This window comes from Hesperophylax consimilis, chromosome 25 (assembly GCF_061612785.1).
Source record: "Hesperophylax consimilis isolate HC1 chromosome 25, BYU_Hcon_1.0, whole genome shotgun sequence".
Taxonomy (NCBI): Eukaryota; Metazoa; Arthropoda; class Insecta; order Trichoptera; family Limnephilidae; genus Hesperophylax; species Hesperophylax consimilis.
Genome location: NC_142860.1, coordinates 21,505,455 through 21,627,228, shown reverse-complemented (window position 1 = coordinate 21,627,228; position 121,774 = coordinate 21,505,455). Strand labels below are relative to the sequence as shown.

At 35.5% G+C, this 121,774-nt stretch overlaps 4 protein-coding genes across 6 annotated transcripts; 2 read left to right on the top strand and 2 right to left on the bottom strand.

Annotated features, from left to right (window-relative positions):
* Positions 1 to 21,593: 21,593 nt before the first annotated feature.
* Positions 21,594 to 28,710, bottom strand: LOC149411669 (nucleoplasmin-like protein). 2 transcript variants are annotated; one of them, XM_089646976.1, is made up of 6 exons: positions 28,565 to 28,710; positions 27,399 to 27,538; positions 26,160 to 26,285; positions 23,658 to 23,777; positions 23,011 to 23,058; positions 21,594 to 22,374 (listed from the first exon to the last, which is right to left on the bottom strand). In XM_089646976.1, the coding sequence occupies exons 1-6, from the start codon at positions 28,584 to 28,586 to the stop codon at positions 22,270 to 22,272; spliced, it is 561 nt and encodes a 186-aa protein (XP_089503102.1). In that variant the 5' UTR covers positions 28,587 to 28,710; the 3' UTR covers positions 21,594 to 22,269. The 2 variants fall into 2 exon arrangements, with proteins under 2 accessions (XP_089503102.1, XP_089503103.1); XM_089646977.1 differs by lacking the exon at positions 23,011 to 23,058 and having other exon boundaries at positions 28,565 to 28,709.
* A 2,017-nt stretch (positions 28,711 to 30,727) lies between these two features.
* LOC149411668 (uncharacterized) lies at positions 30,728 to 54,830 on the top strand. The gene is made up of 12 exons (XM_089646827.1): positions 30,728 to 30,834; positions 32,553 to 32,743; positions 34,699 to 34,855; positions 36,479 to 36,616; positions 39,740 to 39,862; positions 41,186 to 41,308; positions 41,632 to 46,936; positions 47,018 to 47,393; positions 48,882 to 48,990; positions 51,518 to 51,664; positions 52,762 to 53,389; positions 54,014 to 54,830. Exons 2-12 carry the CDS (start codon positions 32,567 to 32,569, stop codon positions 54,051 to 54,053), a joined length of 7,323 nt encoding a protein of 2,440 aa, XP_089502953.1. The 5' UTR covers positions 30,728 to 30,834; positions 32,553 to 32,566; the 3' UTR covers positions 54,054 to 54,830.
* Positions 54,831 to 66,868: 12,038 nt separating this feature from the next.
* On the bottom strand, positions 66,869 to 103,007 carry Dip-B (Dipeptidase B). 2 transcript variants are annotated; one of them, XM_089646828.1, is made up of 12 exons: positions 102,804 to 103,007; positions 90,986 to 91,127; positions 88,386 to 88,569; positions 86,887 to 86,975; positions 81,780 to 81,924; positions 81,332 to 81,453; positions 80,086 to 80,279; positions 77,433 to 77,611; positions 74,288 to 74,470; positions 72,585 to 72,706; positions 70,545 to 70,716; positions 66,869 to 68,616 (listed from the first exon to the last, which is right to left on the bottom strand). In XM_089646828.1, the coding sequence occupies exons 2-12, from the start codon at positions 91,099 to 91,101 to the stop codon at positions 68,455 to 68,457; spliced, it is 1,668 nt and encodes a 555-aa protein (XP_089502954.1). In that variant the 5' UTR covers positions 91,102 to 91,127; positions 102,804 to 103,007; the 3' UTR covers positions 66,869 to 68,454. The 2 variants fall into 2 exon arrangements, with proteins under 2 accessions (XP_089502954.1, XP_089502955.1); XM_089646829.1 differs by lacking the exon at positions 90,986 to 91,127 and having other exon boundaries at positions 102,804 to 103,006.
* On the top strand, positions 83,886 to 85,014 carry LOC149411667 (uncharacterized). Its single transcript, XM_089646651.1, has 4 exons — positions 83,886 to 83,954; positions 84,045 to 84,218; positions 84,419 to 84,529; positions 84,770 to 85,014. The coding sequence occupies exons 1-4, from the start codon at positions 83,945 to 83,947 to the stop codon at positions 85,012 to 85,014; spliced, it is 540 nt and encodes a 179-aa protein (XP_089502777.1). The 5' UTR covers positions 83,886 to 83,944.
* Positions 103,008 to 121,774: the final 18,767 nt, after the last annotated feature.

Sequence of the window (121,774 nt, the reverse complement as noted above, 5' to 3'; positions counted from 1 at the left end):
TGATACCATTACAAAAAATACTGATTCAAATACTGAACATGGGGCCATGACGCTGTAATTCTAAATGTTAGATAGCAGTTTCTATTTTTTTACGTTGGCAACATTAGTCCCGCGCAAAATTGTGGTTTCATAATCTGTAGTCGTGGTGTTTTTGGATTTACCATCATGCAATATGTTTGTTCTACATTGATGTCCATTATTAAATGACAAAATGGTTTAAAAATTCTATAATTATTTTAATTGTTTGACCTGAGAAACCATTTTGCATTTTGAAAATAGGTATTTTGCATTTGAAATGCTTTTCTAAAAACCATTTTGCATTTTCAAACTGAAAAGTTTTGACCCATTTCCATTTTGCATTTCAAATGGTTTTGGGTACCTACCCATGTTGCACATCTCTGCGTAGCACAGCGCCCTTGAGGTGTTTTTGCACAAAAACGGCGCTATAAAAGTCATCCAGGTATTATTATTATTATTATTATTACATTATTTTGATCTATCTCATGAAGTTTAGCCTGCGTTTGCAATGTAGTGCTCGAAAATATATTTTTATGACTTGATCATAAAACATTGACTTTTCTCTACTTTCTATAAATTCAATATGCATGTATCGTATATGTAAACCTTCCGGAATAAATTTTTTTAACAATAGTGAAAACCTTATCAAAATCCGTTGCGTAGTTTAGAAGACCGAAGCGCACAAACAGACAGACGTGGATAGCGACATTATTTTATACTATTTAGAGATTCGAGGATTGTTTTATTTTATACTATTTAGAGTGACGAGTTGAGGATTATGTTTTAACGGTGAAAATGCATGACTGCATTTAAATGTTATATCTTGGAACATAATTCGTTGGTTTATTGCAGCTGCTTCGTGGGACATCAGTAAGTATTTAATACTCTCTGCGTATTCTAAATTAACCCTTGAAATGCCGATATGCTACGAACTCACAGCACTTGCCTCGATTTTATGGTATTTTGAACCTTACCCTCTCAAGTACCGTCGTATCCAATTGACGCAGTGAAAAAATTCATTTCTCTCAGTTATTCTGGGGAAACTACTTATGCTGTAGAAGTGAGATCTCTGAGGCTTACGTGTGGGGGGAACCATGTATAATCGTGTGAGAAATGTAGAGATCCGAAAAGAATGTAGGACTGATGTAAGCGTAATGAGTAAGATTAAGAAAGGTACACTCGAATGGTTTGGGCATGTAGAGCGAATGAACGAAGAAATTAGTGTAAGGAGAATATGATGCAAATGTGAATGGTAGAAGTAGTCGGGGACGCCCAAGGAAGACGTGGCACGATCAAGTGATCATTTCAAGAGTAAGAATAACAGAAGAGTATGTATGAATGTGAATGAGGCAAGGAGTGTGTACCAAGACAGAATTGTTTAGCGGTCCATCCTCTTGGCCTACCCCTGCGGCGAAACGGCTTGATGGTTAGTTAGTTTGTAAACACATCTGGTAAGACAGGCGGACGGTGAAAATTTAGCATCAGCACACCAAGAGTTAAAATAAAAGGCTCCTAGCATACTTAGACATATTTTATTCGCACGGCAAAGAAATAATATATCTTAATTTGATTAGCTTATTAGATTCGTCACTTGCAAACATTGATTTTTTATCTGAAAAATCATGTCGCAAATTCCAATGGTACTGTATTTATTTACAGGAAAGTCTCATAAGACTTATTTTAGCTAGAAAATAATAAAACTCACTAATATTTTCATATTTCTTCTTTATATTATATATTTTTTATAACATTGGAGAGAGAAAATTTTTTTTCTGAATATATGTAGCTCTCCTGGGGAAACTAATAATAATAATAATTGGATGACTTGTATAGCGCCATTTTTGTACAAAATCACCTCAAGGGTGCTGTACAAACTTATAATAAATACATTTCTATGTTATTACTTAACTATTTATGGAGAAAATATACATTACAATACTTACCTGGTAGGTCACTTGAGATTAACACTTAATTAACATTATCTAATTAATAACTGGACTTTCTCTTAGGAATGGTATATTTAATGTAAGGGTTCGACAACTTAAAAAGGTAAGTTTTTAGTTTAGACCTGAATTCTGTTGGACTTGTTATGGATCTTAGTTCCGGAGGGAGTTTATTCCAAGCCTTCGGCCCAGATACTCCGAAAGCGCGATCACCAAACTTAGTATTTGGCTTGCGCTTAGGTTCTATCAGTCTGCCTACAGCTGATGATGTTGCTGATCTAAGAGTTGACTGCCTCAGAACTGTGTTTTCCGGGACGCATAGTTCAGAGATGTAGAGTGGGGCCATTTCATTGATTGATTTAAACACCATCCAGCACAGTTTGTACTGGATTCTTTCAGGGCACTTGAGCCAGTGAAGGTTACGAAGGTGTTCTGATATGTGCGAATATTTTGAAACCCCGGTTATGAGCCGTGCTGCTGCATTAAACACTAATTGAAGTTTGTCAATTTGATATTTTGGAAGGCCGGCATAAATGCCGCTGCAGTAATCGAGACGTGAGACTACGTAAGAGTTGATGAAACTACATAGAATACATGTATACGATTTTTATAAATATATAAACACATTATCAGGTAAGGCAGTACTGTTTTCAAACACATAATTTTGCAAATTTTAGTTATTACAAAAATAGTCTGGGCTAGGTATTTTGGCTTGGTATTCCAAGGGTTTATTGAGAAATCGCTATATATCTAATTTGCACACATTTTGTCATAATTAATCAATAATAACTATTTTATATTTTCACCGCCAAAAAAAAAGTATATTTGTAATTGATTCTTGGGTTATTATGCCGTGTTGCTTCTTGCAACATTTCAGGCAGCATTGGAGGCGCAACAAGGCATAATAACCCAAAAATTAATTAAGAGTTTGCGTAAATTTATATAATAATTGTGTAGTGTTATGCATTTGTGTTTGTATTTGTATTTTTCCAGGCACCAATTCAAATTGAATTCATCTCATTTCATAAATAATTTTGTGAAAAAATGGTTTCATGACATGAATGCAATGTATTTTTTTTTTCTTTCTAGATATGCTCGGAGGCGGCATGACCTTGCAGCCCATCTCTATTAACCTGAGTAGAGAGAACCCTGCAAACCTGAACTCCTCACTGAACCAGGCCACCAGCAAGCAGCCGCTCGGGGCCACCTGGGCCACCGAGAGCAACAAGGTTAACATAGACCTTGACGACCTCTTCGGCACCAAGAGTCCCAAATCCGGACCACCGCCTTCTATGAACCAACTCAAGAGCATTCCATCGAGTCCCGTTCACAACTCAAACGGACAAATTCAAAGCCCAACCGCGAATATAAACCCGAATGTTCGACAGTTCCCCACGCAACCTTCGTTCGGGCAAAATCTTCAATTCAACCAAGCTCCCGTTAAGAACAACTTTCCCCAACAACAGACCGGTTTCAGTGCAAACAACCAGTCGGTATTTAGCAATAACAACAACGGAAGTATGACAAATACGTTGGGAAATGCAAACGCCAACATCTTGGGAGGTTTTAACCAATTCGGAGGGCAACAAGTTCAATCTAACCAACAACAATTCTTCCAAGGCTTCAAATGATACAAGCCTATATTGTGGATTGACTGAAATTAGTCCGTCTCACAATCAACATAATGAATAATAAACAAAAAGACTTTCAGGAATCACCTAATGATATGTAAATGCGAGCAGGCAATAAAACTATTACCATTCATTATTATAAGTGAATTATTTCAATCGTAAATTATTAACGTAATAACCTTATTAATAATAATAATAATGATGCAATGGTTGTTCGGAATTTGAAAGCAGTAGCAACCCTTACAGTAAATTTATAGAATTAAAAACATGGTTTTAAAGTGTCAATAACTATAATAATAATAAAATAGTTTGTGGAGAGAGAGTTTGTATATTTATATCATATTAAATGGTCTTAATTATTCCTAAGACAGTTAAGATTTTAGACTGATGACACTTTAACATGGAAACGTTTAACATGGAGGTGTTTTTCAAATGATGTATGATGGATTATGAAAAGGGGGGGAAACGTTGAATGTAAAAACTACCCTTTGGTGTGTCTTTTCATGTTGACTTTATATTTTAATGCAGTTATGCAGAAATCAGCCAGTTCACAATTTTGGCAAAAATAAGATATTGTTTTCGTCCAACGGAGTATCAATTCTTTGATCTACTAAAACCAGCCAGACTGTTGTCATACAAAATTTTATAGTAATCGCCTTCTGAAATATTTGTTGATTGTGAAAAAAACATTAAAAAATGTGCAGAAAGCACCAAAACAACAAATAGCACTCAAAACACTTTTAATGTGGCTATTTCTCAAAACATGTTGAGTAGAAAACAGCCAGAGGCAACTGGTAACAACAGAAAACATTCAACGGCACTTGTAATTACATACTTTTTTGGTAGTTTTGGTTGTTTTCTGCAGAATGCATATTTCACATAGTATGATCAGACAGTTGATTGCAGAGCTTACACATGTAGGTATTCTACAGAAAACAGCCACACCTGAAAAAACACCAATATCTCTAAAAAATCTACATTTAAATCCACTTTAAAGTTATACGAAATAGGTATCTATGTATTATTTATAATTTTTTGAAGTAAAAAACCTTCTAGCTGTTGTGTAGATTTGATTATTCAACCTTTAGATAAAAGTGCTTTTATCTCAGTTTGCGTTTTTTGTGGCCGACTCATTTCTGCATAACTACGTTCATTTCGTTTTCTATGTGTTTTTAAAAGTAAAGATTACATTCTGTATTTAGGAGGGATGGTGCATCATTCCCATTTTGATTTCTTTCCAGGAAAGAAGAAAAACAATTTTTTTGTAATGAATTTTTCCTCAAAATATATTGTTACACGGAAAAGGTACATAGGTACTCTAGTTTTTGAAAATGAAACATGATGTTTTGTGCCTCTGAGGTACAGAATTGTTTTTAAAATATTAAATTCAATTTAAAATATTTGTTGTATAATGACTGAGAAGAGTCAAAGGTTTCACCTTTATGAAGAAACTCTTGTAGTGGAAATTTCACTAATGGAGAAAGACTCGTTTTGAAAATTTCACCTTTATGAAGAGAAAGTTTCGTTGTGGAAATATCACATGTATGAAGAAAGTCTCGTTATGGAAATATCACATGTATGAAGAAAGTCTCGTTATGGAAATATCACAAGTATGAAGAAAGTCTCGCTGTGGAAATTTCATTATATAAAGAAATACTCGTGGAAATATCACTTGTATGAAGAAGGTCTCGTTGTGGAAATTTCATTTTATAAAGAAAGACTCATTGTGGAAATATTACTTATATGAAGAAAGTCTCATTGTGGAAATTTTATTTTATAAAGAAAGACTCGTTGTGGAAATATTCTTTGTATGAAGAAAGTCTCATTGTGGAAATTTCGGTGGGAGAAATGTTTTGTAAATACAATTCAGGGTGATTATTTTAACCTAAAGTGTCTTCAGTTGATGTGTTTGTAAAATATTAAATGGTAAATTAAATGTCGCTAAAGGGTACAGGGACGTTGAATTTTATATTATTTATTTTGCCCTCTAACTAAAATCTTTTAACCCTTTGGTTGCGCCATAAAAATTTAGCCAACTGTATAAAAAGATTTTATATTTATTATTATTTAAAAATAAAACTACATACAATATAATTGAAATTAAAATGCACTCACGAGGGGAGCATTGAAGTATTTATTTTTGTATTTTAAAATTTTATTTGCCTTTAATAATTTTTTTTTTTCATATTTTCATTTCATGTCTTGAATTAATTTCATGTAAGTAATCATTTGGGAATAATTAATGTGTTTTTTTAACCCTTTGAAAATATGTGGCAAAATAATGTTATGTGTTGTGGCCTTCAATAATAATTGTCCAACATTTACATTAAAAAATACATAACTAGATCAATCTGTTTGATTTTAATGACTAAGTAATAGAATCATTGCAATGTGCATAAACCAAAAAATCTATTTTTGATGTAATTCAACAATTTGATTCAAATTATTATTGGTCTAAAAATTTATATCGAATTTGGAAGAAGAATGGAGTTTTCATATGTGAAGCAAGAATTATTGTATTTCATAACCTTACTGTCTAACATTCCATCCGTTCTTTGACTAATAATATTTATCACTGAATAAACTGATATGTAAATCCCTAAAACATTGAAACCAATTTGAAATAAAACTAATATTGTTGGTTTGCATAAAACCTTTCTACACCTGGCCTCCAGACGCGCCAATTATTGATTATTTCTTCGAAAAATTTTATCGATTTCAGCAAAAGTAAGGAAAAATTGACCTTAGTTTCGTTCTTATTAATATCTTCAGTGGTATTTATCTATTATCAAATGAATAATGAGTCATATTAGTTTGAATTAAAATGTACAATTAATGTGAATAATAATATTATTGTTTTTAACAAATTGACTTTGCTAATAAAAACTTTTAGTTTTTTTTTACTTATATTATTTTTACAGCTTCTGAAGTTAATGTGTTAAAAACATTAGTTTAGAAATTCAAAATTGATATGCAGTGTAATACATTTTACTTTTATTGCACAAAATGGTTAACATTTTAAATTAATTATTATTAATTTTGTAATTCAGTGTTAAAAAATATCCTTGTTTTTAAAATCGTTTGATGCAAATTCTCTTCGTAGAAAATTTTATTACAAGTGATATAAGTTTTTTTTTGTTGTTAATATTTGAATTAATCAGAAAATAAATAATATTATTCGTGAAATTATATAATGTGAAAAGCAGATCAGAAATCTGATAAAATGCAATAAATAAAGTAGGGTGCGCGTCAATCTTGCCAGTACGGCAAGATTCTACGCATGTCTATACCGCTCACCGAACCATAGCGAATCAGACACTTCCGAGCTCTTCAAACATTTGAGCGATACTATTGATGATCTCTTGCCCCGCTACCCTTCGGCCGAGTTTGTTGTTCTGGGGGACTTCAACGTTCATAACGAACCATGGTTGAAGTTCTCAGGCCCAACGGACTCGGCTGGCCGACAGGCGGAATCCTTTGCCATTTGCTACGGATTAGAGCAATTGGTTCAGGAGCCTACAAGGGTTCCTGATGTCCAGACTCACCGCTCCAATCTGTTAGACCTATTCTTAACTACTGTGCCACACGGTTATAAGATTGACGTCACAGCGCCTCTGGGATCATCTGACCACTGCCTAGTGACGACATCAATCCCCGTTAGCCTCAGACCAACCAATGAGAGGCTGAGGAGAAAAGTGTGGCACTATAGGTCAGCAGATTGGTTCGGTATGCGGGCCCATTTCAATGCTTTTCCGTGGTCAGCTGTTTGTTTTCGGACTTCGGACCCTTCAAGATGTGCCCAGGAGATTGGTGAAGTCATCAAATCGGCGATGGATGGCTTCATACAATCGACTACTAAAGAAACTGGCGTGGGCTCAAAGCCGTGGTTCAGTCGACAATGCTCCGAAGCAGTTCGACGAAAAAACGCGGCTTACCGAGCCTACAACACATCTCGAACGCCCGAAAGCAGATCAGCATACAACAAATCGGCAAAGGAATGCAAGAGAATCATCAATAGATCAAAATTCGAACACGACCTGCAGATCAGCAAAAAGCTGGCTGCCTGCCCGCATGGCAGCAGAGCATTCTGGTCGCTTGCGGGCTCAATAGGTCGAAATTTTTGCAAACCCAGTTTGCCACCTCTTACCAGACCTGACGGCTCACTAGCAAACACCGCCACCGAAAAGGCAAACCTTTTAGGGAAAATGTTTGCGGAAAACTCGACCCTCGACGACGGGGGTGCTGTTCCGCCGTCGGTTCCTCACTGCGGCTTCTTTATGAAAAAGCTGAGGATCCGGCATCGGGATGTACTCCACGTCATACGGGGGCTCGATGTTAACAAAGCTAGTGGACCTGATGGAATACCTGCCCTGGTATTGCAGAGGTGTGCTGCGGAAATAGTTCCAGTTTTGACAAAGCTCTTCAAAATGTCCCTGAAGTGTGGCACTGTGCCCTCTGGTTGGAAAAAAGCGGTAATTCACCCTATTCCCAAGAAAGGTGACCGCTCCAACCCGGCCAACTACCGCCCCATAGCGATCACATCAGTTCTGTCCAAAGTGATGGAACGTGTGATCAACGACAAACTGCTCACATACCTCGAGAAGAACAAAATTATCAACGACCGTCAATACGGATTCCGGCGGAACCGCTCGTGCGGTGATCTTCTCGCGTATGTGACGCATGTTTGGGGGCGGTGCCTGGAACGTCACGGTGAGACCCAAACGGTCGCACTAGACATATCCAAGGCCTTTGACCGGGTCTGGCACCGAGGACTTGTCAACAAATTGCATTCTTACGGACTTCCCGCATCCCTGTGTACGTGGATTGCTGACTTTTTAAGGGATAGGTCGATTCAGGCGGTTGCTGACGGTTTCACCTCATCCTCACACTCTATAAATGCTGGCGTCCCACAGGGATCGGTTCTGTCTCCGACTTTGTTTTTGTTGCACATCAATGACCTTTTGACATGTGCACCGATTCATTGTTACGCGGATGACAGTACAGTTCATGATAGCTTTTTGTTTGACAAGCCCCCAAAGGGCACACAAACTCCAACGGCTCGGAGGGCTTTGAAGCAGAGAATGGACGGTTATCTCGAGAGTATTTCCTCCTGGGGTAAAAATAATCTCGTCGAATTTAATGTTTCAAAGACCCAATCCTGTCTGATTACGTCTAAAAGGGATCCAAATGATAATCTAGTCTCCTTCAACGGAAGCAATCTTCCGAACAGGCCTTCCATTGATATGCTTGGTGTAACTATAAGTGACCAGCTCAGGTACGGGGGCTCCATCGAAGCCAGAGTAAAGTTGGCCTCTCAGAAGCTGGGCGTACTGTACAGGGCCCGCAGATATTTTAATAGTACACAACTGCTCACCCTGTACAAATCGCAAGTGCGCCCTACTGTCGAATTTGGCAGCCATCTCTGGTCTGGAGCCCCAAAATACCTGAAAAAAACCCTTGACTCTGTGCAGAAACGGGCGGTCCGTTTGATAGATTCCCCAATCTTAACAAACGGACTGCAATCTTTAGAGCACAGGCGTCAGGTAGGTATGCTGTCCTTGTTCTATCGGTATTACAATGGAAGATGCTCTGAGGAACTAGCGTCATTGATCCCTTCGGCACCGGTGCGTAGTCGGGATACACGCCAAACGCGCGCCCAACATTTGTACACAGTTGACACTTGTCACATGAGAACAAGTCGCTTCTACGATTCGTTCTTAAGTTCAACAGCTCGGCTGTGGAACGAACTGCCGGCCTCTGTGTTTCCTCCCTCCTACAACATGGGACTCTTCAAGACCCATGTTCACTCCTTCCTCTCCACAAAAAGACCCTCCACACAGCATCCCCAAAGATGACATAGGCCCTGAGGGAAATTATTTTCTTCAGGGCCTCCTGTGTGGAGTAAATATAAAAAAAAAAAAAAAAAAAAAAAAAATATTTCTTTTTAGCTATTTCATTTTAGACTGGTCATAATATTATTATATTTAAAATAATATCTAACGTTTAAGATGTAACTTTTTTTACTTGAAATTATTTTTACCCTTATGGAAACATTATCTGATCAACTATAATTTATTTGATTCACAATAATTGGGCGCGGTTTTTCCAAGACCCTCATGAATAAAGCCCAGACAATCAAGATGGCCGCCGTACTAGGCTAAATTTGAAAATACTGAAAAAAATATTAAATGAAATTCAAATATATGAATTTGAATAATATACCTATTATCAGTCACTAAAAATCTTTGGTTAAACATTTAAGACCAGTTTTGTCACAGAATTTGAACAGTTCTGCGAAACAACTGACTCATAATGATATAATTACAAGGAAATTAACATTTGATGAATTGTTAAAATTCAGTGAAACAACTGGCCCTTAATTATTTCAGTTCCTCCGAATCAAATTGTAAAGACATTCGATTTAATGTTTCATTGCAAAGATATTAGAAGAACGAGATATGCTATGTTGGCCGCCGGACCGTAGCCGGAGTACTACCTAATTAGGGTACTTTGAACGGTATCGGGACGTGTACGCACAGAAATCTGTTCTATGTATTAGTACGGATACCTTAGCGCAAGCGAAGGTGTGCAGTAGTATTGGTGAACAAAACCGGCGACACTCGGCAAAACAATTCCACTCAGTACGAACTGCGCATAGCACATCTCGTTCTTCTAATATCTTTGGTTTCATTGTGTAGTTATTTAATTAACTTAATTTATTGGCTTTTTTTTATACACAAGAGCTACAGAATAATAATAAATAGTACGCCACTAACGAAATTTTGTTTACGCATAAGGCAACTTTACAGATTTGTAAAGAATCAAAAATTGAAAGATCGACTTTAAAAAAAGTTTGATGAAAGGCCGTAAGCAACAGGCCAAGCATTTGTTACTTAATAATTTATATTTAGGATCAATTAATGAATAATTATTATTACACTCCTTTTACTATACAAATCATCGATTAATTAACATATCTACATACATTTCCAAGTGAAGTTTCACTCTAATCTTACTGTTCATTATTATTCTGTTGGTATGATCACGATTGCATATTAATAGATGTACATACGTTGGTTATTTATATTTACCTAGTTATAACATGAGCATTACTTTAATTAACGTACTGAAAATAAGATTTTGGAAACTGTTTATCCAATATCACATTTGCATAATACACACATATATATAAATATAAACATATATATTTATAACAAATAAACAAACATGTTAAATGTTAAGTAATAGTAGCTAATTTAATAATAAATTAATGCTCATACGGTGCTGGGAACCATATAATAATATTGGGTAGTTTTAATTGTCATTAAATACTTGTTACACAGATTATTTTCAATATATTTTATTTTCCTTTTGATTAGGTATATATATTTTTATTTTGATGTCATTATTGTAAATATTATGACGATAATGTATCGCAGAGGATCGGCAGACTCTTAATAATATTCACCGATAATAGTAACAAAAGAGATACGGCATGTAAGGGGGTCGAACCTTATGGACTATTAAAGCGGCGAAGCTAATAAAAATTACCTATTTGATGTAGTGTGGGTGATGCAAATTGTGCGCGCCGTTTCATGTTTCATACTAATAATGGTTTGTGGCCCATCTCCCTTGTTTGTATTATTATTCATGGTAGTACCATCAGATTGGCCTGATGTTAGCCAACCTTCAATGAGAAAAGGCCAGAAGAAGTTGATAATAATAGTAATATTATTAATTCACCAGTAACGTTCGTCATTGTACAGGTGATATTTGTAGAATTTCAAAATGTATATAAATAATAAAATACAAAATAGTATTATATCATACTTTAAAGAATTCATTATCTTCTCTTTCATAGATGGCACTAATTGAATTATTTTAGGAAAAAAACACTTTTCTCTAGTTATTCTTCAAATATTAAGATGAATTATTTGTTTGCGCCCATTTATACACAACAAGAATAAATAGTTTGCCTGTATACAATTTCAATTCTTTGAAAAAGAGCATACAAATACATTTATGTTCTAAATTGTAAATGATTTACTTAGAACGGGTTGTTTCGGAGAATTTGAACAATTCATCAAATTTCAACGTTAATTTCCGGTTTCTGTGAAAGTCCTATTCAAGTTCTGTTATTATATCATTATAGGCTAGTTGCTTGACAGAACTGAAATAAAAAACAGAACTTGAAAAAATCTTTCGCATAACTGGAAAATGAGCGTTGAAATTTGATGAATTGTTCAAATTCTCCGAAACAACCCGTCCTAAATCTCATTTATTTCATATATATCCAAGTTCCAAAATCCTTTTTAAATATAACAAAATCAGGACTGCTCTTTTCAAACACTCGCTTGTACCTAGATTACATGAGGTTAGTAATACATACGCAGAAGTAGCGAATCTATTTATCTGAACGGAAGATAGGTACACGAAGGCTATACTATCCATATATTTGAATAAATACAATTTTTTTTGTTGATATTAAATAAATAAATAATTATATTATTTAATTAATATGGAAACATATGACCTGCTTACTGCAGTTTAAAGCCAATGAATCCACCTAGATTTCACCGGATATCTAATATTTTTAAGTTCTATAAATTTGGCACATTATGGCAAGCGATGCCAAAAATCGCTCGAGTGGATATTGTATTTGTATACCTTTCTTGAATTAAGTTTTTTATATTGACAAAACTATTCATTTAGCGTGTGTACATGCGCAAACAAATAATTTATCTTAATACTTTAAAATATAATTTGCGTTTTTTCCTAAAATAATTAAATTAGCGCCATCTATGAAATAACAGATTATTAATATACCCTTAAATTCTTGTCCATTGACGAAAGTGCTAAATTGAGTTGCTTTCTCTGTTTTATTCTCATTCAACACTTCTTCAAACATTCCCCCAGTATTTCTTTAGGCAAAATGCATTTACATACATTTAACAAAGGTATAACATCATAGAAAAAAATTAACAAAAGGTTTAGCTAATCTATTTTAATACGAACCAAGCTTCAATACCCATAGCAGCATTCCTTGTACTGAAAGCATTATTTGAAGTATTTTTTATCAAGACCTCGAAGTATTAAATACATCAATTGAGAGGCGTTTATTGATTGAATGTTTGCCGTGCAGGGGTGTCAATTGATACTATAGAATGCCGAGATTTGATGTGATCTTTGATTAATTATATATACATGTTACATTGTTAAATGGAAGATGAAAATTGTTTAAGGTCATTGAAACAAGACGGATATTAATATAAAAGTTTGTTTCAATCATATTCCTCAACCCAAAATTCTATCCTGCTTTCCTGTGCAAATCTACTTACCAAATGTAAAGTATGCAGTTTTTTTAAATACCACAGACATAGGAATTAATAGACGAGAAGATAATGGCGAGGGGTAAAATCAACTGTTGAAGAACGAAGGGGGTAAAGCTGACTGTGATTCGTCAATAAATCAATCTGACAGTAAATAGGCATCTCGCATTATAATATCACCATTTAGTTCTTAGAGTAAAATCTGCTTTTGAATGAATAGACATTTTTACATGGGAGCGCAAATTACTCGCCACGTTATGAACAAATTTGCGAAGTCCAAATTCGGCAAAAAATTTCTTCTATTTTCAGAGTCGAATATTTCGTTTAAGTATTTAGTTAAGACACTTTTATAAATGTTCATAATTTACTTCCCAGCAACCAACCAGCTTTGTGTTTCGCGTCCAGACGTTTCTCGATGTGATAGTATATGTTTCTACAACTGATCCATATTATACGATGTGAATATGCTTAAAATAAAGTAAAATAATGCTTATATATGGAATGTAATACGACAATTGGGTTTATTCTCTTTTTCACATCTATTTTTACAAGTTTTCATAGTACAAGTCAACATTTTGCCGTGTTATTTCGTAAAATGAACCGATGATGCCTCGACCATAGTTCGCACAAGAATGATGACGTCACGTTTTCAAATTTCACTTGAGGCCATACGCGAGCACAGCCGGCTCCAATGGAACCGGTATGGGGAGTGGGGATAATACGCTTTTAATCACTTAGGGCAGGTCTACTAATATTCATATGTCTATGTTAAATACTATATTTTTATATTACTTACACACGAAGCTATGATGTTTCTTTCAGATCTTTCAGTGGGAAACCTTAGTACATAAAGAACTTCTTTTTTTTAAACCTCATCCACCCCATTCTCACCCCTAATAGCTACCGCTAGAATTAAACAACAGATGGACAAATCCGGCTAAGAAAAAGCAGTGTCTGTTGGGAAAAAGGTGGGTGGGGTTTTAAGTTGGGAACCTTAGTACGTAAGCGATGCCTTTTTTTTAACTAAATAGGTACATCCACCCCCTTATCTCACACCTAATTGCCATCGCTAGCCTCAAACAGCAGAAAAAGATGTGGGCTAAGAAAAAGGAGGCGAATCAGCTAAGGGAAGGGAGGGGGATAATCCGGCTAATAAAAAGGGGGCAGATCTGGCTACGAAACGGGGGGGGTGTATTACAAATTGTGTTTTTTCATTTATTATGCTATGTAATATATTTATAATTATTTCAGAAAAAACACTACATAATGCATTTATAAATCTGGGAATGTACTGCTTTAGAACTGCAGATGTAACGATCAGATTGATATTTCTCCACTTCATTTGGTCATAGTATGCTGAACGTAGCTTGGTCAGTACCTTTATTTATATATTGGATTGATTTTACTGAACTGCACAACTCAACGTTGATCTGAGCCTCGAACATTTTTTTAAGTAGTGAGTTATGGGGAACGACCGACCGACGGGTGCCAATTTCAAGGTTTCGCACAATGGCAGATTGTCCACCTTCGTAGAGGTGCCTATGTTTGTGCTTGCGGCTGACCCTTTTGTCGCGAGTGATTTTTTCAAAATACGATATCTTCTAAGATATTATTAACCTTTTGAACGCGTTAATTTGCTCCGTTTTATCTATACCCGTACGCGGTACATATTTTCAAATACCTGCAATTAAATGTCAAATTATAGCATTCTGGCATGATTTATTGGACTATATAGACAGAACAGATTATTCTCCACAATATGAAAACAAATCCTGGTGTGTCACACTCTTAGAGGTTTATAAAAACAAAAACATTAAATTTTATACAAAGACGTACCGTATCTTTTGAATGTGGTCCCGCCATTCACTCGGCGTGTGTGTACTTAGGTGATAGACACAAGTGGGACACCATGATCACTTATCATTTTTAGTTATGAAAAGTTGTGAGTGACATACTAGTACTAACGCCATCAGTTGACAAAAATGTAAACTAAAGGCGCGAAGAGGCGCACTTGATTATCGATCTTTTTTATGAAATACAATTTTATTTTTGAGAAATTCTTGTAGATGTCAGCATCGTGATAGTTCTACGAATGTCCAAGTGAGCAAGAAATACATTTATGACGAAAGAGCGCTGGAATATCGGCAGTCAAAGTTTCCGTATCAACTGTTGATACAGCCGAGTGTGAGTATGGACTTTTTGCCGTAACAACAGTTGATACGGCCGCGTGCAAAGAGTTAATTGTCTGAAAGAGATAAAAAGGGAAGTGACAGTTATCTTTCAAACTCCTTAAATAAAAACGACTTTTAAAAAAAAATTTAATTCTCAAAAATTTTTTATGTTTGAAATTAAAATATTGCAATTTTTAAACATTAAAGTTTATGTCGAATGGAAAAAGTATTAAAGGTAATTTTATCTAGTTTTTTAGAAGATTTTTAAATTGAAGAAATATGTAGAACATTTAAAATACCTTGAAAAATTATTATTATTTTGAGTTTATACAACATAACCCTCTTTGAAACCTCCCTAAAAACAAAAACAGTATACGTGTAAAATTAATTCCAAAAGATCAGACTATTGGAAAGAAAAGATTAACTCTGAGCGTACCAACCCGCGACGTCTTTGGAACTCAATAAAGACTGTAATTTCCGAAGTCACTGTTCCAACGAAAATAGATATTACCCCGGAAGCCTTCTCAATTTTTTTTCAGGAAAAAATTGAATCCATTCGTGCTTCCGCATCTCACGCCCCTCCGCCAATATTCACTTTAAATTCTAAAGGAATTTTGTCTTCCTTCAAACCCACAACGCTGGAAGAAGTAATAAAAATTATTTCAAGCTCGCCTAATAAACAGTGCAGTCTTGATCCCATACCGACATGGTTATTAAAACAATGTTCTACTGTTTTAGCTCCATTCCTAGTTCACGTTTTTACTAAATCACTTAGCACGGGTGACTTTCCTGAACCACTCAACAAGTACTCTACAAGTCAGCTGTAGTTACACCAATCCTGAAAAATTCACAACTAGACGCCGATAACTTAGGTAATTATCGGCCCGTTTCAAACTTACCATTTATTTCAAAAATCCTGGAGAAAATTGCTGCCGCACAAATAACCAGTCACTTGAATTCAAATAAATTATTCGCAAAACGTCAATCTGCGTACAGAAAGTTCCACTCAACTGAAACTGGACTACTTCGTATGCTATCAGACATAACTCTGGCCGTAGAGTCAGGTAAGTTATCACTTATCTCACTCCTAGACATGAGTGCAGCGTTTGACACGATTGATCATGAATTCCTCATTAGGAGATTAGAGGAAACATTTGGTTTGAATTCCGACATAAAAAATTGGCTGGTATCCTATTTATCCAATCGCTTACAAGCCGTGAGGGTTGTAAATAAATTGTCCAACTTCGCAACACTTTCTTCAGGGGTACCCCAGGGATGCGTTTTGGGTCCACTTCTCTTCATCCTTTTTACAAATGATGTCGCCAAAATAATCGAGTCATTTGATCTCTTGTCTCACTGCTACGCTGACGATCAGCAAGTTTATTTTTACTGCGCTCCAAATCAAATCAATAGTCTCAAAATCCGTATAACTGAATGTCTAGAAGCAATAACTCGTTTGATGTCTTCAAACAAGCTGAAGCTCAATCCATCTAAGACTGAGTTTCTCTGGGCAGCCACAAACAAATGTCAACATTTCATAGACAATTCACCTATTACTATTTCCGGCAACGATATCATCCCAAAAACAACAGTCAAACTTCTCGGTGTCAATTTAGATTCAGACTTTTGTTTAAAAGTCAAATAAATAGGACTGTAAGCACCGGTTTTTTTCACCTAAGACAACTCAAGTCTGTCCGAAGAAACCTTCCTACAGAAGCAACAAAACTACTTATCAACTCCTACGTAGTCTCACATCTCGATTACTGCAACGGCATTTATGCCAGCCTTCCAAAATATCAAATTGACAAACTTCAATCAGTGTTTAATGCAGCAGCACGGCTCATAACCGGGGTTTCAAAATATTCGCACATTTTAGAACACCTTCGTAACCTTCACTGGCTCAAGTGCCCTGAAAGAATCCAGTACAAACTGTGCTGGATGGTGTTTAAATCCATCAATGAAATGGCCCCACCCTACATCTCTGAACTATGCGTCCCGGAAAACACTGGTCTGAGGTAGTCAACTCTTAGATCAGCAACATCATCAGCTGTAGGCAGACCGATAGAACCTAAGCGCAAGCCAAATACTAAGTTTGGTGATCGCGCTTTCGGTGTATCTGGGCCGAAGGCTTGGAATAAACTCCCTCCGGAACTAAGATCCATAACAAGTCCAACAGAATTCAGGTCTAAACTAAAAACTTACCTTTTTAACACATTGTTTGCGGGAGACGCTTAAAAGCGTTTTTTTGCGTACTGTTGGTAGAGAGCGGGAGACGCTTAAAAGCGTTTTTCGTATTTGGGGCCGTTCAAGTATTATGTAAGCACTATAGGGGGGCAGGGGGGTCGTTGCTTTGCTTATTTTTGATGACATGGGGGGGTGGGGGGTCGAGATAGTGATTACGTCAGCACTGCTCAGCAGTAGTTATTTTTTTTACACATTGGCAACCCACACATTGTCTATGTTTGAAAACCGAATACATATTCAGGGATTCCCACTGTGTCAATAAAGTTTGTTTAAATGAATATTATGTGCATTAAAGTCCTCTATCCTAAGTCTATTTTATAAGTGCTGCTTATGAATCAATATAAAAACAGAATACATTAACAGAAAAATGCATATAGGTACCAATTTTTACGTAAGCATGGGAGGGGGGGGTAAGAGCTTTGCTTACTTTTGATGACAAGGGGGAAGAGGGGGTAAATAATTGTAATAAATCTGCTTACGTAATACTTGAACGGCCCCTTTGTACACTGTTGGTAAAGCGCGGGAGACGCCAAAATGCGTTGTAGGTACACTTAGAGTAACAATATATTACGAGTAACGTATGATGTTGGTTACTCTGTGAAGTAAAAATTATGCGTCAGCTCTCGTGACACGTGTACTAGGTACCTGGCAATTCGTGGAATTGGGTCGGGTGGCCGGCCGACTGTGGTCATAAAACATGCACTTGAAATAAAATAACTGTAAGATAAATGTTTCGTTTTTTTTAAATCTTTATATTTCTTCAGTGTTAAAGCGATATTGTTTCGTTCAAGACGTTCTATATTTTCTTTTCTGTCTACATTCCGCTTTAAAAATTTCGTACAAAGTATTTGTGTGCTGTGCTCGAAAATTTATTTGTTACATAATAAAGGGATATTTTTTCATAAAAAATACCCTATAAAATGGACTACGGTAATGATAATCGATTACAATAAATATATGAAAGGCATTGACCTAGCAGACCAATATCTTTCGTATTATTATATTTTACGAAAAACCACTAAATGGACAAAAGGCTAGCGATGTATATAATAAATTGTGCATTATTCAACTCATTTGTTGTGTACAACTCCGTAAAAGAAAGGAAAATAAAATATAAACAATTTTTTAAGGAAATCGCAGAGCACTGGGTGGCTGATCAGATTTCGTCAGATAATAGTCAAGACCCGAAACCAACACCATCAACATCTGGTATCCGAAAAAAATCTTCAAAATCTGATCCTCCAGGAAGACTATCGATGGATATGCGAAAACATATATTGGAAAAGATTGAAGGCCCTGGTAAAAATAAGAATCTGCGAAAGCGATGTCGTGTGTGCGCGGTACACAAAATACTTAGCGAAATCCGGTACATGTGTAAATTCTATGATGTACCTTTACATGAAGGGAATTGTTTCCAACGATTTCATACTTTCAAACAATATTAGTGTTTAGTGGTGTGTATTTAAAAATATATTTGTATATACTTTGTTGAATGTGCATAAAATGACTAAATAGACAATACGACAAAAGTGCAGTTTTTTCAATTTTTTAAAATTTAAACTTATATATCGTAATTGTTTCTTCAAAAATATAAAAATTTGTGACCAGATCATAATAAAAAATTTCGAATAAGGTAAAATACTGAAAATTTTATTTAAATTTGATCAATAGTTCAGAAGTTATAGCTATTTTACATGAAAAGGAATTTTGCGCGCGAACATGATAAAAATTGCCCGCTTTACGGCGTAGATTGATTAAAAACCCCCCGCAAACATTGTGTTAAGCTGTCGTACCCTTAGATTAAATATACCATTCCTAAGAGAAAGTCCAGTTATATTCAATTTTTCAATTAAGTCCTAAATCCTGTATTTAGATATGAATTTATTAAATTAAATTAAATTTAGATTTCGCCAATAAACAATTAGATAATGTTAATTAAGTGTTAATCTCAAGTGACCTACCAGGTAAGTATTGTACGTATATTTTCTCCATAAATAGTTAAGTAATAACATAGATCACTGTAGAAATGTATTATAAGTTTGTACAGCGCCTTGAGGTGATTTTGCACAAAAACAGCGCTATACAAGTCATCCAATTATTATTATTATTATTTGGCTGGATAAGCAGTAAATAGATAATGAGAAATCGTCTGCAAATGTTGACATCGTATCTCGGAACAATGTAAAATGATTGAATTATCGAAGAAAGCAAACACTTTGTGGCTTGACATACAAAATGAAAAGATTTTTTTGTTTTAAACCACTTTATTATATAATATATGTCTACCAGTTTCGGTTGTTCCCAACCTTCTTCAGGACAATAAATATATAAACTGTAAGGACGGGTTGTTTCGGAGAATTTGAACAATTCATCAAATTTCAACGTTCATTTTCGGGGTCTGTGAAAGTCCTATGCAAGTTCTGTTAATATATCATTATAGGTTATTGGCTTGACAGAACTGAAATAAAAACAGAACTTGAAAAAATATTTCGTGGAACTGGAAAATGAACATTGAAATTTGATGAATTGTTCAAATTCTCCGAAACAACCCATCCTAAGTTTCGACCGGTCGACATATATAATAAAATAAAGTGGTTTAAAACAAAAAATCTTTTTCATTTTGTAAGGTAAAATGAAGTTAGAACTCTGTCCAACCAGTGACAAATTGTCAAAGTAACAAAGATTGTCTACTTTCAGTAGATAGAGCGCATTTGAGGTGATTTTTCACAAAAACAGTGCTATAGAAATCATCCAAATATGATAATTATTACCACTATTTCGATAACAATTTTTTAGAAAATGCTTTTTACGTGTTCTAACTTGTACCATCTAACGTGATTTGAGACTATTTGAGTTTATTTTAGAGAATAAGATCAGAAATTGTATAAAAACTATTATATCCAAATTATTCAATTATCCACGGTTCACACCTTGGTGTACATTTTCCAAGAATTTGGTTTCTTAAAATATTTTATTTTTCCTGACCTAAAAAAAGCTTGCACACATAGACATATGAATATTAGTAGACCTGCCCTAAGTGATTAAAAGCGTATTATCCCCACTCCCCATACCGGTTCCATTGGAGCCGGCTGTGCTCGCATATGGCCTCAAGTGAAATTTGAAAACGTGACGTCATCATTCTTGTGCGAACTATGGTCGAGGCATCATCGGTTCATTTTACGAAATAACACGGCAAAATGTTGACTTGTACTATGAAAACTTGTAAAAATAGATGTGAAAAAGAGAATAAACCCAATTGTCGTATTACATTCCATAAGTAAGCATTATTTTACTTTATTTTTAAGCTTATTCACACCGTATTATATGGATCAGTTTTAGAAACATATACTATCACATCACAATGTAGCGATTCTCAAGTGTGCTCATCGTTGTTTACTGGGGTAAGTAAATTATGAGACATTTGTAAAAGTGTCTTAACTAAATACTCTGAAAGTAACTACGACTCTGAAAATAGAAGCTGCCTTACTTTGCCGAATTTGGACTTCGCAAATTAGTTCATAACGTGGCGAGTAATTTGCGCTCCCATGTAGAAATGTCTATTCATTCAAAAGCAGATTTTACTTTTAAGAACTTTTTTTTTTTTTTTTTTTTTTTATTTAGTAGCTATATTATACATTTTTTTAACATTTTTATAAGAATATATATATAATGCGAGATGGTGATATTATAATGGTGATATTATAATGCGAGATGCCTATTTACTGTCAGATTGATTTATTGACGAATCACAGTCAGCCTTACTCCCTTCGTTCTTCAACAGTTGATTTTACCCCTCGCCATTATCTTCTCGTCTATTAATTCCTATGTCTGTGCTTGCACACCAGTTTGCAGTATACAAATAATTTTTGACAGTTTCTACTTTACCTGAACATTTTTCTGCATCTTGTCAGAATTTTTTAAGTTAATATCTCCCAATAGTCCCAACTGCCCAGAGCCAGTGGCATACCTAATTGGGGTATGTTGTGAGGCTGAAGGAGACGGGAAGTACACAGGTATTCAGATGTGGTCACCAATCACGGCTAAAGCCATTTCTAGCAATGTTTTGGAGAATTCTGAATGGTATAATTTCTCTCTGTGAAAGACGCTATAGATATTTCAGTAGCCATGTCAACTGCTTTCTCTGACAATTTCTTACCTCAGCAATTGGCGGGTGTGGCACCGCAGCGCAAGGATTAAGGATTTAGGAATTAGGAAGGAAATAGAGGTGGGGAATAACTTGATTGACAATGCGGAGGATTAGAAAAGATTTAGTTTATTGTTACTGTTATCTTATGTTATATATTATGTACAAAACAAACATAGTGGATTCACTAAAAGTTTCGCTCTACAGTCAGAAGGTGTTTATAATTAAGTAGTTTGTTTGTCCCATAGAGATGAAAACAAAACCAATCACAATAATTAAAACCTAGTAGATAAACCTACAAACGAAACCACAGTAGTGACCGTTGTGAAACACAATCAGGAATGAATGAGACATAATAATGGATGCATCTAATTAATTATAATCAACACAATCAATGTAAGGAACAGACCCCTAATAGTCAGATATTACAAAAATAATATAACACTAATACAGTATTCAGTTTTCATTTAAAACATAATTGAGATGAAATGTTCGCAGGCATACTGGACTTCCTCAGAACCGACAGTATGCTACTCCTCTCTTCTAGTGCCAATCACGAGACAAGGACACAACACACATACTTACTTATCTTACACCTAGAATTAAATAGCTTTCTCACTGTTCAACCAGTAAACATTTCCACCATCTCGAGAATGTAGCAGACTGTTCTGTTGTAGCATTGTCTCCAACATTGTCTCCAACTGACTGACTGACTTGACTGAACAGGAGATGGGCATAAAGCTTAAAGTAAATACAACCGAGAAGGTCAGGGGGGGGTGGAGGGGCACTTCACTTCTTGGCGTTTTTCTTAGGCGCGGGTGCTTTTCCCTTGGCGTTGTGGGACAGTTTGGACTTCTTGTTCTTGGGTCCGTCTTCATCTTCGTCTTCCTCATCCTGCAACCAACCAAAAACACACCGTCAGTCCTGACATTGCACGACCGCACACAACCAGCTAGTCATGCAAGTTACATCACTACTTTGCCTGTCAAGGGAAAGGGGGGTGGTGTCTGCACTTTAAATCTCAATCCAATCAATCTGTTACTATCCAGGAGAGAACAACTTAGCCAAACTACTTAAGTCGGGGTATAACTAATTCTTGTGAAACTAAATATTTGTGGGATAGCCCAATTCTCAAAACTTTCCCGGAAGATGAGTCATAATTTAAAATTAAAAGGGTTTCCCTATTCATGATAATTTGTCAACATAATTAACAATAGTGTAAAACTAACTGAAGTATGTAGGTGGTACAAAAATCGGTAGCTTCACATGGAGGATTGTGGAATAGTGTTAATTAACAAGCAACATTATAACTAAAGGCATAATGACGGCACCCAATAGTGAAAGGTAGTCTTTGTCTAAAATACAGAATGCTAAAGCGCATTTCAATAAATATTGTGGATTATATATTATCTGCGGATAAGACTTCCAAGCATTAGCAAAATTAGCACAAAACCATGGAGGGTTACTTTGCTGTCTAATGTAAATTGGACAAATGGCCAATGTATGTATTGATTGTTCAGTTATTTATACCTCCTCTTTCTTGCGCTTGTCGGTCGTCTTCCCCTTTTTAGCGTCAACCTGCAAATTTCACCAAGCTTAACATGCGTGAAACATAGCTCGGGCGGTCAGTAGCTAATCTTTACTGTCAGATCCGTCAGTCAGACAAATGCCTCAAGAGATCTTTGTAGACCGTACGCCAAAACGGCAACCAGTCTAGCTCAAAAGATAAATAGTATAGTTGTCATCACTCTGACGGATTTAAAAAAAAAAAACACTCAACAAATATTAATTTTAAAGTGATTTTTTTTTAACCCAAGTAGCCTAGGTTATGTGAAGAGTGGACTTTTTAAATAGAAATATATATCAACTCTTCAAAAAAAAACAACATTAAAGCGAGAAAAAGATTATGATAAAAACCTTGAAATGTGCCAATGTGTGAAAAGAAAGCATTTAACTGGTGAAATTATTTAATGAAAAGGCTGAATTTTTCCCTGTTAACTCATTTCAGCTTTTGATAAATTGTAAAAATAAAAATCATTACAACATGATCCGCTGATAAAATTTCATCCAACACTGGCAAGGACCTTTCAAATTACAAAAATACAAGATGGTGATAGTGGTCAATGAAATGTAAGCAAACAAGCCAACCATGTAGTGTAGTTTGTGAGAGTACTTACATGTGGTTCATCTCCTTCCTCCTCATCCATCATCTCCTCCTCCATGTCGTCCATATCCTCAAACTCTTCTACAAGAGCGCCCAACAGGTGCTGGCCGATCAGGTGCACGGGCCCTGAACCCTGAAAACACAAACCAAGCATCCTTATTAGTTCATATTGCAGTCACTTTAGGGAGGTCTCTATGTATCTAGTTTAGGACAGAAGATTTCAGCCAAGATAATGTTATATAGCTCCGTCAGACAAATGCCTCATGTGGTTCATATAGAGCAGGGAAACCAAGACGGTCTGTGCTCCAATCCATTCACTTGGTAGATAAGGTGTCATCACTCGAAACATTACTTGCGTATTTCTACTACAAATTTTACCCAAAGCCATATTTTGTTAAGTCATGATAATTGGAGAATAGATATTATTTAGTGAGCGGGCAGCATTCTGCTGATGCGCTCATATCTGATTTCACAATAAGTTTTAGCAGTAATTGAAATTGTTTTAATTGTAAGTCAATCCTTTCTTCTCTCCAAATGAGGAAATACAGGTAATATATCGGAAATGTAGCTAAAAATGCATTTATTCATCAATTGCTGTCATTTCAGGAGACATGCCAATCCAATTTAAATTATGATCGTTTACAATCGGCCTTAAATTTATCATCAATAACTTTATCAAAAAAACATATAGCTAATTATTTATTTATTTATTTATTATTTTATTTACGCCCTAATGGGCTTTTACATGAAAATATACATTTACATTGATTACAATAATTGAACATAAGAAGATAAATGGAGTTAATTGTAAGAAAGCAACACATATAATAAAATTTTGTGCAAATTAGCAAAACACTAATAAGATGGATTCAATATAAAATATACCCAAGCATGAAATAGTAAGTAAAAGAAAGTTCAACATAAAAAGTAAGTAAGTGGGTGTGTTTAAACCCAGTATTAATTGTGTGTTTAACAAATCGATAAACCAATATAAATTAGAGTGTAACTTACTCGTGAGGTAAAGAACATTATAACAGAGATTTAAAAAAAATAACAAAATAAGAGTTGCACCTGTAAAAAGCAAAAACTAATAGAATTTAGCAATATTGACATGAATAAGAAATAATAAGATCTGAGATGGAACATAGTGTTATGTATAAAAAGTAGTTAGTAGGTATATGCATACAATTATAAGTGTATAGTAGAGCAAATAAAAAACAAACAAAGATGGATATAATTTACTTGAAAGGTTTCGAATGGGAGAAGATGTAATAAAATTATTAAAGCTATAAAAGTTAATTATTAGCCGATAGAATCGAAATAAGTTGCCTTTTAAAGCTCACAAAATTGTCAGAACCAATTATACAGGGTGTATCGGCACATACCCGACAAACTTTAACCAGCTATTCCTTAGCACATTTGGAGTAAAAAAATTTATGGGCACTTTGCTGTCAGGTAACATTTTTTTTTTAATAAAATATTTATTATTCATATTTTCACCACATGTCACCAATGTTTTATCCTTTGTCAAAGTTTGAAAACCCGTCTAGCAATATTTTGTTCGAGTTTCGTTGAATAATGTACATACGTACCTACGTTGGCGCGCTTTTACAATCACAACGGAAATGGCACAGCACTATTCGTCTCATTTTTAACTATTATTATTTAGTGTGTACGAAAGGGCGAGGACACTTTTTGACGCACTTGCTAATAACAGCTGTTGAACGCGAGAAACAAGGCAAATGGCAGTGACGGAGGGTGGATTTTTTTATTTATTTTTTGTTTTTAATGGAAATAAAATGTTACCGGACAGCAAAGCGCCCATAACATTTTTTACTCCAAATGTGCTGAGGAATAGCTGGTTAAAGTTTGTCGGGTACTTGCCGATACACCCTGTATTATAACATTGTCACAAATTGGCAATCACTTAGGATAAACCGACGTGTGCCACTTCTAACATGGCCGAGAATCGATGACTATGGCCCTCACGCGAGTATCCGATACTCCACAATTCGAGTATCTTGGCTACTACGACCGTACATCTGCGCGGAGGTCGCACACAAGCACATATATTGCTGTTGACGTTTTGTAAAGCTCGTTGGCGATGCCAGTCTCCCCACAACCATCCGGTGAGGTAGTTCAGACTCGTATCATCGTAACTTTAAACTTGAGTAAAACATTTTGTAATGTGTGCTTCGGATCAATGCTAGGAACAACACAGTCAACAAAGATTGACGATAACTGTTTGGTTGCGAGTGTGGTTATGAAATCATTCTAATTTTGATATTTGGACAATTCAACAATGATTGGTGGCGATGCGGGTCTCATGATTTCAGTAGCAACGTGTGCGGACTGTGCGTGACAAGTTGTTTGCGACGTCAGTACACAACATTAGTTTCGGATACCTGAGTATCCATGTGGAAGTAGAACCGAACAGGATCCGTTATTTGAAGTAAATTTGAATAATAAGGAATGTAACATATAAAAACAACTGGTTTGGGGGTGTTATAATAACCTGGATGAGGGTAAAGGTGACGGGTGCGTCGGGGAACTCGAGGTCAAGCCGGACTTGTCTGTTTTCCCCTGACTTCAGGACTGCCACGGGGATCTTCACTGTGTCGCGCATGGACATGGTCTCAACCTGAAATAGTTTACGCAAGATTCAATATTAGTCTACAATGTGAAAATGGTTGATAGATAGCTCAGTCTAACAGTTAATATGAGAGTAATATGCAAGAGGCCAACTATTTTAACATTTAGTTATTATTAGTGTAACTTTGTGTACATCTTTATCTTTATTTTTAAAAACATGCCCAAACGGTTTCGGCACAACCATACTTCTGGCAGAGAAACATATAACATTGTAAACTGTAAAGAAACACATTGGCGTGTTATCAGAAAATGTATTGCAGTTTAGAATGTGATGTCATAATACCCAGGCTTCACATTACACCATAATGGTAATATTGTTGCTAGCAGTCATAACACTGACAACTGGAGTGTTTAGATAGATAAAACTAAAATAACATTATGTTCTAATTTTCTATTGAAACACCCCATTATAATATGTCATTGCATTGGGGTCTATAGCATTTCCCATCAAGTAATAATTCGTCAGACAAATGCCTCATGTGGTTCATATAGAGCAGGGAAACCAAGACGGTCTGTGCTCCAATCCATTCACTTGGTAGTTAAGGTGTCATCACTCGAAATTTTACTCGGTATGCTTACACGTTTCTTTAGTTTACGGTTTCCATATCTAAAGCAAATCACTGATACATCAGTTGTGACCTCTCTTACTCTTAAACGGCGCATTAACTAACAGCCCCACAGAAACAAAGGGAGATATGGTAAGGAAGTGTAGACTGTCGCTGTACTACGACCAAACTGCATGAAAAGTTATGTTTAGTAAAGAAACAAAGGCATGGCACTACTGTGCTAGATGCGAGCACCAATAGGACGGGTGGATAATGGTTCATGACCAATCTCTCTTGTTTCTATTGCCTGTCTTTCTGTTATGTATATTTTTTATGGAAAAGAGAGAGTTGTTACAAAGCAGCTATAAGCGGTTTATCATTGCGATTCTTCTTATCTGGTCAAAGGAATTAAGTGGTGTATTTGTTGTCCGGTAGGCCAAAAGCCATCCCAGTCAAAGTCGGGAGAAGCAACTCTAGAAGCTAGGCTGCTAAAGCAGTCTTGTCAAGGTAATGGGTGACCCAAATAGGACTAGGGGAAGATAAGGTTTGTTAGTTACCTGGACAACATTGAATTCTGCGCCGGCATCCTGCCCCAAGAGAGCCTGACGGATCACCAGCTTGTTGGTTCGGGGATACTCCTCGGTCTTGATCTCCGGATCCCAGGTCTCCGTCTTGTTCGCCTCAGTCAGGGTGACTCCTGAAATTACAGATCATCAACTTTAATATAATTTTAAAGATAAAAGATGGACACCATCTTCATAATCGAGAGAACCAGCGATCATGTTGACTGTAAGGAATGATATGACGTTGACGACCACAATCTTGAAGGTATGTGTACAAAGTCGAAAAAGCACTGTGAAGTGGGATCAGTTACAACAAAGAACATCTAATGACTGTTTCAAAGAAAGTAATTACATTAAACTATTCTAACGTCAGACATTTGGGTTAGGTTGGTTTGCAAGGTTTAGATAAACAATTACCAAAATTATTGAAAAACATGTAAAACTTTATAAATGTAATAAAAAATGTCAGAGTTGCATTGTATTCAGGTGTCATTTTCAGTGAGCACATGGCTTGAGATCATTATCAGCATAAACAAAAGGTCTTTCTCACGGCAGCCGTACATTATTTGAACGTTTATACATATATAGTGAGGCTGAATATTAATTTTAGACCCACGCCGGCAAGAAACATCCCTGCGCAGGGTACGTGACAAGTTCCCACATTTCAAAATAGCGCGCCACATGCCTCTCTGCCTGTATCGGCTGTCTTTACGACTACGCGTAGTAGACATATATTTTGTTACTCGTAGATTCAAACGGTGTATCCAATTAACATAATTTAATTAATACATACTTCACAATACAATCACCGAAGCACTCTACATACACTACTCGAGACTTCAAAAACATTCTTCCTAAAAACGAAAGAGCGAAAAATGGCGGGTATTTCAGACACATAATTCAGTAAGGTATTGTTATGTCTGCGAATTCTCCGGAAAACCGCCGTATTACAACAGAAAACTCACAAATTGAACACATTTTTCAAGCGTTATTGCGTACATGCTGTAGTTTTTCAAAAACCCAAGCCACGGCAAAAATGGCGAGTTTGCCGGTTGTTAGGAGACGCCCAAGAATTACGAAGGATGGCACAAAAAGTATGAACATTATAAGTAAAATACATTTTATAAATTATAGGAAAATTACAATAAAGAATGACTAACCGTAAAAATATTCATCAGCCATGGCGATTGTTTTACTATTACTGGATTTACCGAGACTTCAGCAAACGAACGCCGGCAAAAGAAATTGAAGAATCACTGAAGGCAGTGTGGCGCACATGAATAATTTATTTTCCTCCAGTTGAATATAACAAATGTGCGGGGCTAGTAGTAAAAAATCTTTTCCCTCCCTCGCCCTCCTACGAAATGTTTATAATGACGACAATATTATGAATAAATAAATAACTTAGTTTTGAACCGTCCCATATCAGTTGACTTAAACAATATATTTAAGAAACAAAAACAAGATGTCCATGGTAAGTTTATATAAATATTACGAAAAACCGTAGCTAAAAGGAAACTTTTCACGTTCAAAAGAATGCAGTATTCGGTCAACTCAAATCGTTATATTCTCTTTCATGCACATTATAATATGGTTTCTTTATATTTTATTGAATAAAATTAACATTAACATGTTTATGGTTATAATTCGAAATTGGGTAGTTTAGCAAACTATGAATACCGTTGAAATTGTGCCGAATATTTAAAAAATATTTTTCTGATTCTGATCATCAAACTAAAATTGTGAAATTTTATTATTTTCATTCACAAAATTTTAATCAGCACATTCCGAAACGATTCCAACTGGCGACACCGTCATTAAGACGGAGAAAACGGTATTGGCTGTTAAGACGGCTGTCACTGACGTTGGCCGGTGTGACGTCACAATGCCATACTCGTGAACAAAACGTTGTTTTGGCGCCAAATCAAAAATGGCACATTTAAAATTATTTTGGAAAATTTATTCGTTAACATTAAAATGCCGGAAAACTTTTAGAATTGCTGGCCACGCTCAATGCGGATACATCCAACAAGAAGAGAAAAAACATGGCTGAACTGTCTTCAAATCTAGTGGAATTTTGTAACTTTTTATGCAATATTTTCCATTCCCTTGGATGTAAATAATTGGCTTTTAAAGTAATTAAGGTTGAATAAAAGTGTTATTTCAAGCAGCTCTCCTAAAATATGACCGGATATATGTGAAGCTTGTGAAGTGCCGAGAACGAAGAAAAACGCCAACACAAAAATTTGAACGTGCAGATTCATCATTTTACAATAACTGTCCTTCCACAAATAAACCACTCACTGTCCTTATCTCATCATTAAAAATTAATTCAATTAAGTAGTAAAAAAAAATAATTTGTAAATTTACAAAAAATAGGGACACGCGCACGCATTTTTTTATTAAAAAGAAACACTTTGTTGTGGTTAGATAATAGTGAGAAATATTACAGTTTCCGCAAAAGGAAAATAATGCATTTCAATAGTTATTTCGTTAATATTAAAATCAATTTTTCACTTGGCGGCTTTTCCAATCGATGTCAAAGTTTTAGGGTTACTTTTTCTCTACTCTTATTTAAACCAAAATATAAAAAAAACTAGACCTGATTTATTTATGACTGCAACATAAAATTATGTTTATGTCAAAACATGGCGTGAAGAAGGGACTTCAAATAGTTATTTTTTTAACGAAATAGCTACTTATGCATTATTTTCCGGAAACTGAAATACTAAATCTCTTTGTTATCTTTTTTTTACAAATTGTTTTTTTTTAATTGAAAGTGCAATATGACCGTGTCCTTATTTTCTGTATATTTACCGTAATTTGATATTCTTTACAATATTGTATCGCATATACACTACGCAGTACAATGCATTTTTATTAGCGAAAAAAACGTTTTGTAGATATTTTCACAGTTTTAAAACTAATGATATATTAAAAAAAACTTTTATAATGATAAACTTAACCTTTTTATGTCCGTTTCGTTTTATTTTTTTTGTTGTTGTAATATTTACATCAATCTAAATACATACTTACCTTTTATCTAAATAAAAAACTTACTATACTTTTATAAAAAAAATAACTCACAGATGTGTGTTTTAAATTTGTAGATCAGTTATAATAAATAGTTTTAATATATTATTTTCTCCACGCTGGAATGTTTTTCTTTAAAAACTTTATTTTTCAAAAATAAGATCTTTGACTTCCGAGGTGCCTGCAAGTACTTGTTTCCACGCGAGTTGAAAATATAATTTTTAGGTTAGTTGGGTAAGAACCTGTATTCTCTTGGAATTTAATTATTTGTATGTTGGATAACCTCCATAAACGTACGCGCCTAACCGTTTTGGTTACGCGACGCCATTTTTAATTTGAATACTATGCGTTGGCTTTGATTATTTTAGCTAAATAAGCTTCGCATTTGCATCAATCAGTGAGTGATTTCGTTATTTAATTGAGTTATAAAATATATTGTTTTTATTAAATCGCATAAAAAAGAATCGTAATTTAGACAAACGAGTTTTTATGATCGTCCTTATTTTATAGTTTTCTTGTGTGCAATTTGTTTCGTAATGATACGTCAACATTGAACATCGAGTGTTTTTTGTTTATGTGTTTGATATTTTACTGTGAATTTTGGCCCACAGAAGCGTCTTCCTGTAAAACGTGTCTATAATTTCTTATTATTTTAAAATTGTTAGGAGGCCGGTTTCAATATTTTCTTCATTGTTTTGACATAAGCATTAGAAAGCGGCGGGTAAATATTTTTCATCAGCTACATAAACATACCAGCCCGTGGATGCTTAACTAATGCTCGTTTCCTCGTTAAATTATCATACATTTACATTTATTCATTTATAATAGCTGTTTATATGAAGTTATTGATGATTTGTAAATCTTGGCCTTTCTAACCCCAAAATCATTTCGGTGATTGATTTAGCTTGATGTATTTTTTATGATTGCACTGCAGAATTTTTAAGTGTTTGAAAATTACGTGTATAATTGTACATTTCATAAGAGTTTTCAAGAATTAATTTAATTTTAACGAAACATAGTAATTTCCTTTATTGTTACTAAAATAAAAAACCTGTTGAAATATAACAAACATAATGTTTGGTCTTTTCTCAAAACTGAATTTTCTCTTGTAAATATTGTAATATTGGGGGCTCATGAATTTCGTGTAACTATGCAAAAAACGATGTTATTGATATTGTTGTATCCGAAAATGTAAAAAAAATAAATTATTTCTAAAATAAAAAAATCGTAAAAAAAAAGAATTATTTAAAATAATTAAAAAGGATTTTCAGCTACAGCATCAAAAATGTTGTATTTTTCGATCTTAGCAAATCATGAACCGCCACTGGTAATACTGACTATCGACATCTGACTAAGACTTGATTCAATTGATCATGCTATCATCTTCCCCTGCACCCCTGACTTGTACGTCATATATTCTCCTTTAGACACTCCTTTGCTCTTAGTAACAACACGCATTTGTTTCCAGTAAATTCTTAATTTAAATGTTCATTCGTGTATGACGAACAGGGCCGCCCCTGATGACACAGGTGTGCATTCAAAGTTTGTGTGTATGAACGAAATAGATAGGACCGGCAAGCTTTTACATACTTAAAAGTTACGGTGAATACTACATTCCACATCACAGGTGTGATTGAGATGGCAAGATATGCTTACTCAATAGATAAGTGAATACAAAATGCTGTATGATACCATTGCCAGTAGGTTGTCCTTATACTTATCTGTTCCTATGTTCGCTGTCTCACTTTCCCTAATGGCGCTGTAAATCTTCAGGATACAATCGAAATATTTGTATCGAATGAATTCCTTTGTTTCTACTAGTGTTTGCCGTGTAATGGAAACACTTTTCTCATTACGTACGAGGGTATTTTATCACTCATTTACGCAATTCGGTTAGAGATATCACGCAACGCACGTCAGTGTAGTATTAAATTAAAGTATGGCAATTACCGTATCTTTTGCTTGCCACTTTGAGATCTTTACAACAAGTCTATATATTTTGTAATGTCATTGATCAACAGTAGTTGTACTAATCTAAAATTTAGTTTAAATTTAGAACAAATTCAGTCTTTTTTTTTAAATTTTTTTTATTTATAGCAATTTTTTTTATTCCAGATTGAAACATCAAAATGGCATTGGCCGGCAGTGGCCAGATCGTGGTGATAAAGCGCGATGGAAATGATGGATCCATATATCCGCTGCACAATGGAAGCATCCACATTGGCAATGGCAAGGACTGCGATATAAGAATACCGGTCAAAGGATTGGCCCACAAACAGTGCCTGATTACAGTCACAAATACACAGGTATGAATGTATTTTTTTTACGGCTTGACATGGATAAATAAGTCGAAATGTCAAATTTCCAAAGTTTTTTTTTTCCAGTGATTAATTATTAAGCATAATAATGTATTTCACTTTTATATCGTAAGACTTTTCTGCAGTGTCAAGCTGTATAAATAAGTACCTAGTTACTAACTGAGTTTCTATTATAATTATTCTCTATGAAATGTATAAACATTCTTTTTTTAAACTTTTTTTTTTACTGAACAATTTTGAAAAATATACATGAACAATATGGCATCTTGCCTTATTTTTTGACAGTTGAAGGTGAAAGTAAAAAAGTTCTGTAAAGAAGGTATCAGTTGTAGTCATGTTCACCTAATAAATAATTTTTATAATGAACCACATCAATGGCGCTTTACAATGAATAATTGAGTATGTAGTATGGAATTACTGCCAAATTTTTCATTTTTGTAGTATGGATAATTGATATATTTTATAGTGTGGATTATGTAATTTGAGAAGTCAGGACTGACGCACACGTGTGTGTATGTGCGGCACTCAAGATTGAAATTAAAATTTTGCAGAAAAATTGTACTCAACCTGGGTTAATTTTTAATTTTTGGATAGGGCCTGACACGCTTATTACGAATATTTTTTAGAAAAAAACTTTATATTCGCCTTAATAACTATAAAAGAAAACTTTTTGCATTTCGGGCGGCGGAAAATTATGAATTTAAATTTTCAATTGCGTTAACCAAAATTCACTTCGCGAATCGATGCGGCGGCAATCAGCTGCCATTAGGTACGTCACTGTTATGTTGGTATCCCTGATACATTGCGTAGATACGACTATGGCTAACTTCGTGGAAGACAAATGGATTTGTATCACAAACCATGTTACACAAACCTAGCGTAGCCGGTAAACTAGTTGAAAACTGGGATGTTTTTCTTGCCTTGACGCGAGCAGGCGTTATTAAGGGGCACTTTCCTTTGTATCACAAACCATGTTACACAAACCTAGGTATCCCACGAAGATAGCAACGGTCGTATTTAGCTCTTGTTAATGCATCAGTGATACCAACATAACAGTGCGTTCCTAATGTCGCCACATCGATTCGCGGAGTGAATTTTGGTTTTACGCAATTGAAAATCAAAATGCATAATTTTCCGCCGCCCGAAATGCAAAAAGTTTTCTTTTATTGTAATTAAGGCGAATATAAAGTTTTTTTCTAAAAATTATTCGTAATAAGCGTGTCAGGCCCTATCCAAAATTTACCAAAAAATTGGCTTATTATTTATTCTGTTAAGATCTGTTGAAATATTCAAGAATAAATATCTTTCCTTCATTCAGAAACGTGTAAAAACAAATACCCCAATTCTCGGCAGCGCAGATATCCCGCCATTTAGTCGATAAGAACCTATATCTTTGTCTTCGGTCTTGTTTCTTGAATTTTTTGATTTCTATCTTATCGTAAATTATGACCTTCATTTTATTATGGGAGCAATAAGCCGATGAAGCAAATGAGTAATTAAGAAAGGGACGCTTAGATGGTTTGGGCATGTAGAGTGAATGAGCTAAGGAAAGGAGTGTAACGAGGATATATGATGCAAATGGTTGCAGAAGTCGGGGACCCCGTGGAAGACATGGCGCGATCAAGTGAATCAGATACTCGGGTCGAACCATGTCAAGAGTCAGAATAATAAGTGTATGTATGAGACGATGTATGAATGTGAATAAGGCAAGAAGTGTGTGCCAAGACCGAGTTGTTTGGCGGTCCGTCCTCTCTGCCGACCCCTGCGGAGAAACGGCATGATGGTTAGTTAGTTTAGCATAAGCCTACATTTTGCTGTTATTTTAATAAAAAATTGAAAGTTTCAGAACAAGATAATTGATTGAAATAACGCACTGTGGATTTGTTGAGTGGTGTTAAATTATTATTTTTTCTTATTGTTTATTTTTTTTAAAACAATTTAAGGCTACAATCAAGAACCTCTCCAACACAGCCCCCACACTGGTGAATAACAAGCCAGTGGAAAGCAAAGTACTCGCCCACGGAGATATACTCTCCTTCAATACTGGACAGTTTCGCTGGGACTATATCACACAGATCTCCAGCAAGCGAAAATCTAAAGGTGAATCATTTTAACCCTGTATAATCTGTATAAATAAAATTGTTAATGTTCCTTAGTTTAAAATCTTAAATCTTTGAAAGTTCTTCACTAATTGCTTTGAAATTTTGACACAACTTTGCATTCAAATATGCTTGTGTTTTATATACCGATATTGTATTAGTATAGATGTCACCTGTGATGGGTTATCTTTGCGCTCTGTGTTATTTTGTCATCTTTCGAAGCGAGGCAATGGAATTCGATAGGATAGTTGTGTTATGAAATTACTTATGGGAGTGCCACATTCGCCTTGCCAATAAGGAAGTTGAGTCCATTTTTTAAATTTTTTTTTATCAATGTTCGCATTCAAACTTAAATACGAGTTTTTTTTTATTTTTTTTTTAAGTTTGTTTTCACAGTTAAATTAATTCTCAAAGTTTGAATTTTACTAAGCCCGCCAAAACGGGGTGTGGGTGTGACGTCATTCAAACTGTAAGAACCATGTCGCTTAAAAATTTTGTATGGAAAAAAAATTAATTCTTCCATAAGGAATTCCAGTAATTTTTTTACCAATGTTAACCGTCTATTAGAATTGATGTTATTAAAAAAAAAAGAAAATTGATTAAGATTTCATATTTAAATTAATATTTTAAGTTAGAATATTTGCTTTTCCCGCCCGGTACGGTACTTGTACGGTATTGCCGTCGCTACTTGTTGACGTTCCCCGCGCGAATTCAGGACCACCGCGCAGAAAAGTAAAGACCAAAAGTAAAATAACGGTTTACAGCCCAGTTCACTGTGAGACTTTTCTGGGCGGCCGGCGGCCTGAAGTGTATCACATGCTATGTGACATGTATAATAATAAAAACTTCCAAATTATGCAATAAACAACATATTATTATAAAGCACTATACGAATATGTATCTTTAGAAATCCATTTCATATAATAATAACAACAAATACGTACATATATTTGACAAACCCAAATAAACGTTTGGCCTATACACCTCTCTCATCTAAACCGACCATCTCTCATGTAATAGAAAGAGATGCACCATAGGTGATCCGTTGTACGTACAAGTCACGACACATGTGACGTCAGAATTCTTTCGACCAATCGTGGAGCGTATACAGTCTATTGCTATTGAATGCTTTTTCAAGAACGTTTAACTAATTCTAAGAATAATAATATAGAAATATATTTATATATTTAGAATCGATATTTTTTGATCTACATGAACATATTTTTTATAAGTCAAAATATTTTTCACTCAACTTCCTTATTTAAATGACACTCCAAATCATCATGCAAGGATTTCCAAAGTATCAATAGGTAAGACCTTGGGGTGCATCGATGGTACTAGCACACTCCTCTCGTCAGCGTTCCCTTCCTATTGAGTTTTTTTTACGGTTGTGCAATGATGGTCTCCCCCTGAGGCTGCCTTTTCAGTCCCAAAATGAAAGAGGTTCTGAAGTGGCCGAAGGAGCTGGCAAGAGAGTTCTGCGATGACGGCATAAAGAAGCTTGTGCCACGGCTCACCACATGCATTGAACGGGAGGCTGATAATGTGGAAACAATAATAACATCATAATAATCAACAATATTGTGTAATTTTTTTGAAACATTGTTTTTCTGTTGCGTTGTAGGAAGCACCCGTCCCACATTCCTGGTGAAGAGGGGTCGGAAGTCAATTAGTCGGAGAAAGAGTGACACGACACCCCGAAAGGTGGATCCGCAGATTAAAAAGCTGCTTTACAATAGAAGCAGTTTGGACAGTGTCTTAGGTATGTTCACTCATTGAATTTCACTCTCAGTATGGTCTTGGTGAAAGGTCATCATTCAGAATTAAAATGTTGCTTGAGATGGCTTTAGCTGTGCTTGGTGACCAGATCTGAATAACCAGATACTTCCAACCTTCCTTTTCCCCCAATTGGGTATGCCAATCTCACTTAGTTCGGGCAGTTGGGACTCTTGTGCGATTTTTATACAAAAATAAAGTATAGTCTGTAAACAACATTATCTTATCAAATTGTAACATAAATTATAATAATTTTTTTTAACAGAATCGCTTGCACTTGAAGCACTTTAAGTTCCTTTTTTGATTTTCCTTAAAAAGGGTCTGGGGCCTTAGCATGAGAAGTCGATATAGCCCTATAGCAATACGATATCGTTAAAATACGCCATCAATGAGCACTTAACGACATATGCTAGCACGATCAAAATATAACAACCGATGATTGTTAAAATTCCTTGTCTATGGTCAAAGTAGCGACGGTATCGTTAAAATTGCGAGCATGAGAATGTATCGATAGGATAACTTCCGACCGACGGTTGCTAAAAGCCCGCCGAATATAACGTGGGGTCTTGAGTGTCAGTTAAAACTTTGGTTGGCTGTCGTATTTTTTTAATAATGTCGTTCATTATGCAAAATTTCTGGTTCAATGAAAGGAGGCAGGTTAGGGAAGATCGTAGGATTGAAAGGCGTCGTTTACGCGATCAATTGAATCCGTTCGAACTTGCAAAGACGGAATTCAGACAATTGTTTCGAATATCTCGTATTATGGCTAGAGATCTCATTAATCAATTAACTCCTTTTCTAGTGTCAAAAAATACATTAGGACTTCCAGTATACATTAAAGTGAGAGTATTAAATATTATTGATATCTTAGTAAAACAAAAACACAATATAAATCTATCCACCACTGGAACGACCACGTGAAATAAATAAATTTGCTTCGATTGCTAGAGATTTCCAGATGATAATTTTTCGCCGACATTTAAAAAATCATAACTTCGAATTTTAACATGGAAACATAAAAACTTATTAAAGTGCTATATAGTCATTATTCATTGACTATATAGCACTTTACCTGTATTTATCATAATATCATAATATCAGCATTTTAAATCTCTTAAAATACTGCGTATGATTGAAATATTAGTAAAAATAACTTCAAAATTTTGACACAATAGAATGTAAGTATATCTCTTTGATAATAATGGAAATTCTTTCACATAAAAAGATAAATAAATAACTTACCCAGCTACCATTGCTTGCGACATCGTAAAATATTTTAAAAAACACGGCGGTTACAATGGTCACGCTTGAAATCTGACGTTTGACGTCTATCCAATTCATAGACAATTCCGTCCCAGTATTGCCAGCGTATATCGATTTGTATTTATTGCCTTATCGATGTCGTTAGAGATATCAATAGAGTTCTCATGCTAGGGAAGTCGCTATAAAATCGTCGGTAGATACGCTTAGCAATCCGATATCGTTAAGTTCGATCGATTCTCATGCTAAGGCCCCAGGTGTTCCAAAGGTTAATACAAAAAATATTATTTGGAGGTCCACATTCATTTTCGTGCTTCAAAATAGTAGCTAATAGTTTTTTTTTTCTTTTTTGTAAAATATAAATTGTTTCACTTTGGACGTATTACGCTTTAATCTCACTGTCATAGCCTAAGACTACAGCGACGAATATATTTAGAATCTAGGGATGTTTTGGGGTAGTAATAAAAAGCTTCCCATTGCATTTTTAGTCATCAACTCAACTTTTAACAAAACTCTAGTTGGTCTATCATTACATATTATTTAAAATCAATTTCATTAATAAATTTCAAAGCAATATTTTATGTTATTTAGACAGTATTCTTTTTGTTCACATTTTTATTGCTTTATGTAAATATAACTCTTGCTGGATTGATTATTAGAAATTTGAAAAATCAACCTGTAAAAAAATTTTTTTTTTTTTTTTGACTATAATATCCAGGAACTGGAGTCGATAACCTCGTCAAATGTCGATCGGGTGGGACCGACATTTATTTGGTATATTAACTGCTGTAATGTCATCCAATTTCAGAGAAATGCGTATATGTCCGCTTGTGTGTATGTGATTGCGACCAAAAGTTGATAGAATGCATTGTCATCGACAACGAGTCCATCTGCCGAGTTTCAGCTCAATCAGATGTCAGGAAGTGGGTTTATTTCCACTTCCAAGATTTGCATTCATTTGTTACCAAATACGAAAGTGAAATTCAAATAGATGTATTTGCAAATTGTGATGGTGGATGATGAAAAAATTTTCATCATCCTAGAAATGTTTCCTGTGCTCAGTAAAAAAATTTCTTATGTATGTTTAGTGTAGGGTTTTCCAATAAGAGGTGTTATTTTGATATTCAATTGTAAAAGATCAATGGTTTCGTTGCTTGTGTGGCACGTAGCGCCGTCTTGTTGAAAGTAAACGTTGTCCTGATCAATACCATCCAATTCCGTCCATAAAAAATCATTAATCATCTCTCGATAGCGACCCATTCACCGTAACTGTTGCTCCAGCCTCATTTTCGAAAAAGTAAGGTCCAATGACTCCGCCGGACCATAAACCGCACCAAACAGTCACACGTTGAGGATACAGAGGTTTTTCAACAATAATTCTTGGGTTTTCCGAGCCCCAGATGCGACAATTTTGCTTGTTGACGAAGCCACCGAGGTGGAAATGGGCCTCATCACTCAAGATGATTTGCATTTGATTCACTCAAGTGAATTTTAATAATTTCAATGCGTTGTTGAAGCGTGTATCGTTCCATTTTTACTAATGGCGTAGTTTCTACTTGTCAAATGTCAAAAATGACAGCTTCAAAAGTAACATCTACCGAAATAGCGGGCTATTCAAAATAACACCTCTTATTGGAAAATCCTGTATAAGGATGTCTGGAAATTTGTTTTCCGTGACCACCTTGTTAAATTTTACTAGCGTTACTATGGCATCCCCATTTAGGGGAATGTTGTGAGACTGACTGAGTTGAGAATAAGGAAGGTTTGTAAGTACCCGACTAATTGTGGTCTTTAGACATTAACAGAGCATCTTCCACTCTGAATTGGTAATGAATGTTTCCTTAATTAGGATCGGCGACCAAGACGCGCCAGGTGGCGGTGGTGAAGCCGCAGCGCCGTGTGATGGAGAGTCCGCAAGCCGCCACCCCCACCTCCGCAACAGGGGCCAAAGCGACTGCCACTCCTAGCTCTGGTGAGTCTTACCGTTCATAACTGTTTACATTAGGACAACACCATTGTGAAATTTGGCCTCAGGGGTACCCACAGGCCAGAGAATATATAAGGCAATAAGGACGAGGGGACATGGTGTGATTTCTTTGGTTTGTCAATAAATTAATCCAACAGTCTACAGGCAACCCGCATTGTAGCATCACAACTTTTAGAGAAAGAGACCTACCTTCAGCCACGGATATTGTGTGGCTGAAGGTAGCGAGGAGAGGAAAGAGATGGGGAAGAGAGAGGTGGCTATTCAGATCTGGTCACCAAACATGGCCAAAGCCATTTCAAGCAGTGTTTCGATTCTGAACGGTTGTCTTACTCCAGGGCGATCCTGAAAGTATCTTCTACTCTGGAACGTGCCGCAAATATACCATATATTATTTCAAAAGGGTAAATTGTGAAATAACACTAATTTACTTGCGCACGCTGGGATTTGAACCCTCGACCTCTGGCTTGCTAATCTAGAGCCTTCTCTACCATGGAGGCCGTCAGATGTAAATACATACAATAAACAAATTAAAAAAAAAAAACCGAGAGAACACCTTGCGCAGTGCAGTACCACAATGGACTGCGCATCAAACTGTTACCTTACTTCAGAGAGCTTTATTTTTCTGCGCAGGGTCTCGTTTTTTCGATGTGCATTCGTCAGAGGTCAATATATGAATGATGTGACGAAAATTATTTTTAAGACATGCTTGAACTTTCTCGGTGGTTTGCTCGGCGAATTGATATCCAGATTTTGCGTTGAGGCATATCTATGTCTTTTTTTGGTCTGTGGAATTACCTCAGTAAGAACAGATATTTCTTTTCTTTGCTTCTTGTAATCTATAAACAAATAATTGAATTCATTTTCTTGGCTGGGATGGTAACAGTTTAGTAGTGCATAGTCTCAAACAGCTTTCCCTTATACTGACTCTTCATGTCATGTCATCCTCATCTACCTCAGGTTTATTCCATTCATTATCCAAATTAGGGTATGTTCTTAGGTTAAAGAATGTTGAATGGGAAAGGACAAGGAAAAAATGATTGGGATGTACCTGGTCACAAAACATGGCTAAAGCTATTTTTAGCAATGTTATGCATTCTGAATGGTGGTCTTTCACTCGGGTGATACAGAGCGTATCTACCACTTTGGAACGTGCCACAAATATACTGTATATTTTTATGTATAATTAAATAAACCAATTAATTTCCTCTCCCCAACATCTGGTCCGGAGTCTGGAGCTAAGGAGTTTGCCGCTCTGCCACTTAGGTCGTGGGGATTGTGCATGTGATGAGGTTTTTGTTTATGTTTTAGCGCGGAGACAAGTGAAGAGAACCAGCAGTGTGGCCTCTCCGGATTCCGATGTTTTAAAGGTGGCCCTCGCCAACAAACGCAGGAAGATCAACGACGTTGAGAAGATTGATGCTCCTGTTATGGGTATGTATTTTACCTCACTCTCAGTCATTATATTTATGTCATCTAATTTCATAATTCAATTCCGAAATGATGCATCTTAAATTTCATCACTCTTTATAACTTATTATCTTGTCTGAAGCATCTTAAAATTTCATCACTCTTTATAACTTATTATCTTGTCTGATGCATCTTAAAATTTCATCACTCTTTATAACTTATTATCTTGTCTGATGCATCTTAAAATTTCATCACTCTTTATAACTTATTATCTTGTCTGATGCATCTTAAAATTTCATTCCTCTTTATAGCTTATTATCTTGTCTGATGTATCTTAAAATTTTTAGATAAAAATAAACGAGCTGCTTTGATGCTGCTTACGGGAAAAAGCCCTCTTGGCAGATCAAACAAGAACTCACCGAAGGGGTCGCCCTCGAGAAAAAGCCTTTCCAATGTAATTCAAAACTCTGGCGATTCTATCAGGTCCACCCCGGTTAAGGAGACCCCCATCAAATCCCCAAGGTCAGTCATCAAGTCTACTCCGGCTAGAAGCGCGTCAGTAGAGGCTAGAGGGACCACCGCTTCTGGTACACCCCGGCCTAAGCATGTCCCATCCCCCAAACCTACGCCTTCCAAATCCACCCCCGCAATCTCCGCCTCCATTTTACCACTCAAAAGCACCAAAAAAACATCAAAAGTTCCGCAACTGAAGTCCATCAGTCTGAGAGCTCTGATCGGGAAGGCTTCTGTGGAGAAGATATCCACGAGGAGATCCATCGGAAGAATTCTCACGTCTAAACTCACCCCTGTTACAAAGTCTGCGCATAAGAAGACACCCAGCAATCTGTACTCTGTCAAGTCTGCGTCGATTATCAAATCTACTCGGCAGAAAACTATCGTCGAAGACGTAATGCTCGTTGACGATGAGCCTCTCACAAAATCTTCCAGGAGAAAATTGGATGTTGGCACATCTACAGTTAAAACTATCAAGGAGGAGTCCACTCCCGCCAGATCTAAAAGGATGGCTACTGCTGCTGCGTCGTTGATGAGTTTACCTACTCCGAAAGGTAAAACTCCTTCAGTCAGGGTTAGTACGCAGAAGAAAGTCGCAGAAAAAACTTCTCCTAAAAAGGCTGTGGCCAGGAAACTATATTCGCCTAAGAAAGCTGTAGTTAAGACGATTGCAAAAACGATTAAGCCACTCAGTGCAAAGTCATTTTATAATCGAACTTCACCGGTTAAGAGCAAACCTAAAAGTATTATGACCCCTAAAGTATCAATCAATTCTAAATCGGCTTCAAAGGTTGTCTCCAGAAAGATTGCTTTATCAATCAAATCAACTAAAAGAGCATCCCCAATATCAAACAAGCCACTGAGGATAGTTGCGACTCGACAAACGGAAATACCTAAATTGTTGGCTTCTAAAATGACACCTAAAAATGCTTCACCAAAGGCTTCACCTACAAAAGCTACACCCAAGGTTTCTCCTACAAAAGCCACACCCAAGGTTTCACCTACAAAAGCTACATCCACGGTTTCACCTTCAAAAGCTACACCAAAGGTTTTGCCTTCAAAGGCTACACCCAAGGTTTCACCTACAAAAGCTACACCCAAGGTTTCACCTTCGAAAGCTACCCCCAAGATTTCACCTACAAAAGCTACATCAAAGGTTTCACCTAAAAATGCTTCACCAAAGGCTTCACCTACAAAAGCTACACCCAAGGTTTCTCCTACAAAAGCCACACCCAAGGTTTCACCTACAAAAGCTACATCCACGGTTTCACCTTCAAAAGCTACACCAAAGGTTTTGCCTTCAAAGGCTACACCCAAGGTTTCACCTACAAAAGCTACACCCAAGGTTTCACCTTCGAAAGCTACCCCCAAGATTTCACCTACAAAAGCTACATCAAAGGTTTCACCTACAAAAGCTACACCCAAGGTTTCACCTACAAAAGCTACACCCAAGGTTTCACCTACAAAAGCTACACCCAAGGTTTCACCTACAAAAGCTACACCCAAGGTTTCACCTTCGAAAGCTACCCCCAAGATTTCACCTACAAAAGCTACATCAAAGGTTTCACCTACAAAAGCTACACCCAAGGTTTCACCTTCAAAAGCTACCCCCAAGATTTCACCTACAAAAACTACATCCAAGGTTTCACCTACAAAAGCCACACCAAAGGTTTCACCTTCAAAAGCTACACCCAAGGTTTCACTTAGGGGAGCTGCACCTAAGAATGTTACACCCAAGATTTCACCTAAAAAAGCAACATTTAAAGTTTCTCCCAGAAAGGCCACACCCAAGGTTTCACTTAAGAAAAGTACACCTAAAGTTTCCACTAAGAATTTAACTATACCTAGGGTATCACTAATTAATCTATTGTCACCTAAAAGTATTACCCCTAAGAAACAATCTTCACCAAGTAAGTCTCCCGTGAAAGAAGTCCATCAGACACTGAAAAAATCACCCTTGAATATAACACCCGTTGTGGTATTGCAAAGAGAAATATCTCTAAAAGGAACCCCTAAAAAAGAAACATTGGTAAAAGAAATACTAGCAAAGGGAACACCCCAAAAGAAAACACCAAATACAATATCTCGACAAAAAGATTCAAATCTATCTGCCATGGAATCACCTAAAAATGTAACTAGGTCTACCAGAAACACTCCTCAAGCACTATATGAAGATATTACACCTGTTGTCACACCCAATGATCGATCACTACCGCTGAAGGGTCGACCAACATTCACACCAAAGAGACCTTCTCCAGTCAGTCGCAGGACTCCGGGATTCAAGTCGTCCCTAAAGAGACAGTCGGTGAGACTCTCTCCCGGCCAAGCCATGAGCACACCCATCAGAGGAACACCAGTTGTGGGCACTCCCAACGAGGCTTCCCCCAGTTCTGCCAAGTCTTCAAGATCTAACGTGGTCCTCTCTCCGGAAACTAGCCTCTTGAAGTCAGTGTCCAGAAAACTATCCAAGTCCATTGATGGAACTTCTTCCAAATCTGTGACATTCTTCGAAAGCACGTTAGATACGTCAGACTTTGAAGATATTTCTGGAATTAATTCAAATAATTCTTCATTGCTCAGATATTCCTTGGCTGATAGTCTTGCAACTCCATCTCCCAAGTCTCCCAAATCAAAGACTCCCAGGAAGAAGGCCTCTTTCGTCATCAGAGCACTTAAGAATGTCACGCCCAGTAGCATGAGGAAGTCAGCAAAGAAGTCACTTTCAAAGAGAAAGTCATCCCTCAAAACTGCCAATCAATCTGCTAAGAAAAAGAATATATCCATCAAGGGTACTCCGCAGATAATCGGCAATATATCTCCCATTGTTTCACCCAAACCTGCTTCGCCCAGAACTCCGGTGTCCATGATGATGACGGAAGATACTAACATTGTGACAACACCGAATTTGAGCATTCTCTTCGACTTGGAAGCCTCTACGCCTAAGCCGAAGGAAACTAGAAAATCCCTGGTTCGAGATAAAATCAAGCACTTTGAAGCGCAGACTACCGAACCTTCCTCTCCCAAGCATAGCCGCCTGTCTAAAGTCACGAGACAGTCCTTGGGTTCTATGGGAAAGCAAGTTCAGCTCAGGAAATCAGAACTGGAGGCTTTTAGCAAGAAGTCTCTGACAGAACCGAGAAAGAAACTGGCTGGAGTACAGAAAGCAGTCCTGCGCAGAACTAGAAGTTCACCCAATAATTCACAAAGAACAATTAACAAGTCTTTTGACCAGGAATCTAACAGCTCCGATATGACTGATGTGAATGCCCCTCGACCTGATAACCAGATTATCATAACACCAAAGAGTACCGTGAAGTTGCAACCGGAGATGTTGAAGGAAAAGCATTCAACCGCAAAGAAATCTATATCCAGGAAGGCTATGATCGACCACCTCACGGACTCTCCGGACATTGTTAAGGAATTATTCAAAAGCCCGGTGAAGAGAAAACTGTCACAAAGCATACGACTGTATAATTCTATCGCTTTGGACGATGAGCAAGATGTAAGCATCACCAGTGCTGCTAAGGACGCTTCCTACGAACTGTTGAACAGCTCCAGATCTCCTTACAGGAAGTCTAAGGGATCTCCGGACAAAGCTATCTCCTTGGAAGTGATGAACAGCTCTAGGTCACCCAATAGGAAATCCAAGGGATCTCCCTCTAAAGATACATCCTACCAACTGCTGAACATTTCAAGGTCATCCAAGAGAAACTCCAAAGTCACCCCAGATGTTTCCTTTGATTTTGTGTCCGTCGACAGCCAGCGTGTTTCTTCCGTGTCACAAGTCAGCCCCCTGCAAGATCCCTTATCTGCTACCAAAAATCTAAGACAATCCATGAGAAATAACTTTGAAGTAGGTCTTCTGAACAAGTCATTCCGCTCTCCTCACAACTCCAGCGATCATGTATCAGCCGTATTTAAAATCTGCCCTAAAAGCAAGGTTATCAGAAAACACAAGTCTCCCAAGAATGACTTGACTAATGTGGCTGGTATAAAGCGATTACTCCAAACTCCCAAAAATATCAAATCCCCCAAAAACGATTTGACAAATGTGGCAGGAGTCAAGAACTTACTCAAAACCCCTAGAGTTCGGAAGTCCCCTAAAAATGACTTGACCAATATCACAGGCGTTAGGGCCTTACTTAAGACTCCCAAGGTTGGGAAGTCTCCCAAAAATGATTTGACAAATGTGGAAGGAGTTAAGAAACTTCTCAAAACTCCGGTGGTACCTAAGTCCCCCAAAAATGACCTCAGAAGTGTAGGTGGGGTTAGGAGACTGATGAAGACTCCGGGGAAAGTTAATGCTAAACCCAAAGATGACCTGACCGATGTTCAAGGAGTAAAGAATCTTTTCAATAATGGAAAATCTCCCAAGAATGATTTGAGGAGCGTGGGGGGTATTAAGAGACTGATGAAGACTCCCGGTAAAGCCAATGCTACGCCTAAGAATGACCTGACCAATGTTCGAGGAGTAAAGAATCTTTTCAATAGTAGAGTAGTCAAGTCACCCAGAAATGACTTGACTAATGTTACCGGAGTTAAGAAGATGTTTACATCTCCCAGAATACAGAAATCCCCTAATAATTCATTGAACAATATTAGTGGAGTTAGCGGTTTGTTTAAATCATCTCCAGCTAAGAACAAGTCTGCCAATAACAGCGTATCTGAAAAACTATTTGACTCCGCATTTGGTAAATCACCAGTCAAGACTTACGCTAAACATTCAGTCACCCCCGTTAAAAGAACTCCTGCAGGAAGAAATTCAGAAACGTCCGCAGCAAGCGATAAGTCTTCTGTGATTTTGAGCAAAAACCAAAAGAAGTTTATTGAAGCGTCAACTTTAATCTTGAAAGATGAAAGCTCTGTGTCCACGAAAAGATCTAGAAGACAGGGAACAATCGATAGATCAAACTTTTCTCTAGAAGTATCAAAAGCTGAGGTGCATACTAAACAGCCACGATCCAATCAACTCGCAAGCAACGCATCCATCCTGGGCCAGTCCACTCCGGCAAAGCTGAGAAAGGTAATGGCCAACTTGAGTGAAATAAACATCAAGCAACTATCTCCTATTCTATCAAAAGTGCGCAAAGATGAGTCCAGCGTAAGCAAGTCACCAGTGTCCTCCACCACTAATTTAAGGTTTGTGTAGTATTCTAGTGTGGCTTTCTGTACATATGTTGGGAGATTGTTTGTTTACTACAACAAGAATTTTCTTTTCAGAGGCAAGAAGGTCATCGCCAAGAAAATTGTCACCAAAACGAGTCCTACGACTAGCCCCGGTCAGAAGTCCCCCGCCGTGGCTAAGACAATAGTTAAAAAAACCGTGAAGATTGTCGTCACCAAGCCGTCTCCCGTCAAAAAAGTCAAGCAGGCGAGAGCCACTCGGGGTCGTCACACCTCTGAAAGCAGTTCTGGTAGCAGATCTGAGAGCAGTTCTGGTAGCAGATCTGAGAGCAGTTCTGGTAGCAGAACTGAAAGCAGTTCTGGGACAGAGGTGAGCCCGCCCAAAGGAAGAGGAAGGAAGGCTAAGGTTGCTACAGTTGCCGCCCCTAAAGCAAAACCCAAAATAACACAAGCGCAAAGAGCTAAGTTGGAGGTATGTTGGAATATTCAAAATCTACCATCAATTTTTAAAAGTGGAAAATTCATATAATAAATAAAACTAGAAATGCTTTCCATAAAGATTTGAATGGAAACTAGTGCCGCCACTGACTTGGTACCTTTTGGTTCTAGCCCATTTAGCACACGCTCTGTCTCGATGATGGTGTAACACAGTTCTGCATCTAAAATTTAACCAAAGAATGGTCAGTCAGACTTTTGGATCGCGAAACACGCTCAAGGTAGATTTAAACCAAATGAGCAAATGCTCATTCTAGTCTGCTCTTGCCAAATTCTTTTGGTGTAAACAGTTACAGAACATTCTTTCAGTGCTCCGAGTGTATTCGCCAAACTTTGTAGAATGCTTGTTCGTTTGATGTAGACGCCGCAAGTGCGCCCGAACAGTTGCCTAGAGCATTCCTTCGTGTTCGGACGCATTGACTCCTTGAGGCAGTTTCCTAAAAGTGTTCTTGTGTTCTTAGAACCTACTCTAGAGCATCTGCAAGAATTCAAGTTCTTGTTTGTTGATATTCTTTTGGTGTAAATAGTGAAAACGAATCGCCGAGTACACTAAGAGATCAGGAAAGCACGCTCTTGTTCCAGCTCTAGCTCTTTGTTCGTTTGGTTTAAATCTGCCGTGGCGTTTCTTGTGTTCTTTATTCTTTGGGAAAAATGCTAATTTTCAATGATTAGTTTAACAAATAAAATAATAAGAAATGACATTTATGAATAAGTGGATGTGAAGAACATATTGTAAGAACTATCTTTTATGTTAAAAAAAATATGGCATTTAGTGAAGAACCTTGTTGCTCTGAAAATGAGTTAAACTCATATAGTGAGCAATAGTGTTCTATCTGATTATTTTAATAAGTTTTATTCGGCTAAATGCCATTTTTTTGCGCACAGTTTTTTTTCAATGCTACGATAATTTAATAAATTTTAATATGTTCTGCATATTCACTTTGCATTATTGTCATTTTTTTCTTCTTTTTTTTTTTTTTTTTTCTCAGTTTCACGCAATTTGCAAATGGAACCTTATTGTCCCAAGGGAATGAGCTCATAGAGATAGAACTAATTTGTTGGTAAATTTGCAAGTGAAACCTTGTTGTTCTAAAGAATAAATATAAGTGTTTTAAAAAGAATTTTTTTACATAAATATCTGCAAACTTACGTAGAAGTTGGACATATATTATATAGGGAGAGAGATGAAAAATGTAAGAATGTTGAAGCAAAAAAGGCAGATGGAACCTTGTTGTTCCAACAATATGACATCATAAATTAAAATGTGGTTTATACAAAGATTCACGATATTAAAAAAAAATGTTATCATTATTTTTGAACTCCACTTATCCAATAATTAACAAAAGTCCCCTTATCAGTTATATTGTTATTAATGACTTTATCGATCACATTATCTCAGATAAAACTGTTAAAAGATAACCCATTTGCATTTAATAATAGTTATTGTCATTTTTGAATTCTGCAGGAGAGCATTGAGAAGAAGAAAAAAGTGACTTTCTCCTCGGAAGTGATGAAGGCCTTCGATGATAAACCCGTCTTCAAGACCCGCGGCACCAGAAGCGGGAAACCTACAGGTAACTGATGCATACCGAGTCAATCAATCAATCATTCATTTAACCCGTTCCATGATAAAACAGAACACTATTGAAAAGTGAAATAAAAACTAACCTAACCTCTTATTTTCTTATGTTCTGTTTTAACCATTTAACCTCTCAGACAAAGACATTTATATACTATGTGTTCCTTTGAGAACTGTCAAAACGTGATAATTTTTGTGTTGTTTACGAGTTTTGCTAAAAGCATCATAACTCACGTCTTGGGAAACGTAGCCTCATTCTAAAAAATGTTTTGGAAAGATTATGAAGTGCACTATCGCATTGTGTTGTTATAAGTAAATATTTGCATTTCTAAATATATATTTTATGAAAACGTCAAAAATATGTAAGAATCGCTTACCATTATTTCAAAGCCGTGAAAAATGTACTTTTTTCTGAGTATCATAAAGAAATAACACTTTATTTATTGAAGAAATATAATTAAAAACTATTAGTCACTTAACCGTCGTAGTAATTAACCGTCCAAACTAAAATATTTTTAATAAATTATTTAGAAACGCAATAAATTATGAACGAACAAGATGACAGATTCAATCAGCTTAGATAATGCATTTCTACGTTCCATAGATATTGTTGAATACAGACGCGTAGCGTTATTCATTATCGATACTCTGTTTTTTAAATCATGGCAATCCGTATACTAGTGATGGAAATAAATCGATTTTTGTAAAATCTCGCGCGTTTACGTGAAAAGACGTTCTAATGTCTTGACCGCTATTATCATATTTACGTCTTTTGACGTTCTAATGTTCTGAGTGGTTAATGCAATCGTCTATAATATGCATGTCTAATTTTTCACTTAGTAAACTTTCTCTTTAAAACATCACTTTAAACATTAAATTACGCTTTGAAAATTATCAGTTTATAGCTAAATACAATAATATATACTAGTAGTTGTAATATATAAAGTCTCATCTCCTAAACGCAAGCATCTGCCTTTTCAGGAGAGTGTACGTAATATAATAAAAATATATATTCAAATTTATCGAGAACTAAAAAAAAAAAAAACTCATCCCATCGACCAAATAAAGAAGAGACGAGTGTGTGCATGAAAATTGACCCCTAAACCAATATCAATTTGGTTCACATGTACAATCTATGAAAAAGCACACGTATTGTATTAGATTAGTATTTAGATTGCATTGTGCATTGCGTTTTACCTTTTGTTGGTCTACGGTGGATCTAATTAGTCTCCAGCTAAGCTAAGCGAGTTCATTTCTTTCAATTACAAATTATTATTACTTGTTCAAAGATAAAGTAATCGTAAATTGGGAACCATTTTCTTCTTTTTGAACGCTGTTTTGAAATATGTAAATGCGAATGTTAGAGTGAGCGCGCTAATATTAAAAGACGATAATAATTAAGCGAAAATGGTGAAAATATTTAGTAAAACAAAACTCGTTTGAAATAGAGCGAAAATCTCCCGACAAATGCTTTAGATGCATTTATCAATACACTGAATTTTTTCATACCTATGACATATTAAAAAACAGAACAAAACGTGTTTTAAATAATTTCGGAGCTTACTTTGCGATTTTTTTCCTATCGAAAGAATTTCATGCAAAAACATTTCGGCATAACAAATGGATAAAAAATAAAAAATAAATTAAAAATTTTAGGGTCTGTAGGAATAGATTTATGAATGCCGCATAAGTGTTGAAGAGGCGCAGATGATGGCAATTATCTATTTTCTTGTCCATAAATTAAAATTTCCTTCTGCACTTGCAAGTAATGTTGTGTTTTTTATGTATAAAATTATTCTAATCAATAAGTATTATTGGTGTCAATAAGTCGACAACGTAAATTGCCATATCTGCAATTTTTAGCTGTTATTTTGTCACAAATTATCCTGATATATTAATATTTATGATTTACGAGTATATAAAACTTGTTACTATTATAATTTATTACAGCATTTTGAATATGAATAAACAACCTGAAAGTGTTCACCTGATAAGCATTAAAACATGGTCATTGTGCTCGATAGCTGATCGCAATTCGAACCAAAGCTTAAATGGGCCGAGAATCGGCATTTATCGGGAACCGTTCAATTGTCTTAAATGCAAAATGACGAAATGATCAAGTAACTGGGTAAAATAGAACAGTTCACAGCACAGAACATGATAAAACAATAGGTTACTAGTTATATTAGGTTATGCAGTTTAGTTTTAGTTACTTTATTTTAGTTTAGTTTACTTTACTATAGTTAACTTTACTTTACTTTACTTTAGTTTAGTTTACTATACTTTAGTTTACTTTACTATACTTTAGTTTACTTTACTATACTTTAGTTTACTTTACTTTACTGTACGTTAGGTTAGGTTGGGTTAGGTTAAGTTAAGTTAAGTTGGGTTGGGTTGGGTTTTGTTGGATTAGGTTAGGTTAGTTTTGTTGGTTTGATCTTTGATTCTTCACTTTTATTAAATAGTTGTAATTTGTCATGAAACACCATCATCCATTTCTTATAATAATATTATATTTTCAGCGGAGGTTCAAGCAGAAGCAGCAGCCGTTGAAGCGAAGTCCAAAGGCAAAGCCGTCCCGCCTGCACCCAAATCTCCAAAGGCAACCAAGAGAGTTGCGGCTGCCAAGAAAACAGTTGCAGAGGTGGCCAAAGCCGATAGCACCAGAGGTAATAACTCTTTTTATTTATTAAATGGACGATGAATACATGGAGCAGGTGGATTGGTTTGTGTATTTGGGAATTATGTTTACAGGAGATGGAAAGGCTGAGAAGGATATTGAAAAAAGGGTAAATGTAGATTCTACTGTTTATTTCATGAATGGTACCTCTATGACAGCTTAGGAATTCATTTGTCTATGAATGTCAAAATGTCACTGTAGATTCTACTGTTTATTTCATGAATGTTACGTCTATCACAGCTTAGGAATTAATTTGTCTATGAATGTCAAAAATCATTTGTGTAAAACGGTGTTGCAAAAATGAAAATATTTGAGTTTAAAGTAGTGGAGAGATCATTATTTCTTTGATAATACCTATTTATTGTTGTTTTTCATGTAGGTTATGCATTCAGCTTTATCTAGAAATAATAAAACCACGCAATACATTCAAATGAGAGTATTTATATGTATATTTTTAGATAAATTTAACTATTCTGGGATGATATTTAAGCAAAACTGATGAAGGTAATTTTTGCACAGTTCTACGATTTCTCGCCCGAGATTTGGGGTTATTTTGACAATTTTCCTACTCTGACGTTTCAGAGATTAATGGAGGACTGATTGCAGTTGGCACTATGAAAAAATTGTCCAAATAAGCGAAGTTAGCAGTTCAAAATGGAGTTCTGATGTATGGCAGTGTGACATGGAACTGACAGAGACAGGATTAAAGAACACTTAATGCTGTACAAATGAGATCGTTGGGGTATTTGTGTGGTAAAACCATGTATGACTCTGTGAAAAGTGTGGAGATTTGCAAAGAATGCAATGCAGAGCGTAATGAGTAATATTAAGAAAGGGCCTCTTGGATGGTTTTTGCAAGTAGATAAAATGAAAGGAGTGTAAGGAGAATATATGATGCTAATGTGAATGGTAGAAAAAGTCTGGGACGCTCGAGGAAGACATGGCACGATCAAGTGAATGTGATGTAAGCAAGCATTGCATCGGTATGAGTACTGTGTTGGCATCTGAATTTTCTGTGATACCAATTACAGAGTTGTCTATCAGCTTTCAATGCACAATTAAACTCATCATCCATTTACATTTCAGGCAAAAAACGTTCATCGTTGGAAGTGATTTCTCCGGTTGCCATCAAGAGAACGAGAAGGGGTGCAGTTGCAGCATCTCCCAAAAAGGCTTTAGTTGTGGCTTCTCCCAAAAAAGTCTCTGTTTCTCCGTCTCCCGTCAAAAAGGCCGCGCCTAAGACAACCAAGAGAGGCGCTAAGAAGTTGAAGGTAGCGGTAGCATCACCCAAGAAAGTTGCTTCCCCCACTAAGCCAGTAACTCCTGTAAAGAAGGTTGCCTCATCTAATAAGTCAGTAGCTGCTATAACGAAGGTTACCTCACCCAAAAAGCCAGTAACTCCTATAAAGAAGGTTGCCTCGCCCAAAAAGCCAGTAACTGCTTTAAAGAAGGTTGCCTCACCCAATAAGCCAGTAACCCCTACAAAGAAGGTTGCTCCAAAGTCCAAAGCGTCTCCAAAAGTCAAGGCGTCCCCGAAAGCCAAGGCTGCACCCAAGTCCAAAGCTGCACCAAAGCCCAAGACTGCAGCCAAGTCTAAGGCTGCCCCTAAATCCAAGGAAGCTTCAACAACTAAGGCCGCCCCTAAATCCAAGGCAGCTACAACAAAGGCTGCTGCAGCTCCTAAAAAAGCTGTGAAGGCTACGACTGAAAAGAAGTAAGTAAGAATTTGTAGGGAAATCGTAACTTATTATTTACAATCTGTACGAATACAATACGAATTATTCACAATCTGTCCTTATTCAGTGTGTGGCCACCTAAGTTGGGTAATATTTTTTTGGCCCGATTTGGGTTGTGCACCCTTGGTTTAGATCTATTTCTCACCACAACAGTCAGGGAGATGAGATTTCTATGAGATCTAACATGAGCCGTTCCCAAAAACGACATGTTTGTTTTTATTTGTGAAGCCCTTACGTCGGGCAATGTTAGTGCCAGCCGTCTTAACAGCCAGTGGCTTTTTCTATGTCAAAATGACGTAGCCAGCTGGAACCGTTTTAGATCATTTTTAAAATCAATAATTACTAATGAAAATATTTAAATTACACTTTTTTAGTACAATGTTCAGAATCAAAAAAATAAACATTTTTTAACGGTATTCGTAGCTTGTGAAAGTACCCCACCATAGTCGGAAAATGTTGCTTGTGCAATGGTGGAGGTCTTAGCTAGCAAAGAAATTGAGAGGAAATGACGACTCACATTAATTTAAAAAAATAATAATTTGGCACGTAAATCTTGAAAAATGCGTTTCATATTTGTTGTCAATTTGTATTTTTAATTTCAGATCCCCGAAAGTCACTCGCTCCACAAGGCAGAAAAAGTGATTGTGTAAAATTGCTCCAAAGAATATTCGACAAAACTATAAACTGCTCGAGGACTGATTATCTGCCGGTAGGAGGAACAATAATTAATTATTCTTTCTGTTGAAATAAGGTACTAAAACACCATGTTTGACAGTATTGCCAATTCAAAACCATGCACACATATTAAGACTAAAATAATAATAATTTCTATATATATATATATCATGCAGATTCATTTTAATTTTACGAAATGTGTGCTTAGTTGTTAATGATGGCTAATTTTATTTGTAAAGCTATGGGTACACTGTACTTAGTTAATATATTATATTTTTCAATTTTTATCATTATCTATTGTTGAAAGAATTAATACTGTGGCACTGATATCATATTATTGTGAGAAGTGAAGCATACATATAAGAGTATGTGGCTCTGTTCAAGGGTTCAATTTCTGACCCTACACTACTTTGTAAAATTCTCAACTTTTATTTTTTAGAAATGTATAATTGTATTAGTATTATGTATGTTGATATAGAATTCACTAGGACACCCCCCAAGAAGTTAAGACAGCTTTTCGAATTCAATTAAAGTGTGCACTTGTTGTCGCTAAAAACAATAAATAAGTGTAAGCAAAACAAAACGCTACTTCTCAGTGATGCTTCTGAGTGATGCTTCTGAGTGATGCTTCTGAGTGATGCTTCTCAGCGATGCTTCTCAGTGATGCTTCTCAGTGATGTTTCTCAGTGATGCTTCTGAGTGATGCTTCTCAGTGATGCTTCTCAGTGATGCTTCTGAGTGATGCTTCTCAGTGATGCTTCTCAGTGATGCTTCTGAGTGATGCTTCTCAGTGATGCTTCTCAGTGATGCTTCTCAGTGATGCTTCTCAGTGATGCTTCTCAGCGATGCTGCTCAGTGATGTTTCTCAGCGATGCTTCTCAGTGATGGCGATGCTTCTCTGTGATGCTTCTCAGTGATGTTTCTCTGTACGAAGTGTACACAAAATTGCATCAACTCTAATTGCGCAACATATAAATCGGTCGCCTAGCTTAGGTGTAACGATTGGCCTAAGTAACGCTAGGAAACAACGAGGTTGAGCATTATTTTGATACGATTAGGCAAAATTATAGCTAAACGGATGATAACTTTGTTTGGAAGCAATTGCCGTTACAATTCTAAAAAAATGTCATTACATACTCGGCTTGTTGTGGAGTCCATTGACTTAGCACAAATAATTTTTTTTATATATATTACAAATAACAGCTTGACTTGTGAATCATTTAGTTGGTGGCATGTGACGAATATTCTATATCAATCTGCTGAACACTAAATACTGTTAGTCTTAGATTAGAACTGTACAGATTTATTCTATAATATAATTTTTTTATTTAAGTTGCATTATTATGCTTTTTAGTGTGAATTTTGTGTGTGCGTTTTTCTGTTGCTTCTTTATTATTATATATTTTTAGATAAAATAATCACATTATCAACATCGCGCTGTTAAAACATGTAATGTGACAACTTTGCAGCAATATTATTTTATTAGTTTTTATTGAACCGCAAAGCTTTGGCAAATCTATAATGTACAACTTGTCCCAAATTTAAATAATCTCTTAGTAATGGGACATCAGTTTTTTCAACTGTAAAATGAGGAATTTTTCACACCGGGTGTTGTAACTTGCCTACTGTTTTATATATATCTAATACATACTAACTTACAAATGATCACAAATGTTTTCTATGTAGGTACATTTTTTGAAAAATTTTAATATTACATTATGGTTTTTTTTTTTTTGACCACACTTTCAATATTCCAAGTTTTTGCGGACATTACAAATAAATCAAATTTTCATGAAAAAGTACAAATAATAATTATAAATTAGTGGTAAAATAAATTATAAAAATGACATAGCAAAACAAGTGACCAAGAGGGAAGTTAATGAGGCCTTTTTACCAAACGCAATTAGCAACGCAAGTAATATTTAATTAAACCATCGTTGATATGAACTTTAAAATTGGGACCAAATAATATAATTCAATCAAAATTATATTATGTACTAAAAATATTATTGAAATAATAAGAATTATTCTTTTATCTTGGAGTACTAGAACTTACACATCATGTTTTTATGTTCTAACAACATTATCGTGCATTTTTTTTAAGTCAGTTTACCAAAACTTCATATGTTTTTTTATGTTCTCTGAATAATTAAATATAACTTGTTCAATAATTGCGAATTCACTTTGTGGCGTCATTATAATTTAAATAAAATAAATAACTACGTATACACCACTATTTAATCAACATAATTCAAAACCAAAACCAGGTTTCTTCGTCAGTATAAATGTATGTTAAAAACTAGCCGATGTGTACACATTTTGAGGTTGTGAATTCTGTTACTTTTCTATACTTTGTAAAAATATATTGTGCATTTATTATAAAATATTAATATTTCGGGAAAAAAATCTCTAAATGATAATGAAAACCCCACCAAAATCCGTTGCTAAAAAAAATAAATATATTATTATATAAATGTTGCTATGAAAACCCTATCTTAGCAACGGATTTTTATAGGGTTTTCATTATCATCAAAATCCATTGTGCGCTTAGTTCTTTTAAACTTAGCAACGGATTTTACAGACAAACATATTACAATGAGCGGTGATTAACCACTCAGAACATTAGAATGTCAAAAGACGTAAATATGATAATAGCGGTCAAGACATTAGAACGCCTTTTCATGTCAACGCGCAAGATTTTACAAAAATCGATTTATTTCCATCACTAGTATACGGATTGCCACGATTTAAAAAACAGAGTATCGATAATGAATAACGCTACGCGTCTGTATTCAAGAATATCTATGGAACGTAGAGTTGCATTATCTAAGCCGATTGAATCTGTCATCTTGTTCGTTCATAATTTATTGCGTTTCTAAATAATTTATTAAAAATATTTTAGTTTGGACGGTTAATATTTTGAGGTGACTAATAGTTTTTAATTATATTTCTTCAATATATAAAGTGTTATTTCTTTATGATACCCAGAAAAAAGTACATTTTTCAAGGCTTTGAAATAATTGTAAGCGATTTTTACATATTTTTGACGTTTTCATAAAATGTATATTTAGAAACGCAAATATTTACGTATTACAACACAATGCGATAGTGGATTTCATAATCTTTCCAAAACATTTTTTAGAATGAGGCTACGTTTCCGAAGAACGTTTTATGAAGCTTTTAGCAAAACTCGTAAATAACACAAAAATTATCACGTTTTGACAGTTCTCAAAGGAACACATAGTAGATAAAAGTCCTTGTCTGAGAGGTTAACTAGTTATTATTACAAAAAACAATTATATCAAATAGGTAATTATTGCATTTACGTATGAATCAAAAACTTTTATAAATTAACACATCAGAATCAAGCAGTAACAAAGATGTCTAAATAACAAAAAAAAAAATTATTACCAATATAGATCAACCAGTGGAACGCTGATGGGTCTCTGAAGAACTTGCGAGCATTCTAATACGACCGTTGTTAGAATAATTTGCGATACGATTTTGATGCTTTTGAAAAATGTATGAAAAACAAAACCAGCATCATCGTTTGGGCTGATAAAATGTTAGGTTCCACTAATATTTTTTATGCTCTGACCTTCGACAGTTTAATGAGAAAACATTAATCTGTTGAAGTATTGAAATATTTTTGTCTACAAGAAATTTTTTGTCTATTCTTAAATTTGTTAATTTTCACTATACATAATTCTCACAAAGAAACCATTGTTTTTTTTTTAAATTATTTTTATTTAATAGTGGTGTATGCAAAATTATTTATTTAATTTAAATAATATATTATGTTATCTAGTGCAATTCTTTTAGCAATGTTTCACTTGTAATTTAGCTGGCAATGTTATATTCACAATTGTGCAACAGATTTTCCATGAAAATAATATTATATTTATCATCTACCCTCAGAAGTGAACACATATTTGAGAAATTTTTAAGTGTTTAAAATAATTATTTCAATTTTATTCAATCAGAATGATCTTTTCTAATCACGCCGAGGTCATTCAATATAAAAGTGCTATGTATAAAACTTTTTTAAATGCTTAATTTTATTTATAAAAGCTTATAATAAAATTGTATTTTTATTATTTTCACTTGTTATTAAAATGCAGGAAAACAGTAGAAAAATCCATCCCATCCTTAAAATAATAATTAATAATTATGCTGTTTCAATAAATATGATAATATATTTTCTAGGAATTTGAAAACTTGAATCAATGCTATAAACAATGTCCTATTTTTTATAATCTTTTTAGGTGCCATTTAAGGTGCTTTTTAAGTTATTTTCGTAAAATGGAAAAGAGTTCCATTTGGTTTTGTTTTATTGAGATTTCCATTTCCTTTGCTTATTATGTATTTAAAACCTTTTTTAAAGTTCTTTTTAGAGACAATTTTACTGACATTAAATGACTCATATTTGGCTCAATTTTATATAAATTTATCTTTTCCTTTTGGCTTGCTGAAATTATATTCATAATAAGTACGATTTAACCTAATATTAGAGTGCTTTTTGGGAATGATTATTTAATTATTGATAAGTTGTAAGAATACTTTTGACTTAAATTTGAAATAATCATAATAACACCTACTGATGGGATATTTGCACAAAATATTAATTCTTTTCCCCGCAAAAGTATTCAGTTAATCATAAGGTTGTGCGTGAACTAAATAATGTAAGATATTATGTGAATGTAATTTAACTATGCTTTGATAATGGCCAACCTCCGATAGGAGAGAGCAACACAAGAAGAAGAATAATTTAATAATAATTATTGTAGAAGTAATGTTAAATGATTGTGTCGGAAATTGTGAGGAGTTCTTAAAATAAGTGATAACTTACCATCGAGCTGATTGTCTTAACATATAATTATTGTGCCTTTGAGAATGTATGACTTACGGATATCAGAGTTTAAGAGACCCCCAATCCATTATCTTGTTATAATTATATCATCTTGCAGCCCTGCAGAAAGTATCTAACCCCGTAACAGCTGATAAGTTATCTTGTAAGGTTCGTTGAACTTAATAATTGACTTCGCAACACCCAGATGCAATGGAAATCTATCCTATGACCTCTAGAATCACGGTCAATCATTGGAGGACTAGTTGTCTTCATACAGCATGTTTGAAACTTGTTATTATGCACCCGAGTAAATACACACAAGTGTCTGGGTCAACTCTAATTGCCGGCTACCTAATGATTAATACACACAAGTGTCTGGGTCAACTCTAATTGCCGGCTGCCTAATGATTAATACACACAAGTGTCTGGGTCAACTCTAATTGCCGGCTGCCTAATGATTAATACACACAAGTGTCTGTCTGGGTCAACTCTAATTGCCGGCTGCCTAATGATTAATACACACAAGTGTCTGGGTCAACTCTAATTGCCGGCTGCCTAATGATTAATACACACAAGTGTCTGTCTGGGTCAACTCTAATTGCCGGCTGCCTAATGATTAATACACACAAGTGTCTGTCTGGGTCAACTCTAATTGCCGGCTGCCTAATGATTAATACACACAAGTGTCTGGGTCAACTCTAATTGCCGGCTGCCTAATGATTAATACACACAAGTGTCTGTCTGGGTCAACTCTAATTGCCGGCTGCCTAATGATTAATACACACAAGTGTCTGTCTGGGTCAACTCTAATTGCCGGCTGCCTAATGATTAATACACACAAGTGTCTGGGTCCACTCTAATTGCCGGCTGCCTAATGGTTAATACACACAAGTGTCTGGGTCCACTCTAATTGCCGGCTGCCTAATGATTAATACACACAAGTGTCTGGGTCAACTCTAATTGCCGGCTGCCTAATGATTAATACACACAAGTGTTTGTCTGGGTCAACTCTAATTGCCGGCTGCCTAATGATTAATACACACAAGTGTCTGCGTCAACTCTAATTGCCGGCTGCCTAATGATTAATACACACAAGTGTCTGTCTGGGTCAACTCTAATTGCCGGCTGCCTAATGATTAATACACACAAGTGTCTGTCTGGGTCAACTCTAATTGCCGGCTGCCTAATGATTAATACACACAAGTGTCTGCGTCAACTCTAATTGCCGGCTGCCCAATGATTAATACACACAAGTGTCTGGGTCAACTCTAATTGCCGGCTGCCTAATGATTAATACACACAAGTGTCTGGGTCAACTCTAATTGCCGGCTGCCTAATGATTAATACACACAAGTGTCTGTCTGCGTCAACTCTAATTGCCGGCTGCCCAATGATTAATACACACAAGTGTCTGGGTCAACTCTAATTGCCGGCTGCCCAATGATTAATACACACAAGTGTCTGGGTCAACTCTAATTGCCGGCTGCCTAATGATTAATACACACAAGTGTCTGGGTCAACTCTAATTGCCGGCTGCCTAATGATTAATACACACAAGTGTCTGGGTCAACTCTAATTGCCGGCTGCCTAATGATTAATACACACAAGTGTCTGGGTCAACTCTAATTGCCGGCTGCCTAATGATTAATACACACAAGTGTCTGGGTCAACTCTAATTGCCGGCTGCCTAATGATTAATACACACAAGTGTCTGTCTGCGTCAACTCTAATTGCCGGCTGCCCAATGATTAATACACACAAGTGTCTGGGTCAACTCTAATTGCCGGCTGCCCAATGATTAATACACACAAGTGTCTGGGTCAACTCTAATTGCCGGCTGCCTAATGATTAATACACATAAGTGTCTGGGTCAACTCTAATTGCCGGCTGCCTAATGATTAATACACACAAGTGTCTGGGTCAACTCTAATTGCCGGCTGCCTAATGATTAATACACACAAGTGTCTGGGTCAACTCTAATTGCCGGCTGCCTAATGATTAATACACACAAGTGTCTGGGTCAACTCTAATTGCCGGCTGCCTAATGATTAATACACACAAGTGTCTGGGTCAGCTCTAATTGCCGGCTGCCTAATGATTAATACACACAAGTGTCTGGGTCAACTCTAATTGCCGGCTGCCTAATGATTAAGTACTTTCTGACAACTACGCACAAATAATATATTATAAAGTTCTCTTCTAAGTAATAATTGTCTTCCAAGTATATACACAAATACCTTACCGACTTACACACGTGCCTTTAATATTCACATTTGCTCAAATAATGTATAAATTTGAAAGAAACTTTTCTAATTCTAAATTTTGCTGATATTTTTTTTTGTATTTCTTTCTCAAATGGACGATTTAATGTCTCGCTGTGTTTTTAATTTAACGAGACAATAATTTTCGCTCAATTACATACATATGTATTGTATTTTTATAAAAATGATTATGTTCCCTAATTTAATACCTATGCAATATTTGTTGCCGATATACAGAGTTCGATCATTATTATAATATTATTTTTTAAGCCCATTTGTATTTTCTGAGGTTTGAATATGTTTAAATAAAATATTTTTCTGAATAACTAATACTTGTTTTTACCTTATCTCTATTTTATATATTACCAGTAAATTTTTTTTTATGTGAATTACCGCACCAGTCCCAACCGTGGAGGAAAGAAGGGAGAGGAGATGGCACTAGGGCAACTGGGCAACAACACATCAAACTCAACTGGGCACGATTGGGTGTGGCTTACTAGGCCAGTCGATGGCACTCACGACTTTCCTGAACCGTTTTAAGGACCAGATAGGTCCCTCTATCGGTTCTCACTTCAAGACTCTACTTTTGTTTATATGAGGCCTGCTATTAAATGATTCTAAAAACCCCCGATTGTCCCTACACGGCACAAAAAACCAAATACGTTTAAGGCAGTTTGTTCTTGTTATCGAAGCTAGTGGAGAGAAAATTTATAAAGAAGAACATACACAGGAAAAGCAAATTTAAACACATTCCCATGGCAGGGAACAGCCTTAGCTTCTGGCGCACCACAGGCAGTCCCGACGAGAGACAGTGAGGAGTGGGGCGGGAAAGTGGTCCTACGAACCCCTCACACCGTCCCCGGCCGCACATGTAGATAGTGAGATAGTGAAGAGTGGACTAAGTGACTCACTCCAGCCGACAGGACCACAAGAGAACTGGAGATCAGGGTCGAAGGGAATCTTCCCTTTCACTGCTATCGCTACGTCAGGGGTGGCGCAGTGAACAGTACCTGAAAATAAGCGCTAGCATAAGACTGAAAATAAAGGCACCACCTTTGCCAGGCTGGTTATTGGGAGGGTGTAACAGTGCAGAAAAAGAAGCAGTACAATTCTCGCCTGTAAGATAAATCTAAAAGATAAAGTAAATTCCAGTATCATTCATAGAAAAAAAAGATGAAAGCAAAGAACTTCATAATGTTATAGTTTATTTTATATTACCAGGGCTATGTACATAAATAAAAAGCATTAATACAATATGCAGCTATTAACCTTTCCCTTACTGTGCTAAAAAAATACACGCGTTCCGGTGCTGTGTAGTCAATACACATCTCAAAATAAGCGATTTAATATCGGAAAAATATGAATATTCATAGCTAATGGATTATGTTTATTATATTTTATATCAAAAGTGATAATAATTGTAATTTAATTGCTGAAAACATGAAAAAACCATCGGCAGATGCTAAAGAAACGTGCGAGGGGTCCACATCTAACGACGGTTCACGGCCAACTGGCTAGCGGCTGGCGGCTGGCACAAACACAGCTGTGCGGTCGTAGGTATCGATGGTCGAAATCAAAAACTACAACTGCAGAAGTGTGGATGTCTCATGTTCCCGCATAGCGAATTAAAGCGGGACATCAATAGCGTGTCATTTCCTCGCACACTCTTCGCGTATTAGTCTCACACGGTTGATTGTATTGGTGTATTTGTTCCCGATTTTTAACAAAAAACTCTGATTTTTAATTGAATTTGAAAACTATGTAATATATTATTTTTTAATTCAGTGCATAAATGTATAACGGAGGAATACTTAAAATCTGAACACAGAATTTATTATATTTATAGAGTTATTAAAGTTATTAGAAGCAATGTGTAGTAAATACACACCACAGATAAGCCAATAGAAGCAGAGCATAAATACATTAAAAAATATGTAAAGCAAAAAAAAAATATATATATTTAGTTACTTTTCCAATTCCCACACCTGGCACCTGAAACGAAATAATGATTTTATTCTAGCAATCAAAATTCACCTTGTTCGATACCAGGTCAGAATTCCAAACCGACGCAGTAATATCTTGCAAACCCTAAAGCATTTCCTCTCTAGCATCCATCATGATCTGATAGTGCCACAAAATATGTATGGCTGTTTGGTTTTCCTTACCACAGGCACATGACTGAGGCTGAACATCTTCCCTTAAATTTTCCATGTCTGGTTAACATCTGGGTCACATTGTGCCCCTTCCATCCTGGCTTTAACTGAGGGGAAGGAGTGAGCCCATCTCCCCCTTATTAACCTGTCTGCCATTCCTCAAGACTTTTCGCTCAAATCTTTCTCAATAACGCTGGAAGGCGGGAGGCTCCGCCTGGGGTGAGTGTCACCCCTAGGTGGACAACTGCCTTACAGTTCCTTTCTTGCTAGAATTTCCCTGATTTAGAGATCAATCAGCATCTGTCCAGCCAGTACTGGGAGTGCGTCTGATGCTACAGTGCTGTAGGCACCCGTAAGAGCAAGCAAGGGAGTGCGTTGGCCCCTCGCAACGGTATAACAGCTGCATCACTGAACTACGAAGTCCCCACTCAGATGTGGAGAGTCTTCTAAGCTTTAGAAACAGGGTTTGGGTTTTGTTTGAAATATACAACGATGACGATCTGTCAAGAACAACACCAAGTACCCACAGTTTTCAACAAATTTGATGTGGGTACTCCCAATTCGGATTGCGGGGTTTCTCGTACGACTAAGAGAACCCTTCATCAGGAGACTGACAGTCTTGTGGGGGGCGAAGGCCAGCTTGTTCATTTCTCCTCATTTCAGAATATATCTTAGACATTCTTCAGCTTTTCTTTCGACTTCAGTCCCTGAGACTAAAAAATATAAATCATCCGCGTAAGCTACCAAGGTGCAACCTTCAGGTAAGGGCAACCTGAGAAGGTCATCAAAGAGCATGTTCCAAAATGTGGGTCCAAGGACTGAACCTTGAGGGCATCCCATATTGACAGCTCTGCTTACCTACATGGGAGATCGCTACTGTGCGATCTGAAAAATAATCCACCAGAATTCTAAATTAGCCACTAGGACATCCACGAATTTTAAGTTTGCACAATATCATCGGCCGCCACACATTGTCAAAGGCCCCGGAGATAAAAAATTAAAAGTCTAAAATTATTTCCACAATGTACTTCGAAGGGCCCTTCACCAAGTCAAATCGATAAAAGAGTAATCGGCTTGTAGGTTCCTGGATCCGACCTTGGCTTGGTTTAGCTTTTGTTAAGATTTTGAGCAAACAAGTTCCCATAAGGATGAACAATTCCTGATGTGCATATTTCCATATCTGTTTTATGATAGTACCGTTAAGTTTATCGAAGCTCGGACCCTTTGTGGGGCCAAGACCCTAGATTATTAAGTTCAGCTCTACCTCATTTAAGGGTGGTATACGACAAGCCTACTGGGATAGGTTGCTAGGTAAGAGACGTGACAGACCTCTGATCTGTCTATGATCATCTATTTCTATTATTATCGATTCTAAATGTACAGCAGGACATTGAGAGTACTAGCTATGCATTTGCTTTCACCATCTCGCTTCCTGGTCCAAGTGTAATTATAGACAGGTAATGTTCAGATCCTTTTCCCGTTTTCCCGATGGCACTATGAATTTCCCTAGGGTTGGGGTTACCCATATTTTACACCCACGACCTCCACGCAGCTCGTTTTGCCTCGCAAATTCCCGAACGGTACGCCCTACATGAAGCACGGAAATCATCCAGAAAATGGACTCCTTTTCGGGGGAACATCCACCCTTTCTGGCCTTCCTGTAAGGCTTGTTAAGTATATGTATAACCTGGTGTAGGTCACGTGGCTTGTTAAGTATATGTATAACCTGGTGTAGGTCACATGGCTTATTAAGTATATGTATAACCTGGTGTAGGTCACATGGCTTGTTAAGTATATCTATAACCTGGTGTAGGTCACGTGGCTTGTTAAGTATGTATATGTATAATCTGGTGTAGGTCACGTGGCTTGTTAAGTATGTATAACCTGGTGTAGGTCACATGGCTTGTTAAGTATATCTATAACCTGGTGTAGGTCACGTGGCTTGTTAAGTATGTATATGTATAATCTGGTGTAGGTCACATGGCTTATTAAGTAAATAAATAACCTGGTGTAGGTCACATGGCATGTTAAGTATATCTATAACCTGGTGTAGGTCACGTGGCTTGTTAAGTATGTATATGTATAATCTGGTGTAGGTCACGTGGCTTGTTAAGTATGTATAACCTGGTGTAGGTCACATGGCTTGTTAAGTATATCTATAACCTGGTGTAGGTCACGTGGCTTGTTAAGTATGTATATGTATAATCTGGTGTAGGTCACATGGCTTATTAAGTAAATAAATAACCTGGTGTAGGTCACATGGCTTGTTAAGTATATCTATAACCTGGTGTAGGTCACGTGGCTTGTTAAGTATATGTATAACCTGGTGTAGGTCACGTGGCTTGTTAAGTATATGTATAACCTGGTGTAGGTCACGTGGCTTGTTAAGTATATGTATAACCTGGTGTAGGTCACGTGGCTTGTTAAGTATATGTATAACCTGGTGTAGGTCACATGGCTTATTAAGTATATGTATAACCTGGTGTAGGTCACATGGCTTGTTAAGTATATCTATAACCTGGTGTAGGTCACGTGGCTTGTTAAGTATATGTATAACCTGGTGTAGGTCACGTGGCTTGTTAAGTATGTATATGTATAATCTGGTGTAGGTCACATGGCTTATTAAGTAAATAAATAACCTGGTGTAGGTCACATGGCTTGTTAAGTATATCTATAACCTGGTGTAGGTCACGTGGCTTGTTAAGTATATGTATAACCTGGTGTAGGTCACGTGGCTTGTTAAGTATATGTATAACCTGGTGTAGGTCACATGGCTTATTAAGTATATGTATAACCTGGTGTAGGTCACATGGCTTGTTAGGTATATTTATAGCCTGGTGTAGGTCACATGGCTAGTTAAGTATGTATATGTATAACCTGGTGTAGGTCACATGGCTTGTTAAGTATATCTATAACCTGGTGTAGGTCAATGGGCTTGTAAAGTACATATATGTATAATCTGGTGTAGGTCACGTGGCTTGTTAAGTATATGTATAATCTGGTGTAGGTCATGTGGCTTGTTAAGTATATGTATAACCTGGTGTAGGTCACGTGGCTTGTTAAGTATATGTATAACCTGGTGTAGGTCACGTGGCTTGTTAAGTATATGTATAATCTGGTGTAGGTCACGTGGATTGTTAACTATTATTATATAAATAAGATATTTGTTTAATTCCTTTGTTACACTTCACAACCAGTTTTATTTAAATTATTTTTTAATTAGCATCATCTATTGCTAATTTGACTAACACTTGATGAGTGTACCGCGATGAATGGGCATGTCAATTTGAAATTCCTCCCCTGCGCCCCAGACTTTCGTTCTCGAAGTTGGCAACAAAAGCCTCGTAGGAAATGTTTGCATGATCACCTCCGCTCCCTTCTTTCCTCCGTGGTCCCAACTCTCCGGAACAGATGAGACTATGGTATACCTGATTGAGAACATTGTGATGCTGGATTGGGGATAGGAAGGAGATGGGAAAAGGAAGGTTAGAAAGTATAGTAACTAACTCAAAACAAAGCAACTTTTTAAATATAATCTTTATTAAAATGTGGAAAAATGCTTACGGTAAAACATGAAATCAATACTTTGAGTTTAATTTTTACTTCAAATATAAAAATTAATTGGCACAAAATAAAAAGCACATTTAAAATTGAGTTTAGTAAAATATCATCGATGTAAGTCCAGTAATGCGGAACAACTGTTTGTAAAAACGATCGGGAGGGACAAAAACTATCTAGGGATATATGCGCACGTGCTTGCTTGCGTACTGGCAGTTGGCGCACTGGTTTGTTCGCAGTGTTGACTTTAATCGAGTACAAGCAGTCTATTTGTCTATGAATGCACTAATAAATGTTGTGCTGTTCAATTGAATGCGTCAAAACAACATATTTTAAAATTATTGGCTATCGAACTTACAATAGATGATATCTCAAAAAAAACAGTAAAAAAAATCCTATCACAATAAAAATAAAGATTATAAAGCCATGAATAGCAGATTATGCTTATAATTAATAATCTGATTGAAAGATATTTAAAAATAAAATATTATAAAAAAAACACAATTTTTATGAAAGAAAATAAAAACAATAAAATATTGCAAAAGTTTAAGCACCTTTTTTCCAGTAAGTACAAAGTAATATCTAGTATAAAAATATTATGCAAACTCATGTGAAAGTAAAAATATATTATGTTAGAAATGAAAATGACCGGTCGTTGGCTGAACTGATATCGCGTTTGGGTCCCAGGCGTAGTGTGTTCAATTCCTCGGCTGGCTAACTTCTCCATCACAACACAAGCAACATTTTCCGCTTACTGTGATGGTAGTAGGAGATTTTAAAATATTGTCAGGTTATTCAAAACCCGGGAATGTTTGTTTTAATAATTTTGTAAAAAATCTTATCCACTCGAGTGATCGTGTCAATAACTGGAATATGATTTGAGTTATTGTGGCGTTTGAGTTGGAAATTTCTCACCCTCATTTAAAAAAATACATGCCTCTGAATTTTAATACTGAGATGTATAAACTGATTATAGTGATATATAGCCAATGAATTCTCCTATATTTTACCGTTTATCCTATTTTTTAGGATTTATAAAAAAATTATTAAAAAATCGTAAATGCATGAATTCTGCAACACAATATGTCAAAAATGGCATATTATGGCGTGCGATCACTCAGGATGTTTTGCAAACTCGGCATAATATGCCGAAAATCACTCAAGTGGATAATAATAATAAAAAAATTGACATTATACAATCATTATCATTCCTATAAAATAACACAATAAATGATAAATGTTCTATTAACTGGATGAGTTTTCACATCATCGGAACCCACAATAGTTAAAATAATGACTGAATTTTATGACTCCGGTGCCATTTTGAGTTTTCGACATTTGAATGGTGACCGTTAAACGCTGATTATCAGCCCAAATCAGCTTTTGATCAAACTCTCAAGCATAATGGTGAATTTGTTATTCTTGTCAGATGATCACAATTTGAATGCCAATGCATAAATACATATACAAGTTTGATTAATAAGATACTCCTCATAAAGACAACATGTTTTTAAATGCCTTGGACTTGCTGTAATGATATTATGTTGTTATGCCGACTTCCAGATGTTGTAGAAGTGCGCTAGGGCCATCATGGGGGAGCCAGTCGGTTCCTCGGGAGCTATTCCGGCACTGGGGGCGATCTCCAGGTGAGAATACTTGATGTCCTTGCCTTCCATACCGGATGCAATCACAAGGAAGCCGGCTGGTTTCTGGAACGGGAGAACAAACATCCTTGTAACAAGATATGATTTGAGATTTTCACCGTCAAAAGTATAATACATAGTGATTTATTTTTGGGATATTGCGCCGTGTTGTGCTCCTCCTTATTTAGCCAACGTTGAGGATAGCTTTACAGTGTGTCGATTCTTGCAACTACACAATGTGGATAGAAAGTTACTGAGGGAGCTAATGGGACTGTCGGGATTGACGGAATGTTGCCACATTATGAGATACTTACATAAATTTTGGGAGTGGAAAGCACTAATAGATGTAGGAAATGTCGATGTAGGAATTCGTCTATGGTGCCGTGTCCCCCTCGATGGGAAGAACGCTCAAATATCTACAGGGAGCTACATACCGAGGGGTACATAATTACTACACTAGGTAACTCCAAAATTAGCGTCAACGTTAGCGTAAATCAATTTTATTTCTAACCTCCACTACACATATATGTGTTTGTGGCATACACGGGCAAGGAAATAGTAAAAGTGTGGTTAATGTGTGCAAAGTGCACGACTTATCTGCAAACTGTAATCTTGACAGTTCATCAAAAATCGTATGCGGATTTTCACTGCGATTCAAAGGGCACTCTATGCCGGCTACCCGTTGGGGTTACAGTAGCATGGACATGGCGTACACATTAGAGCCTGGTTACTGTATCTGCAAAGGTTAAAACGCTGATTGGGAGTTGCCTAGCTGTAGTAATTACCCCGTGATATGTTGTGGAACCACGAGACAAACTAAACTGGGTTACTGTCAAAGGAATAAAGTGAAACATGGGAGGTAGCACAATGGTCCTCAGTGCTTATGGGAGCGACGCAGACTGTCTCTGTATCAATAAGTAAACACACTCGGATGGTGCGCTCGAATCCCACAAGCGGTGCTTCCGCCCTTTTCCTCACTAGTCCGTCAGCGCGCTCGTTAAATTCAATACCTTTATATTCTGGTACCCACATCAGGGTTATTTTTATTGATGGTAGCAAGTTCTAGAGGTGGATAAATAAGGAGATAATCTTGTCTACCCGGTGAGCGGACTCTAGCTACCAACAAGCCGTTTCTCCACAGGGGTAGTAAGAGAGGACGGACCGCCAAACAACTCGGTCTTGGCACTCACTCCTTGCCTCAGTCACATTCATACATCGTCTCATACATACTCTTCTATTATTCTGACTCTTGACATGGCCCGACTCAAGTATCTGATTCACTTGGTCATGCCATGTCTTCCTTGGGCATCCCCGACTTCTGCTATCATTCATATTTGCATCATATATTCTCCTTTCTTCGCTCATTCGCTCTACATGCCTAAACAATCTTAGCGTCCCTTTCTTGATCTTACTCATTACGCTTATGTCAGCCTTGCATTCTTTGCTGATTTCCACATTTCTCTCACGATCATACATGGTTTTACCACAAATACGCCTCAAGGATCTCATTTCTACAGCATTCAGTCTAATTTCATCCTTTCTCTGGCAGTTCCATGCCTCACTTCCATATATCAGGGTAGGTACCAGCACTCCATTGTGGACTGCTAGCTTCGCTTCTTTGGACAATTTAGTGCCAACCGCGTTCAGTCCTCCATTAATGGAGTTAACTGCATTTACCCTTCTTTCAATATCTGTCAGCCTTCCCATCTCTCGTAAACATACTTCCTAAATACACAAACTCATCCAACTGCTCCAAGTATTCCTCATTCACAACTATATTGCAAACTGTTTTCGTACTCTCTCTTTCAAACACCATGACTTTAGACTTACTTACATTCATCATTAACCCATTCTTCATACATACTTCGTTCATCCTAGACACGAGAGACTGTAGATCTTCCATTTTGTTAGCAATCAGCACCGCATCATCAGCATACAACAGGCAACATACTTTCAGATTACTCAATTACCAAAAATGGTCATAATTTTAATACCTGGTGCCCTCTATCGGTGGCCATTGAAGACCCATTGCCAGATTGCAAGGCGTCATCCCCTTCAAAGGTTCCCCGATGAGCAACAAAGTCATCTCTCCGGAGAGTGGAGATCTCGAATATGTCTGCGATGCGATCGCCTGCTGCCTGCAGTCGTTTGGCATGATTCTCTTTTCTAAAACACAAAAAAAAGAAAATACCATATGAGCTTAATAACAATAGACTAACTAACTAACCATGCCACCTTTTCCAGTAGGGGTAGACAGAGAGGATAGACTGCCACACAAATCAGTTTTGGTACACACATTTAGTAAATCGTCTCTACTCTTCTGTTATTCTGACTCTTGACAATTTGATGATAAAAAATATACATTAAGGCGATGCACTACGTCGTGTAATATTTTAAATCGAGCCCCTATCCAATAACAGCCTTTACGAAGATGGCGATAAGGTTTAAAATCCCGCTAAACACATTGATTTATGCAAGAAAAAAACATGGCCAAAAAGTGCCTTTTATTTTATTTTGTGGATGTTCAGGGATAAATGTTTAATTTTTTTAAGGCGATGCACTACGTCGTGTAATATTTTAAATGGAGCCGCTATCAATAACATGGCAACAATGGCGATAAGGTTTAAATTCCCGCTTAACACCATCCGCCTGTTTTGATTTATGCAAGAAAAAAACGTGGCTAAAAAGTGCCTTTTATTTTAGTTTGTGGATGTTCAGGCACAAATATTTAATTGTTTTTCGATCATTTTATAAATAACTTAATTTGCCACATTATACATTAAAATCATAGCCGAAAATGGGTTCGTAAGTAGGAGATTTTGAACTTTAAAGCAGTTTTCATAGGCCTTATACATTATTTTTTTCTGGACTTATAAAAAGACTTATCTAAAAAATACTCGATTATTTCAAAGGCCAAGATGTATTCTACTCGCAGTATTTAATTAAAGCATCTGAAACATTTCTAGGTGACCAAATTTTCAAACCAAAAACACATGATTTTGCATTACTACGTAGTGCATCGCCTTAAAATGATGAAATATTGCATTTTTTGTACATCTGATGCAACAAATATTTAGTATTGCATTAATCATCAAATTACGAATTCCAAATTTTAATATTTATTTAAAATATAATCAGTTTTATTTTGCTAATATTTTATGATGAAATAAAATCACTATGTTACAGAAGGAAAGATGGGGGTTATTAACCTCAAAATAGATAAATAAATTCCATCTTCTTTGGTGATAATAACAAATTTACATATACTTTACATTTTTATTGGATTGTATTAAATTTACAATGACTGGTTAGGACTTTTATGAGATAATGTTTATTAAAAGTACATAAACGGATTTTTCGTGCACCAGGGTCAATAGTACACAGCTGCTGATCCTGTACAAATTGCAAGTTCACCCCACTGTTGAATTTGGCAGCCACCTCTGGGATAGAGCCCCGAAATACATGAAAAGAACCCTTGACTCTGTGCAGAAACGAGTAGTCAATTTGATAGGTTCCCCTATTTTATGAAACAGATTGCAATCTTCAGAGAATATGTGGGAATGCTGTCCTTGTTCTCTTCGGCACCAGTGCGCAGTCGGGAATACGCCAAACGCGTGCCTAGCATTTGTAACGGTTGACATTTGTCATATGAGAATGGGTGGTTTTTACGACTTGTTCTTGAGTTCTAGTCTCTTCAAACCCATGTTCAACCATTCCTCTCCTCAAAAGACCCTCCACACAGCATCCCCAAAGATGGCACAGGCCCTGAGGGAAATTATTTTCCTGAGGGCCTCATGTGTGGAGTAAATATATAAAAAAAAAAAAATACAACAATAGCAAAGAGGTTAACAATTCGGTCGGATAATCGATCGGCTTAAAGCGTTGGGTACCCACCCAGACGTTGCGGGTTAAATCATCTGGTTAAAATCCTCTATCACTGCACAAGCAACATTTACCCCACTATAATGATGGTAGCAGGATGAATTAAAACATTGTAAGGTTATTTGTAAATAAAAAATAAGTATGATAATTACCTGGCGGCGTGGTTGTCGATGACAATCCCGTATCCAATACCCACGGCTCTCAAGGAGTGACCGGTCAGAGTAGCCACGGTGTAAAGGTGAGGGTTCACTTCATTTGAGGATTGCTCTTTCAACTGCAACCATATAAAAATAATTTTATTTTTAAGTTCAGATTTTTTAGACCAGTGGAAATATGAGATGAAATTTTTGGTAAATATTGTGAGGTTAACCTTTGAAGCGTCGAGCTCCCACTACCTTATAAGCCGCTTGGTGCGCCAGCTGATTCCATTTTCGTAATAACCTACTTGATTTTTGCAAATCCTGTGATGCTGTGTGGAGGGTCTTTTTGAGGAGAATAAGGATTGAACATGTTGTTGTGTAGTGTGTTGTAGAATCGAGGAAATCAAATGGTTCCAGTTGAATAGAACGAGGTGTAAAAAGGACCCGTTTTCATGTGACGAATGTCGACCGTGTATAAATGTTGGGCATGCATTTGGTGTGTCCCGACTATACACCGGTGCTAAAGATGCCAGTTCTTCTGACCATCTTCCATTGAAATACAGGTAGAACAAATCAGCATTCCAACCTATTTTCTAAAGATTACAATCCGTTTTGAGTTCATCCAATCCAATTCCGATTGAGTCCTCCATCATTGCTCAAGAAACATTTTATACTTATAATGATGGAAGTTGAAGGAATACAAATATTTTCATGTTATCTATATAAATAAAAATGTTTGTCTGTTCCAAATCTTAAATCTCTGAAAATTTTTCATCGGTTGCTAATTTTGACACAACGTTGCATTCAAATATGCGTGAGTTTTTATATACCTATATTGTATAGATGTCGCCTATGACAGGTGAAATCATGCTTTTTAAAAACAGTTCCATCTGTTGTAGCAGTTCACTTTTGCCCTGCCACTAATTATCAAACTTCTTACAAGACCTCTATGTAGTCTATGGGACGTGTGCTCTTTGGGCCGTTCTAAAAGGAAGCTCGAGTCATGATTTGAGAACGCCAGTACCAAACGGGCAGCCAGCCGGTGTGGTCGCGTCTACAGGGAAGATATGAGCGAGCGCTCCAGTCGACAGATTTCCGGGTGACGCGATGACGCAATCAGCTAGATAAATTAATTCGCTGGTCATCGGGTTAATTCTCTTCAAAATTTGCAATACTTTCCTAAGAGTTGCATGGCGCCCTGTACTCGTGAAACAGATCAGATATTTAATGTCTATACACAATGTCACACTCAAACTTTTGCTACCATTATAAATTCCATCCGTGCGAACAATACTTCGTATTGCCGCACACCCCTGAGTTTTAATCTAATTTTGTTGTAAGAAGAGATCTCTAGCTCTATGCGATATTAAATTAAATGTAATATTGGAATTCTTTTCTCTTTTATTTCATTATCGTAGCAATCCCGATGTTGGTTATCCATACATGTTACAACTGCTGGTTGAGATTGTACATGTGGATTTGAATGACGCAGGCGATATTATTATTAAACCTGTTACACTGTTGGATGTAAAAGTAACAACTCGCTATTGTTTCTCTATTTGCATAGACAGACTGAGCCACAGCAACGCGTGGCGGGATACAGCTAGTTTATAATAAATTCAGGAATCTCTTCAAAATATGAAATGAACACTGGCCTAGCGTGGTAGTGTCCTACTTATAACAATTTATAATGAAATGACGGAAAGTAAACTCACCAGACAAAGAAGGTCAGCCATGATCATCCTGCCCTCAGCGTCAGTGTTGCCAACACGGATACGTGCTCCACTCCGGGCAATGATGAGCTCATCCGCCACGTAGGCATTCTCCCCGATGGAGTTACGCACCACTCCCAGCACGGCTACCGCCTTCACGTGCGGGGGCTCCAGGAGTTGGCAGGCCTGGAACAAAGCAATTATGTCAATACACTTTGTAACGTATGGGTTATTATTCAATCGACACACGAAGGTACATCCCTACTGAAGCAATCTCAACCACTAGCCGGAGTTTGCCGAAGGCATCCGAACGTTAAGTTACATATATCCTGGTCATGAGCGCTCTGGATCATTCAGAAAAATTCTTTACAAAGGCGAGCCGAGCAAGGAGCGCAGCCCCCACTGCCAGCGCCTCGCGCGTTGCTCCCTCGGGATCAAGCTCAAGAAGATGGATCATTCTTAATATCAGAAGGAAAAAGAAAAGGAGGACTTGAAACAAAATACTATACGCTAATGAATCTTAACACCAATCTTTTTTTATGATCGCTTCTGTTTGAGGAACGAAGACTTGGCTATACCGCACTACCATCATTAAAATGATGCAGCAAGTTTATCACTAATGTTACAGCAACTTTTCGGAGAATTTGGAATGGACTTTCGAGACACACACAGGAGGAAGCCGAGGATTGGGACATCGAGCTTCAAGTCTACAATCGCTGCACTTTGGTCATAATTTGCATATGTTAACAAAAAAAATTCTCTCAAAATGATTTGCACTCTCTCTCTCTTACTTGACGTAGTTTTAAGTTTTATCAGCTATAATAATGTATGAATAAATTCACAAGTATTATTGTTTGAGAACAAGTGAGTGATTTTTCTTATTCTTACACTATAACACGTGACATTTTAACGCACAACGTAGTATGAAACACCGTTATACGTTACAACTTTAAGGTAATATTTGATTCTTAAATAGTGGACAAGGGGCCGTTCAAGTATTATGTAAGCACTATAGGGGGGCAGGGGGGTCTTTGCTTTGTTTATTTTTGATGACATGGGGGGGTGGGGGGTCGAGATAGTGATTACGTCAGCACTGCTCAGCAGAAGTTATTTTTTTTACACATTGGCAACCCACACATTGTCTATGTTTGAAAACCGAATACATATTCGGGGATTCCCACAAATAATTAATACGTTTAGATACTCGCTTAAAAAACAGAATACATTAACAGAAAAATGCATACAGGTACCAATTTTTACGTAAGCATGGGAGGGGGGGGTAAGAGCTTTGCTTACTTTTGGTGACAGGGGGGACGGGGGGGTAAATAATTGTAATAAATCTGCTTACGTAATACTTGAACGGCCCCAAAGGTACAAAATAATTTTTATTTTAGAGACACTTGATAATGTTTTTTAACCTGTTGAATGCTCACATCAATAGGTAATCCAAGTATCACTGAAAAAATTACCTTTCGTGTTCTTGATAATTTTACTGGAGTCACAAATCATTCATCGCTTCGTGATGCAGAACTAATCTAACTTTGGCAATGCCTGTCGGACAAATTATCATACTTAAGTCAAACATAGTACTCACACAGATGCATTACTTGCATACAGCATGTTTCGAAATTATTATTCCACTTCAGAAAAGAAAATTCCAGTAATATTTAAAAAATATTTGTGTTGTTTCAATTAACACACTGTAAAAGCCTTTCAAAAGTTTTTAGAAAATTTTCTAATCATCGATCGAAAAATTGATCATCGTATAGACTTGTTGTCCCTTTTTTGTCAAAAACAATAAGCAGGAGTAAGGAAGACGAAAGCTGATATTGTTTGAGATTTTGCGGTAGATACTTGATGGTTACACCAAAACTAAAAGCCGAAAACCACATTAATTGGACTGTTACTAATATACTGAAATACCGGCCCTAAGAGGATTAACGCTTGGAACATGGCATCACTTCTACATGAATGCACACCTTACCACAATCTACACATCGGTTCTGATGATGGACAAAGCTGTCCGAAACGTTGGCTAAAGAAGGAGGAATCGCAACATGGCATAAAAACTCAATAATTAATCACAATAATAACACACATATCAATGAAATAGAATCAATCCGTGACCTTGGGGTAGTACTGGATGTAAAACTAAATTTTATCAAACACATTAACGATGTAATCAACAAAGCCAATAAAATGTTGGAATTTATAATTCGCATATCTAAACCTTTTCGCGATATTAAAACTATGTATTCCCTTTACACCATGTATATCCGCCCCCACTTAGAATACTGCACACTAATTTGGGCACCGTTCTACCAATGCCATATTGACAGAATCGAAAGTGTGCAAAACAAATTTTTTAAACACATAAATTATAAATTCAAATTACTCTTTACAAATAACACCGAATCCTTAAAATTTCACAACTTTACTCCACTTCAAACACGTAAATTAATATCTGATCAAATATTTTTATACAAAATTCTGAATAACGGCCTGGACTCTCTTGAACTCGTAAATTATTTAAGAATTCACATACCTACAAGGCCAACCAGACAAAACCATATTTTCATTTGCCCGCGTGCAGAACCAACCTTAGAAAAAATTCTCTAATCCCCCGTATATGCGCGCAATATAACACGCAATTTAACAATATCGATATACTCTTGTGAAATACCGAAACGAAGTCAAGCGTACGACCACAAATGTTAGTTAAATTAATGCACAGTTATAGAAAAGGTACAACATGAGCATCTCCTGTCCCCATCCCATCTTCCTCTGCCTCTTGCCCTTTCCTATTCCTTCTTCCTTCTAATATATTTATATGATTACATTTTCAGTTAATGGTTATAACCAATTACAATTTTGTATTATATCATATTAACCAACATTAGCGTAAAAACTATTTTGGCTTACCTCATATTTAACCTCTTGCATAACTCATCCTGTATAAAATTGCAGTTTGTTTCTTACAATAAATAAATAAGACAAAGGCTGTCACTTGGCGACATTTGGCAAGGACATTACTGTAGGAAGTGTAAACCAATAATACATACGATCCAAAATATGTGTTTGTCACCTCAACTCTAATTGCATTACCTATAATATGTATGTATTTTTTAGTTAGTTGTTCGGTTGGTACCTTCATGAAGCCAGCCACGGCCCCCGCACCGCTCTTGTCCCGCGACATGCCTGCCATGTTGCCCCCGTACTTGACGTCCACGCCGCCCGTGTCGTAGGTCACACCCTTGCCCACCAACATCACCGTGTCGGTGATCTGTGACGGGTCGCTCGGCGTGTACGTGATTGTGATGATGCGACCTACCGACAACACATTACTTTACATAATTGAGACAATAATCACTACCCTTAATGCAACAATAAACAAAATAATATCATCTTGGGTCGACCGTGATCGACCCAATCACGAACTACCAATGGTCGATCAGGTCACTTGTTACATATAAGATTTGTAACAAGGTGTGTGTGCATCACTTTACTTACATCGCAACTATGGTCTTGGTGTGTGGGACCTATTGTCATTTTGCTATTGGTCAAATTGACAGCCCTGGAATTCTGACTTGGAGAGTTGCCAAACCTGAGGGAGCAAGGATCTGTGATTTGCATTAGAAGCAGTGGCCATTCTTTGATCACCAGCCCAGAGCAACGGGTATTCCTCTTGGCTGAGGTTCGACGAACACATTCGCCAATTTTTGTGAGCATCAGCTTTGCATGTGGAGCATTGACCATTGGATTGATGGAATCGGATGGCATCTGCCGATCCTCATTGGTTAAGAGGGACCCTTTTGGAGACCAGCAGCGTGAGACTGTTTTGCATTGGACTACAAGATTATTTTTTGGATAAATTATAAACTGGGAGTTGCTGTGAAGAACCGGAATCTAGTACTTCGCATCAAGAACGAACTGGTATCACACCTTCATTTTACCTATGCAAGCCCTGCGCCAGACAGTTTATATAGTAGGATGCTAATTAATTTCTTTTTTATTATGTCTCTTTTGTGGTAATACATTTTTAGTATTCTTAAATATTTTTTATTTCTAGATAATAAACCCATCCTTACTTTTATTTGTTGCCACTTAATCCCACAGTAACACACTGTTTCAAAAGAGATTCGATTAATGAGCTGTCAGCTGAGTAGTGACTAATAAATTTTGTAGACCGGACGTCTTGGATCTCATTCATGTGACAGAGAAATTGCAATTCAAGCCTAAAACCCCCGTAACAGCCAATTTCATATTAACAATCTCTATTTATGTTTCTCGATAATGAGACTCGAGACGTCCGGTCTACACAATTTTTATATCTATGGTCTAAGTCAACACGGCGGCGGAACATCGTTCTATCTATGGTAGTTTTATGTTTAAAAATACCCAATCAAAGACCACATACTTTTGACCCAGTGGGTCGTGATTGGACCGAGTCGTGTAAAATGATTGACCGACACAGGACTAATGTTGGAGATTTCGACATGGAGAAATATTCCCGTTGGACATTAATTTTCAAATGGGTTCGGGTATAAATGTATTAAAAATGAAATGCTGTTTTTGAAAGCAGATGAAAGACTCTTACAGATTATAATATCACAAAAGGACATTTGCAATTAAAAATATAACAGAATTTGAATAAAAAAATAGAAGAATTTTTTTACAATTATTGTTTTGCGGCTTACTGATTGTTTTTTCCCTGTAAAATGTAAAAATATCACTTTACACAAAACTAAAAAAATATATTTAATTACATAAAACTATTATTAAGGTTACCGTCACTTCACTTTATTTTCGTTCCTTATAAAAGCAATTAACAAAAAATTCACAAACTTTGACAAATCTTTCGCAACATGAAAGCAATGGCGGTCAACGACTTTTCGGAAGTGTCCATGGTTAACTTTTAAATGCAAACACAAATAGTGGTGTAAATACTGCTTAACCTTTTGAACGCGTTAATTTGCTCCGTTTTATCTATACCCGTATGCGGTACATATTTTCAAATACCTATGCACGCAATTAAATGTCAAATTATAGCATTCTGGCATGATTTATTGAACTATATAGACGGAACAGATTATTCTCCACAATATGAAAACAAATCCTAGTGTGTCAACACTCTTAGATGTTTATAAAAACAAAAACATAAAATTTCATAAAAAAACGTACCGTATCTTTTGAATGTGGTCCCGCCATTCACTCAGCGTGTGTACTTAGGCCACTGCGTTGATAGACACAAGTGGGACACCATGAGCACTTATCATTTTTTGTTATGAAAACTTTTTCTAAAACTGGACACTTAAATTTTATGTCACTTAATATAATAACAAAATTGAACTAACGCCATCCGTTGACGAAATTGTAAACTATAGCACTCGAAGGCGCAAAGAGGCTCACTTGATTATCGATGTTTTTTAATGAAATACAATTTTATTTTCGAGAAATTCTTGTAGATGTCTGCATCGTGATAGTTCTGCGAATGTTCAAGCGAGCGGGAAATAAATTTATGTCAAAAGACCGCTGGAATATCGGCATTCAAAGTTTTCGTATCAACTGTTGATACAGCCGCGTGTGAGTGTGGACTTTTTGCCGTAACAACAGTTGATACGGCCGCGTGCAAAGAGTTAAATCATATACATGACAGTAATACAAAAGGAGATAGAATGACCTTTATGAATCTGTATCAGCTTGTACTGTAAAGTGCTTTACTGCTGTCGGTGTTCTGTGTGTAAAAGGACACATGGGCCTATGGTATGTAGACAAAAACAAAAAAAAAACATATATCTCACCTCTGTGATGCTCAATCTCATTGGCAGCTCTATTGACTGCTGCCAGAAGTGGAAAATTTGTTTCAAACACTTTGAGATCATCTATCACGTCGATGGTCACATTTTTACCAGCGAAGGCCTTCTTAATGTAAGTCTCGACATTGGGTGGGCACATTCGCTCAGGGTCCCCTCCGGCGATGTCCCGAGCCACGATCCTGAATGAAGTCAATGAATGAGTTAAAGTCAAGCATAAAGAAATTTATAACAAACTGAAGTCAAGCACAAATAAAAATAATGACAGTGTGAAATCAAATCCAAAGAACTTACACCAAACTAAACTGAAGAACAAATAAAATAATGAGATATAGTCAAACTGAAGGAAACTGAAAGTCAGCACAAATGAAATTATGACAGTCTGAAGTCAAACAGAAAGAACTTACACCAAACTGAACTGAAGAACAAATAAAATAATGATGAGCTATAGTCAAACTGAAGGAAACTGAAAGTCAAGCACAAATAAAAATAAAGACAGTGTGAAGTCAAACAGAAAGAACTAACAACCAAACTGAACTGAAGAACAAATAAAATAATGATGAGCTATAGTCAAACTGAAGGAAACTGAAAGTCAAGCACAAATAAAAATAAAGACAGTGTGAAGTCAAACAGAAAGAACTAACAACCAAACTGAACTGAAGAACAAATAAAATAATGATGAGCTATAGTCAAACTGAAGGAAACTGAAAGTCAAGCACAAATAAAAATAAAGACAGTGTGAAGTCAAACAGAAAGAACTAACAACCAAACTGAACTGAAGAACAAATAAAATAATGATGAGCTATAGTCAAACTGAAGGAAACTGAAAGTCAGCACAAACAAAATTTTGACAGTCTGAAGTCAAACAGAAAGAACTTACACCAAAGTGAACTCAAGCACAAATAAAATAATGATCAGTTAAAGTAAAGTTACAACAAACTCGAGTCAAGTCAAATAACATTATGATAGTTTGAAGTTAGGGTATTTTCTTTAGCCATTGGTTTGAAGTCAGACAAAGAATCTTACAACAAACTGAAGTCAAGCACATATATAAATGAATGACAAGTTGAAGTCAAGTGCAAACAAATAATACAAAAAGAAAAATAGAAACCAAAATGAAAACAAACTATAAAATAATAAGTTTATGACAATCATATCATCCAGATGGGACATTTTATAATTCTTTATAGCAGTAAACAAATAAATATTTGTTTAAAAATTGTAAAGCACAAACCTGGCTTGGTCCAATGAAAGGGCAATGTTGATGACCTTGTTCACATCCCTCCTGAGGTTATCACCAAACACTCCGAGTCTGTCCACCTTAGTAGATGTACCACTGTCCCTAACTTGCAGAGGCTAGAACAAAACAAATTACAATGACTGTATGGAATATGAATATGAACTGAAGAACAAATAAAACAATGCTATAGTCAAACTGAAGAACTAACTGAACACCGATTTCTTTCAAATTTTGATACAACATTGCATTCGAATACGCATGTGTTTTTATATGCCTATATTAATATTAACTTCACCTGTGACAGGTCTGTTGGACGTAAAAGCAAACACGCTATTGTTTCTCTATCTGCACAAACAGACCGGGCCACAGCAACACGTGGCGGGGTACAGTTAGTTTAAAATAAAATTGTGGCAATGTATTTTTTGAATGTGGTAATACTCACGACATATAAAGCATCCAGAACTCCAAGAAGCAGGACCAGGTCGCTGTCTTCAAATCCGGGAACGTCCTGTAAAACCAGGAGTGGCTTCTTGATACCAGCCTTCAGTGCACGATTCACTCCGTTCTTGGCTGCCTCATACAAACTCCTGGAAAATCACAGAAAAAAAACAACAAATTATTTTATTCCAGGTACTTTCTAGTAATATTTCTACATCTAAATTATTCCAGTAATTTTTTATAGAAACTTAAATAGCGTGGCAGGTAATTTTCATGGCATGCCGCTAGAGACACTAGCGTAGCGTGTTGCGACCTCAATATAAGGAGAACGTCAGAAGCAGAACGTATTATTATTATACAGTAATTGGTACAAATTAGCAAAAATAAATTATCTTTTGTTTTCCCTGTTGATTGTACGCTGCATAATTAACTAGTAGTTCTGTGAACGATTAAGCTGACCTTACATCCAAAAAGTATATTTCTGATTTTCTCTTATTTAATTAATCCAAAAAAAAAATTCCTCTAAAATAATATTTGTAAATGGCTAGTTAAAAACTCAATTAGAAACCATAATATATTTTAAATGCAATTTTTTTTTCAAATTTCATAAAAGGAATTATACAATTTGTCCAACAAAACATAACTATCTCAAAGACAATTCTTTTTACAATTTTCATCTTCAGGTGGGTACCATAATAAATAAGAAAGTCCAAATAAATAAAACGATTTTAAATTTCTAAAAATAATCTTTACAAAACCATTAAAACGGCCACCACCTTGAAACGGAACGTACAAACAAATTTACAGACGGACATGTAGCAAACAGTCAATATATATTATATTATATCGTCGGTAACTACTAGAAATATTAACATTCCTAAAAAAAAATCTTTTCCTTATTTGAACATTTGAAAAATATGGAAAAAAACAAAAAGTTATTTCCCAATTGATGAACATAAATTTTATGGATCTCTCATGATAAAAATGAAGTTGTGAGCTGAAAATAGTTGTGTTAACCTAGAAATTCCAGACTGAAAAGCTGTCAAATTTTCTTTATATCAGTGCTTATCGTACTTGCTATTTCAGCACAGAGATTTTGTGTTACCATTACATCCCATTTGAGTAACAAAAACTACATTTCGGTAAACTTGTCCAATTCCGCTGCATGCAGAGACTATTAAAAAAAAACAACCCTTGATTTCAACTTAAATATCTTACGGAGGCAACTATTTAAGGGCGACTTGCACCAACTATCGCAAATTTTATCTTAAATTGTATTTAACTAAACGTATTTAAGACCCTAAATACATTTAACTTAAATGCGTTTAGTTGTGTCCTGCACCACGCAGTTCGGTGGCAATTTTAGTTAAACGTGTTTAACGCGTCGGTAAAACAGTTACCGCGTGGTTTCCGCCATTAACGCGTCGATAAAACAGCTACGATGTTTTATTTTACTTGAAGTGTCAAAATATTTTGTGATTGTGTGTGGTTGCGTAGTGTGTGCGTTTATTTAAATTCATAAAATGAGTGCCCAAAAAATAAAGTCCCGTGCTAGAGCTCCTAATTTTACGAAGGAAGAACAATTTTTGTTTTTAAAAGTAATGGAGTCACACAATCATATTGTTGAAAGCAAGAAAACGGATGCAGTAAAAACAGTTGTGAAGCAGGAAATTTGGGCGAAAATTACAGATACATTTAACGCTAACAATAATATTCATAGATCTACAGAAAACCTTATAAGCTGCTACCGAAACATGAAAAGTAAAATAAAAAAACAACATTCAGATGCGAAAATGGTCTTAGCAGGTTAGTACTATCAAGACGGCCATGGTCCCTTTGAATTTTTGAAATACATTGCTAAATTGCAATGGTTACATCGTGTGCCATACAAAGCGGATCTGGGTTTGATTCCCGACAGAGTTAAAGGCTGATAAATGGTTCAATATTCGTTTCTGTCTGTGATAGCATACAAAATAATATAATCGTGTCGATTTTACGTTTTAGATTCAAGCCAAAAACAAAATTTTATCGATGCCATGGGAGAAAATGGAAGAGACTGGGATGCGGTGTCAGAATACACTGACCAGCCAGCGGAACTATGTAAAAAAACAATTTGAAGAGTTAGTAAAAGAAGTTAAGAAGAAAGATGTTGCACATAAAAAAGTAATTATGGGTACAGGTTAGTACAATCCATGTTAGTTTATATCGTAGTTTAGGTAGTTTATTTGAAACTAAATATATGGTAATTAATATATATGCATTATTTCAGGTGGTGGTCCCCCTCCTTCTGACGAAAATGATCCATTAGATCAATTAAAAAAATTAATTGAACCCCAAGTGGATGGTTTGTACACCGTTTATGATGGCGATGCTGCCTTAATGCAGCAATATCAAGAAAGCATTCCCGACAAAGACAGGATTATGCCAATTGAAAATAACTTTGGTAATTATATTATAATTTGTGATGAATGTTTAAATATATATTATTATCATTTGTATTGGTAGCAGTGGAAGAAGAAATTGAGGTCATCAGAAAGAGAAAAAAGTACAGAAGTCACTTCTTGCAAGTGACGCACTAACGCACTCATATTTTTAATATCTGATGGTGTTCAATCTTATATTTACAGTATTCAATATTTGCAGGCATATTGGACATACACCAAGACACGCCAAAAAGATGTGGTGAATTGAGGCCACTTCTTAATAGGACCGAAATATTGAAGAAGAAAAAATCATCTGCCCTCATTTGCAATGGTAATTATAAAAGCGGGTCCCTGACAATCTGTTAATAAATAAATAAATTTATTCCGGACAAATAAAAATATCCATTTTTGGTAGTACACTAATGTATAGTTTTTTGTTAAAAGTGAGTAAAAAGAAATGGACGGGTTGTTTCGTAGAATTTCCTACTCCCTCGGCCTCTGCAGAATAGTGATACCGCTTTCTTGTGTGAGATAGCACTAAAATCTTAATTATATACTCTTTTATTTCCAGATAAGACTGAAGGAAGTCCGAAGAAGATGAAGAAAAATGTCAAAGAAAGTTTCACAGACCTTTCTGAGGCGAAGCTGGAGTTGGTTCAGCTACAAAAAGAATCGCTTGAAATAGAAATTGAGCACAAAAAAAAAATGAATCTTCTAGAATTAGAAGAAAAAGTTAAAGCCAATAGACATAATGATGAAGTGAGACAAAAAGAGCTTCTGTTGTTGGAATTAAAAATAAAACAATTATCCGAGTAATTTTGTTTTTTATTTCTTTTGTTGGAATTAAAAATGAAACAATTATCCGAGTAATTTTGTTTTTTTATTTCTTTTACATTTTATATTGTTTTTAAGTATTATAAGCATGCTGTAGGTATGATGAGAAGTTTACAACCTTGCAAAGTACTCCTCGATAAGGAGTGTTCGCTCCAAGTTACGAGCACCTCGCTGATGTTGTTGTGCTGATGTTGAAGGTTCAGCAATCCTATCTTCTTCAAGCACTGGGTATTCAGGATCCTCTTCTGGGGCATTATCTTTTTGTTGAATGGCTATGTTATGAAGTACAGCTGTAGCCACAATAATGCCTGGTACTCTACATAGTTTTAGGCTTATCCCCCTAGATAATATTGGAAATCTCCTTTTCCATATTCCAAAAGCTCTTTCAACAACATTTCTTGTCTTTATTTGTGACTCTTGGTACAATGCTTGTCCTCTCGTTTGTATAGTACCTTCTGTAAGGGGTGTCATCATATAATTGGTTTGAGCATAACCACTGTCACCTAACAATACTTTATTGTCAAATTTTCTCTGAAGAAAATTTCTTTTCAGGGCAGAATTGTCCCATATGTTAGAATCATGGGCTGACCCATGCCACCGCGCCACAACATCAAGGAATTGTAGATCAGCTGCAGCTACACACTGCGTATTAATAGAGAAGTACCCTTTTCTATTCCTATAAATCTCTGCCATAGCTCCGCCAGGAGACAATAAGCGCACGTGTGTGCCATCAATGGCGCCACACACTCGAGGAAATTTCGCTACCCTGTAAAATTCTGATGCAATTCTCTGCTGCTCCTGAGAATTATTAGGCATTTTGATATATTTTTTATACAAAGAAGCGATGGCATGGGTAACACGGTGCACTATACGACAAGCTGTGGACTCGTCAACTCCAATCACATCGCCACAAGTAATTATTTGACTCCCTGTTGCATAAAATCTTAATGTGCATAATACCTGATTCATAGGAGTCACAGCATTGTTTTTATTGGTGTTGAATTTTAAATGAGGTTCAATCTCTCGCACTAATAATGATGTCGTTTCTTTACTGAGACGAAATCTTCTTTGAAACTTCTTGGCACTGAGTGTTTCAAATAAATTTGTTCTTGTGTTCACTTCTCTGACTATAAACGGTCTACTTATAAAATCTACAATTTCTTCATCATCGTCAGAATACAAATCCCAAATGTTCATTGTGAATACAAATTAAAATTATATAGATTTTAACCACAATCAGAAATCTAAGGGATAACCTAAACAATTTTTGACAGTACTGCTTTATGAGTAGGGCTAAACGCGTTTAACTCGGTTAAACAGCCCATTTTGGGTATTTAACTTTGACAGTTCTTTAAACGCATTTAACGACTTAAATTTTGTGGTGCAAGACGCCAAGTCGACTTAAATCAAATAATGTGTTTAAAATTATATTTAAATCAAATTTAACTTATGGTGCAAGCCGCCCTAAGTCAGGGGTTTAAGTAAACATTCACAAAATAGGTTTTTGGGGTGTTAGTTTGCGTTGTATTAATAATTTGTTCATATTTCCTGACCTTCAAACTTAACTTTGATTTAGAAACTTTTACCATCTCCCACGACATAAATAGTTATTTCTTGTTGAAAATGAGTTAAAACTAACTGCTATTTATAATTTTTTTGCGTATTAAGCGTGCAGCGGAATTCATCATTTATCTAAATTTCCTTCAATACTTATTATAAAAAATGATTCTTTATCATTTTAAATTTGAGATTTTATTGCTTCATACAAACGGATTTCTGCTTTATAGTTAAGATATTATAATTTGTCCAATAGTATTGGATGCATTAATAGATTTGGTAAAAATGGAACCTTACCTCACGTCATCGTATGGGGAAATAGGTCCCGTTGGAGAGATCACTAGTCTATTTCCCGAGACTTGTTCATTTTGAATAACTGCTATAACCTGAAATAATGTATAATTTTATTAAAAACAAAAATTGTTTGTGTACTTGTATACTCTGATATGTATCTAATTCGTCCAAATTGTTTGTTTATGTAATATTATCATATGAATATACCGATATTCTGATATGAATCTAATTCTTTCAAATTGTTTGTGTACTATTATCATTACCGACACTCTGATATGTATCTAATTCGTTCAAATTGTTTGTTTACATAATATTATCATTACCGATACTCTGATATGAATCTAATTCGTACAAATTGTTTGTTTACATAATATTATCACTACTGATACTTTGATATGTATCTAATTTGTTCAAAAGTACCGATACGTGGCAGGCTTCAGGCTAATTTATTGGCTTTTGGGAATAATTCTTATGGTCTCACAAAAATAGTTATGTCTCCCTTACTGTTGTGGCAAGATATATGATCTAAACGGTGTTAGAAAGAGAAAACAACACGCTTTATATTCAAATTTAGAAGTTAACCACAATAGAAATAAAATATGCATCTTTACGAAACCAAAGGTTCCGACCGTAATTTGACAAAATTGCGATCGCAAGATTCCGGACATATTTAGTAAAAGACCCCAAAATTTGAGAAAATTTCTCAAGTGTCTTATTTTCACTTGACCCAAACTATATTGTCTCTTTTATGTTGTTTTACATACTTATCGTTACATTTTTACATATTATTGTAGACTGTTATAGGACGGGTAGTATTTTGTTCGTTGTAATTTTATTTTGAGTATTTGTGGTGGGCGTTGTGGCTTTGACGTTTATACAAGTCTAGTTTCATTTCGAGATTGACGAAACTTTGCACACATAACCATCAAATCAAGAGGAAGATCCATGAGATTAAAAAAAAAACACCGTCACCCCTTTTCCCACCCTTAGTTGACTCTTCCGTCGTGGGGCCTTGAGGGAACCAAAGAGGAGTGGAGAGGAGGGATGAGGCCCTCTTCCCTTGTGGGGCCTTTAGGGAACGAAGGAGGAGTGGAGAGGAGAGATGAGGCCACCTCCGTGAACTCTTCCCTTGTGGGGCCTTCAGGGAACCGAAGGGGAGTAAAGAGGAAAGATTAGGTTCTCTTCCCTTGTGGGGCCTTCAGGGAACCAAGGGGGTTTGGAGAGGAGAGATGAGATCTGAGAAGACACATTGTGGAACCAGAAGACATAGCCACATATACAATGACAACCCTGGTGAAGTTTATAAAAGGGACCAGGTGTCTGTTAAAGGAATGAGGTAAAATGGGAGATAGCACAATGGGCCTATGGCCTAAGTACTCACGGGAACTATATGTAAACCGTCCGCTCTAAATAAATCATAAAAAAGCAAAATAAAATGCTTCTCGAAAAAAATTATGACATAGGCGTAAACATATTAAATGGGAAATTAAGCAAGTTCTTACAGTTTTAAGACCGCTGTCCAGTAGAAGTGCTTCTTCCACTTTCTTCACCAGCTGGGCAGGTGCCTTGACCTTCACATCCTCAGGATATGTGATGAGGAGAACTCCATCGTAATCTGGACTGTTGAGGATTGACGCCTCTTTGATGGTCTCCCTCGTGAGGTAAAATTCGTCTGGTGACGCCATTCTGTAACAATTGATTACAAGGTTCATTAATTTACTAGACACTTAAATTCATAAATATTCACAACCCCCAGAAGAACTCGGGAATCTAATTGAACAAAAAAACATTGTAAGAGTGAGTCTGCAGGTCTCAAAGATGACGATGGGCTGAACATGTGGAGAAATGCCAGAAGACAGGACAGCGATGATGGCCAAGTGCGAGTGAACTAGAGTTGTCTAGAGCACTAGAGGACACAACCTATACTATGTCAAATTAGCTCTATAAATCCTTCATGTTCACCAACATCAATTATAGATCTAAAAATAAATTAAATAATAGGTAGGTAATCGAAGACTATTCAACACTTCCGATGATGTGTTACGCATACAAATTCCTAACTAAAAACAAAGCACTCGATTCGTAATACGAGGGGGCGTAATTAAATTCGCGGAATGGGTAGGTAGGTGATTAGTGGGGGTGTCGCTGAAATAGGTACTAATTGAGCAACTCATTATTAGTATTAATACCGGGTTTTATCGTAATTAGGTCATTAGTCTTTGAGCTATCGTCGACCAAACAAGTCAATCAAAAATTGTGAATATGGAGAAAATCGAGTTCCCCGCTGTTATAAAATTCCTTACCAAGCAAGGAAAATCAGTTCAGATCATACTGGAAGAGATGTCATCCGTTTACGGTGACTCTTTTCCAAGTAAAACTATGGTTTACAAGTGGTATACCCTCTTTAAACAAGGCAGGGAGCGGCTTGAAGACGACCACGGCCAGGAAGGCCTATCGAGGTGACCACTCCGGAAATTATTCTAAAAGTCGAAATATTAATAATAGAAGATGCACGACTAAAAACGAATTAGCTCGAAGAAATGGTTGGAGTATCAGATACAACAATTTTCAAAATTCTTCACGACCATCTTGGCATGACTAAAGTCAGCGCAAGATGGGTGCCGAGAATGCTGACGCCGCCTCAAAAACAACAGCGTGTGGTGTGTTCTCGTGCACTTTTGGACCTCTGTAGGGAATACAAAGATGGAGTGTTAGCTCAAATTGTTGAAAATGAAACTAAAAATAGTCTAAACAGGACTCTATGCAGTGGCACAAGAAAGGCACACCACCACCCAAGAAGTTTAAGGTATCACAATCGGCTGGGAAAATCATGGCGACAGTCTTTTGGGACTCAGAAGGGATCCTGTTGACCGATTACAAAGATAAACGTGTTTCCATAACCGGAGTTTCCTACGCTTCAATTCTAGAGCAATTAAAGGAAGCCATCAAGGAGAAAAGAAGGGGAAAATTGACCAAAGGTGTCCTCCTTCTGCACGACAACGCGCCTGTTCACAAGAGCCGTTTTGCGATGGCTGCCCTGCAGAAGATGGGCTTCGAAATTTTGCCACATCCACCCTACAGTCCTGACCTGGCCCCCAGTGATTGTTACCTTTTTTCAAACTTGATAAAAGAACTTAGTGGGAAAAAGTTTTCAAGTGATGAAGAAGTGAAGGATGCAGTTTCGGGGTATTTTTTAGGCAAAGACAATTTTTTTTTTTTTGGGTATACATAAGTTAATTGAAAGATCCGAAAAATGTATTAGGGTAGCTGGTGAATATATTGAAAAGGAAAAATAAATTTGGATTTTAATTTCCACTCCTTACCCCCCATTCCGCGAACTTAAAAACGTTCCCTCGTATTATGTAGGTATTCTATTCTGTGCATTAGACCGATAAGCATTAAAGGCGTTTTTGCGCTGGATGCTGTCGACATATGCGTTTACCACATTACGCATTTCGTTTGTGGTGTGTGTTGTGTGATGTGTTTTGTCTGTGTGTGTGTATGTGTGTGTGGGTGTATATGTGTGGGTGGACGAGACGGTGTCATTAAATTGCAGTAGCGTTGTTTACGCACATTGGCTTAAGGCTAGAAAAATTAAATCCAAAGTTTTAATTAATATTTCGTATTGATATCATGTAGTTACCTTTTTAAACTGTCGTACCCTTAAATTAAATATACCATTCCTAAGAGAAAGTCCAGTTATATTCAATTTTTCAATTAAGTCCTAAATCCTGTATCTAAATTTCGCCAATAAACAATTAGATAATGTTAATTAAGTGTTAATCTCAAGTGACCTACCAGGTAAGTATTGTACTGTATATTTTCTCCATAAATAGTTAAGTAATAACATAGATCACTGTAGAAATGTATTATAAGTTTGTACAGCGCCCTTGAGGTGATTTTGCACAAAAACGGCGCTATACAAGTCATCCAATTATTAATATTATTATTATTAATCACCGTACGAAGTTAGCGCACTTTACCCTGGAACACCCTGTATATATCGATCGACCGTGCTAGATACAATTTCTTTCGTTTTTTGTGGGAAAACAAAATGACTATGATCCAACGGTACAAAAGTCAAGTGATGAAGTCTAATTACCTAGCATTAAAGTGCTTATATATGTTCCATTGGTTGCAGTAACGAATTCCTTCCCACGATGGGATTTCAACACTTTCAGTCTCCGTAGAGTTAGGCAGAGAGGACAGCTCACACATCACGGTCCAGATAATGCGTCAGCTTGCTAAAGTGCCAAAAGATATTCAATATATATACTAGGTAATTAAGGGAATGAGATTATAAAATACAAGACACGTTATATTCATACTAACCGAACAATAAATTTTGCACCGCTTAAAAAAAGGATAGCCATTCAAAGAATATGTGTGCATGAATTAAATAGCTACATTTATTTTTTATTTTTTTAATTAATATATATAAGTGGGTACAGGATATAATATAAGTACATAAAGTATATATTTACATTACAAAATATATTTATGTTCGCAATCTCACCAATGAAGAAACTGGTTCTTGTGCTTGGTGAGAGAGTTACACTAATTATAAGAAAAATAAAATATCATTATGCTATAAGTAAGTATATACAGTGGTGCCTCACACAACGAACTTAATTCGTTCCAGGAGCAAGTTCGTTATGCGAAAAGTTCGTTATGTGAAACGCGTTTTCCCATAACAATACATGTTAAAAAAAATAATTCGTTCTGTAGCATAAAATATGGTAAGATGACATAAAAAAAAGATAATTTTTTTGTTATTATTTTTATTTAGATACATCTAAAAACATAATGAAAAAAACACACATTTTTTAATTTTAAGAAATAATCGAATCTTGCACATCTTCATCCATTTTCCGCCGATGGTGCAGTGAAAAAACCTGTCCAAAGTCGTTTGTTTCTCTCTTTTCTTCAACATCTGCCGGAAATAACGGACAAGAGTATCGGAGTACAGGTCGTTGATCCTGTTTGCTTCAGCGGAATCCGGATAGTGGGCATTGGTAAACTCCTGAACTGCTTTCCATTTGACCAGGATGTTTTTGATGTCAGCAGTTGGAATTGGTTGATTGTTTGATTGTTGCTCATATCATATATCATATAAAAAAAATGTTGAGTTTATCTTAAAAGGACGACTGCCGTGATACGTGTGCGATTTAATTCGTAATGAAGAACGATTGCTGCGATACGTGCGTAAGTTAAGCGTACTACGCAGTGACTAACGAGTCTAACGACTGCCTGCGCGGGAGGATGCAATTAATCGGCAGTGATCGTAGAAGATCGGGCGACTTCGTTGTGTGAAGCGAAGTTCGTTGTATGAATCGTGAAATGAACGAAAAGGAAGTTCGTTGTGTGCAGCATTCGCTGTGCGAGGCGTTCGTTGTGTGAGGCACCACTGTATATGATAGGAACAATATATAAAGAGACAAAATCTAAATACAGTGGAGATGAGTATAGACTGATAAATAATAATATCAATAAAGGGAAAAACAAGCAATTATTTAGTTAATTATTTCTGAAAGAGTAACTTCAGTTTTAGTTTAAGTATGTTAATATCCTTTAATTTCTTTATTTTATTCGGAAGGTTGTTGAAATACTTTATTCCTAAATATTTATAGTTATTTTGCATTTGTTTGGTATTACATTTTGGAATTTCGATATTGTATTGATATCTTTTAGATAAGTGGGTTTCAAATTTTTTGATTATATTATCTTTATAAATTTGGATAATTGCATTTTTCTTGAATATATCTTCTACTCGGGGCACCCCGAAATATGTAAATAGCGTTTCTGTTGGATACGTGTACATGTATGCCCACTGGACCTAGTTCAGTGAAACCATGTGCGATATCTCAGTAACGTAATCATCTAACATGTAAGAACTATTAGAATTTAAATTTTGGAATGTTCTTGAAGAAAATTTTAAGAAAAACTGAAAAAATTTTCCATCATTTCTAATAACAATTTTTACATTCTGATTTATGAGGATTATTTTATTGTAAAAAAATGAATTGATGAGAAAAAACATAAATTATCTACTAACTTTTTCCAGTATGTTCACCACAAATGTTAGGTATAAACTGATTAAAAATGTCATAAATGATTAATATTCTGTATGTATTATAATTATTTGTCTGATAAGGAGAAGTACAGTATCACAATATTATTATTATTGCTTTATCATGAGTCAGATACAGCTGACTTATTCAATTGTTTGTTTGCGACTCAGCGTAAAATATCTATGTTTATTGTTTGAGGTCAATTAACTCTCGTTTTTTACGCTCCACTGAACTGATAATTCCCAGAAGTGACGACCTCCGTGGTTGAGCGGTTAAAGTCCTCGACTACGAATCAAGTGGTCACATGCTCTAATCAGTTTTTAATGTTAAGAAATTCAATAACCAAATATAATTAGGTAATATATTATAGTGTAATAGCCAGGTGCTCCCAACCTTCTCCTTCTCCATCTCCATCCCTTCCTCACTTCCTTTAGCCTCACAAAAAGGTACCCCAACTGGGGATGCTTTAGTTCTACTAGCTCCGGGCAATCGGAACTTTTATGTGGTATTCACACAGAATTTTTTTTCATCTATAATGATTTGAAAGAAAACCGCTGTTGCCAAGTTACATAAGACCTTTTGAATCCTATGCTGTAAACAGGCCAATGAAATCATCGGTTATCCATTTATGAAAGAATAATATAGATTTTTTGAATAATTTCACTGCAAGTAAGGAAAGATTGACCTTAGTTTGGGCACATGGAAACGTGCCCAACACACTTATATCAGTCCATTTCTTCAGTGGTACATACAACAAACATTGTGGACTACATATACAGGGTGTCCCAAAAAATGTATACACACTTTAGTACCTCAATTTAAAAAAAGTTTCCAGGTATTTTCAGCAAAATGGAGGACCGCGAAAATCTGCCAAACAGAAGGTTAGCACGATGAGGTGCCATCGAAAGACCCTCGCGCTCTCCAGACCTCACGCAACTGCATTTTTTTTGCGGGACTCATCAAAGATAAGGTTTTTCTGTCAAAACCGGCAACAGTCAATTTGAACATTTGCGCTGACTAAAAAAACTCAACATCTGTCTTCTTTAACTTGTACCTTTAATCTGTAATACAGCTAAATAAATTCTGTTTTTATAATCACGCAGAGCGTGTATACTTTTTTTTGGGACAGCCTGTATTATAAATCGAAAATAAATACAGATGAAATCTATTTTCTGAAGCAGCAAAAACAAACAAACGGTGAGTTCAGGAATCATGAATTTTCTATGGCTTATCCCATATAAAATTTCTACATTAACGGAAATATTTTTAGTCTGCTTCGTCATTTCCATCGTGAACTATAGAGCCGAGAATTGGCAGTTAAAGGGGATCATTTTTTGTCAATGAGGAATACTTGGAGCAGGTGGATGAGTTTGTGTATTTGGGAAGTATGTTTACGAGAGATGGAAGCAGTCCACAATGGAGTGCTGGTACCTACCCTGATGTCTGGTAGTGAGGCATGGAACTGGCAGAGAAAGGATACAAGTAGACTGAATGCTGTATAAATAAAATCCCTGAGGCGTGTGAGAAATGTGGAGGTAAGATTAAGAAAGGGTCGCATAAATGGTTTGGGCATGTAGAGCGAATGAGCGAAGAAAGAAGTGTAAGGAGAATATAGAAGTCGGGGACGCCCGAGGAAGACATGGCACGATCAAGTGAATGAGATACTTAAGTCGGGCCAACCTTAGAAATCTAATGAAAATAATATACTTATTTATCAATAATTATCTACTACTTCTATTGTATGTTATGCTTCTTATGTAATAAAATTGATGATGTATTTATATTTGAGTGGAAAAACATGATGGATACTCCATATAACTGATTATATTCCTTGCAGCCAAGTGAGATAAAAATAATGTAAATATAATCAAGATAACAATCACTGAAAACAAAATCTCTAGAAGTGTCATCTATTCTATAACCCGAAAATAAACAAACACCCAAATCCACAAAGGTTTAAATTTGCTCTAAAACAAATCACTAAAAAAGAACTAACACTAATATTTTCTAAATTCAAACCAACATCTTCATCTGGTAGTGATGAAATCACAATGAAAACATTAAAATTTATACAAGATGAAATTACCAAACCGATACTCTCTCTAATAAAAAAATCTATTACGGAAAGCAGATTTCCATCACAACTCAAAATAGGGACTATTACACCAATCTTTAAATCAGGAAATCGTACAGATATCAATAACTACAGACCAATCACAATTCTGAACACATTATCTAAAATCTTAGAAATAACAGTTAAAACTCAACTCGTCGATTACCTAGAATCAAATAAACTATTATCACCTAAACAATTTGGTTTCAGAAAAAATCTAGGAACATCCAATTCCATAGCCTTAGTAGTTGTATCAGACGTAATCGTGTGACACACAAGACTGTAAGGGGGCCGGTGATCCCAATCTGTGGAGGCGTGAGATGTCGTCCTTCGGTGGCGTGGAGGGGTAGAACGGGGCCGTCTCTGAAGCCGCTGTAGAGCTGGTCCGATTGCTTGTCGCTTGTTCTTGAGCTGATTCCGAGTCTGGTCCGAAGGGGTAGGCAAGTCCGTGGTCCAGGGTGAGGCGGGGGTCAGAGTGAAAGAAGGCGAGTAGAAGCAGAAGTCGGAGCAAGGTAGAGGGCAGAGCAGAGAGAGAGGTGTAGAGCTGGTGGTGGTTTCTGGAGATCTGACGTTTTGAGGGCCTGTTGCCCGTTTTATAGCCGCCAGCGGGCGCACGACGCACACACGGGCCCACTTTCTCTTTGATTCCTGGAATCCGTGAGCCGCGTTTGCAACGCTATCGCGGCGCCCCGCCGGGCCGTCTACCGCCGCTCGGCCGGTAGTTTCGGGCCGTGGTCGAACGTGACCACGGCCTTCCTTTGTTTGGGCACGATCCTCAGAACCGTGCCCGTGGGACGTAATGACGGCGTACCACCGGTCATTTGTGACGCTATGACGGCGCATGGCGCACGGCACGGCTTCCCACTACGTTTTGGCACGGTTCTAACAATCGTGCCCGAATTAAAATATGATTATGATTTTACCAGCTCTCACAATACTTCTCTGCCCGTATACCTCTAGCCAAGCTCCGACGTTTCATTTATTATAACAATTTCTTAGGTTTTACATTACAATTTCACATAATTTTACATACATTTACATTTTATATTTCGGCAGTATATTTAATTAGCAGTATATTTAATAGATAGATGATGAAGATCATGGGCGATCTTAACATGGGCGACCGCGTCCGATCCCGGAGCAGTACGTCCGTTACAGTAATTGAATATATTAAAAATTCTCTAGATTCACATAAAAAATGCATTGGAGTATTTTTCGACCTTTCTAAAGCCTTCGACACAATAAATCACTCACATCTTTTTGAAAAACTAGAGAACATAGGGATCACTGATAATGAATTGATATTCTTTAAAAGCTACATGGGAAATAGAAAGCAAACTGTTAAACTTAACAACATAACCAGTGAGTGTATTGATGTCAAATTCGGGGTGCCTCAAGGAAGTATTCTGGGTCCAATTCTGTTCCTAATTTACATTAATGACCTATGCCACATAGAATATGACGGAGAAATCATCAGTTTTGCGGATGATACTCTTCTCTTTATAAATGGGAATAATTAGACCGAAACATTTAAGAAAGCAGAAGACACACTAAACAGGATTAAAAAATGGCTAGACTACTATTCACTTACACTAAATGCTAATAAAACCAAATTCATCACTTTCAAAATAAAAAATACAAAAAACTCTGAAGAAAACCTTAACTTGAAAATTCATAGCCCGCATCCATCGATATATTTACTCTAGATATGGCGTGTCATACAAAATTCGGTCGAATAATTCGGCCACCCGACGAGTCATTTTATAACCAAACTCCCCATATGATTCCGTCGTTTCGCTTCGAAAGGGTTATATCTTGGGAGACAAATTTTGTCCTCACAGACCAACAAAAGATAAAAAACAATTCTTCTTATCTGCGAATCCTGCGAAATAATGTGCTTTTTTGGCTACATGTTTTCGTAGCCCAATTTTTGGAACAAATAGTTTTGGTTTCGGTGTCATTTTCAACATCCACACGCCCTGTCTAGACTATGTTGGTCGATGCCCGCATCACTTAAATGAGCATTGTAATTGTCCCTCATTAGAAAACGTTGACCATATAACGTATCTGGGTCTAAAAATTGATGGAAATTTAAAATGGACCAATCACATTAGCTATTTAGATAATAAAATTAAAAAACTAAGTTATTTTTTCAAAACTATCAGGAATGTGCTCATTAAAAAAGACTAAATACACTACAATCAAAATCTACATGGCTCTCTGCCAATCACTGTTAAAATACGGTATTATCGGATGGGGCAGTGCAAATAAAAATATACTAAATCCACTAATTAAAACTCAAAAAGCCATAATGAAAATTATACTGAAAGTTCCTGTAAGAACTAGCACTGACGAAATCTTCACCAATCTTAACATCATGTCAATTAAACAACTATATTCTAAAACTATACTCAATTACATTCATAAGTACAAAATCCAAGAAATAACAACAAACACGTACAATAGAAACACTAGATCTCATGGTCAAAAACTTATCCAACAAATAACTACTAATATGTACAACTTTTGGGCAAAAAAGCTTCTTATATCATAGTATTAAACTCTACAATAAAATACCACTCTCACTCAAAAACCTCAACATTATAACATTTAAATCTCAAATAAAAAGCTGGATTCTTAATATAGGGAGATCTGAAATAGAAAATATACTGATATCAAACACAGACTAAAACCGAATCTACTAAACTGAACCATACAAAAAAACACTATCTTACTTATTTTAAAATTATTTAAAAAAAAATTATACTACATGATATATGTTTATAATTAAATTCATATGTTACTTTGTTGTAATATTAATTTCTTATAATTAAATTATAATATGTAAATAACATCCTCAGCACGGGAGATCCCAGTGAGGATATTACTATCTCTATATGTTACTAAGAAAAGAAGACAATAAATCATTATTATTATTATTCTGACTTAAAAGAAAACTATGTGAATTTACCGATAAAGACTAACGAAATTACTATTTAAGAAATAATTCGATATTTTAAAATGTTTGGTCAATTTCACCTGAGGTAAGGAATAACTGACCTTACTACTGTCATACAAAACACTTCTATCATTGATTATTGTATGCCTAGTTGTACGGCATAAAAATGGGTCGAGTTTTACAGATATCAAACAAACATTGATAAGTTTAAAAAAAAAAAAGAAAGATTGCATCTTCTGGTTACCTATCACTTTGAGAATATGTCTGAATGAGATAAGAAAACAAAAACAAATCCGATTTAAATTTTTTTAAATAAAAAAATACGTATTGATTTTACTATTATTATCCAATTAGGAGTTTAACGGTGATTTTTAGAAATTTTTAGTCAAGCTACGGATAAAATAAATTGAAAAATTTCTGACAGTATTACCAAGCATTCTATATCACTTTGTGGAGCATAGGGTGCAATAGGATGGCACTGGGAATTGAAAATAATTGTCGTTTGAAGTACTTGTACATATTGTATTATTTGGCGGGTTGGGAATAAGCCGACGTAACTCAGTGGTCCAGAGCACCTGACTGGACATCAGAAGGTGCTGGTTCAATTCCCGTCGGAGGAATTTATTTTTACTCGGGAGATATTTTCAATTTGTATGGATATTTCAAAGGAGTAATTAATGCTTGTAATAATTAACGATCTGATGGCACTTAGTTAACATAGAGTGCAATCGGTTGGCATTAAGAAAAGGTTAGAGCAACGTAGAGTACGATCTGATGGCATTAAGAAAAGGTTAGAGCAACGTAGAGTACGATCTGATGGCATTAAGAAAAGCTTAGCGCAACGTAGAGTACGATCTGATGGCATTAAGAAAAGGTTAGAGCAACGTAGAGTACGATCTGATGGCATTAAGAAAAGCTTAGAGCAACATAGAGTGCAATCGGATGGCATTGGTAACACTTAGTAAGACATAAAGTGTAATTGGATGACCTTAGGCAACGCTTTGTGTAGCATTGGATGTTATCGGATGGTATTGGCCGCTTTTATAATTCCTACGGCTACAGCATAGCAACGGCATAAAAAAAAGCACAATAATGATGTTGCTTTTTCTTACACAATAAATAAAAATGTGTAAGAAAGAGATGTTGAAAATTTAGGAATGACTGATTCCCCCGAAGGAAAAATGTAATTATTATCATACATCTCCTTCACATGTATTAAAGAAATAATAAATACCGTTGCCCATTGCTAATCGCTTTGTCCAGTAAAGAACGCTATTGGATGGTATTAGGCATTGCTTCGTGGAGTATACTGTGACATTGGATGGAATTGGATGACATTTCATGCAGTTAATAATAGTTGACATGACTCTTCAATAAAATGTAATTATTATCATACATCTCCTTCACATGTATTAAAGAAATAATAAATGCCGTTGCCCATTGTTAATCGCTTTGTGCAGTAAAGAACGCTATTGGATGGTATTAGGCATTGCTTCGTGCAGTATACTGTGGCATTGGATGGAATTTGATGACATTTCATGCAGTTAATAATAGTTGACTTGACTCTATAAAATGATGTCAAATTAATAACTCGCTACGTAACTGTTATTGCCTCTGTATAGATAATATTCAATCCTTATTGTTATGAATGCAATAATAGTAATTGAAAATAAAAATCATCACAAGATTAAATGAAAAAGAAGAAACTAAACTCTAATTGCAAATAATTATGTTTTGAGTTATCGCTAAATGATAAATTGAACAGTGTAACAGACAGTGGAATTTGATCCTGCAATCAATATAAAAACATATTTGCAATGTTTTATCACGGATAGACACACACAGAAAGATATACATGTATTCGAGCTGACTGCTCTGGGGGCCACTGTTGATGATGCGCATGAACGTGGATGAAGCAAGATATGTTTTCAGGACTGTATGTTGCACACTCCCATTTTTGCATACTTCTTAAATTTGGGAAAAGTTTGATGGAATTTTGTAATGCATTAATTTCAAATTAACATTATTTTCAAATTACCATTGCCCAATCTAGGAGTCAAGAGTTCAAAAGACAATGCAAACAATATTATCAGGTACACAATAATTTAGGTCAAACATAGATTTTGGAATAAGTATATTAAGGCGATGCCATACGTAGTAATGCAAAATCATGTGTTTTTGGTTTGAAAATTTGGTCGCCTAGAAATGTTTTAGATGCTTTAATTAAATACTGCGAGTAGAATACACCCTGGCCTTTGAAATAATCGAGTATTTTTTAGATAAGTCTTTTTATAAGCCCAGAAAAAAATAATGTATAAGGCCTATTAAAACTGCTTTAAAGTTCAAAATCTCCTACTTACGAACCCATTTTCGGTTATGATTTTATTGTATTATGTGGAAAATTAAGTTATTTATAAAATGATCGAAAAAAAATTAAATATTTGTGCCTGAACATCCACAAAATAAAATAAAAGGCACTTTTTGGCCATGTTTTTTTCTTGCATAAATCAAAACAGGCGGATGGTGTTAAGCGGGAATTTAAACCTTATCGCCATCTACGTAAGGGTTGTTATTGATAGCAGCTCAATTTAAAATATTACACGACGTAGTGCATCGCCTTAAGTAAACTAACGATTTATTTTTATTTTATTCTTCCCAAACTAAATGCAATCTAGGTAGTGTTTTGGATAAATGTATAATTTTTTTTTGGGTTTTGGTATAACTTAATGAGTAAAACCTCAAATTGTAATATTTAATTATTAAAGAAAATATTGGCAATTTATAATGAAAATTTGAAATGGAAAAATCAGAAAAAAATACAGTCACATCTAGGACTCGAACCAAGGACCCTTGCCTTGCCGGGGCACCGCTCTACCAACTGAGCTAATGGGACCCTATCTCCTTCGGTCATATGTAACTGTATCATACTTCAAATAGGTGGTTCTTATTCGCAGGAACTACAGCCATTATTAAATTTTTGTATACATATATTTGAATTTCGATTTTGTTTTTGTGAATAAATGAATGTAAATCTTGGAAGCAGAAATTAACCCACTCTCCGACATCCGATCGAACTGATACTCGGCGGATAGACTCGTTGTCGATGACAATGCATTCTATCAACTTTTAGAGGCAATCACGCACATACGCATTTCTCAGAAATTATGAAATTACGATAGTTAATTATGAATGTCATTCCTATCCAATCAGGATTTGGCGCAGTTGTCCCTGGGGAGTAAAGTTCAATCCATAATAATAGACATTTTAAAAGTTCACAGCAGTAAAAACCAGTCCCTATGAGGTTCAATCCTCAATCAAACCAATTTTTTTTTCTGTCTATTTAGTAAAAAACTTTGTTTTTTACGTTTTGATTTTTGATAAATATTTTTTATTTATATTTTATTAAAATTACACATTTAAATGTAATGCATATACTACAATATTTGCAGAAAAATAGATTTACAAACTTATACGCTTGCATATTTAATTCATATGTTTTCACTAGACTTCATAAAAAATAACTGTGTTCCATTGGTCACCATGCAACAGGCAGCCACCTAGTGTGGTGATTTAATATATAAATTATCTGTGCATGTCTGTGTCAAATATTATGTATTTATAAATAAATAAATATTTTTTAAAGATAACTGCTCGTAAACTACGTATTGTTTTCTGATACATAAATAATTATGGAAGAACAAAAGCAGTCTTTGCGAGAAACCAAATGTGTTTAGTACCTAATATGAGGTGATCAACTTTGTCAAAAGCTTTCGAAAAACCTTTATATGAAACGTCTACTTGTTTGATGTTGTCCAAAATATTTTAAACATAATCTGTGAATACCATTGAGTTAATCATTGTAGATCTGCCCTCGCTCAAAGTAGATATGATTTTGAATGATAAGTTTAAATAATTTGGCCATCACCGAAAGAATCACCATAAGTCTGTATTTAGATACACATTGATTGACACACATGATTTATCGCCATTTGGCTCATGGTCGCCCTGTATGTAAGAGAGGTAACATTAACGGATCAGCAATCTGATTCAACAGATTTTTTTTGGTTTAATTAAGTTTTTTAATTGCCACTAGGAAATCATTTTTATTTCCACTAAAAAAGTCAACATTTTGAGCCAATGATTAGTAACCACCGGGAGTATCCTATTCAAATTCAGCACTTTGTTCACCATTTCGCTCAGTCACTTTGTATGACTTTATGATTGTAATATTATAGTCAACAAGTCATAAATAAATTAAATATTGCAAGATCTCTTTGGAAGATAAAGTAAGTTTGTTAAACACTGACTTAACCAGTTGTTTTTTATTTGAATTTGAACACTAAACCAAGCATAAGCACAGGATATAGAATCCTTTAAAATTTGGCAAAATGGGCGCAACCTCAAATTGTGGCACAACCAATTGTGTAATTGTACTATTGTATAACTTAATACCTTGGTCACATCATGAGGAGCGACAAATACAAGATTATCTGACTGATTATCAGTGGGTAGATTTATGGAAAACTTAAAGGAGGAATACAACCCACTTCATGACCTCAAGGTCCCATGGCCCATATAGAGTGCAGGGTGATGTTATCTATCCTCCGATAGGAAAGGCCACCAGAGGAAAAATGATTTATATCATGAATTCGGCAACTTTATCTAATGAATAATAATGCAGGAATATAAAATTGTAATTGATTGACCAAACATTGATTTAAAATTTTGTATCGTATGCAGTTTGGGTGCAAATGCAAATAAATAAATTGCAACTCACCGGTTGGCGAAAAAATCCAACAGCAGCTTTTACAAAAACTTAGCTTCACACCGTAATCAGCAGAACAATATTATCCAACCGTTCGCATACTAAAATAATTATTTATCTTCTTTTCAATTTCAGGCTTTGTTTGAGAGATAACAAGTAAAAATATAAATATTCCCGTAATAGGTTAACGGGGTAAACGTCACTGAAAAATACCACTGTCATCGTCATTACAGCAATCTACTTAACAGGTTTAAAAACTTCCCGCCGATTATTAGAAAACTAATTTGAATGTGATAAATATATTTTAAATTAGGTGTTAATATTGAATAATAATATCTTACCTTACTTCAATTTTTTATGCAATATTTATAACTCTCAAGTGCATAAAGATTTTCAAAAAAATCAAATTTCAAATCGCTCATTGATTACCGCCATCTTGAGGTCATAATGCTAAATGAAAATAAAGAAGATTTCTACTTCACAACCATACCTAACATTTCTTATATTATCCATAGATGTCCGATTCGAAAGGTTTGACTACTGTAACCGCGGTAACTTACAAGCGATTAAAATGTTGCTCTCTTTGAAATCTGAATTCTGAATACAGTAAATTAATATATTTCATTCGCAGGTAGGTACAGTACCTAATTTGTTTGTACACTTGGGAGACGAATTGTGAGCCGAACCACGAATTATGGGAAAGAAAAAGGAACGAACATACATATAAATTTCGAAAGATCCAATAAAAAACAATTTTTTTTTTCTTCGCAAACTTCTGTTTTTACAGGGCAAAATAAAATAAGTAGGTAGGCACCTACTTACCTACCTACTTTAAACTAATATGGGAGCGGGACACTGAAGAGATACACCTATAGAAACGTGGAGTTTCTCTGTGTAAGCTCAATTTTTTCTTACGGATGAAATTGCTAAAATATTTCCGATTTTTTGACTGTTGTTGTTAGTCGATTTCATTGTCCTGTCTGGGGACTCTAGCTGGACACATGCACACGACAGAGCCAACGAGCCAAATGGCCCCGTGTTGAGCAAAAACTCATCATGTGTGGTAAACTCAGATGGATTGGCGTAGGTACTAAACGTGCTTAACTTGCATTGCGACTGTGCCTATGTTCGTAGCAGTTCGTTTTCAACTGCGATCCAGAATTTAACTACTTTGTTTAGATAATCTGTGAACAGTCGAAACCGTGGGTACATACGATTCTTTCCCAGTATTAGCATGATCGGGGAAGGTGATCTTGCTTTTACCACCACATCGGAAGGAACAGTTTTGTTCAGTAGCATATTAAACGGGAACGCGTATGCGATATTATTGTTCATATCGTGTCTTAAATTTAACATCTATTCATTTTTAACCAACGTTCCGACCACAGCCCTCTTCGAGTTACAAAATGTTAGAGATGAAGAAGAAGAAGTCCCCAGATCTGGGGTTTTGAATTTTAAAGGGAGAAAGGGAGTTTTTCGAGCAATGGTATAATCATTCATTTTGTTCAGTAGCCATATATTGACAAAATGGTCGTAGAGGTTTTCGATAAATAAAAGGAGCAGAGAATAGAGCTTCTTTGTAAATAATATTATATTTATTATCTGACTTAATGTTGTACTCTGGTGAACCCCCACAAATTTTGACCACCGGCCGCCATTGAATGGCTCCGTCGTGTGCAAAGACATAAGAAGAACGAGATGTGCCATGAGCAGTTCATACTGTGTGGAATTGTTTTGCCCAGTGTCGCCGGTTTTGTTCCCCAATACTACTGCACACCTTCGCTTACGCTAAGGTATCCGCACTAATGCATAGAACAGATTTCTGTGCGTACACGTCCCGATACCGTTCAAAGTACCCTAATTAGGTAGTACTCCGCCCACGGTCCGGCGGCCAACATAGCATATCTCGTTCTTCTAATATCTTTGGTCGTGTGTGTCCAGCTTAAGACAGGCGAGAGATGTTGCATGTTGCAAAAACAAAAATTATCTCATTTAATCATTTACGCAGATACATTTTTTTGTATCTAAACACTATTATAATCACAAGGTAGGTGCTTAGGTTCACCCAGTTCATCACATCAGGTGTACAAAACTGTATAAATGATACAATAGACTATACTTTCAATTGATAGATTCCCGGGTACCTACCTACCCTAATCTTGGTAAAAAAATAACCAAAAAACTTAATATCTAGTATTATAGTCAAAACAACGTAACAACACCAGCCACGATAATGTCTTTGATACCCACCCACAAAAGTATTTAGACGCTAAATTGTATCTGAGTATTTTATAAAAGTTTATCATTTCGAAACGTGTAATTTGTCGGGCTTAATATGTAAGGCCGAGAACTCATTATTTTTTCACATTATCTTCAATGCACCTAAATTATAAAAAGGGTTGTCAATCCGTTTATATCTGAGTCGGACTGTTGTAGGTTGGTGCAGTTGGATTGTATCTGATACCTACCCACTTGTATGTAGATGACTGCTTTAATATGATATTGTAATGGACCAGGGGTGTATTTCTGTTTATTTTTGACCCAAGTTAAACACAAAATATCATCTCATAAAATATAAGAACTTGGTTAAAGTTTTTTTTAATCTTTTTTACTTGTGCACTTTATCCCCGGTCTGACACCTTGTATATGCAATTAAATATTAAATTTTTTTACTAAACCTTTTGTAAATCTTATTAACCAATTTATTCGAAACTAAAAAATACATTTAATTAGACAAAAGTATTATACAAGTTATTGTCACTCATTTTTTTGTTAAATATAAAAATTGTTATTTAAACAATTGGCATACCTCGACCGGGTGAACTTTTTGGTGGTTTTCTGTTTTACATATTTTTTTCAAATTATACGGAAGTGTCTATGGTAATCTTTTAAATGCGTAGAGAAATTTTTATGTTCTCTCTTTCTAAATATGTTTATATTGTATACACAGATACACATATAATCTAAAGACAAAGTATGCGTGGCCCGAACGGAACTTTTTTTGGGCCAATCATCATTTTTCGGGAGAGTTGTGTCTGAAGGAAGAAGTAAGATTGTAAAGTCCTTGGTTTTTAGATCTGTTCACAAAATAACGACCATTTTGTCTTCATTTTAAGATAATCTAGAATTTTTTCATTAATTATTCTAGGTAGATTCTTTGGGAGGACATTTTATTTATTATTTTTTTATGTGAAACTGCACAATATTCCCAATTGCTCCCAACCGCCTGGAGCTCGCGAGACTATGGCATCCTCAATTGGGGTATGTTGTGAGGCTGAAGGTAGTGGGGAGGGGAAGGAGATAAGTAAGAGGAAGATGGGAAAGTAACTGGCTATTCAGATTTGGTCACCAAACACGTCTAAAGCCATTTCAATTCCGGTTTATCATTTCAAAAGTTTCGTGTTTTTTCCAGAACAAAACTATTCGGCCTGCATGAATTTATAGTTGGGGTACGCTGGGATATTTTTTTAAATATTTATTTAGTAGGTAGGTACCTAAGAGGACATAAGACGTCAAAATAATATCAGTTATGGGCGTTTTTAGTGGGCGCGGCTATAGCCCTTAGAGTAATACTATAGCCCAAAACATTTCGTTTACGCCCCGCGTTGGTCAAAATTTCGCACAGTGCGACATAGTTTGATTTCACACGGACAAGTTTTATAATTATAAATTTAAAATGATAATAATAATTTTCATTATTGTTGGCATTAGTTAATGAATTGCATAATTTGCATGGTGTTTTGAAAATCGTGGTATCTACATACAGTATATAATCATCTGCAGTATGCAAGGCATCCCAAATAATCATAAATCACAAATACTTTTTTGTTATTATTTTTTTCTTGATAGAACAATCCCGATGAGTTAAAAAACTCACTGTAGGACGGGAGGAACTTACAATACATAGGTGGGAGTAATTAGGTACAATTTTACATTGGTATTTTGATATCAAAATTATAAGTTTCACATACGAAACAGTACAAAAATAGAAAAATAAAATATTTTTACTAATAAAACTTTGACATAGAAAATAGTTCGTACATTACAGTTTTTTTACATCTCAGATTTTAGATTTTATTTCTTGCTAGAGCAATCCCGATGAGTTACAGAACTCATTGTAGGACGAGAGGAATTTACAATACATAGGTGGGATTTAATGGGTGAAATTTTATGTCAGTATTTCGATATCAAAAAACCTTCACCGTCCAATGCTTTGTTTTTCTTTTGAAGTGGAAAAAATATGTCATCGGAAACCAAAATGAATGTACTTCATATACTCCAAATTGAATAAGCTCAGGAATCGCTGGAAGTTTATCGAGTACGTATACATGTATATACCTACATATTTATAGATATATAAAATTAATTAAGCTGTCATTTTACAATTATGTTCTGTAGAAAATTTAGCCCAAAAATTTACTTTTAAGTGTTTATTTATGTAGTACCGTCTCAATTCCGTTAAGCATTTTCCTTGGTGCCGTCATTTTGTTCGGGATAAAACTCATTTTGTCTTCTGTTTTCCCATATTTAACTGAAACGTACGTATATATTAGCCAAGAGATTTATTATAAATTGGTTCAATTTTACCTTAAATTTGAAAATCATTTCAACCTAAGTAAGTGCAGTAACTTGGGGAGATAATTGTACAATTCTATCTACAACAAATGATCTAACAATCTAAACTTAAAAGATGAATAACTCTTTTTAATATTCGAATGACTTTAGGTACTTTATAGGTAACATATGTCTAATTGTTCCAAAATTTTATACCGGTCACTTTGTATAATACCTTATACTAGGGCAGACCCAGTTAATTCTTGAAAAATCTGTTTGCATTTTAAAGTAAAGCAATTTTTGGTTAAAATATTATATTAGGTATTTATGGCATGTCTGAGTTCTTCACAATCAGTTCCAATTTTTCTGTGCCCAAAAATTGGTGTGACTGAAACTCAAATAATATAATTTATATGTTAAAAGAAACTACATTGTTTATAATTATTATATTTGAAATACTTTTTATATGAAATAAGTTTGACTTGATAATCATTTTTAGGTGTGACAATTACAAATAAAAATCGCACATAACAGCGGAACTTTTTATTCAAAAAAATATTTAAGGTAATATTTAACTATTAAAATAAAGAAACTTAAGAATTAAAAAAACTTCTACCAAATAAACTGTTTTCATATTTTTTTAACAATGTCCAAATTTATCTGAAACATGACCACTGTGCACATTTTAAGTATAAACAATTGAAAAAAAATAATGTTTTCTTTTATATTGGTGAAACATAAAAAAAACCTTTACTCACTTGACGAAGGAGTTAAATTATAAAAAACAGAAAATTTCACTAATAGATTTAAAAGTAATAGTTTGATTAAATAAATAAATACGTAAAAGAAATCACCGTACATTCGGGCCGGAACAGAGACGACCTTTCCGGCTTGAGCTCTGGCCGACACTGAGCTGGAACGGTCTAAGTACTTCAGCACCTGCACACGAATACAGTTGCGTGCGTTACAGTATTAAAGTACTTACGGCTGTGTTTCCTTTAGCGGTATAGAAATTGGAAATTTCAGAGTTTTATGTTTTAATTAATTCTTATGAATACATTAATAAAATCTCTAATGTTTCTAGAGGGATTCGTCGGGAAGTTACTAATTCATCGTCTACAAAAATAAAATCTGGTGCTTGCCGCTTATCCTACAACATTTTACAATTAATAAAATGTACATACCTTTTTACATAGTATATTTAATGATAAGGTCCTGTTTTTATTAATCTTAAATATAAATAACTTGCATCCCTTCGAATCCCTCTAGAAACATTTAACATTTTAGTAATAAGCTCATCAGAAATAATTAAAATGTGAGCGTCGGGGCAAATCCCCGTTATCAGGGTATTGTGTCAACTTCGTGTGGTAACTTCGATACTTTGGTTACACTTTACAGCTATGAAATAATTTACAGATATTAAATATTTCAAGGAGGGTACCGATGATATGTTTCCTTGTAATGTCTTATAGGTATATGTGGTATGTATATTCAGTAATTACCGGGTGACGTGTTTACTGTGTATTTGAGAGTCATTGTGTATATGTATGCGTATTAAACAGTTTTTATATCATTTACATGACGCTAGTTTTTAATTTGGGCAGTGAATCCGAAAAAATGTCAATGTTTGGTTAAACAAATATTATTGAATGTTTAAGAGCGCGGTTAATTGTGGAATAAGATGTTACCTTTGTTTTGTAATAAACCGTGTGATGTGGCTCTATAATTAAGGTTTTGGGGTAGGTACTAAAACTAATTAAAAAAAATCTCGTTCTGTTTTTAAATCCATCCCTGTTTGGTTGGCTTTGCCTGTCTATACATTGTTCATCATTATGTTGTATCCAGAGATATCATTATTATGTTGGTAGGTAGGTACTGGCAACAGAGCAGCAGGTAGGTACTGGCCCGACATTCTCCGAGACAAAGAAATAATTAATTCTGATGGTTGGCGAACAAAGCGGATTTAATATTGCGCGATGCAATATTGTGATCTGTTTTTCTTTCGATGAGGATATTTATTTTTTACCTTTTCTTGAGGAATGTACGAGTATATAAATAAAATTGAAATAATTTATCGATAGGTAGGCCAACATACTGCATACCCAAACAACTCAACAGACATTTATTTGCAGGCGATGCGATAGAACCATAGATATAACGAACTGATGAAGGATTGAACTGTTTTTGAAATCCATAGATTTTTTTGCATTATACTGGTGATGCCAGATGGCACCAACTACAAACTTATATATCTCACGATTTGTAAAAATAGGAACGGTACCTACGTACCGTCCAATCTAGCTATCTCAACTCTACAAAAGTGTATATTAGGTAGGTATACCTAACCTTTATTTTAGTGTCAATAAACTTAACCGTAGGAAAATTTTAAAATCTGTGTGGTGATGCAAAAATACATCGCATGGTGAGCTCCTGCTTCACGAAATATGCATAGCTTTTATATCTGCGTTTTCCAGGACAACTCAACCATTTTCAGACCAAAACGTTTTTTATGGCAGTTATCGACATTTAATGAATAAAAAAACATAACGTCAAATTTTGTGTTTCAGTTTTTAATTTTCATCCCTATTATTTTTTTAACCTCCGAGAGAAAACTTTGATAATGAAAACAATGAGATGGCTGCGATATAAATATAGGTACCTACCTATTTGTAAAAATCTGATAATAAGAAATCAACCCGAAAATACATTTTTTTAAACATAATAAACACATCTAATTTAAAATGTATTTTAAAACTTAAAAATAGAAAAAAAAAGTTTTTGAGTGTTTGAACCTTCATACCCAGGAACTGGAGACGATATCTCTACCAACCTCGCCAAATACCGATCGGGTAGGACAGACAATGCGGAATAGGAAAGAAATGTTTTACCACCAAAAGTTTGCAGAATGCGTTATAATAATAATAATATTAGACAATTTGTATAGCGCCGCTTTTGTGAGATATCACCTCAGGGGCGCTTTACAGTTGATGCAGGTAGGTAGGTACTACAAAAAATATAAATATTACAAAAATAGAGTGAAGTTAAGTTAAGTAAAATGAAGAACAGGAACAGGCGACATGAAGATAGAAGATGGAGACTCTGCAGCAAGAATCCTAGGTGGTAAAGAAACTGGACCAGCTGCTGCAGCCAGAGAGAGTCTACCGCGTCAACCAACAGTACCAGCAAGAGCTTCGTCATCCGTCCAAGTATGTGTCTGCTGCTAATAAAGCGCTGACACAATACCCTCACATAGATAACAGACTTTGGCAGCACCGCTGTGACGTTCGACAAAGATAGAAAATGGAGACTCTGCAGCAAGAATCCTAGGTGATGAAGAAACTGGACCAGCTGCTGCAGGGAAAGGTAGAAGTTGTCCTCGACAACGAGTCCATCTGCCGAGTTTCAGCTCAATCAGATGTCGGGAAATGAGTTAATTTCAGCCGCCAAGATTTGTATTCATTTATTCCCGAAAACAAATGTGAAATTAGAATAAAAATATTGTTCGTAGGTATCATTCAAACAGTTCTAGCGAATCATCGCATCAAAAACATATTAGATACAAGGTACCTGTACCTACCTACCTCTGTTACAAAATTATGGGTAGGTAAAGGCTAAAGGGTATGGGGTACCATTTAAAATAAACAAATAAATATGGCAATACCGTATCCGGCGTCCCATTCGCCGTAATGGTCTGGCCAGCCAATCATATTATAGTTATAACTTGGGAATACCATAATGCCGAATGGTATTCGTGACATTATCATTAAATTTGCGATTAGTAGGTACCTAACCTATCTATTTGATATTGCCAGGATCACTGAACAAATAATCCCTAGAAATGTGATCGATATACCTATACAAACAGTTGTTTAAAATAGTATACCTAATTCTAAACATTGCAAAAAGGAATTAAAATTTTTATATTTGGAATAATTTTATCAGTAAGAACTTAGTATTTTTTAGATCGCAAGATAGTTCCCGAACTAAATGCAATCTAGATGGTGTCTTCGATAAATATATCCGTTTTATATTTGAATGTGCGACATCTATTGACTTTTCTGAATAACTACAAGTGATTCTTAAATGAAAATTAGAAACAGAAAAAGATCGGTCGCATCAAAGGATTGAACCCAGTGAAAATTATTATACCTACGCTTAAAAATATATATTCATGTAGGTAGATACCTTGATCAATAAACACTAATTCCAAATATATAAATTAAATACGTGTGTGTAGAATTTATGAATAAGTCGATATATAAAAAAAGGTTAAAAGAATAACAGTCAGGGCCGTGCTAGTAAAAACCTTAAGGAAGTTGTGTTAGGTGTTAAGGATTATCAGCGTCTTGGCTCCTTGACCTTGGCGCCTTTCGCAAGTCGGAGTACGGAGCGGACTGCTCCAATTGCACCTGCACAGGAGCGGACCTGATAACAGTACCTATCTATGACTCTGGTACGTAGGTAGGTATAACTATTTGAAAGAAAATTATTATATTATTTTTTATCCGCTCTGGAAATAATTATGTTGTTTGAAAATGTTGGATCAATTTTTCAGCAGAAGTAAGAAAAAAATATCAATTTGGGCACAAGCACACGCCCATAAGACATTTATTTTTAAATACTTACATCTATTTAAATTTCGATTTTGTTTTCATAATTGGACGAATTAAGTGAACTCTTGGATGTGGAAATTAACCCACTTCCCACCATCTGATCGAGCTTCAACTCGGCAGATAGATCCGTTGTCGATGACAATGCAATCTATCAACTATATTGGTGGCACTCACGCACTCACACGCGCACACACATGTTTTATTCTGAAATTGGATTACATTATATAAAAAAAATTATAGCAGTTAATTTACAAAATAAATTTCGGTACCTACCTACTGTTCAATTGGGATTTCACATTTTTATTTATTTATCTATAAATAAAAATTACCTACCTATTAGTTGGTTTCTTAAAATATTTATTTCGGAAACAAACAATCGTTGTAAATAAAACGGTTCTACCGGTTTATTCTTCAGTGGTCAGGACATTATTGAGCTTGGAGCAAACTTTGTGGGATTAGGTTGGTACGGAAATGACAAATCAATAACCATTTCTGTTTGATGAGAGTGGTACCTACATAATCATGTATTGTGAAGTCATTGGGGTTTTGAGTTTTGATAAATACAGATTATTTTTATTGAGGTAGGTACCTACACGGAGAAAAATGAGTATTGCTAATTTATAATGAATTTTTTCAAATTATTGCATGAATTACGAATGAATTAACAGGTTTCCTGATAAACTTTTAGTAAATTACGAAAAACTAGAGAAAGCCCAACACAATATTGCATTACCCAATTCGCTATTGGGTCAATTAAGATAAAATCTGTTTTACTGGTAGATTTACAAATGCCATTAAAATCAAACAGTTAGAGAAATGCAGGAAAAAGAAAATAAAAATGTACTAAAAACTAGTAAACAAAAATAACATCTATGTAGTGCAAAGTTCAGTTCAGAGGTCAAGTGGCATCAAACATTATCTATCGCGGCGCACAAAGATAGTTTTGTTTTGTCATAGTTTACAAGATTTCACCGCGAGGGGGATTACGTTGCTTTAATTATATTTTAATATGAAATATTTTGTGCTGATTCTATAACGCAAAGCGTGGGAATATCGGATTGCTTTTTGACCTATTTTTTGTCGTGTCGATTTTAAAGTCGTAATTTTAATGGCGCGTTGTATAATAATGTAAGTTTGTCTCATTTGCTCTTCTTTTTAATGGGGGTAACTTCACAAACGCACTAAAGAAAACAGCCACTGGTAGGAACTTAAGCAAGTACCTACCTACCAGTTAAAAAAATATCTATCATGATAATACATTCACCAAAGTACCGTACCTACCTAACTTACATAGACAAGTTATTTAATATCTACGTAATGGTTAGTCGGTAGGTACCTGAAAGACGGTACGGTGAACGAACATCACAGTTTTATTTGTAGTCCCAAAACCATTTGCGGTTTCAACGCGAAGCAATCATGTCTACCGACAGGATGAGATTATTGAGTTGAAGATAAAAGCAGCTATTACAATGTTGAATAAAATGCTAGGAAATATACGATTGAAGTCCGTGTAATAAGACGTTTTGTTTGGGAATAAAGGTACAAAAGGTAAAATGTCCTTGGAGCGGTTGATTACTGAGAGATAGGTACCTACCTAGTTCCTACTTTATTCGTTCCCACTTGAACACAAATATGTAAGCATTATTTTTAAGGCGATGCACTATGTCGTGTAATATTTTGAATCTAGCCGCCATCAATAACACTCCTTAAGTAGATGGCGATAAGGCGTAAATTCCCGCTTAACACCATCCAGCTGTTTTGATTTAGGCAAGAAAAAAACATGGCCAAAAAGTGCCTTTTATTTTATTTTGTGGATGTTCAGCATAAATATTTAAATGTTTTCCGATCATTTTATAAATAACTTAATTTTCCACATTATACAATAAAACCATAAGCGAAAATGGGTTCGTAAGTAGGAAATTTTGAACTTTAAACAGTTTTCATAGGCCTTATAAATTATTTTTTTCTGGGCTTATAAAAAGACCTATGTAAAAAATAGTCGATTATTTCAAAGGCCAAGATGTATTATACTCGCGGTATTTATTTAAAGCATCTGAAACATTTCTAGGCGACCAAATTTTCAAACCAAAAACACATGATTTTGCATTAGGTACTATGCAGTGCATCGCCACTACACGGAGAAAACTCTCTGAAAAAAAATTGCCAATTTATTAAGAATGTCTTCAAATTATTTGTTATCCGGTTAAAACTGGATTGCAGGCCCTTAACAAATGATTTGATAGGTTTCCTAATAAACTACGAATGTATTTTCACGCGTTAATAAAAATCGTTGTATTTCCGCATTTCGTCACTGTATGTTACCAAGGCAAATGCAGGTTATTGCAGAATTTACTAAAAGTTTGTCAGGAAGCGGTCTGCAACCCCGTTTTTATACGGATTACATTTGAAGAGTTTTTTTTAAAAAATTATTTATTTATAAATACTTGGTTTTTACAGACGATCTCACTTACGTGAGAACGATCCAGTTATAAAAACTCAGTTAATTTACAAATAGGTACGAAAATTACCAAAATCTTCTCATCCATAGGACACATTAATTTTCATATAGTTACCTAAATAAACATTAAAATATAAAACAAATAAAAAAAATTAAAAATACTTGGTATGAAACACAAATATTACAGAACACAAGGACGGGTTGTTTCGAAAAATTTGAACAATTCATCAAATTTCAACGTTCATTTTCGGGTTCTGTGAAAGACTTATTCAATTTCTGTTTTTATATCATTGTAGGCTAGTTGCTTGAAAAAACTGAAATAAAAACAGAACTTGAAAAAATCTTTCACAGAACTTGGAAATGAACGTTGAAATTTGATGAATTGTTCAGATTCTCCGAAACAACCCGTCCTAATAAGAGACGCAAGTAGGTATACATAATATAATCAGTGCAACATATTTTTTAACAATATCTAGCAGATTTTTTTTCTGAATCCATACAAATTATCAAAAAAAATATCTACATAGTTCAGCACACTCTATCTTATTGTAGATACAGTATACACATTTGGGTCAGAGAGCTAAAATAGGCGATATTATTTTTGAAAATATTCAGGTGAAAATGCTATGGTGTCTTAAACAATGGGAATTGGGGATATTTATTTCAATATTGCTAAGACATAATGAGGTATCAAGATGGCCGTGCATTATTTTATGCAAACATATTAGGTCAGTCAATTGTCTTCTTATTTTAAGTATATTAATCTTAAAGTATTCACGATGTGCGTCGTATGATCTAAGATGGTCATGTAGTCCACATTTGAAAGATAATAAATAGTCCAAGCATTTTTTTTAACCGATTCTATAATGTTTCATACTTGCAATAATGTGGATTCAAAATAGTGCTTCCATTTTCAAGTTTACTTCTAATTAAGGCATAGTAAAGGGTTAGAATTGATTGAGGATCTTTGAAAAATTTTGTTATTCTGTGAATAAATCCCATCATTTTAAGTGATCTGGACTTAATGTCATTATCTAATGTGTAAATCAAATATGAATTTAGAATCAAGAGTAATTCCTAGATCTCTTATAGAAGACACATTTTTTAAAGAATAATCTTATTAATGACATGGGAAAAATTCTTTTAACCTTATTTCGAGTAAAGTTTAAAATTTAAAATTTTTCAACATTTATGTGCACTAATCACACATGTTTATGTACCTGATTTTGTCTTAATAATTATATAATGACGAAATGCGGATTTAGGAGAATTTACGATTTTTATGAATACGTGTTCCGAAATCGTGACAATTCATTGATATTTTACTAAAAATATTGGGAAACCTATAAATTCATTTGTTAAGGGCCTGCAATCCTGCTTTTAATCGGATAACGAATAATTTGAAGAGATTCTTAATAAATTAGAAACCCTCAAAAAACATACAAGTATGAAGTTACCTAATAATAATGTAATTAATATTATTAATAATCACGCAAGAGAAAATACAGGATCAAGCAGTTGTTGAATTCACCAGTAAGAACCCGCCCTAAAAGCATTTACACGATTTACGTCAACGGTTGAATTGTAGTGAGTGAACCGGCCTTATGGCGTATAAACACCAACAATTGAATGCCTCCCGGAATTAATCCCGGGCCAAGCGAAACTGAGCTCTATGATAACACATCACAAAGGGTAGGCTAGGGATGGGACGGACGGGACCAACAATATTTTGACAGAATTAATTTAAATGTCGATTTTTGTATCGATTGTCTGTTTTATCTTGCTTTTTTTCACGAAAACTTCGCTATACATTATAATGGAAACTCGGTCTGTTTTGTAATAATATTATTTTTGAAAATGCCTGGCTATCAGGTAAGATGTGGTCACCAAACACAGCTAAAGTAATTTTATTCTTTTTTCGTTTCTAAGAACTGCCTTTTATTAGGAAGTTGTCAAAAAAAAGTATGACACAACTAAGTGATCGGAACACTTGAATTGCGCGGAGTAATCTTCTAATTTAATTTAAAAAATGCTAATTTATTAAGAATCTCATCAAATTATTCGTTTTCTTGTAACTCATTACAGTACTCCCTCTCTAAACACAAGGTATTGAGTAACGCTAAAAAACTATAAGAGATTGAATAAAAAATCATTTAAGAAAACATAATAACTACCTACCTACTGTTATTATCATAATATGGACAAAGAAAATTGATAATTAGGTAGAAATATATATAATAAACATTAGATTTTATTTTTTAACTAAAACTTTTATCTAGGTGGTGGGTTATTGAAGCAAATTTTAATTAACTACATAATTAGTCGTTTGTCTCTCCTATCTTTTTTCTGTATTTTTATTTTATTATTTACTGTAATATGTATTTTTTGTCTTGCTTTCTTTAAATAAAAAAAAAAGGTTGTACAACATCATGGTGTTCATCAAAAAGTCTAAGATAGGTAGGTACCTACCTTCTCCAGCCTCAGATTCAGCTGTTCTATGCAATGAATATTAATATTATTTTACAAGATAACTAGGACAGTCAAATTTTTTACCTAGAGTTTTCTTGGCAATTTCAAAAATTCCTAAGACTATTATCATTTAAACTTGGAATAAACGACTCCAGTACTTTAATTTTACAAATTTTAGTAAGACAATTTGCCGACTTAGGCAATATGTTTACATAAAATTATTCAAGATAAGCTTGAAACCACTCGTTGTCTGAGCAATATTCACAATAAAGTTGCTAATAGACGTAATTTACAAAGTTATACTATATTCCATCTTGAATTACATATTTCATAACAATGTTGTTCACTTCAATCCACAGTCTCGAAAGTATCGTCTGTATAATACTACCAAATGCATTGATTGAATGTGACTACCTATATATACAACTACAGAGCCATCTCGCATATTAAAAAAAGCTAATTACCAATCTACTATCTTGAAATGTCGTGGAAAATAGTTGTATTTTAATTTGAACGAGAATGGAGGTGATTTGCCTATTCCATTTATTATTATTTATGTTTTATTTAGTTTACCTCTTGTATATTTTTTTGTTTTGTTTGTAACTTGTTATTTATCATTATTGTAAGCATCTCTACAGAGCGCAGGGCCGGCCTAGTTCGCTTTGGGCGCCAACTTTCCAAGGCGCAAAGGTTCTGATAATACTCAACACGTCGCCCTTGAGATTATTTTTTATAAAACGACGCTACAAAATAATATAAATCATTAAAATATTACAGTGATGACCTACCTAAGCGTCTACTGGTTTTGATAAGGGGAACCGAAATTTTAATCGCAATAAATAAATAAATTATGTCAATATGTTAATAAGTTTTAATTTGACCCCGAAAGAACAGCGGAAATTATTGAAAATATGCTAACATCTTTTTTTGTTCCTGTTTCCTATCAATTTTTTAATCATCAGTACTATTTTCACTGCGGAATATATGACAAATAATACACAAAATTAACGCGGTCAATTTATTTTTAAATAATCGATTTTATTTTTAATTTTCCAACATATCATGTTTTCCAGACTTGCAATCCCTACACAATACACATTCATGGCCAATTCCCTTCATAATCAAATCCGACCCTCGACCAATCAGTGCAGCGGGGGGGCGTGGCCCGGCGGGGAGGCGCCGGCTTCTCATTGGTCGCCCGGTTGCTATGGAGACGGCAGGAGGCCACGTGGTGTCATAATCTAGAATCATTATTATTCTATAAATGATCGAATATAATCGCTTGGAACTTATTCTATTTTTGAATTGGAATTGTATTGTGTTTGAAATTTTGCTTGATATAGATTAATACACTTAATTTAGGAGGCGGATAAATGTGAGAATTTAAGAATCAGTCTAGCATTCTTTGCAAATCTCCACATTCTCACAAGATCATACTACATGGTTTCACCACACACACACGCCTTCTACAGAATTCAGTACCTATACTTCAAGCTTTTCTCCCCTCCGATCAGATGAAAAAAAATAGGTAGGTAAATTAAAACGCACACGAAAAATGAAGTAAAAAAATATCTAAGTACAAAAAACCATTTCATTGATTGGCTTAGGAACTTCTCCACGGCATCATGTGTTCAAACCTCCCCTAATTTAATATAAAGGTTAGTTAATTTAACCTAACCTAACCTAACCAAACAATAATAAATGATTTAAATAAAAAAATATATTACCTAAAATGTAATTAGATAAAAACTTTAATTTATTACCTATTCACAATACAATATTCATATAGGTAGGTACGAGCTATTAAAAGAATTTGTCTATGGAAATCAAAATATAAATGTTTGTTTTTCAAAATCTAAAATCTTCGAAAATTCTGCACAGATTGCTTTGAAATTTTGACACAATGTTGCATCCGAATATGCGTGTGTTTTTATATACCTACCTATATTATATAGATCTCACCTGTGACGGGTAAAAACATGTTTTTAGAAGAACTATAACTGATTTTAGTATTTCTATATAAAAATTCTAAATGATGTATTGATAGTCCAGAATTGCTTGCATTGATAAGCTTTTGGATTCCACTACGTAATACTAGAAGCAGGGATTTATTTCAGTGCAAAAATTCTGTGACTAACTACCATATGCATTCCTTACTCTGACTTAGCCAACACGGAGAAAAATTAGTAGGTTGTTAATTTACTAAGAATCTTTTAAAATTATTCGTAATATGGTTAAAAATGGCATTGCAGTCAGTTTCCTGATAAACTTTTAGGAATTGTAATAATAATAATGTTTTCGTGAGTAAATCACCTCAAATATCGGAACACGTGTTCATGCATCTGCATTTGTCTTGATTATATACCTATACCTATTAACGAAATGCAAAAATGTTAGGATTTTTATGAACATGTGTTCCGACATCGTGACAATGAAATGGTATTTTACTAAAATTTTATCAGGAAAACTATCAATTTATTCGTTGAGGGCCTGCAAACCCGTTTTTAACCGGATAACGAAAAATTTGAAGTGATTCTTAATAAATTAATCAATATTTTTTAATCACTAAATTTTCTCTGTGTAGAATACTGAAGGAGGAAAATAATTGTGCGTGAGTCCGTGGACAGGTTCATCTCATCACTAAAAAAATGTTACTGAGGCAGCATAATTATAGAAAGATTGTTACTGAGGCAGTGTAATTATAAAAAGATTGTTACTGAAGCAGTATAATTATAAAAATATTGTAACTGAGGTAGTAAGTAGGTATAATTATGAAAAATTTGTTACCGGGGCAGTGTAATTATAAAAAGATTATTAGGTAGGTACTGAGGTAGTAAGTAGGTATAATTATAAAAAAATTGTTACTGAGGCAGTGAAATTAAAAAAATATTGTTACTAAGGCAGTATAATTATATGAAATATTGTTACTGGGGCAGTGTAATTATAAAAAAAGATTTTCGAAGGAAGCAAATACTTTGGGGTGTGACATATTGAATTAAAAAAAATACACTTAGTAAGATACCACTTTATTTTTGAATCAATAACGATAGCCTATCGATAGCCTACTTAGTAAGATACCACTTTATTTTTGAATCAATAACGATAGCCTATCGTTATTGATTCAAAAATAAAGTGGTGTCTTACTAAGTGTATGTTTTTTTCATTTAAAAAAAGATTGTTACTGAGGCAGTATGATTATAAAAAGGTTGTAACTGAGGCAGTATAATTATAAAAAGATTGTTACTGAGGTAGTAGGTATAATTATAAAAAAAAAAAATTGTATTTCTTTGGCATTCACTATGTAACAATTTCTAGACATTTTTTGTTTTTAATGAGTTTTTATTATTCACAATGTACCTACCTACATTTGTTACGTATAAATTTTTTTATAAAATTAGCGACCGGTTCCGACACGTCCGTGTCATTTAAGTTAGTTTTAACATAGCTAGTTAATGACACGGACGTGTCGAAACCGGTCGCTAATTTTATAAAAAAAATTTATACGTAACAAATGTACATTGTGAATAATAAAAACTCATTAAAAACAAAAAATAAAAAAGATTGTTAGTGGGGAACTATATTAATTATAAAAAGGTTGTTACTGAGGCAGTATAATTATAATAAGGGCGTTAATAATCAAATTTAAAACCAAACTATACACACTCTCTCATTGAATGGCATAGGAACATCTGACATGACGATCATGGCGTCGTATTGTTAAACAAGAGAACCTACCTATGTTTCTGCTATTGAGAGCTCCCTTGCAGGCTCTCTTTCCGCCACGTGCGACGTCCACGAGAAGAGAGGGAGAGGTTACGACGGAGCTATCAGGGCATGCCTGTTTGGTAGGTACCTACCTACTGAATGGTGTCGCAATAGAAGACAATATTTTCACTCAAAAGTGAAAATTCTCTCCAAACCACAAGCGACGTAATGACGCGATTATTTGTGGGGGATCTGCTATTGTATACCAGTGGAGTACGATTCACTAGATTAGACCTTTATTAATCATGGTACCTACCTACTTAATTAAAAAATAATAATTATTCACCTATCTCACTTAATTACCTACCTAGATATTAAAATCACATAGGTAGGTACCAAGCACTTTGACATGAAGGATAAGTGTTTTTTTTGTTTTGCTTTTTTTTTTTTTTTTTTTTCAATTTTTGAGCCCTGGTACTGAAAAAAATATTTTTTTCCCTATTTCCATTTTCCATTTTCCATTGCGAATAAATCAAAAGGTTTCCTTTTAAACTTTTAATAACTATTAGGTAGGTACTTAATTTTACTCCCTGCGGAGAGGACGGACCGCCAAACAACTCGGTCTTGGCAAACACTCCTTGCCTTATTCACATTTATAAATCGTTTCATACATACTCTTCTATTATTCTGACACTTGACATTGTCCGAATCAAGTAGATATCTGATTCACATGATCGTGCCATGTCATTCTGGGGCGTCCCCGACTTCTGCTACCATTCAAATTTGCGTCATATATTCTCCTAACACTACTTTCTTTGCTCATGCCCAAACCATCTAAGCGTCCCCTTTCATTAATCTTACTCATTACGCTTACATCATCCTTGCACTCTTCGAGGATCTCCACAACTATTACTTTATGTACCTACCTATTATTTCTCCATATCTTAAACTTTTAGTACAACACCAATAACGTCGTATTTTCCAATCTTACCACTCTAGCTCACGAAAATTCTAGAACCGCTACTGCTGATAAAGCAAATATTGAATACTATGATATTTAATACATTTGGCATATTTAGTGTTCTGCTTTTGACACATTATAGTGTGCGGTAAGTATGCAGCGCGCGGCGCTGCAATTCGTAGTCGGAACTTCTTGCTTAATTTTAAAAGTACCTATCTATTGA

What these genes read in the sequence shown, in the direction of transcription:
- LOC149411669 (XM_089646976.1), bottom strand. Translation starts at nt 28,586, where the DNA reads ATGGCTGATGAATATTTTTACG. An exon ending in CAGAATTCAATGTTGTCCAG is followed by an intron (nt 26,286 to 27,398) that starts GTAACTAACAAA and finishes AAACTATTTCAG; the next exon opens with GTTGAGACCATGTCCATGCG. An exon ending in AGGAAGGAGATGAACCACAT is followed by an intron (nt 23,059 to 23,657) that starts GTAAGTACTCTC and finishes TGAAATTTGCAG; the next exon opens with GTTGACGCTAAAAAGGGGAA.
- LOC149411668 (XM_089646827.1), top strand. Translation starts at nt 32,567, where the DNA reads ATGGCATTGGCCGGCAGTGGCCAGATCGTGGTGATAAAGCGCGATGGA. An exon ending in GACTGCCACTCCTAGCTCTG is followed by an intron (nt 39,863 to 41,185) that starts GTGAGTCTTACC and finishes TTTATGTTTTAG; the next exon opens with CGCGGAGACAAGTGAAGAGA. An exon ending in CAGAAGCGGGAAACCTACAG is followed by an intron (nt 48,991 to 51,517) that starts GTAACTGATGCA and finishes TTATATTTTCAG; the next exon opens with CGGAGGTTCAAGCAGAAGCA.
- LOC149411667 (XM_089646651.1), top strand. An exon ending in GCCAATTGAAAATAACTTTG is followed by an intron (nt 84,219 to 84,418) that starts GTAATTATATTA and finishes CAATATTTGCAG; the next exon opens with GCATATTGGACATACACCAA. An exon ending in ATCTGCCCTCATTTGCAATG is followed by an intron (nt 84,530 to 84,769) that starts GTAATTATAAAA and finishes TTTTATTTCCAG; the next exon opens with ATAAGACTGAAGGAAGTCCG.
- Dip-B (XM_089646828.1), bottom strand. Translation starts at nt 91,101, where the DNA reads ATGTGTGAGCTGTCCTCTCTGCCTAACTCTACGGAGACTGAAAGTGTT. An exon ending in TGGACAGCGGTCTTAAAACT is followed by an intron (nt 86,976 to 88,385) that starts GTAAGAACTTGC and finishes ACATTATTTCAG; the next exon opens with GTTATAGCAGTTATTCAAAA. An exon ending in ATCGACAACCACGCCGCCAG is followed by an intron (nt 70,717 to 72,584) that starts GTAATTATCATA and finishes TTTGTGTTTTAG; the next exon opens with AAAAGAGAATCATGCCAAAC.